Source organism: Talpa europaea (genome assembly GCF_964194135.1).
Source record: "Talpa europaea genome assembly, chromosome: 4".
Taxonomy (NCBI): Eukaryota; Metazoa; Chordata; class Mammalia; order Eulipotyphla; family Talpidae; genus Talpa; species Talpa europaea.
This window is the reverse complement of record NC_140070.1, coordinates 60,332,676-60,454,718: the sequence shown is the minus strand read 5'-3', so window position 1 is coordinate 60,454,718 and position 122,043 is coordinate 60,332,676. Positions and strand designations below refer to the sequence as shown.

The window sequence follows — 122,043 nt, the reverse complement described above, 5'->3', positions numbered from 1 at the left end:
TTCGCTGAATTTACTTTTTATTGTGGAGTCATTTACAGTGGTAGAAACTCAAGTCTTATGGTGTTTATCATGTACCTGGATGAAAAATTATCAACTAAAAATATATAAGTATGTATATTTATATCCACATTGAATGTATATATCCTAAGTATTAATAGTATCTCCTCTCCAAAGATATCCACTAATAAATAATTTCTTCCCTGTGTGCCCCCACTAAGACGTAGAGTCTGTCCCTCTTCTTTCTGGAATCTGGACTGACCTGTAGTTCCTTCATATTCCATCAAATATGGCAGAAGAGAGTCAGGTCATTTCTAGACTTATGTTTTAAGATCATTGAGAGTAAATGTTTCCTTTCTCTTGGCATCTTCAGCCACTATGTAAGAAGTCTAGACTGTTCTGCTAGAGAAAGATGCCACATGGAAGGGCAATGGACATCCAGCAAGTGAATGAAGAAGCTTTGGATGACTGGTGCAGACAGTTCTTCTGGTATTTCAGTGCCTAACTTGTTGTCATTGCATGAAAACAAGCCAGCTAAGTGGTCAACGCACAGAGTCATGAATCAATAATATATTGTTGATTTAAGACACTAGCAAAAAATCATCTTTGACTCTCACTGTCTATGAGGAGCTTGATGTGCTCCACAAATGCTTGCTAAGCTGAATTTGGTTTGAACTGTCCTTTGTAGAACATATAAGGTGTCTCCAAATTTCACCATGGCTTTTAGTAAGGGGGTTTGGGGAATGTTTAGCAGGACAGAGTGGGTTGCTTGCACACTCCTGTTGGCCATGTGTGAGTTGCCAGTGGTCAGTGGACACTGGGCAACAAAATATTAACATTTATTGAGGCCTTATTCTGAGCCAGGAACAGAATCAGTTATTTGATATTTATTATGTTGTTTATTCTCAAAACAACCAGTCAAAGAGGTGATAAAATCATTTACATTTTAGAGATGGAAAACTGAGGCCACAAAATTCCTGAACAGCAGACCCCAGGTGATGAATCTGTTTGATTTCCATACCAGTTACTTTATAATGTGTACTTCTATCTGGAGGAAGTTTCACAGAAATAACCTATGGAAGTTACTGAAAAATTCCTATGATGCAGTTGTAGATTTTTAGCTATTGTCTTGTAGAGTCTGACCCAATTCTCTGATGTTCACTTTTCTTTGTGTGGGCGTTGAAAGAGATATATTTGAGAGCAGAGGGATATGATAACAGCTAAGTTGGAACTCACCCATGTTTGCTGGGATAGCAACCCTGGTCCTGGTTTCTCCTTGCTGTTCACATAAATGCTCCTTGGCTCTGCATTTTCCAGGTCTAAGTTGCAGGAAGTTACAGAAACTGTCTGAAAGCTAGAGCTTTCCCAGACTTGGAGGAAACCAAGAGAAACATTTGTGCCATGTGGAGAGTGGAGGAGGCCAGCAGAGAAGTAACCTGCCACATTCCTTTGGACTTCCAGACTGGCAGGAGGCTACATTCCTGGAACATCACTCCCTAACTTCCACCCTCCACCCAGTCTCTACCCTTGACCCAGAGGCTTCGCCTGTGGGGGTGAAGGTACCTCAGAGGAAAAGCTCTGTTCCCATCAATCTTCCCCTTCTCATCTACAGATGCTGAGAGTTCAGCTTTGCAACACTGAATCTTAGACTTCTGAAATCTCAGTATTCCTCAACATAGAGTTGGTTGGATCGCTCTCCTTTAGGACTTCCAGAGGCAAAGAGTGCCAGGCATGTGTAAAACATTCTTCCGACAACGCCTTCCTCTCTGGACAGTTTGACCATCTGTTTGCTGGGTAGTTCTTTAATTGTCTTTTCAATCTGCTCATATGGCAGTTGTACATTTCAGTTTTCTATTTCTTGGTTCAATTTCGGTTATATTTGCTAAGAATCAGCTCATTTCCTACATATTTAAAAAACTGTTATCAACTTATGCTTAGTGTTTGCTTTGAGATTTAGTTTAAATTTGCAACTCAATTTAATTGAAGTCTAGCTTGCATGGGGTAAAATATAAATATATACCTATTTTATTTTTACAGTTCAGTGAGTTATTGCATCACCCCAGAAATTGCCTTTGCTCTTTTGTATCAACCCCTACCTCCCAGACTGGATAATTGTTGATTTACATGAGCAGTATGTTTTGTTGTTTCTAGATTCTCGTATAAATGGAATCTACTGCATGTTTTCCTTTCTTTGTAGTTTGTTTTGATGAATTCATGGTGTTAGAGTCATCTATGTTGTTGTATCTATCAGAAATTTGTTTCATGTATTGCCAAGTAGCATTCCATTACATGAATATACCACACTATGTTTATCATTCTTCTGTTGTTTTTAAGTTTTAACTTTCATGGATATGTATTAGGTATTTATTGCTGCATAGAAAATCTGAAAAGCAGTGATTTAATAAAGGAAACATTTATCATTCACAGTTTCTGTGGGGTAGGAATTTGGGTTTAGCTTAGCTATTGTGCCTGTCTCAAGCTCTCCCATATATATGCCACAGGGGTGTTGGCCAGGCAGCTCATGCCCATCCTTAGGGCAATTCGTAGGATTCAGTTCCTTGCAGGCATTGGACTGAGCCTCAGCTACTCCCTGGCTGTTAGCCAACAGCCTCCCTCAATACATTGTCATGGAGGCATCATCAGAGCTCAAAACATGGCCACTGGCTTCAGAACAGCAAAGAAGACAAGAGTAAAATAAGTCTTTTTAAAGTCTAATCTCAGAAGTCTTTTTAAAGTCTGATCTCATTTCCATATTGTTAGTTAGAGGCAAGTTTCCAGCTCCAGCCCACACTCATCGGTATTACACAGAGGCATGAATTCTAGGAGGTGGAACCACTGGGATACACACAACACAAATGCTATGAAAATTTTGTGTACAAGACCGTGTGGACAAATTTTTATTTCTCTTGGGTAAATTTTATTTCTTTCTCGTAAACAATTAGAATGGAATAGTTGGGTCACTGGGACACTTTGTGAGAAACCGTCATATTGTTTTCTCTACCAGGTGTATCATATTACACTTTCAGCAACAATGTAAGAGAGTTCCTGTTGCTCTACAAGGTTGGCAACACATTTTATTGTGACTCTTTTTAATTTCACTTTCTTGTGGCTTTAATTCATGGTTCCCTGATAATTACTGATATTGAGTATCCTATTTTCTTATGTGCTGACTGACCATTTGTATATATCCTTTTTTCTTTTGCAAATTTTCTGTTAAAATCTTTCACCCATTTTCTTTTTTTTTAAAGATTTATTTATTTATGCATACAAAAACTGGGGTACAAGTCAGAGGTGTGGGGGATGAGAGAATTCACCAGAGACAGAGTGGGGAACAGAACAAGCAGACTGACTGAAATACACTGCTGAGGGGAGCAGCGGGTGAGTCAGGAGAGATCCGCTGTGCCATGTGGGTAGCTCCCTGGCTGGGGGTTGAACTCATGCTGCAGGGACTGCAGATAGCTTCATAGTTTCCATCCTAACCCCTTGCGCTACCAGGGAAGCCCTGCCCATTTTTGAATCAGTTGTTTATTTATTATTTATATATTCAAGTCATTCATACACAAACAAAGTAAGCATACATGTGTCTATATATGCACACATACATGTATGAATATATGAATTTACTTTGGGATATTTTAAGGTTGGAGGACTTCTCCAGGCTTAACACGTGCTTAGGGCTGTTTCTACAGCTTAGTTCTATAATTCTGGGGAGCTCCCAGAGCCATTAGTGCATGTAGCAGAAGGTCTCAGTACAGAATGAATAGTAAGTTACTTTTGGCTCCTACTACAGTCAGAGGGCCTATCTTGGAGGCTGTTCAATGACTCTAATGCTGATTCATAGACTTGTATCAGGCAAATCGCTTCTGTGTCACAATTTACCTCTCCATAAAACATTATTATCAAGTCCGAGGGTCAGACATGATTAAATTAATGTGTCTGAAATCATTAATTTTGAGATTGAGTAAGCTGGTCCATGTGAGGATTAAAAAAGTTATGTTCTGTTGGCTTGATTTTTATTTCTTGTTTAGTCATCATTAAACCACAGGGCATTTTGTATTTTAATGAGATGATTTTTTGTTGTTTGTCATTCTTCTCAAATATATTATTAGGTAGAAAAACATGGGAGGGAAGAAGAGGAAGGGGGCAGGAAGGAGAAAGAATGAAGTGGTCCCAAGGCACTATGTGACTTAGGGAAGTCAGAAGTAAATGGGAGCACAGGCCGTGACCTTAAAGTTTAGTCTCTTCACTGAGATTTGTCTTCCTGAAGACTGCTTGCATCACCACGCAGCAGCTGATCGAGAGGCTCAGCAGGTCAATTCAGCTCCTTCCTTGGGATGGGGAGATGGGGTAGCTTGGTATTTTTCCACGTTTTACAATCTGTTCCTGAAGCTTGGCATCAGTGGTTATATTACTTTAAACGGCCATTAAATCAAATACTAATTTTAGTTGCCATTTTTTCTTGAAACCTAAATGTCTCTTTCCTACTACCTTTGAGAATCCTCCCCCAACCCACAGGTCTTTTCAAACAGCCTCCTCCTCTGACTCCTGCCTCCCTAGTAAGACTGCCTGGGTAATACTTGTTCTATGTCACATATTAGGTGGCAGAGTTTTTCATGCATTACAATAGTTATTTGTGCAGTTGTAGTCACCACAAATCTATGACCTTCCATAAAATATTAACTAGGATTTATTTAGTTCTTACAATATCTCAGTCATCATTGTAGGCATTTGATATGATTTATAACAGTTAGTTACCTAATAACCTTCTAGGGGGCTAGAATTATTATATTCTTTGTGGTGGTAGATGGCAAAACACAGGCACAGAAACTTGCCCAAGGTCACACTTTAAGGATACAGAAGGCTGGGATTCAAGCCCGGAGAAGTCTGGTTCTAGAATCTTTAGCTGTAGCAAGATCCTACCTTCCCAGTAGAGTGCAAGTCCCTGTGCCACCATCACTGAACTAGATGTCTGTGGAATTGAATTAAATGAGAATGTCTAAAAGAATTTAGGCCATTGGTAATCACTGTATATTTCATTTTATAATGTTTGGGTTGTGATTTCAGGAAAACATCTGCAAATAAAATGCACACAGAAATGACTGAAGATGGAAGATCCACGTGCAGTGAGAAGCAAACATCCAAGGCCATCCCAGACCCACCAGAGTCCAGGGGGACTCTTGGGATCCCTTTTGCCACAGAAAGTGACTAATGACTCTCCATGGCTGATGCAGGACTTTCTCCCCCTGTTTAAGTGCCTTTTCCACCTGCTACATGAACCTCATCTTTTCTGATGCTTTCTGGAAATGTCTTTTTGGGAGGGCAGTTTGAATGATTTCCCCAAGCTAGAGCACCAGCCACCCCAGTATCTTTCTTCCATTGAGCCCCACCTTTGAACCTGTGGGGCAACGCCTCTCCTATGGCCAGAAAAGAGAAGCTCCCATTTACTTTCAAGGTTAATTGAGAGGGCAGAGCATTCCTGGAGTTTCCCCTTTTGACAAGGTGCATGACACCCCTTATTACTCACCACTGCTTGGTCATGGTTTAATGCCTCTCAGATAATTAAAGGTACCATATTACACTGTGTTTCCTGAAGCTTTGTTCCATTGTTGACATTTTATCAGGCTTTCCTTTTTTCAACTCAGATAAGAACCTATGACACATGTCTTTGTAGGCAAAGTGTTTTTTGAAAAAGAGTTTGTGTTGCCCTTAAAGAACAACTCAATTCATAGGAAACCAATTTTAAATACTCAAAAGGGAGAGTATAGTGGCAGGATGGGCCACTGAGCAGGATCTGCATGATCTGAGCAGACCAGGTAAAGGACAGCCCTGGAGCCCTTGGTGGCTTTCTCAGGCTTTTATTGAGCTTTTACATGTAGTGCAGCAACCAGGTGCATGGCAGGCAGGGGTGCCAGGGGGCCAGGAGGCTGGCAGACCCCCAAGCCCCCGGCAAGTCTTCACTCTGCGCTCTCTGGCGTTCTTTCTCCCCTTCTCTCTCCTGTTCTTTCTCCTGCCTCTGCTTCTCTTGGCGAATATCTCAATACTGCTGCCATGGCCCACAGAAGTAAACAACACAACTTAGAACAATGTACTAAATGCAGGTGCCCCATCGGGCAGGGCAATCCTAATGGCAGGAGGGCAGAAAAGGGTGAGAATCATTTACCCTACAGAGAGTTAAAGAGAACATTGTTTTCTACCTGTGTTTAAAATATGAGTTCAAGATTGTTGAGTTCAAGTTTGGGGTCATAGTCACAGACTATGAAGCATAAGAAGTATCTACTTACAAACACACAACATAAGATGAAGCAAGAGGACCTACAATTGCTAGTCAGTTCTTGTTATTTGCACAGTAAGGGCTGGACCCAGGATTGGAAAAGGCAGTGGAGAAGCTGATTTCATCAAATAATTTATCTAATATTCTTACCACACAGCCTCGTGGAAGGAAAAACCGCATTGCTGCTCTTTCCTCCATAAATATCCACTGTGGAAAATACTTTCATACTGGTGGTTAGGGATAGGAATACACAGGCTGTGACAGTGTAGGAAAAGTGGTATATGCTATTGGTACTAAATATAAGCAGAGCCGTCATCGACAAGAAGGAACCCCTGCCTCTGGGGACAGGAAACCCACCATCTTTGAGGAACTGGAGGACAAACAGGACTGTTCACCATCACTGTCTCATCATCCTAGAGACAAGTCTGTCATCTCCAGAACCAGCTAGTCTTCCTGCAAAAGCTATAAATACAAACTCCAATGGTCCAAAACCTGCAGAAGTTCTACTAGATGATGACAGTGAAGATCTTTTTGTATAAGCCACAGAAGTTTCTTTGGGAACCTATCCTGTCCTCAAAGCCTTCTCTTGCAGTCATGCCCATGACCTCTGCTATGCTCATTGCTCCCAGAATTGAATCAGAGTATGTTTGTTCCTGTCACGTTTGATAGATCCCGAGAGGAGACTGAAGAAGCAGCAAACAGAGATATGTTTGATATAAAAATTGGTGTATCATATTCAGAGAAAGCTGGCGGTGGTATGAATGTTTATATGGCATGTACAGTAACAACAAAGACTTCTCTTTTAATATTCAGTAAGTGTGAATTTTCAGTTGAAAGAAGATTCAGTAACTTTCTTGTTTTGCATAGCCAATTAGCAAGCACATTTTCACAAGTAAGTTATATTGTGCCACCGGCTCCAGAAAAGAGTATAATGGACATAACTAATGTCAAAGTGAGTAAGAAGATTCATTACCCACTGAATTTGCAAAAAACAAGAGCAGCTCTTGAAAGGTATCTTCAAAGAACAGTGAAACATCAAACTTTGCTACAGTATCCTGATTTAAGGTAGTTCTTTGAAAGTTCAGAGCTGCATAGAGCAGCTAATAAACAGGCTCTGTGTGGAGTAGGGATATTGGAGGTGGGGAACAATATCAACAAAGTGACAATCAAGTTGAAATAATCAAATACCTAGTCTGAAGAAAAGTAACAGCAATTTGAAAATCTGTATCAGCAGCTTAAGAAACTTCATGCAGTGTTGAAGCCTTGGTCTGTCCTAGAAAAGAACTTTCAGCCAACACAGCTGCCTTTGCTAAGAGTGCTGCCATGTTAGCAAATTCCTAGTATCATATTGCTTTATCCAGAACTTTGTCTGAGCTTGCCAAGGTTGAGAGAAGATAGACCAATTACAATAAAAACAAACTTTTGCTGACTTTTATATGTTTTCAGAACTGCTTAATGATTACATACATCTTATTGCTGCAGTGGAAAGTGTGTTTGACCAAATGAATTGCTGGCATAAAAGGGAAGATGCTCAAATTACCTTGCTCAAAAAATGTGAAACTGGGCCACACTGGTCGCGCAAGAGGTTAAGTTGCAGCATTATAAAGTTATCTGCAGCCACTGCAGCACTAGTTCAATCCCAGGCCTGCCAGGGAGCTAACACATATGGCCCAGCAGACCTCTCCTGTCTCTCCCGCTGCTCCCCTCAGCACTGTATTTCAGTGGATCCGCCTGCTCTGCTCCCCACTCTGTCTCTGGTGAATCCTCTCACTCCCCGCACCTCTGGCCTGTACCCCAGCTCTTGTATGCATAAATAAACAAATCTTTAAAAAATGTGAAACTGAGGCAGAAATGGTGATTGCTAACAAATCATAAAAATACAGCCAGCTAAAAATGAAATAAGAGAGTGGGAGCCAAAATTATAAGGAGAAAGAGATTTTGAATGACCTCTCAAACAATTCAGAAAGAAGTGGGAAGAGTTGAGAAAGAATGAATGAAAGATTTTAAAACTGCTATCCTGTATGTAGAATCATTAGTAAAAAAAAAACAAAAAAACACAACAACAACAACAACAATAAAAAAAAAAAACCACCTGGGAATATGCTGGTAGGTATTCTTACCTGAAGTCAAAGCCATTGCTTTAGCAAGATTACTTCTGTTAAGAAGATCTTGGAAGTTCCAGTTATGCTGAACTCCACAGCAAAGTCATTTAAAACCATTTAAATAAACCCACTATATATTTCATGAAAAAGAAAACTAAGCACAGCAATGCCACACCTTAACGTGACTAGGAAACATAGAATTTAATCATCTCTGATGTTCTCTAATAAAAGCTGTCACTTCCTTCTCTTTAACTGCATATTTACTTTTGCATGCTCATTGATTACTGAAGGTTGGCTATGAAAATGTCATGGTGGTTGGCTGGCAGAATGCAACACATAAAATAAGATGGTTTGAATGGAAAAATCTTTCTAATAAAGACTTGAAAGAAAAATGTGTCTAAAACAGAGGGAGGCACTCCTGGTAGTTTTCAGATCCCAAAGAGTCACTTCAGCTAAGATTTTAGCTTATTGCTAAATGATATGAATGCAGGTTTTTTTTTTTAAACATTTATTTATTTGTTTATTTATACAAGCACTGGGTACAGTCAGAAGCGCGGGAGGGTGAGAGAATTCACCCGAGCCAGAGCGGGGAGGAGAACAGCCAGACAGACGGAGGACACTGCTGAGGGGAGCAGTGGGCTATGGCAGGAGAGGTCTGTACGCCATGTGGGACCCTCGCCCAGAGGCCGGGAATGGAACCGGTGCTGCAGAGGCTGCGGGCAGCTTCAGCAGCCCAGCGCTCAACCACTGCGCCACCGGGGAGGCCCGACTTGAATGCAGTTTTGAAGTTAAAGTCTTTGTTTTGGTGAGTGGTATTGCTTTTGATGAAACTCTAAATTATCTTTGATCCTCTTATTTCTGGCTGAAAGGTTTGAATATGGTGTTCAGTAGACCCAAAGTTGACACATTAATGTATTGAGATACAAGGATCTTTTTATCTACTTTTTTTTTTCACTAGTGGACTATTTCTGTCACATTTATTCTGTGTTGTTTCCAAAGAAACATACATAGGAAATAAATATTTAGGGAATCCATATTTATACTCATCAAAAAAAAGGCATATGGAATTACAACTATATATTTTCTGTATCTTCAGAAAATTTATTGTGCATTATAGTTTTCAATTATATGTACATAAGGCTACTTACTATGAATTAATCACATAGCTGCATACCAGCTAATATTAAACCATTATTGCTAGAAATCTGGTGCATCAGAGGTTCCCTTTAGGACATTGTAGCTTTCTTATTTTTGGAAGTGCAATGTTTTGGTCTGTCTGTAATGGTGGAATTAAATATGGCACATGCATTGGAAAGGAGCTGGGCCCCTATTCAGTGTGGAAGTTCATAACATTTTAATATATACACTCAGGACTAGGAAAGAACAAAAGTAAAAATTAAATTAGACTACATTTATAAGAAAAGATAAAGGGTATCGGGATGGTTCGTTTCACAGAAGAGAAAGTTAAACAGCAAGTTCAATTTTAGGGTGTCTGGGCATTTGGTTGTCTATCAGTGTAGCCACTTGATCTTTGCAGAACTGTGCCTCCTGAAAGCCATGACTCAGGGAAACTCCCATTTTGCTCTATTACATTATGCAAGCAGATGTGACAGTTGTGCTATGTTTTGAAACCAAGTGTCAAAAATGATGGAGGCTTAATGTATTACAACACATATTTAGCAGACTACTGACTTGAATAATGATTTTGTAGTGTCCATGTTTTGGTTGTTTCACATTCTTCTTCTTCACCATCATCATCATCATCATGTTCAATGGATGAGAAATGTCATACTGACATTTGGCTATCTATTAAATGAATGTATTACAGAAATACACAAAATTCCAGGCCTCCCTGGTGGCACAAGGGGTTGGGCACTGCACTATGAAGCAATCTGCAGCCTCTGCAGCATGAGTTCAATCCCCAGCGGTCAGGGAGCAAGCAGATGGCGAAGCAGACCTCTCCTGTCTCGCCCGCTGCTCCCACATGGCGAAGCAGACCTCTCCTGTCTCGCCCGCTGCTCCCCTCAGAAATGTATATCAGTACATCTGCCTGTTCTGCTCCCCACTCTGTCTCTGGTAAATCCTCTCACACCCCACATCTCTGGCCTATACCCCAGCTCTTGTATGCATAAATAAATAAATCTTTAAAAAAAGAAATATACAAAATTCCAACAATTATTAAGCATTTTCAAGTTTTCCATTTTATATATATTTACCCTTTAGTTAGTGGAATTGCTTTGTATAGTAGATACTTTTATTCTTCTTATTTTACAGATATAAAATGCAAAGACTAAATAACTGATATAATTATTATTTTTTTTTTAACTTTCTGGTAATTTTATTTTTTTTAATATATTTTTTAAATTTTTATATTCCCCATACAATTGCGACCCCCTTATTTTGGCCCCAATCCCTCCCCTCCTCACACCCCATCCCCCATAGAGTGTCTCTAGTTCATAGTTGTTTATTGATTTTGATTTTTACTTTCTTATAGTTATTCTTTTTCCTGGTCCCTTATTTAAGTTTTCTAGATTCCTGCTATGAGTGAGACCATCTGGTATTTTTCTTTTTCCTTCTGGCTTATTTCCCTGAGCATGATCCCTTCCAGCACCACTTATTTCGCTGAGCATGATCCCTTCCAGCGCCGTCCATGTTGCTGCAAATTGCATGTGTTTATCTTTTTTGAATGCTGAGTAATATTCCATGGTGTATATGTACCACATCTTCTTGATCCAGTCATCTATTTTTGGGCATTTGGGCTGTTTCCAAAGCTTAGCTATTGTAAACAGTGCTGCTATAAACATAGGGGTGCAGGTGCTCTTTGGAATTGATGTTTCTGTGTCCTTTGGGTAAATACCTAGGAGTGGAATTGCTGGATCATATGGAAGCTCTATGTTTAGTAGGTCCAGAAATCTCCACACAGCTCTCCATAGTGGTTGGACCAGTTTGCACTCCCACCAACAGTGCAGGAGAGTTCCTTTTTCTCCACAACCTCGCCAACATTTGTTGTTGCTAGTTTTTTTAATATGTGCCATTCTCACTGGTGTAAGATGGTATCTCATGGTAGTTTTGATTTGCATTTCCCTGATTACAAGTGATGTTGAACATTTTTTCAAATGCCTGTTGGCCATTTGTATTTCCTCTTCAGAGAAGTTTCTTTTTAGCTCTTCTGCCCATTTTTTTGACTGGATAACTGATATAATTAAATGACTAAAATAGACTAAAAACTTCCTTAAAATCACATAAATAGTAGATGGCATAAGATGGATTCAAACCTCAGCATTCTAAATCTAGTATTTGTGTTTGTAACTGCTAAGCTATACATGACTTGAAAATGTATGTGTGTGTATATATATATATATATATATATATAATATTTTAAATGACCACAAACATAAATACACATAACACACCTATTTATGCATACATGTGGTGTGTGTGTGTGTGTGTGTGTGTGTGTGGATAGGGTGTCATTTAAAATTTTGCTTGTAGAATTTAATGAAATGTAGATGACTGTTCTGAAAGTTAATATTAGGATTGCTATCAGGATAGAATCTGTAAATTATCACCTTAATAACCAACAATCACCTAAGTTACCTAGTTCTTTTTGTCCCAGAAACTTTGTGATTCTTGTTTTACTTAGTCATTATGTTTTGAAATAAAATATACTACCTTCTCCCTTATTATTTATTTATTTATTTATTTAAAGATTTATTTATTTATTTATAGAAGCACTGGGAACAGTCAGAAGCACAGGAGGGTGAGAGAATTCACCAGAGCCAGAGTGGGGAGCAGAACAGGCAGACTGACGAAGTACACTGCTGAGGGGAGCAGCGGGCGGCAGGAGAGGTCTGTGTGCCATGTGGGACATTTGCCGGCAGCCGGGGATCGAACCGGCTCTACAGAGGCTGCAGGCAGCCTTGCAACCCAGCACTCAATCACTGTGCCACCTGAGAGGCCCTCTCCCTTATTATTTTAAAGTGTGGTCACGACTACTGCAAATGTCATTGAATGCTGAAGTGTTATTGACTTGGTGGAGATGACTCTGGTTCCAATGTAAAACCAAAGTAGACACAGGACTTTCAGAATAAGGTCTAGAGATAACATAGATAAGAATTCAAAATAGCTATAATAAGTTATGAGATTATTCAGTACCATCTTCTTGTAGATCATTTTCACTTTTCTATGAGTCTGTGTACTTTATCCATCTTGATTTCCTCCAGCTGTTAGAGGAGAATTTAAGGAAAAAAATTAAACCACATAAAATATAAGCAGATATTCAACAACAAAAAAATGTTGACATTGTATTATATTTGTTTTCTGTTTTTTGTTTTGGGAATGAGACATAAAAGTGACAAAAATTGCTATCCCTTTTCACCTCTCCCCAATCCTAATTCTCTTGTCTCTTCAGAGTGCATGCTATCACAAATCTGGTATATATATTTTAAGTTTATGTTTTCATGTAATTTCTGTTCTTATGTGTAATAACAAGTTATATATAACATTTTCTTGTTATTTTTATACTTTGACATATTATATTACAAATACATATTATACACCATTTTATACACCCTACTTTTTCGTTCACCATTACTTTTAAGATCTGATCATAAGGACATATCTAGCTCATTTTATTCATGAGATTATCACATTAATAAAATACATGTTATTAATGTATTTTCCTAACAATGGATACACAGAATGTTCTTAATTTTTCCTTTTGAAAAAATTGTGTTTATAAACCTCTTTGCTCGACTTTTTCTCTTTATACACAAATAAGAAAATTTTTCTGGATACATACCTAGAAATGGATATGCTGTGGAATAATAAACGTGCATTTTTAATCTTACTAGAAATTGGCAAATTCTTTTCCCAAGTGCCCTGTAGGGGCAGGATGGCCACAGAGCAGGCTATCTATGATCCAAGCAGACCGGAGCGGGTAAAGGAGGAGTCCTAGAGCCCTCAGTGGCTTTCTCTGGCGTTTATTGAGCTTTTACGTGTAGTGTGGCAAACAGGTAGACGGCAGGCAGGTTGCCGCAGGGCCAGGAGGCCAGTAGGCCTCCACACCCCTGGCAAGTCCTCACTCTGGGCTTTTCTCTCTCTCTTCTGGCTTTCTTTCTCCCCTCCTCCTGCCTCTTTACTGCTTCTGCTTCTCTTGGCTGCTATCTCAATACTCCTCCCATGACCCACAGAAGTAAACAACACAAGGTAACAACTGCAGGTGCCCCATCAGGCAGGGAAATCCCGAGCCAGCAAATGTTTTCTGTAATGGGTCAGTTAATAGTTTAGGGTTTGTTTGACTTAAATTCCCTCTTGCACCATAGGTAATATGTAAAAGTAAATGAAAATGGTTGAGTGTAGGGTAAATGTTTTTTTCCGGCTTTTTTGCCCTCCCACCATTAGGATTATCCTGCCTGATGGGGCACCTGCAGTTGTTATAGTGTTGCCAACTGTCTTGTTTACTTCTGCGGGCCATGGGAGGAGTATTGAGGTAGTCACCAAAAGAAGCAGAGAAGGGAAGAAAGAAGCCAGAGAAGCCCAGCCAGAAGACTTGCCAGGGGCTTGGAGGCCTCTTGGCCTCCTGGCCCCTGGAAACCCCTGCCTGCTGTGTATCTGGTTGCTGCTCTATATGTAAAGCTCAATAAAAGCCTGAGGAACCCACTGAGGGTTCCAAGACTTTCCTTTACCCAGTCTGCTTGGATCCTAGATATCCTGCACTGTGTCCATCCTGCCCCTACAATTGGCGTAAGTCGACAGGATGTTCCAATACAGACAGGTATGGTGCCCTCCAAAGATCTCAGGAGGGACTGAGGAGTAGCAGACTGTGTTTGCCTGTGACAACGCTGGACGTACCATGGCAGCACAGGTGATGACCAGATTCCAGGAGCTGTGGAAAGAGCCGGAGATGCTGCAGGAGCACAGGAGGTGGACAAGGCTGGTAGCTGCAGGAAGATACCTCGCCTGGAAGAGGAGAAGGCCAGTGAAGACCAGCCCACGACTCCTGAGGCAGCAGAATCAGGATTGGCCACTAAGCAGGTTTTCCATGATGTGAGCAGACCAGGTAAAGGAGAGTCATGGAGCCCTGGGTGGCTTTCTCAGACTTTTATAGGGTTTTCACATGTAGTGTGGCAATCAGGTACATGGTAGGCAGGGGTGCCAGGGGGCCAGGAGGTGACAGGCCTCCAAGACCCCGGCAAGTCTTCACTCTAGGCTTCCCCGGCCTTTTTCTTCTCTTCTCTCTCCTACCTCTTTTGCCTCTGCTACCCTTGGCCAATATATCAGTACTGCTGCATGGCCCACAGAAGTAAACAACATAGCTTTTACCAATATACCAAATGCAGGTGCCCCACCAGGTGGAGCAATCCCAATGGCAGGAGGGCAGAAAAACCTGAAAATCACTTACCCTACCACACTATTCAGCCAAACTCTGATATTTTTGACTGTTAAAATAGAATGGCAGAGTTTTAACCATTCAAAGGCACTGGTAGGTGTAAGGCTTAAAAAGAAGGAGACTTCTGTTCTTTTCTCCACATTAGAATTTGAATGGTAAATATATTTTAGAATGAGGAGGTGTCTATTTGGCTTTATGAGACACCATGTTCCAAATCTCTCCCAAATGGAAATGACTTTCATTCTATAGTCAGGACCACTTTGTACAGTGGAACTGACAAAGAGAACTGACAAAGAAACACCAGTATCTTGTATCTTCTTAGGTAATGAATGCCTGAGAGAGATGGGGTGATTAGGAGTAAAAAATGGAGAAGTTCAAGTTGTACAGTGTGACATGGGATTTTATGTTTATTTTATTTTATTTTTTTGGTTAAGGAATATATGTACTAGGTACAGCTACATTTTCTTGGCTTCTGGACTAAGGTAATGAGGCCCACACATTTTAATCAAGGAGAGATGTTCTTGTTAATAAGGTAGTGAATGGGACTCTGCCATGCTTGTATTAAATTAGTTTAATTTCCAGAGCAAGAGTCTACTTCCTGGCTAGTTCATTTTCATAATCTAGGCAATGGAATAGGAAGCAATAGATAAATATGTCATCTTTAAATTCTACTGCACTTCCTGATGGCGCACATGCACACTGGCTCATTCTTGAAGAGTCCAAGACAGACTCCAGTCCAGGTTGCCTCCCAGCCTGGGGTTTATCTCATGGTTTCTCACAATTAGATTCAGGTGAAACATTTTTTGATTGAAATTCTTTGTAGATGATGGTAGGATACATGTGATGGGTTTTGTTTCAAACCCCCATCCTCCACTACTACCTATACTCTTTTTAAAAAGACAGCATTCAAGGAACTCTGAAGCTAAGCCTTTGGGAACTCGAATAGATCACTTTTTACTCCTCTTTATTCTCACTAAGCCAGCTATTCAAAGATTTTGCTTGCTTCTGAATAAACAGATATCTGGGCTCACCACTTACTTAGATTTTTCAATTTAACCTCATTAACTGGTGAAAAGCCCTGGACATGTTCACCATAAAACTTCCAAGACAATTTTAAAGACTTCCCTGAACTGAGAGCTTAAAATTAGTTTGGGGCCTCCCTGGTGGCACAGGTGGTTGAGTGCAGTGCTGTGAAGCTGTCTGCAGCCTCTGCAGCACAGGTTGATCCCGGTCAGTGGCAGAGAAACCCACATGGCAGGGCAGCCCTCTCCTGTCTCGCCTGCTGCTTCCCTCAGCAGTGTATTTCGTCAGTCTGCCTGTTCTGTTCCCTGCTCTGTCTCTGGTGAATCCTCTCACCCTCCTGTGCATGTGGCCTATACCCTGGTTCTAATATAAATACATAAATCTTTAAAAAAATTATTAAAAAAATAATTTAGTTTGGAAGAATTGCCCAAGTTTGTATATAGGGAAATTTTAGACAAGGAAATTCGCAAACAAAAGGACACATATTCTCAATATAGAGCAGCTTTTTTTTGTTTAACAGAGATGTCATTTGTTTTACATTCATTATTCATTCATTGATTTATTCAACAAGTAATTACTGAGTCAAGCACTATTTTAAGTGATGGGTTATAGCCATGAACTAAATTTAACGACCATTCTCTTCTCCTATTCTATTAAAAAATTTAGCTCTTTTTAAAAAAATTAAGTGATTGTGGCAGATCATGCTTACTTTTGAAAATGTATCATTGCTATTTCTGTGTTACTAGGAATAAATAAATATGCAGAAAAAAAAAAAGAACTCCTGGAAGGATGCATTAGAATGTTGATGTTGGTTGTCTTTTCCCGGTAGGGAGGCAATGGTTTCAGTGTTCATATTTGCCTGGTTGGGGTTTTTGTGTGCTTTCCATGCTGCCTATTTCTATGTATCCATGAATTTGTATAGTTTTGTTACTGAAAAATGAAAATCCCTGCTCTTAAGGACTCAGCGCAGGTAGTTCTCCAAAGTCTTAGTGTGCTGATAGAAGACAGAGTGGTATGCAATAAACCACAAAAAACAAAACATACAAAAAACCGTAGTATTACAGGGGATGGGAAAAGGACTAGCTTTGAAACAAAGATTTTCTCTGGTAAGCCAGTGAGAGAGGAGAGATTAAAAAGAATGTTGAGAAGTAAAAATATCTTCAGGCCCTGGTGCAGGTAAATACCAAAAAATGGCATGTAAATTTTAATTTAACTTGCCAATGAGCTACTCTCTTTAGCTTACTTTGAGCAACAGAAGGCATGAAGATGCCCTAGTTTACCTTTGCACTTACTCATTTTTATTTATTTATTTATTTGATTTAGACTTTTACTTTATTATAATTAGTTTTTTTCCTGGCCCCTTATTTAGGTTTTCTAAATTCCAGCTATGAGTGAGCAAGATCTAGTGTGGAGTAAGGACAGAGGAGACAGCCATAGTGGGGTTCATGAGAAAGAATCAGTAAATGATCAGACTAGTGGAACTGAAAAAGAGCTGACAGAAATGTCAAGTATGCGTCCCTATGAATTACAAAGGGGAGCCAGGATGAGAAAAGGAGAGTCAGTCTGGAGAAACTGATCTAAACAGTGAGTTTGTCATTGGAAGTGTCTCGATCAATAAGGTGCCTGGAGGCACTGCCTGCGCACCTCAGGGTTGTGCCTGACCTGAATTGTGCATATGGTGCTAAGATGCCCTTGTGAAGGGGGTAAACAATGTGTGGGTGCAATACAAATGATTGATTTTGAATAATTTTATTTAATATTTAGATACAATTTAAATATATCATAAAATTTAGTAGAAATTAAAATGTATAATCATGTAACATAACAATTTAATCCTAATATTTAATATTTAATGTTGGTTAAATGTTGTAAACAAACAGTGAGTGATGGGCAAGACATTACATAGAATTAACAAGGGAAGCCTCTGAGCTGCAATGAAAGTGAGATGTAGGTAAATGAAAGATGAGTGTGAGCCAGCATTTGTGTTTGAACCATCAGAAACTTTGTTATAGTTATAGGTAATTTCTGTTTCTTCAGAAAGATCAAGATTTTTAAAAAAGATTTATTTTATTTATTTATGCATACAAGAACTGGGGTGTAGCCCAGAGGTGGGGGGGTGAGAGGATTCACCAGAGACGGAGCGGGGAACAGAACAGGCAGATCTACTGAAATACACTGCTGAGGGGAGCAGCAGGTGAGACAGGAGAGGTCTGCTGCACCATGTGGGTTAGCTTTCTGGTCAGGGATTGAACTCAAGCTGCAATGGCTGCTGATAGTGTCATAGTGCTATTTTTTAATTAAATTTTTTAAATTAATTTTTTAAATTTAATTTTTAAATTAAAAATTTAAACCCCTTGCACCACCAGGGAGACCCAAAAGATCAATACTTTGCTTTCTATTTCTATTTTTGATGTGATAGTAGACTAACCAGGAAGTAGTCTCTTTTACTCTAGAAAACCCGAAAGTTAATAAAGGGGAGAAGAAATAGTATTTTAAACTCATTTTCATTCATTGAAAGAATAAAAGTGAAGCCATGAGTCAGAATCTGGTTACTAATTTCTCTTACTTTATGCATCAACACTGTACCATATCAAATGTTTAGTTTGAGCATAGGAGCAAGAGTTTTTGTATCCTTCAGGAATTGCTGTGGGGACTCAGGACTTATTTCTTCTCCATCTTATCAATAGGTCAGAGCAACTGTCCTATTGGGATAAAAAGATCCTTTGTATCTTTGACTAACTGGAGGTTCATTATGCAAACACTAACTCTTTGATCACAGTAATATCTCTTTTATTGGTGGGTAACTAATCACTTCGTCCAGGCCCCTTATCAGAAAAACTGCTATTAGGCTAATGACCAAAATAATAACATTCTGGATCTCCTTATGTAACAGGGTGGTCCCCAGGAAAGGCGGAGTTTCCAGGTTTCCTGCCCCACCCTAGGTAGAGTGGAGCTGAGCAGGGAGAGAAGAAGCTGCCCAGGAGACTTAGGAAGGAAGGAAGGAAGCAGGATGGAGAGCCAGAAGGAGACCTGGAGGAGGCACATGGAGCAGAGAGACACGTGAAGAACTACACTTGCCTTTTGGTCGTGGACTGGTTGAAACAGATGTGGGTGAGAGACCCGTGGGGAGGTGTCAATGGTGGTTTTTGTCTTGATTTTGATTTTGCTCTTTGCCTTCCAGACTTGTCTGGTTGTTTCTGATCCTTTTCTGTGGGTCCCCACTGGAAGGTACTTTAGACTTATGACAGGCTTTGGGGCCTTCCTCTGGGCCAATCCTGCTTGGGTGTGCTTTTACGCATGAGGGGACAGGTAACTTTGGGTGCTTGATTTAGAAACTATATTCTTTGCCTTTCCTGTATTGTTTCCTAATTGTATTAAAGTTCCTTCCCATTAAAGTCTCATATGTTTTGTGTTGATGTGGCAGATGGCAGAACCTATTTAGAGCAGGCAGGTTTGTGGGGTCTGGAGTGCCCCTCTCCCTGCCCTGTAATACTTATAATATGTTATCATAGTTCCACAAACACATTAAGTCCACACCGAAGAGGACTCAAAGAGACTCATGGTTCTAGGAATTTTATAAAGAGGTTTGAAAACATCATTAACAACATATTGCTTCAGGAGGAGAACTCTGCAAAAACAATGTGCCCAAAGAACCAAGAAAGGCCCCAAGTACAGGCCTGCCATGTGTCAGGCCTGAAACTAAACTCTGTATGCATCTCCCCTTGGTTCTCACAACCCCTGCAAGATGGAGTACCCCTTTACAGAGGAAAAAACTGAAACTCCAAGGGGAAGCAAGGCCTGCATATTCCTTGCTGGCTAGAAATTAGGATTTGATGGCTCAAAAATATGTACTTTACTTTTACTCACTATGAAATACTGCTTTTCCTCTCATTTTAAATCATTGAAAGAATTTGGTATTTCATAGAAGAACAACCAGCTTATCTGCTGCTCATGTGTTAACCATTGGTATTTCATGGAAAAGTCCACTCTCTAGGTGGACTCTAAGTCCACTCTAAGTCCACTCTCTAGATATACTACACAGTGATGATAGTTAGAAATCTTTAACTCAAGTGAAAAATGTGGAAAAGGATACCTGGATTAAATCATGAAGCATAAAATGATGATGATGAGATGAAAATGACAACCATGATGCTCACTAGATTTTAAGACATATATAATCAACAAAGAAAATACATAAAGGTTTGCAAATATTGTTATTTATCACTTTTTAGTGTTTGCAACGTGCTCTTTAGAGATTGCTATTCTTATAGAAAAAAATTTTTAATTAAAAATTTAAACATATGGCCTAGTGGTTAAAGAAACTAACTTCAAAAAAAGTGATCCGTATAGAAAGTAAATATTTAAGGTATTTTGATATCTTAAAAATTATTTCAAATTAAAATCATGAATATCATAATAAAAAAAGAATATGAATACTTCAGAGTGGAGAGATACATATCTAAGAAACCCATAAAAATGACTAACCATGAAAATAACAAAATGCAAATTAAAATCATCCCAGTTTTCCTTTCAAATTGTCAATGATGGAAAAAATTGATAAATTACAGTTGTGAGATTGTGGTGAAATGGAAATGAAATGGAAACTATGGTTTGCATATGCCTCTCACCTGGCTTCACTGAGGTGAGGATGGGCTCCAGTGTGCCCTTCCACACCTAGGAAGGGCAGTTTAGGGTGTGTTGAGGGCTCATCTGGCTCCCAAAGGGAAATGATCTATATCATTTCCATTAGAGTCAAGGTATTTTAAAAACTCCAGCAAAATTTATAACCAGGTCATGAAAATGTTAAATATTATCAAGGACAATATTTTAAAAATTCACAAATATATCTACTAAAACAATTCTTAAAATAATTTATTTGCATACTGAGTGTCATGCTGTTGAAAAAAATCTCCACAGTGGGACCAAGGTAAAGGAGGGCTGGGCAATGGCAGATTCCTACAGAAAACCTCGTGCTGCTGGTAGTCAAAGCTAGGACCGCAGCTCTGGATAAGTGCAGAGAAATGCTGAGAACCAGGGACCACAGAGAGGGACATGGGGAGAGAGATAGAAATTGAGAGCACAAATAGGAGAAGGGGGTGCATGGGAGGGCTCCAGGGAGCAGCAGGGAAAGACACAGGAATTGACAGAGGCCACCCAAGTGACCAGATGGCCCAGAAGCATCACAGCCATGTGGCCAAGTCGCCATTCTTATTTGACTCTGCTGATTCACAACCCCCTACCCCCCCTAAGTCAAATATTTTAACTCTGTCTGTCCCCAAGGCCATTCCCTGGCATGAGTCCAAAGACCATGGAGCCCTCTGCTGAGCTGTCCTGGCTCTGAGGAGGCCCTGACACTTTCCCCAAGAATGGCAGGCTCTCTTTCACACACAGAATATTTTCTTTTTCTCTATTTTTTGAGAGATTATTTAGAGGGTATTTGGGCTTAGAGATCAGGGTCAAAATGATGATCTTGATTGCTGAGAAAGCTCTTCTCCATTAGTTTGTGCTTTCCTTTGGGAGCTGATGACAGTAGTCTGCTGGCTGTTCTCACTGCCACCAAGCATCACTGTTCCTCCAAGTTTCCAAACCTGCCCTGGTTGGGGGGCCTTCACCTGAAGGAAGTTCTGGGCCAGAAAGCATGGAGGTTGGGCTCCAGGCTTCAGTCCAGAAACTGGAAGAGACTTGGGGGCACTGGAGGGTCACTGGATTCAGTATGCACAGAGGGACCAGGAAACTATGGTTTGCATATGCCTCTCACCTGGCTTCACTGAGGTGAGGATGGGCTCCAGTGTGCCCTTCCACACCTAGGAAGGGCAGTTTAGGGTGTGTTGAGGGCTCATCTGGCTCCCAAAGGGAAAGTATGTTTGGGCTATCAGAAAGTGGTATAATGGATAGGAGTGTTCCCAACAGAGGGGGAAGGTTTCAGCTGTTTTTGAAGATAGACAGGAGGTCTCTATTACTACTGATGAGCAGGTGGGAGGCAGGGATGAGGTATTAGGAGAGCTCATCAGGATTTATGTGTTCTAGAAGGAGGTCCAACAAAGGTTCCAGCATGTGTGATGGTCCCTGCCCTCTGGTTTGACCCTCTAAGACTGAGAAGGAGTTATAAGTCAGACTGCTGTGAGGATGGTTCTGGGAGCAGCCTGTGATGGTTGCAGGGGAAGCTGGAAATGTGGAGGAGCATCACTGTGATGAGATGGAGGCCCTGGCTGTTGGGGTGTGGAACACACAAGCCTTTTTATATGAATAGATGGGGCTCGCCAGAGCTACCAGCGGTGGCATTGTTTCCTGTATGGGGTGATGGATTTCTCTAGGATATCCATGTTACTGGGCATGTCACGGGGTGAGAGAGATGAAGGCGCCATGCCTGAAATCACTGAAGGACTTCCTGCCTGGGTTCCTGAGGGGGAAGTCAAAGTTGCCTTAGTCCTGGTAGTCATTGCCTTGGCTGCTATTATCATTAAAGTTGGTGCCCTTAGGGGAAGGTAGAAGAGGGTAAGGGATTGACCTGGGCCCAGAGCTGCTATTAGCAACAATATGTTAAACAAGATCATTTGACTGGGACTCATGATCTTGAACTTCTTAGAGGAGATGACTTTGGGGTCACACTTAGCGTGTGGGTCTGATTTCATGGGCACTGGTCACTAACTGCTCTTGGAGTCCTTGTTGACCTCTTCAAACTCACAGTGTTGGATAAAATTCAGAATGTACCACATGTACATGCACTGATCCACTTCCAGGCCCTCCAGCAGAATGGTTTTATTGCACACAGGACACTTCCAGGTTCCCTTCACTCACAATTGAATTGTAGATATGCTTGCAGGTCAAAGCACTGGAAGTGCTTGCAATTGTGGTTCCAAGCAGGCAGTTGGATGCACCAGAATATGATGGAGCACTTCAGAGTCACCTTGTGTGTGGTCTGCTTCAGGTCAACCTCCACCTTGAGGGTGGTGTTCCCCCTAAAGAGGCAGCCTTGCTGCTGAAATCCCACTTGATCTTTGTGATGCAGTGCTCTGCGGGCACGAGGAGCTTCTTGAGGAGGGCTTGCAGCATGGAGTTCACAGAGGGTTCGTGGACCAGCTGCAGCTAAAGAGATGGGAACAGCAGCAGGCTGTGACAGAAATCTGGATTGTGCTGAGTCATGCTGGCACAGGTGTGCTTGAGATGCAGGGGCTTGTGGGAGGTCCTGTTGTGGCTTGGCAGGGACTGGGGTGGCATTTGCACTGACCTGCACACCAACTGGTGTTCAACTTCTAGTCCTTTTGGTGGATTGCAGCTCTAGGTCAAACCTCTGCATCAGTGTCTAATGGACCCAGAGTTGCAGGTGAAAGACATGGTTGTTGATGGCCAGCTTGTGCTCTAGGTAGAAAGGCTCCAGCACCTTACCATCCACAGGGGGAGTGGGAGCTGAAGCTTAGATTGTGCTTAGCTAGTGGTGGCAGCAGAACACTCTTATTTGGCTTGACATCAAGTGGAAAGGGTGGTTTAACATCTTGGCTGGGAGCAGATAAGAGGGGAGAGGAGGAGTTAGGAAATGGCAATAGACAATAAGTTAAGAACTGATCGCCCCAAGCCCCAAGTGCATTTATCAGCCTGAGTGAGAAATAATTGCAGACCAGGAGGGTAACCCCCCCAATTCAATTAAAAATAGAATGTTCAGAACACCAACATAATAACACAATAGCAATGGGCCAAAGCTGGTCTCAGAAAAGTAGGCTGGGTAATATGGGAAAACTCAGTGGACCTTGGCAGCCAGCCAATCAGCAAGTAACACAATGAGGAGACACTCAGTGGCCAAACCCCCACTCCTTGCCCGCTATACCTGGAAAGCATGTGCTTCTTGTCACCTCAGTTGGATACCCACTCAGGACCCCTCTCCACTTGGAGGGGTCCGCTTGAAGGGGTCCTAAGAGCTTTCCTATCTTTTTTCTGATCTAACAGTAAATCTCTTGCTTTTCTGTAACTTTGGTCTTGATATTGAGTTCTTTTTTCACTGAAGACAAGAACCAAAAAAGAACCCATTTGGGGTCCTCTGACTCCAGGCCTGCTCCCAAAAAATCCTGATTCACCAGGGATTATGGGGACTTGGGGTTCCTGAAACAAATGAGTGTTTGTTGACCATGGGGAGTAAGTGCTGCCCAGTGCTGGGCTGGCTGGGCATTCTTGCCCTGGGTAGCTAGAGAGGTGAGTAGCCTGGGGAGTTTGGGGTGGGTATTGGCCTGGCCTGGTGTGGAGACTGGTTGTTGGATCACTATTGTTGCTTCCATTGCTGATCTCTCCTGCATATGGCCTCTTTCTGCTCTGAATGGGGAAAGCCAGGGGCCAGGGGGCCAGTAGGCCTCCTGGGACATCTGCTGCTTGTGTACCAAAGGCGCTAATACCAGACAGTAGGTGCTGGCTCATGCTCATGGCCGGGCCCTCATCTCCAGGGTGTCATGCCAGCCGCCAGGCTCGTGGCGTCATGCGCCCGAATGCAGGCATAGTCCTGTGACCCCGGCTGGTTCAGGAATTTGGCTATTATACACCTGGGCGGGACCCATATGGAAAGAGGAACAGACTGGCTTATATTGGTTTATATCCTTGTGCTGAGTCACTGGCAAGGCCAGCAAGAGGCCTGGTGCTCAAGAGGGACACCCAGCCCTGCAGGGGCATTAGGACCCCTGGGGTAATTGACCCTGAAACCCCTACTGCTGGGAAAATGGGGTGAGCCACACATGATCTGCCAAATGGAAAACAATAAGAAAATAAACCCAAGAATATTTTGTCATACCTGAGTCTCTTAGCAAACTGGTTTTCACTTGTTGCCTCCCCTTCTTGTCTCTTCACTCTTGGGTCTGCAGAGACTGAACTTCTGCCCTGACATTTCTGGCAAGGACAAAAATTTGTGTGTGTGCGTGTGTGTGTGTGTTTGTGTATGGAGAACTCTTTAAATTTAATCCTTCTGGCAATTCACTTGCTTAGTTTATGAAACATTTTTCTCTCCTGGTTCTCCTTAAACATCGCTGACCCTTAAGGACTTTTCTGCTCTGGCCTCTTTTAAAACAGGAACAAAACCTTAACTTTGGTCTACAGGCTCTCTGAGGGCAATCTAAAACAAGTTTTCATTTCAAATCTTACCTCTAGCCCTGACTTGTGATCCAACTCAGGTGTCTGTGGGTATAAATCTCTGCAGACAAGTGTGTACAGTTAGATAGAACAAAGACTTTAGGGTAAGATGTGCTTTGTTTAAACACTACGTGATATTCACATCAAAGACATCTTTACAGACACATCACCCAAAGCAGTGATAGTGAAGGCAAAGATAAACAGCTGGGACTACATCAATTAAAGAGCTTCTGCACAGCAAAAGAGACAATAACAAAAACAAAGAGAAACCCCACCGACTGGGAGAACATTTTTGCACACAACACTAATGATAAAGGACTGATCACAAAAATCTGCAAAGAGCTGATGAGACTCAACAACAACAAAGAAAATAATCCAGTCAAAAAATGGACAGAGGAGCTAAAAAGAAACTTCTCTGAAGAAGAAATGCAAATGGCCAACAGGCATATGAAAAAATGTTCAACATCACTTGTAATCAGGGAAATGCAAATCAAAACTACCATGAGATACCATCTTACACCAGTGAGAATGGCACATATTAAAAAAAACTAGCAACAACAAATGTAGGCGAGGGTGTGGAGAAAAAGGAACTCTCCTGCACTGTTGGTGGGAGTGCAAACTGGTCCAACCACTATGGAGAGCTGTGTGGAGATTTCTGGACCTACTAAACATAGAGCTTCCATATGATCCAGCAATTCCACTCCTAGGTATTTACCCAAAGGACACAGAAACATCAATTCCAAAGAGCACCTGTACCCCTATGTTTATAGCAGCACTGTTTACAATAGCTAAGCTTTGGAAACAGCCCAAATGCCCAAAAATAGATGACTGGATCAAGAAGATGTGGTACATATACACCATGGAATATTACTCAGCATTCAAAAAAGATAAACACATGCAATTTGCAGCAACATGGATGGAGCTGAAGGGATCATGCTCAGTAAAATAAGCCAGAAAGAAAAAGAAAAATACCGGATGGTCTCACTCATAGCAGGAATCTAGAAAACTTAAGTAAGGGACCAGGAAAATGAATAACTATAAGAAAGTGAAAATCAAAATCAACAAAAAACTATGAACCAGAGACACTTTTGGGGGGGTGGGTGGCGGGAGGGGAGGGGAGGGATTGGGGTCAGAATGAGGGGGTTGCAATTATATGGGGAATATAAAAATAAAATTTATTAAAAAAATAAAAAAATAATAAAACCCAGATCTTTGGGCCTCCCTGGTGGTGCAATGGGTTAAGCACTGCACTATGAAGCAATTTGAAGCCTCTGCAGCGCAAGTTTGATCCCTGGCCCACCACGGAGCAAACGACATGGCACAGTAGACCTCTCCTGTCTCGTCCACTGCTCCCCTCAGCAGTGTACTTTGGTCAGTCTTCCTGTTCTTTTCCCCACTCTGTCTCTGGTGGGTCCTCTCACCCCCTACATCTCTGGTCTGTGCCCCAGCTCTTGTATGCATAAATAGATTTACAAAAAAGATTTTGTAAATCTTTACAAAAATATAAAACCCAGATCTTCTCTTCAGTGTAATTAATGGAAAATGATTTAATGTCTGTACAACTCAGTTTGCTCATTTACAAAATGGATGTAATAATAGTAATTCCCTTTTAAGGATATTACATGGATTAAATCAAACAGCACACATGAAACACTGGTATGGAGTTAATACTCAGCAGATTGAGTTATCATTTTAATGTTCCAAAGATATTTCAAATTCAACATATTTAAAACTTAAATCATTAATTACTTTACTCCCATCTAATCCTCTCAACCAGAAATTTGTCTTCTTTGGTAAGAATGATATACAAGATTCCCGAGTCCCACTCCAAACTAACTGAATCAAAATCTGCCGGGGAAGGGCCTGGGAATTTAGCAAACACAAGTGAGAAGTGCCTTTAACAGAACTTCTCTCTTTCCCTTCCTGCCAGTCATCATGTTAGATCAACATTATCTATACCTACAGATTATTTCTTAAATCTGTCCCATCCCTTCCATCTGTACTGACAATGTCCTAATTCAGGTGTTCAGCACCTACAGCCTGGAACTAGCCCAGGGTTAACTTTAACACTAAAAGATTTGCCACTGAATGTGATCGGAAATTGTTGCAAAGGTCTCTTCCCCTGTAAGCACCACTTTGAATCCCAGATCAGACTCAGGTTGGGATGCCAACCTAACTATTGTGACTTTCTCTTTCTGAGCCCGACCCCAGTTCCTGAATCCCATGACTCATCAACTGGGGTCCAATCACATAAGAGTGGTTGTAATGGGCCTTAGATTCTACATTGTTTGTTCAGGGCTGCCTGTCTGGACAACCACAGATCCACGTTCATCCCAAGCTGCCTTCAAAATGAGTCTCTGAAGTTTTGGGACCCCCCCCTCAGCCCCCACTTCCCCATCAACTATTGGATCCAACTGCCCCCTCCTTGGAAAAATGTTTTAGATGTACTGTTAGTGAGAAAAAATAAATATACAAATAGAATAACTGTCAAGAAGAGAAAATGCAGTATATATTCATAAAGATATTCAATAAAAGTTTTATCCTCAATGACACATCTATATGTCAGACTGTTACTTAGGTGATACAATTTTAACTTTTTAAATATAGGATATTTATTTGTTGTGCATTTAAAAATAATAAATGAATAATGAATGAGATGGGGAGTGATTCATTGTCTGTGTTTCTGCCTGCAATCTCCCAACTCCACTTCCAAGCACTTTTATATTTTGTAGATTAAAAAAAAAATTTTATGCATACAAGAACTGTCGTCTAGGTCAGAGGTGTGGTGGGTGAGAGGATTCACCAGAGACAGAGTGGGGAGTAAAACAGGTGGATCTACTGAGATACGCTGCTGAGGGGAGCAGCAGGTGAGACAGGAAAGGTCTGCTGCACCATATGGGTTAGCTCCTTGGCAGGGTTCAAACTCAGGCCACAGTGGCTGGTGATTCTGAGACTTTATCTCCTGTGCCACTAGGGAGGCCCCAGGACACCTTTTTATAACAGAAAAACCCAAGGGGATAAGACTGTGTAAGGTCTGTGGGTCTCAAATGTCAGTGTTCTATAGGACCACATGGAAGCCTTGTGAAAACACAAATTGTTGGGTTTTGAAAGAGACAATAAGCGAATATACACATATGTAGTTCTAGTTATATCTGGAAACAAAACAAAATGTGTTAACATTGGCGCCATCAGGGAGTGACCAGAAACAGCAGGGGCAGGACTCAGGCTTTCATTGTACATACCTGCATTTTTCAATATTTATCATGTGACTATATTACTTCAAAAATACCTACATATATATATATATATATATATATATATATCTCAGATATAGGTAGATGATAAATAGCTAGCTAGAGAGAGAGTTAAGTGGTTTGAATCTTTAGAAACATTGACTCCAGTAAAGTTTGTCACTTAGTTTATATATATATATAAAACGTTTATATATGTGTATATATATATATATAACCCATATATATTATATAACTTTTTAAAAAGATTTATTTATTTATGCATACAAGAACTGGTGTACAGGCCAGAGGTGTGGGGGAGGTGAAAGGATTCACCAGAGACAGAGCAGGGAGCAGAACAGGCAGACTGACTGAAATACACTGCTGAGGGGAGCAGTGGGTGAGATAGGAGAGGTCTGCTGTGCCATGTGGGTAGCTCCCTGGCCAGGGATCGAACTTGCGCTGCAGAGGCTGGGGACAGCTTCGCAGCGCTGGGCTCAACCCCTTGTGCCACCAGGGAGGCCCCTATATAACTTTTTGTTCCCAGTAATTGGGACTGTTTCTTTTGCAAAGAGCATGCTGCCCAAGTAACTTCTGGGTTTGTGTAATAGTGGGCAATCATGAGAAGGAAACATCCACAGGATTTGCAACCATAAATTGAAAGCAGTGAAAACACATTATCAGCTTTTTGCTTTCAAATGTGGTAACTGATGATCTTCCATCATGAGAGCTGATCACATGAGACATGGTAAGAGTAAAAACAGAAGACCATGTATTTCTTTCATAGCTGGAAAGCTTCACTAATGAAACTTGATTCATGACTGTTGGCATCCTCTTGAATGACAGGATTCACTGTGAATTCAGATCCCTGAGCAACACATTTCTTGGTCTTCCTTATTTTTAGCAGCTTATTGAGGTATAATAGGCATACAATATGCTGCATACATTTAAAGTGTAAACTTTGATAAGTCCTGATATATGCATCTATCCATGGAATCATCACCACAATCAAGATAAAAAACACTTCCATTATCCCAAAGTTCCCTTGTGTTCCTTTCTAACCACTCCCTTTACCCTCTCTGATAAGGTAACCACTAATCTGCCTTCCATTACCATAGATTAATTGAAATTTTCTAGAATTTTTTAAAATGGTCCAAACAGTACATAAACTGTATTACCTATCTTCTTTAATCAGCATAATGATCATATTTATGGTATATTTATTAAAAGTTCATTTACATCAATTATAACTGTATGCTGGTAATTTTATATAATGGTAATTCACTGTATGTGTCTTCCCAGTTCTGTGTTCAGTATTGTAATTTTGGCAGCTTAAAATTAGCTTTAGTGGGAGAATATAGAACATTATAAATTGGCAAAAGCTATAAATAAGAATTTGATTCATTATATACAAATTAAAGCTGCTCTTTTTCAGGCACCTGCTAACTTCTAGGATAGGCATCCCCTTGACATCCTGGGCAGTTCTATGAGTGTTCTTTTTTTTTTTTTTTTTTTTTTAATAGAGGCATGTTATTTATTTATTTATTTGCACTGGGTACAGTCAGAATTGCGGGAGGGTGAGAGAATTCACCAGAGCCAGAGCAGTGAGCAGAGCAGGCAGAAGGACCGAAGTACACTGCTGAGGGGAGCAGCGGGCGGCAGGAGAGGTCTGTGCGCCATGTGGGACCCTCCTCTGGTGGCCGGGGAGCAGCCGGGGATGGAACCGGCGCCTCAGAGGCCGCGGGCATCTTCGCAACCCAGCGCTCAACTGCTGCGCCACCGGGGAGGCCCTCTATGAGTGTTCGTAAATTGAATTTAAACCTCTTGATTTATTTGACTTTGTAGGGTTTTCTGAGCCAAGTGAGTGTGGAACCATTTTCAGACATCAGCTAAAGCTGTTTATGGGAGGAGGAAGAGCTCTCCTTAATAACTGCTTAGTGTTGAGATTAATTGCAACGGACAGGAATTGGGCATTTCTCTTTATTCAGGGTAAAGGCAATAGATCCTTTGTTGCCAGAAAAAATACAGATGCCCTTTTATTGAAATTCATTCTTGACATTCTTCTACCACAGGGAAATATTCTGGAATGTTCAATCAACCTGCGGTGACCTTCTTTTCACATAGGAGCAAGACTGTGCTGGAGCTGACTTGCACAAGCTCACAGAAGTTGGTTAGAATTTTAGAAGCTAAATCTAGTTGTTTAGCAAATTTGTTTAACAAATTAAATCATATAAACTTACAATTAAAAATATGACACTAAAATCAAATTTAATAAACATTAAAAACTCATTGTTTGCAAAATTATCTTACTACACTGACATCTAGTGTACACTGGAAATTCTATATAATGTGAATTTATTGTATATTTGTCCCAGTTCTGTATTTAATAATGTAATGTTGATAGCTTAAAATTTGCTTTGATGGGAGAATTTAGACTATAGTAAATTGGCAAAAACTATAAAGAAGAATTTGATTTATTTGATTTATTATTTTGTTGCTTGTCCTGGCTATGTGATGGATAAAATGGTAACAATGCAGATTTGACTTCAAAATGTGTCATATCTGTAGCCATTACAGTAGGACTGGCAAAAAGTTGAGAAAGTATTCTTCTGATATTCAAACCTTTTATGCAATTTAATGATGAAGTTGTTTACATCATTGATGAAAAGTTAAGTTCTGATTTATACCACTATTTTTCATTAATTGTTAATGTAAATAAATATATTAACCAATATTCATGGTGAAGGTATATGTAGCCAGCTGGAACACCATTGCAATTGAAATTAAGCTCTAAGTTTACCAGACTAATTTCTACTTTGGTAGAAATCTAAAACCAAAATCAAGGAAAAACAAGGATAGTAAATATTTTACATTTAATATAATTTAAAAAATAGACAATTCAATAAGATGGTTGAGAGAAATATATAATAAGTCTCCCTCCCACCAATGTATTGCCCATCTATGCAGTTCTTCTCCATTACCAGTAGAGTTTCCTTTAAGAGATGCTCTATACATAAACAAATGTATCATATATTCTCCCACCTCCACAACTTTTAATGAAAATGTGCTACAAAATACATTGTTTTGCAGTTTGTTTCTCCCCCATACCCAAACTGCTCACACACACTCAGCACATCCCAAGATTTGTCCATGTTAGGGCCATAGCTACATAGAATTATATAGTGTGGCTGTAGCATCATTTGCTTATGTATTACTTAAGTACAATGCAGAAAAATTATAATGGTTTAGAATAGAACTTAGTTTTACTTATTCACATACATGCTCATGCGTTGTTGTGGTTTTTATCTCTCTCTCTTTGTTGAATCATAGAAAGTCAATTAATTCATGTAAATATTAGCATACATTTACTGGCCACCTACCAGATGACTTGCACTGTCAGGGATACAAAAATGAAATTTTAAGACATTGATTGGTCTTAATAACTCTGACCATCTAGCTTGGAAATAAGGAAACAAGAGCTCAACAATGATCTTGATTGTAGTCTAGGAGCTGTCACAAATCCTTTTACTCTGTTGTTAATTAAATCATGTAATCCATCTGAATATTTGCTGGCTCATCTTTAAAATGAGATAATTATATTGGCCTTGACCATGTTTTGGGGCTATTTTGAGGCCCTCAGCAGACTGTGTTTGTAAACACTATTGTGACACATGGATCAGGGGGTACATTCTATCTCCTGCATTGCCTTCTCCACATTGTGCCCAGCTGTGCTGAACGTAATGTGCTGCGACAGGTCTTCTGCATCTCAGCTTCTCAAGGTTCTTAGTGCTTCTCCTTGGAGCACCCCCTCCACAACCCTTCTTATCATCCCTCAACTCCAGTTTCACTCACTGACTTCCCAAGTCTGGATTAGGTCCCTTCCTGTGGACATCCTGAATTCTTCAGCATCACTGGCATTGCCAGGTCATGGGAAAGGAGACAGTTTATGTTTCACTCACAGTTGTAACCCAAGCTCTTAAAAATGTTCAGGGAATGAGTGAATGAACAAATTGTCTTTATGGAAATATGGGAGAAAAACCAAACACAGTTTATTTGGACCAGGAGGAGCTTTACCTAATTCTCTTCATTGATCTTCACCTCAACTCCAATGACAAAAGAATTATAATTTTATAAGCTCAGGGGGCTAGCTCAGGATCACTCTGCTACTCTATAGTATTACTCCTTCCTCAAAAATGTCAAACATTGATAGATAATTTCTATGGCCAATGCAGGTATGTATATCAGCTTAGTAAGTTCTCAAAAAACACACTAAGAACGCATGGTGTCATCATTTACAGAGGCAGAAATGAGCACAACTGGAGGTGAAGTGGCTTGCCAGAAATGCTGTGATTTTCCAAAAATGAAAAAAAAAATCACTGTGAGCTGAAGTATTTTGAGAAAATAAGAAAAACTTATGGTGCAAGAGTTTGGAGTTTATAATTGAGAAATGAGTAGTATTTAGGTTAAATTAATGTTGTCAGGAGCAGGGCTCCCATTAGGGGAAAGAATGACAAGCAACCAGGTCAGATGACTAGAGAGAAAATTCATGATAAGGAGTTAGGAGGACAACACAATGAAGATGTTGGTTTGGCTCCATAACACATGAAAATGATAACCCATCTATCCCAGAGTTTCTACTTCTGAGACACAGATACTGTGAGAAATGCAAAGTGCTAAGAACTTTTGAACTCTGCTATTTCAAGGTGGAGCAGGGCATGCCCTAAAACTCTGTGAAATAAGACTTTTTACTTTTCTTAGTTGAGAAAATATTGGAGTCATGTGATTTATACAGTAGTAACTTTGGGCAAATCCAATAATTTATGAGGGAAAATGTGTTTGCCATACTCTCCATAATTGTTTTTATTTATTTATTTTTTTTAATCTTTTTTTTTTATAGAGGCATGTTTTATTTATTTTGTTTGTTTGTTTGTTTTGTTTATACATGCACTGGGTACAGTCAGAAGCGCGGGAGGGTGAGAGAACTCACCAGAGCCAGAGCGGGGAGCAGAGCAGGCAGAAAGACCGAAGTACACTGCTGAGGGGAGCAGCGGGCGGCAGGAGAGGTCTGCGCGCCATGTGGGACCCTCCTCCGGTGGCCGGGGAGCAGCCGGGGATCAAACCGGCGCCGCAGAGGCCGCGGGCAGCTTCGCAACCCAGCGCTCAACCGCTGCGCCACCGGGGAGGCCCCATAATTGTTTTTAAATTCAGTTTAGAAACCCTCTGCAAAAATGAGCACCACATTCCCACATTTAATATTTTTCCTATATTTGGTTCTTAAGTTCTTCCTTTAAATGCTTTTCCCCCATTATTTTCAAATTAGAGATTCATGGCATTCTGACTTGTTTTTCACTGGCATACTTTCTCCCATTCTGCTGGTGACCTGACACAAGAAGGCAAGGCAAGACCTGTCCAGGACCTGCTCTGTAATTAGCCAGGAGCTCAGGAGTATGTGACCCACCTTTACCATAGATTGAGTCTGACCTTGCAGAGAAAGGTTTATCAGTACTTCTAAAGCTCCTCTTGTGACAGAGCCATGTACCTAGGGAAGATTTAGTGGGGTGATTTGTAGCACTGAACACCTCATAGCAGGTAGAAGCCAGCATTTGTGCTTCTGAGGCCTGATTCTATGGTGGGATACCCTATTGGCTTGGATATCCAGAAGGTTCAGTCCCTGTGCCTCAGACTTATTCCTGCAGGGAGGCACTGCCCAAAGCAGGATGACTATGTAATTTATCACACAGACTGGGACATTTTTGGGCAAGGAAGCAATTGAGAAAAATAATTAAGCCTATATAACTTAAAAAATCTTTGTGAAATAAAAAAATAGTTTTATTATATTATTGACTTTGTAAGCTTGCTTTATTCAAACTAATTTTCAGGTATAAAATTGTTTCCAAAAATAGGGCCTCCCTGGTGATGCAAGGGGTTAAGACACAACCTATGAGGCTATCTGCAGCCACTGCAGCACGAGTTCGATCTCTGGCCAGGGAGCAACCCACATGGTGCACCAGACCTTCCTGACTTGCCTGCTGCTCCCCTCAGCAGTGTATTTCAGTCAATCTGCCTGTTCTGTACCCCACTCTGTCTCTGGTGAATTCTCTCACCCTCCACACCTCAAAAAATTTGTTTTCCAAAAATAAAATAGCATGTCCATATAAAGTAAAATTTTTTTAAACTTCTTTTATTAAGTTTTACTGATTTACCACTAGTTTACATAACCACATTATTTTGAGAGTACAAGTTCACTCTCCCACATATGTGACATACCTTGCTGGCCTGAGACCAAAGCTCCAGTGGCACAACCCTGTCATCTTCCTTCCCCTAAAAAAGTTTCTATAGTGACTATTTAAATATTAAAAAATAAGAAAAATAATTACCCTTTGTACATAATAATATACTTTAAAATAAACTTCTTACATATAGCCTGTTCCTAATATAGCATTATTAGGTTTTTTTTTTTTGATGAAAATGAAATTTTTCCAATAGGGTCTTTTATTTTTAATTTTCATAAACTTACCCAATACCTTTTCAAATTTGCATTTTTCTAGTTAATTAATTTAAAATTGTTAACATTGCTCTGCAGATAGCTCTAGTCTTAATTTAAAAATTTAAAGTCTTAACTAGTAAAGTGAGAGTAAAGTGAGTTGAAATTATCTTTCAACTTGCTTTAAATGTATAAATATTTAAGCCAAAATAGTTTCATACGCACTTTTTTTTGCATTTTTTTACTATCAATTTTGTACTTTTGCTTGACAAATACTTTCAAGATACTGTAGTATCAACATTTGTGGAAATACTCAAAAATTAATATAGAGTTTTTTTTATGATTTTTGTACCAAAATTTCTTCATGGAAGTCAAAACAGTCCAAAGCAGAATAATGGAACGTTAAAATTAAATATTGGAAACCATTCAATCTCTTATTCTTTATTTTGTTCAGTTCTTCCTTTGCTCATGTGGTTTAATTTTAATATTGTCTAACTTCTAAGTTTTATTTTTATAATTACTATTTGCTAAATTATAAAGATTGAACTTTTGGGGGTGCTCCAATCATTGAATATTTTGATTAAAGATTTCCACCTGATTTTGGGAAAATGTAACCAAAAAGACACATTTACAAAAAATTATTCAATGTCATTATGGGACACCTTAGTCAAGTTAGAAATTTGTTCTTATAGGACTCAAATGTTTCTGAAAACTATTGACGTGGAACAGCAAAGAGCTAATCACATATTGCCAAACTGAGATATTTTCTTGCTTGACATAAGCATCACCATGAAAAATTATGTGGTAATTTTGCTTGTGTATTTGCAAAAATATTGGTAAACTTTGATAACATAGGTTCTATTTCAGTTGGTAGAAAACATCAGAGCTTGTTTGTACACATTCTTGAATCATGTGCAGGGCAATCAAGTCCAAGTATACTTCTTCCCCAAAGTTTTAAATCAGGAAGAGATATTTTCTCCCACAATTCTGCATAACATCAGTATTTGTAAACATAGCTACAAAAACAAACTGTTTTGTCTTTAGTGTGGAATTAGGCAACTGAACATACATTCATAATAATGTCACATATTTCTATTTCAACAAAATAAAATCCTAAAAGATTTACACCCCATGAAAAGTTTGGATGAAAACCTTCAGCTGTTTTAAGAGTTAACTATTTATCTCAATCACCTGATGGCAGGGATATAAAATTGGCATCATTTGATTATATGGTGAATTCTCCTTATGCCAGTGGTGTGTGAACATTATCTACCAGCACTTTACAAGTATATGTACATGAGGAAACTTGAAATTAATTAAGTACAAAATTAAAACAGAGAAAGTGTTGATTGAAAAATGAGAAGTCGTGCAACATGCATTGTTAAGTAGCAAAATAAATAGTCATGGGTTTACATTACTCCATAAGTGGCAAAACTACTACAACAGACTACACAATGGATTCTCTGGCAAGATTTTTCATGTTCTATTTCCTATACATATTTCATATATTCCTATTTCCATGTTTCCCATTAGCCTGGTGACTTGGTGACTTTGTGTATCTGCAAAGAACGTCACAAGCTGATACATCAAGTGACTGGAATGGTTAGGAACTCTCCTGCACTGCTGGTGGGAGTGCAAACTGGTCCAACCACTATGGAAAGCTGTGTGGAGATTTCTGGACCTACTAAACATAGAGCTTCCATATGATCCAGCAATTCCACTCCTAGGTGTTTACCAGAAGGACACAGAAACATTAATTTCAAAGAGCACCTGCACCCCTATGTTTATAGCAGCACTATTTACAATAGCTAAGCTTTGGAAACAACCCAAATGCCAAAAAATAGATGACTGGATCAAGAAGATGTGGTACATATACACCATGGAATATTACTCAGCATTCAAAAAAGATAAACACATGCAATTTGCAGCAACATGGATGGCGCTGGAAGGGATCATGCTCAGCGAAATAAGCCAGAAAGAAAAAGAAAAATACCGGATGGTCTCACTCATGGCAGGAATCTAGAAAACTTAAATAAGGGACCAGGAAAAAGAATAACTGTATGAAAGAAAAAATCAAAATCAGCAAACAACTATGAACCAGAGACACACAATGGAGGGTATGGAAGGGGGGAAAGGAGGGATTGGGGTCAAAATAAGGGGGTTGCAATTGTATGGGGAATATAAAAATAAAATAAAATAAAAGATATGGAGTATTTATTCCACTGCCATCTGAAACCAGGAGTTTATCTGTCCTTTACAACTCATATAGGACTGAGTACAAGTCCTATTATCATTGATGAAATGGTAAAATTGTATGGTAACCTTGTAAAGGAAATATGAGCTACATGGCTTTTGGAAAGAGTTGGGAAAAGAGAAATGGATTATTGCTGGTTTCTTCCTGATTTTACCATACGTTAACGTGAAAACATTACACAAGTATCTGGTATGCTATTCCTTGAGATCATGGTATAAGTTGGCATAAAGTAGCTGTCCATCCCACCCATTCTGGCTCATTTTAATGCAACTACCAATAAGAATACTTCAATAAAAAAAGAAATTTGGGGGGAAACTGCTACACCAACAGGATGTTGAGAATATAGGTATAAACTGATAGTCTTCTGAGCAAACCGGGTATTACAATCACTGATTATTTTCTGGTTGGATTTCATTACTTGACACTGTCGGCTTCCTGAGTTGTCATTAAAAAAATGCTTCTCACGTGTGTCTTTACTCTTAAAACAATTCACCGATTTTTTAATTTAACTTCTGTCACAGGATCTTTAGTAAAACATTGTTTTTGTTTTTGTGTTTTCAAGATTTATTTATTTATGCATACAAAAACTAGGGTATAGGTCAGAGGTGTGGGGGATGAGAGCATTCACCAGAGACAGAGTGGGGGAACAGAACAGGCAGACTGACTGAAATACACTGCTGAGGGGAGCAGCGGGCAAGTCAGGAGAGGGATGCTGCACCATGTGGGTCACCTCCTTGGCTGGGGATCAAACTTGTGCTGCAGTGGCTGCGGAAATAGCTTCATAGTGCTGCATCTTAACCCCTTGTACCAGCCGGGAGGCCCTGGTAAAGTATTGTAAACGTTATGCTTGGCCTCACACTCTGAAAAAATTCCAGATTCCAACCTGGCCCACAAGGCCATGTAAGAGGACAGCACTCATGTCTTCATTCTCATCTCATTCCACACCCCCATACCCCCCACCACAACCTCTGCCATGCTTGTCTTTCTTGGCTTTTCAAACATGTGATATCTTACCAGTTTTTAGAGCCCTGGGAGGCTGCTCTCTGCTGCTTGGCATGGACTTCCATCCACACACACAGACTTGGTGCCAACTTTTCATGGGCAAGATCACAGCCTAGGCTTCACCTCTTTGCCTACCTAGAGGAGATGTCTCCTGGGTTTTCTTAATCTTACTTCATGTTTGTTCCCTTCATGGCAGTTATTACTTTCGGTTGCAATCAGTTTATTCTGTTGTCCTATTTATTTTACCAACAGCCCCTACCATGAGACTATAAGATCCATGCTCTTTTCATTTTTATATTCCCAGAGCTGCAGACGATGCCTGGCACCAAGCACTAAATAAATATTTGCTGATAGAATGAATAGCATATATTAATATTGTGTTTAAGGGACAAAGTGTATCAAAAAAAATTATACATATTTAGGTCCAATTTAATATATTAAAAATGTTGATTGCTACATCAAGTTTCTAAATATGTCTTATTTTCATGATGGCTTCTACTATATATTAGCAAGTTGGCCCCAAGGGCACTACTCTGCTCTCCACAAGAGCACTTCCTAGGCTTTCCACTTCCTAGTCTGCAAACAGAAGGGTAGGGCCTGAGCTGCTGGAGTCCCTCTTGCTGAGACAGTGCAGTCTTATCAGGATCCCTGCAAGCCCTGAGGGTTTAGACACTGGGATTCTACAAATTTAAGCTCCAAACTTCCTTTTTGATTTATATAAAAAATTTCTGATTTCCTTTATAAAATTGACCCTTGTGTAGAATTACGGTTTTTGAACAGATGTTGAGTGGCTCTGCTGTAGGAGTTTATGTTGTTTTCATAAGCTACTAAACCATTGAATATTGTATTTGAATTATTTGATAAACTTGTTTCATTCCTTCCAGCATTTCTGCTATAAAATTCTGGTTTCTGGAAAAATTTACTCTAGCTCTTTTATACTTTGTGTAAGATAAAAAAGTATCTCCTCAGAGTTTAACATTTAAAAAGATAATCCCTTCAGTTTCAGTTAATGCCATAATCATGTCTTATTTGGTGAGAAAGCAGAAAGATCGGTGTTAAAGGAAAACTTTCTGTGAATGAAGTGTGACTTTAGGGAAAGAAACCTGCAACTCAAATCACAAACCAGAACCACTCTCATGTTAAATGTTCTCATGTTTTCAACTCTTAATGATCACTTTGTTTGTCTAAATACATAAAATTAAAGAATTGGCTCCATAAATTGAACATATTCATGCTCTGGAGTCTACCATGGCATTTACCATCATCTCGTAGAAAAACTTTTTTTTATTTGAATATTTTATTTTATATAATTCTTACATCTTTTTTCATCTTTGCACAATATATGCATTTTCATTTTGGTTATATTCCCCATACAATTGCACCTCCCCACTTATTTTGACTCAGGTCCTTCCTTTCCCTGCCCCTCCCTCGCCCACCCCCCCACCCCGTAGTGTGTCTCTGGTTTATAGTTGCTTGTTGATTTTGATTTTTACTTTGTATTGATTAGTCTTTTTCCTGGTCCCTTATTTAGGTTTTCTAAATTCCTGCTATTAGTGAGACCATCCAGTATTTTTCTTTTTCTTTCTGGCTTATTTCGAAGAGCATGATCCCTTCTAGCTCCATCCATGTCGCTGCAAACTTCATGTGTTTATCTTTTTTGATTGCTGAGTAATATTCCATTGTGTATATGTACCACATCTTCTTGATCCAGTCATCTATTTTGGGGCATTTGGGTTGTTTCCATAGCTTAGCTATTGTAAATAGTGCTGCTATAAACATAAGTGTGCAGGTGCCCTTTGGAATTACTGTTTCTGTGTCATTTGGGTAAATACCTAGGAGTGGAATTGCTGGATCATATGGAAGCTCTATCTTTAGTAGGTTGAGGAATCTTCACACAGCTTTCCATAGTGGTTGGACCAGTTTGCACTCCCACCAGCAGTGCAGGAGAGTTCCTTTTTCTCCACAGCTTCACCAACATCTGTTGTTGCTAGTTTTTTTAATATGTGCCATTCTCACTGACGTAAGATGGTATATCATTGTAGTTTTGATTTGCATTTCCCTGATTACAAGTGATGTTGAACATTTTTTTCATATGCCTGTTGGCCATTTGCATCTCTTCTTCTGAGAAGTTTCTTTTTAGCTCTTCTGCCCATTTTTTGACTGGATTATTTTCTTTGTTTTTGTTGAGTTTCATCAGCTCTTTGTAGATTTTTGTGATCAGTTCTTTATCATTAGTGTTGTGTGCAAAAGTGTTCTCCCAGTCGGTGGGGTTTCTCTTTGTTATGGTTATTGTCTCTTTTGCTGTGCAGAAACTCTTTAATTTGATGGAGTCCCAGCTGTTTATCTTTGCCTTCACTATCACTGCTTTGGGTGATGTGTTTGTAAAGATGTCTTTGATGTGCATGTCATGTAGCATTTCGCCTATATTCTCGTCTATGTATTTTATGGTTTCAGGTCTTATGTGTAGTTCTTTCATCCATTTTGAGTTGATTTTTGTGTATGGTGTGAGGTAGTAGTCAAGCTTCGTTTTTTGCATGTAGCGACCCAGTTTTCCCAGCACCATTTATTGAACAAACTTTCTTTGCTCCAGTGCATATTCTTTCCTCCTTTGTCAAATATTAGTTGACCATAAATCTGTGGGTTTATTTATGGATTTTCTATTTGATTCCATTGGTCTCTGTGTGTGTTCTTGTTCTAATACCATGCAGTTTTGATGATTATGGCTTTGTAGTATAGTTTGAAGTTTGGGCGTGTCATGCCTCCATTCCCTTCTTTTTTTTTTAGAAGAGCTTTGGCTATTTGGGGATGTTGGTGAATACATATGAATTTCATCAATAATTGTTGTATTTCTTTGAAGAATGTCATTGAAATTTTTATTGGAATAGCATTGAATCTGTATATTGCTTTTGGTAGGATGGCCATTTTGATAACGTTAATTCTTCCAGTTCATGAGCAGGGGATGTCTTTCCATTTCTTTGTGTCTTCTATTTCTTTTAACAGTGTTTTATAGTTTTCTTTGTATAGGTCCTTTACCTCTTTTGTTAGATTTATTCCCAAGTATTTGATTTTTTTGTTTTGGTAATAAAAGGGATTTTTTTTAAATTTCTTCTTCTTCAGATTTATTGTTTGTGTATAGGAAGGCTACTGATTTTTGCGCGTTGATTTTGTATCCTGCCACTTTACTAAACTGATTGATTAGTTGAATTAGTTTTTTCTGTGGAATTTTTGGGGTTCTCTATGTATATTATCATATCATCTGCAAATAGTGATAGTTTAACTTCTTTTCCTATTTGGATTCCTTGGATGTCTTTCTCTTGTCTTATTGCTCTGGCTAGGACTTCCAGTTTTATATTGAAAAGCATTGGTGAGAGTGGACATCTTTGTCTTGTTCCAGATCTTAATGGAAATGCTTTCAGCTTTTCACCATTGAGAATGATACTGGCTGTTGGCTTGTCATATATGGCCTTTATGATGTTGAGGTATGTTCCTTGTATCCCAAGAATTTCAAGGGCTTTTATCATGAATGGGTGTTTTACTTTGTCAAAAGCTTTCTCAGTATCTATTGATATTATCATATGGTTTTTGTATTTCTTTTTGTTGATGTGTTGGATTGCATTGATTGATTTTCGGATGTTGAACCATCCTTATGTTCCTGGAATGAATCCTACTTGGTCGTGGTGAATTATTTTATGGCTGCATTTTTGGATTCTGGTAGCTAAAATTTTATTGAGGATTTTTGCATCAGTGTTCATTAGGGAGATTGGCCTATAGTTTTCCTTTTTTGTGTTGTCCTTGTTCGGTTTTGGTATTAGTGTAATGTTGGCTTCATAGAATGTGTTTGGCATTATCCCTTCCTTCTCAATTTTTTGGAAGAGTTTGTGAAGCATAGGCACTAATTCGTCTCTGAATCTTTGGTAGAATTCATTTGTAAATCCATCAGGTCCTGGGCTTTTGTTTTTGGGGAGATTTTTGATTACCATTTCAATTTCGCTGCATGTAATTGGTCTGTTTAGGTGTTCTATTTCTTCTTTATCTAGCTTTGGGTGATTTTAGAGTTGTTGAACTTGTTTCCATGTAGCTGTTCATAGTAGTTTCTGATTATTCTTTTGATTTCTGCTGTGTCTGTTGTGATTTCTTCTCTTTCATTTGTGATCCTATTTATTTGTGCTTTCTACCATTTTTCCTTTGTGAGCCTGGCCAGGGGTTTGTCTATTTTATTTATTTTTTCGAAGAACCAGCTTTTGGCTTCATTGATCTTTTGGATTGTTTTTTTAGTTTCAATTTCATTTATTTCTGCTTTGGTTTTTATTATTTCTTTTCTCTACTAGTTTTAGGGTTTTTTTTATTGTTCCTTTTCTAGATCTTAGAGCTTTGAGATTAGGTTGTTTCTTTGAGTTCTTTCTTGTTTTTTGATGTGAGCTTCTATTGCTATATATTTTCCTCTTATTACTGCTTTTGCTGTATCCCATACATTTAGGAAATTGGTGTCCTCCTTGTCATTCAATTCAAAGTATTTTTTAATTTCTTCTTTTTTCTCCTCATTATCTCATTTATCTCCTCTCCTCATTTTATCTCCTCAGTGGTCTTCCAGTAGTGTTGGTTTCAATCTCCATGAGGTAGGAGAGTTCCTTGCCTTCTTTTTATGGTTTGTTTCTAGTTTGATGCCTCCATGGTCAGAGAGGATGGTTGGTATGATTTCAATCTCGGAGTATCTGTTGATGTTTGTCTTGTGCCCCAGTATGTGATCGATCCTGGAGAATGATCCGTGTGTGCTTGAGAAAAATTGTACTCAGATTTTTTGGGGTTTAGAGTTCTATATATGTCTGTTAAGCCCAAGCGCTCTAGATCCTTATTTAGAGATCTAGTGTCTTTACTTATTTTTTTGTCTCGTTGATCTATCCATTGTTGATAGTGGTGTTTTGAAGTCTCCTACTACATATGTGTTTTCTCTGATGTCTGTTTTCAGAGATAATAGTTGTCTGATATATTTTGGTGCTCCTTTATTTGGTTGTATATGTTAATAGGTGTTATTTCTTCTTGAAGTATTGTCCCCTTGATCATAATGTAGTGACCGTTGGGGTCTCTTTTTACCTTTTTGAGTTTGAAATCTGTTTTATCTGATATAAGTATAGCTGTTCCTGCTTTCTTTTTTGGTCCATTTGCTTGTAGGATTGTTTTCCATCCTTTAACTTTGAGTCTATTTTTATCTTTTGTAGTTAAATGGGTTTCCTGAAGACAGCAAAAGGTTGGGTTTTGTTTCTTAATCCAGCCTGCGACTCTGTGTCTTTTTATTGAAGAGTTTAGTCCATTTACATTTAGAGTTAATATTGATTTGTTAGCATCTATATTTGCCATTGTGTTTGTCTTTCCTCTGGTTTTATTTATTTATTCTTTTAATAACTTTTTTTTTTGGCCTTCTTTCATTGTTATTCATCTCTCTGTTGTTTCTGGCTTTAGGACTCCTGGTAGTATTTTTTGGAGTGGGGATTTAGTTGTAATGAAATTTCAGAGTTTCTGGTTGTCTGGGAAGGTCCTTATTCTTTCTTCATAGAGGAATGAAAGCTTTGTGGGATAGAGTATTCTTGGTTGGCATTTGTTGTCTTGGAGTCTGTTGACTATGACCCTCCACTCTCTCCTTGCCCGTAGTGTTTCTTCGGAGAAGTCTGATGTCAGTCTGATTGGTTTTCCTTTGTTTGTTATCTGTTTCTTCCCTCTTGTCAGCTTCATTATTTTTTCATTGTTTTGGATTCTTGGGAGCTTTACTATTATGTGTCTTGCTGTATTTTTCCTTTCGTCATGGAAGTTTGGTGTTCTTGCTTCTTTTATGTCTATTTTCAGCTCCTTCATGTTTGGAAAGTTCTCTTCTTTTATTTTCTTGAATATTTTCTCTGTTCCTAGGTCTCTCTCCTCTCCTGGGATTCCTATAACTCTTATATTTCCTTTCCTCATGGAGTCAGATAGTTCCCTAAGTCTTTCTTCGGTCTTTTCCTTCGTACTTCTCTTTCCTTTTCTGTTTTGGTTCTTTTTATTTCTGTGTCTTTAAGAGTACTTATTCTTTCTTCCATTTCATCTATTCTGCTTTCATTGCTTTTCCCAGAGTTCTTTAGCGCCTGCATTAATTATTTGTTCTTCTGCATTTCTTTTACTTCCTCTTTAGGGACTCAATTTCATTCTTCTGATCATTGATTATTTTTCCCTTATCATTGTTTTCCTTTATGACTTTGTCAGTTTTTTATTCATGGCAATTTTAAATTCTCTTTTTGGAAGTCTCAGAAGTTCTTCCAAGTCACTGTCGTTGCAATCTGGTGGGTGGTTTTCTTTTTGTGGTGTGTCTTTTTCCTGAGGAGTTGCTGGGTTGCATATAGTTATTCTTCTCCCTGCTGCTTGTTTTCTAATTTGCCATATGTGTTGGGACACTGTGCCGCTGGTACTGGCCAGTATCTTTTTGGTGTGTTCTTTGTGGGGTTTTGGAAACTGGCGGTCCAAAAGAGTCAAATACTGTTATGCCAGAAGTCTAGTGAGGCAGTGGTACTTTGAGTATGTTAATGGTCGTTGTCACAGAATATTTTCTCCTTCTGTTTTTAATTCCAAAGGTGTGTTTTGAAGTCCCACAAACTTCCCTGGAGGTGGGGCAGCTGGATTGCACTCTGGGTTCCAATAAAACTGTATCCCCCTCTGGACTCCAACTTCCTGCCAGGTGGAACCAGGCTTGTGGGGGCCTTCAGCTCACCTCTGACTGCGCAGGGAACCTTCTCCCCCTGGCTCCATGGTGAGCCTTCTGCCAGTTTCAAGCAGTCTTTATTGAAGAAAGGTCCCTGTTCTAAAATGGCGATATGGAGACACACTCCCCTGTGAGCCCGGTCTGCCCTGGCCGTGGGTGCCAGCTCCCCCTCTAGGCTTGGACTGCTGGCCAGAAGGGGCCTGGTGTGGGTGAACTTCCCAGCTCACCTCTGGCTCCACTAGGAGCCTTCTGCCAATTTCAAGCAGTCTTTATTGAAGAAAGGTCCCTCTTCTAAATTGGCAATGCGGGGACGTACTCTCGTAGTGTACGTACATCTCGTAGTGTACGTAGTGTCATTTAATGTAATGAAAAATTGATACCTTAAGTGGAAAAAACAAAAACTATAAATATATGTGCAGTACAATACCATTTACATGAAATTTGAAATGCAGAGAAATATCTATGCAGTAAAAAGACTGGAGATTTATAACAACATACCAAAATATTAACAGTGATTTCCCCTGAGTGGGAAAATTATCTTTCCGTCCTTCCTCCCTTCTTCCCTTCCTAGGTTAATGCAGAAAAGGAAGTAGAATAGAGACGAATTAGAATTATAAGTTAATTATCTTCATTTTAAAATATACATTAACATGTTTAAAATGCTAAAATGTATTTTTCCCCTTAGGCAATCTCTTTTAACAGCTTTGTGTATTTAATTAAATAATTTTCATAAGCTAATATATGTGTATATTTACATGTTCATGTACTTTCTTTTCTTTCTTTGCACAAATGCTAACATAATAAATCATTTGGCACCTTTATTAACAACTTACCTTGAAGTTTTCCACATTTATCATTATATAGACTGCCTTCATTACTCTATACTTGTTTAGTGTTCTAGTGTCTGAATGTACTATAAAATATGAATATACCACAACATATGTTTATATGCACATGTGCACATATTTATAGGTTGAATTCTTAGAATGAAATCGGTGACTGAAGGGTATGGGAATTTAAATTCTGGGATTTCTTTTTGTCCTAGGGATTATACCAATTTTTATACTCGCTGAAAATATGTGAGGGTCTCTTTTTCCACAAGCACACCCACTTGCCCATGTTTTTTTTTTTTTTAAAGATTTATTTATTTATGCATACAAGAGCTGGGGTACAGGCCAGAGATGCAGGGGGGAGGATGAGAGGATTAACCAGAGACAGAGTGGGGAACAGAACAGGCAGACTGACTGAAATACACTGCTGAGGGGAGCAGTGGATGAGACAGGAGAGGTCTGCCTCGCCATGGGGGTTGCTCTCTGGCTGGCTGGGGATTGAACTCGTGCTGCAGAGGCTGCAGATTGCTTCATAGTGTGGTGCTTAACCCCTTGCACCACCAGGGGGGCTCCCCTTACCCATGCTTTTTAACATTTGCCAATCTGTTGGCAAAAATATGGCCCTGTGGTTTTAATTAATTAAATTTATTTTATGAATAAGTATATTCTAGCATTAATTTAAAAAGATATCTAGATTGTTGTTTTCTAGTTCTACATTAATAGAAGATATTAAAAGAATAAGGTTCTGTTGGGCATGGGTAAATGAACAACCAGGGTATGGGTGACAGATGGATAGGAGGTGGCAAACACACAACATGAGTACTGCTCCCACCCCCATGTCAATAATCCATTATATTTTGTTTTGTTTCTGAGCATAAACTGATCCTCAGAATCCTTCTCAACACAACTCTAGAATGTTATTATTTAATCAAAAAAGACACATTAGCTTGTAGTTTTGTTAAACTTGTTTTAGATAGTACAGCTAATTAAAATAAAGGGACAAAAATGGAACTATGTCAACCCACATGATAACCAATTTGAAAAGAGAATTATTTCATGAATCTCTGCAGAATGCTCTGTGTCACAGAAACAGTTTGACTTTTTTTTTTCTTTTTTTCACAGAATTATTAGAACTACACTAAGATCCTGTAATACGGTGTAGCTGGCTTGCTAGGGTAACTTTCATGGACTGATTTCTTAACTGGTTTTGCCAGTCTACCCTCCTTAAGAACTTTCCCTTTACTTCCCAAATAAAACACTTGCAACCAATTCTTGTTTCAGGTGTCTTCTGGAAACCCAAACTATGGTATAAACTTTATGTTATCTAATTTTCATAACACTCTGCGAGGTTGATGTTAAAAAATTGATTCTATAAGCAAATAAACAGAGCTAAGTAACTGAATCAAGATGCATAATGACAACTGAAGTTTTTTTAAATTTTTTATTTTAACATTTATAATTTTTAAATTTTTAAAACAATGTTTGCTTTCCCCCATCCCATCAGATTGAGTCCTTATAGAGTTTTCTTTCCCAAGACACCCATGCACCATCGCCACTGTCATCTATGCTCCTCCCTCCCTCCTTCTGATCCCTCTCCTGCCTCCCCCCCTGCAGTATGTCTCTGCTTTATAATGGTCTGTTTTTGCTTTGTTGTGTTTTGTACTGTTATTATTATTATTATTTTTTACACTGATGTCTTATTTGGTTTCCCCATATTCCTGTTATAAATAAAACCATCAGATAGTTTTCTTTTTCCTTCTGGCTTATTTCACTGAGCATAATTCCTTCTAGCTCCATGCACGTGCTGCTAATGGCATTAGTTTATCTTTTTTGATTGCTGAATAATATTCCATTGTGTATATGTACCACATCTTCTTGATTCAGTCATCTATTTTTGGGCATTTGGGTTGTTTCCAGGTTTTACCTAGTATAAATAGTGCTGCAATAAACATAGGTGTATAGGTGCTCTTTTGAATCATTTTTTTTTTGGTCCTTTGGGTAGATCCCTAGTAGTGGAATTGCCGGATTGCATGGTAGCTCCATTTTTAGTATACTAAGGAAACTCCAGACAGCTTTCCACAGTGGTTGGCCCAGTTTGCACCAGCAATGTAGGAGAGTTCCTTTTTCACTGCATCCTTGCCAGCATTTGTTGTTGCTTTTTTTTTTTTTTTTGATATGTGCCATTCTTACTGGTGTAAGGTAGTATCTCAGTGTGGTTTTGATTCATTCAGGTTTGTTTATTTGCCTCATAATCACTTGCCGTATTTGTTGCTCAGTATAATAGCCATTATCTAACGTGAGAAGGTGGAAATCTGGGTCAAGACCCAACTGAAAAGCAAGACTTGAGAGTGTTCATATGCCTGCTTTCATACTACTTTCTGTTTTAATTTTTCATCATAAACTTCACAAATATATAGTTGATGTAATTCTATGGAGACATTAAACATCGTAAGATGTGTATCTTTTTTAAAAAGTGTTGTTAAATGAGTGACTTAAAAGAGAAAGAATGGCACCCACACACTTTCAGACTATACTAAAAGTATAATAATCAAAAAGAATGGTATGGAACAAAAAAAGATAGAATAACTTAGAATTAACTTATATGGATAATTAATCTACAACAGAGGAGTCAGGAAAACATACTGGAGCAAGGAAAGTCTCTTCAACAAGTGGTGCTGGGAAAACTGCATGGCTGCATGCAAAAAATGAAACTATGCCACTATTTCACACAAACATGAAAATCAACTCAAAATGAATAAAAAACTTGGATGTAAGACCTGAAGTCATAAAATACATAAAAGAAAACACAGGCAAAACATTCCATGACATAGGTTTCAGTGATAATTTTGTAGATTTGCCTCTAGCAGTAAGGAAAGGAAGAATGCAGCACTATTTCCAATAACCAACATATGGAAACCTAAGTTACCAAGAGCAGAGATGTGGATTAAGATGTGGTATATTTACACAATGGAACACTACTCAGCAGTAAAAAAGATGAACTCTTGTACTTTGTGGTAAATGAATAGTGCTGGGAACAAGTCAGAAGAAAGACAAATACTTCATCGTTTCACACATATGTGGGGTGGGGGGGAAAGAAAACAAGTGGCCAGTAAGAAACAAGTCAAAAACAAATGCCAGAAATCTGAATATAAAGAAAATCAGGGAAGGGAGGGTATAGAAGAAAAAGGATGGGAACACAATGGACTATGAAGAAGGACTATGAGTGCATTGGTGGTGGCTGTGTTGTAGTTATAAATACCTGAAAAAGTGAGCTCCTATATTTCTGAATGATATTGTGTGGTGTAAGCCAATGTTACCTTAGTTTAATAAAATATATAGAAAGAGAATCATTACTATGTTGAAAAGATGGAGAAAAAACAGTTGGAAGATCATTCAGAGTCTTCCAGGATATGTATACTCATCAGTGGTGCCCCAGGATGAACCCATTGTAGAACATAAGTATTTCTTGATGGTGTGTTTGCATTTTCAAAAACTCCATTTGTTATCTTATGTTACTGAGAGGACATCAGTATCTGATGGAACTGACTTGATTAATTAAATTAACAAGAGCCTGGCTGAAAAACCTGGTTGCCAACTAATTTTAAGTGGGAAAAAAATAGATTTTCAAGGGTTTGAAAAATTCATGTTCATGGTCAGTATATTCACTCACTTATGGGAAAGTCTGACTGGAATGTCAAATTATTGTAGAAAAGTTGCTTGGTAAAAAAGTCAAAATTAAGGGGAGTTGTTTCACCTTAATGAGAAATGTCATTACAAAGAAGCAAACGAAGCTGAAATGACTTAGATAAAATTTATCTTCTTTGAAGCTCAAAGTATACATTTTCAATTGAATTTTTAAAATATCTTTTTAATACATTCTAGTGATAATGTGCAAGTTCTGATGGGAAAGTCACTTCTAAATTATATTCTAAAGGGCATTTGTAACTGATTTATTTGCTAGAGCCAGCTCTTTTGGTCTGAATTCTAGTGTGGCTTAACTCTCATTTCTTTTATGACAAAGTCCTTCCAGTACAATTAAGAGAGGTTGAGGGGAGAAATCAAATACTGTACAAAAATGAACTCTGATGTAAGGAAATAAATAAATTTAATTATTAAAAAAAAGATTTCCCTCATAATGTTGCTCAAGCAGCTTTCAATTTAAACATTGTTGTCTAGTTCCTCTGCCAATAAACTTTACCTTTTTGTTGTTTGGATCACAGTGTCACACAGACTGAATGCTTTGGAAATGTTGAAATACTTCACTAATGTAGTTGCAATGTATCAGCTCAATTTCACAGGTACTTAATACATCACTAGCAAACAATGACTGAAGGACAAGATTGGGAACTGAAAGACAAGATTTCTGCCTTGTGGATTCTCCACCAATTTCTTGATTTTAAGAATCAAGTTAAGGAGGGATATTGAATGCAGAATTTCCCATATTTTCTATGGACAGAATTTTGAGGGTTTTATGTTATAATAGGATTTATTAGTAATATTAGATTTATCAAGAACAACATAGCTTGTTCTTTCATTTTAATCTTTTTATCTTTAACATGTATTTCAGTATCTGGTTGAGAATAAGTTTTCAAAGACAATTCTGCATGGATTTCTCACATTCTATTCATCTTTGAATGGAGGCAACAACTAGGTTTGTTCTGCACTATTTGTCAAGGATGTTTGTCTAACAAGCTCCCTTAGATGAGTAAGGAAATGACTCCTCTAAGATCAATGACCAGGCACACTCACTGTTCAGTACGAAAGACCTGGCTCAGAGTTCCTCTCAATTGCTGACACTAGCTATTGCTTCTTTTGTAACAAAGTCCAGGAGTTCCATGACTTCTGCCAACGTCTGTGAAAGTGTGGTGTTGTGCAACCATCCCAGGCCAAGTAGGTTCATTGTCAGTTCTTGCAGACAAAAAGAGAATTTTGGAGCCTGTTGGTGGGTTTTTCAGGCCTTTAATGATGAAACAGGGGCCTGTATATACAGATAGGCAGAAAGAAACTGAGATGAAGAAAAGCAACTGACCCTTCTAGCACCCTTCTCACTGTTTTGTGACCATGGTCAAACAACTGATAGATGCATTGTTGTGAGTACTGAGCCCATCTGTTTTTTTATTAGATGTCCAAAGGATGGAAAACATAACATTTTAAGGTTATGGGCTGTCTTTTTGGAAGGCAAAAAATTAGTCTGATTAACTCATTTTCCTTACATGTGGCAAGCTAACTTGTTAAACTTGTAAGTAGGGTAAAATCACATACCCTCCCCAGTTGAACATGCTCAAGAAATGTTAATCGAATGAATTTGTTAAAAAAAATGTTTTGGGGCCTTAGCCTTCTGACTAATGAACAGTTACCTAAGAGAAAACCTGAGATGTCTTTGCAGGGAGTTATTTCACAATGTATTTTCATTAAAGTACCAGTGTGTGTAAGTCCTCCTGTGTTTATTTTAGATATCAGTATTGACTTTAAAATGTTGGCAGCAATGTGTTTGGACTTGGCTAAGCACTAAATTGTGTGATGGGAACGGATTAAGCATTGCAGGATCATATAGGAACTACAGACTTTGAAGTTTCTACTTGTTTCTGCGTCATTGTCTCCGATGGAAGAAGCCATAGATTTGATACACAGAGCTGAAGTTTTATTCTCTCTTACTTAAAATAACAAGGATAAATGAAATCATGTTTTCATTTGGAACAAAAAAATACAAATTTTGGTGTATATTTTTCCATTTGATTGAGAAGTAGATTTGTGTTTCACTTTTAGAGAGACATAGCTGAACCTGGAAACCCTGTACCAAAAGGAAGTAACCCCACCTTTCTGCAGATAGATGACCTACCTGCCACCTGGCTCCTCCTGTTAACAATGACTCAATAGTCTGAAGCAAAGGGTTGGTGCCAGGCACATAGGGATCCAGGGAAAAAAACGCTTTCCAAAGGGAAACAGGTAATTCAAGGTCAATTACCATAGATAACTGTCTTAGAAATTACAAGGCAAGTCAAGTGGGATTAAGAGCTAGGATCCAAGAGACATAAATTTGCTTTTAGTCTCATCACTTTTTCTGTAATCCCTGACAAATCATTTGATCTTTCAGAGTTTCAGTTCCCTAGTTGTAAAATGGTTACTATAATAACCTTCTCTGCTATGTCATAACATCATTTGAGCATCAAATGAACAACTTCATTCTTGCCAATAAATTCAACAATCATTTATTCCTCTTCCCAACATTTTGATTGAGAAGTGCTTTAAAATCATAAAGGTCAATGATTGTTCTATTTCTTTGAAGAATGACATTGAAATTTTGATTGGAATAGCATTGAATCTGTATATTGCTTTTGGTAGGATGGCCGTTTTCATAATGTTTATTCTTCCAATCCATGAGCAGGGGATGTCTTTCCATTTCTTTGTGTCTTCTTCTATTTCTTTTAACAGTGTTTTCTATGTATAGGTCCTTTACCTCTTTTGTTAGATATTCCCAAGTATTTGATTTTTTTTGTTTTGATAATAAAAGGGATTTTTTTTATTTCTCCTTCTCAAAAACCCCGAATAGCAAAAGCTCTCCTGAAAAAAAAGAAGGGAATGGAGGCATCACACTCCCAGATTTCAAACTATACTACAAAGCCATAAACATCAAAACTGCATGGTATTGGAACAAGAACAGACACACAGACCAACGGAATAGAATAGAAAATCCAGAAATAAACCCACAGATTTATGGTCAACTAATATTTGACAAAGGAGAAAAGAATATGCACTGGAGCAAAGAAAGTTTGTTCAATAAATGGTGCTGGGAAAAGTGGGTCACTACATGCAAAAGAATGAAGCTTGACCACTACCTGACACCATACACAAAAATCAACTCAAAATGGATTAAAGAACTAGACATAAGACCTGAAACCGGGCCTCCCCAGTGACGCAGCGGTTGAGCGCTGGGTTGCGAAGCTGCCAGCAGCCTCTGCAGCGCCGGTTCGATCCCCGGCTGCTCCCCAGCCACTGGAGGAGGGTCCCACATGGCGCGCAGACCTCTCCTGCTGCCCGCTGCTCCCCTCAGCAGTGTACGTCGGTCCTTCTGCCTGCTTTGCTCCCCGCTCTGGCTCTGATGAATTCTCTCACCCTCCCATGCTTCTGACTGTACCCAGTGCATATATAAACAAAACAAACAAATGAATAAATAAATAAATAAATAAAACATGCCTCTATTAAAAAAAAAATTAAAAAAAAAAAGACCTGAAACCATAAAACACATAGAAGGAAATATAGGCGAAACACTATGTGATATGCACCTCAAAGACATCTTTACAGACACATCACCCAAAGCAGTGATAGTGAAAGCAAAGATAAACAGCTGGGACTACATCAAATTAAAGAGTTTCTGCACAGCAAAAGAGACAATAACCATATCAAAGAGAAACCCCACCAACTGGGAGAACATTTTTGCACACAACACTAATGATAAAGAACTGATCACAAAAATCTGCAGAGTTGAAGAGACTCACAACAACAAAGAAAATAATCCTGTCAAAAAATGGGCAGAAGAGCTAAAAAGAAACTTCTCTCAAGAAGAAACGCAAATGGCCAACAGGCATATGAAAAAATGTTCAACATCACTTGTAATCAGGGAAATGCAAATCAAAACTACCATGAGATAGCATCTCACACCAGTGAGAATGGCACATATTAAAAAAACTAGCAACAACAAATGTTGGTGAGGATGTGGAGAAAAAGGAACTCTCCTGCACTGCTGGTGGGAGTGCAAACTGGTCCAACCACTATGGAGAGCTGTGTGGAGATTTCTGGACCTACTAAACATAGAGCTTCCATATGATCCAGCAATTCCACTCCTAGGTATTTACCCAAAGGACACAGAAACATCAATTCCAAAGAGCACCTGCACCCCTATGTTTATAGCAGCACAATTTACGATCGCTAAGCTTTGGAAACAACCCAAATGCCCAAAAATAGATGACTGGATCAAGAAGATGTGGTACATATACACCATGGAATATTACTCAGCATTCAAAAAAGATAAACACATGCAATTTGCAGCAACATGGATGGTGCTGGAAGGGATCATGCTCAGCAAAATAAGCCAGAAAGAAAAAGAAAAATACTGGATGGTCTCACTCATAGCAGGAATCTAGAAAACTTAAATAAAGGGGCCTCTCTGGTGGCGCAGCGGTTGAGCACTGGGTTGCGAAGCTGCCCGCAGCCTTTGCAGCACCAGTTCGATCCTCTGTCTCCGGGTGAGGGTCCCACATGGCGCCCAGACCTCTCCTGCCGCCCGCTGCTCCCCTCAGCAGTGTGTTTCATCAGTCTGCCTGCTCTGCTCTCCACTCTGACTCTGGTGAATTCTTTCACCCTCCCACAATTCTGACTGTACCCAGTGCTTGTATAAATAAATAAATAAATCTTTAAAAAAAAAAAAAAACTTAAATAATGGACCAGGAAAATGAATAAGAAAGTGAAAATCAAAATCAACAAAAAACTATGAACCAGAGACACTCTATGTGGGGGGTGGGGGTGGGGACCAGGAGGAGAGGGATGGGGTCAAAATAAGGGGGTTGCAATTGTATGGGGAATATAAAAATAAAATTTATTTTTAAAAAAACATAAAGGTCTACATAAATGGAGATATTGTTATCGAAGAGTATACCTACCACGTTTCTTGTCAGTTTTGTTTCACTATTTTGCACTGTGCAAATGTCAGTGACCGGAATCAAGCAAATATATATGAATGCTAGGGACATAGGATTGAAATATTTAGATCGTGGCAAATCCAACTCATTTTGGGGGAAATTTCTAAATGACAGACTGAATCAAATCAATCAAAACCAAAGCAGAATCAAATCAGTATTTGATAGAGTTACACAAATTTTCTTCAGATGCTTTAGATTTTCTAAAAGAAGCTAAAACTTTGGCAACAAATCTTTACCCAGTTTGCCCCAGTTAGACCCTGAATGGGATAAAGAAAGTCTGTGTATGGGCCTCCCCAGTAGCACAGAGGTTGAGCGCTGGGTTGAAAAGCTGCCCGCAGCCTCTGCAGCACCGGTTCGATACCCAGCTGCCAGGCGAGGGTCCCACATGGTGAGCAGACCTCTCCTACCACCCGCTGCTCCCCTCAGCTGTGTGCTTCGTTGGTCTGCCTGCTCTGCTCTCTGCTCTCTGCTCTGGCTCTGATGAATTCTCTCACCCTCCCGAACCTCTGACTGTACCCAGTGCTTATATAAATAAATAAATAAATCTTTAAAAAAAAAAGTCTGTGTAACAGCTTTCCAATTTTGTTATGAATAATCTCCCTGGGTGGTGTAGAAAGATGCCTCCTGATTCTAATAGTGGAGGGATTATTTACAGAGGGAACTGGTTTTTGTGGTAGCAAGTCACAGTTGCTATGATGAAAAAGTTTTTTTTTTTTTTTAAGATTTATTTATTTTTATAAAGAGCTGGGGCACAGGCCAGAGGCACAGAAGGGAGAGAGGATTCACCAGAGACAGAGCTGGAAACATAACAGGCAGACAGACTGAAATACACTGCTGAGAGGAGCAGCAGGCAAGACAGGAGAGGTCTGCCGTGCCATGTGGGTATCTCCCTGGCCAGCCAGGAATTGAACCCATGCTGCAGAGGCTGTGGACAGCTTCACAGAGCTATGCTCAACATGCTGTGCTGTGGGGAGGCCCCAAAAAGTTATGGTTTGACAGAAAATGGGAGAATAGTTAACACAACATTAATTTTTTAGTTCTATGGTATGGCATAACACTATAATATTGAAAAAAGTTTTCATGGAAATAGGGAATAAAATTCACAAATATTCATACAGATATTTACAAAAGTCACAGAAGGGAAATAAATCTTTTTATAATTTAATTAACAATATGCAGAAATATATTCACTTTCTTTTAACACCCACCCTTAAATGTGATCTATACATGCCCTTATGTAAAACTTGAATGATACTGAGCAAAGTAGAAATGCAACAATTTCCAGAGGAACATTTTGAATTCTTCAAATTTCATCTTTCTTTACAATCATCAATAAATGAATTATTGCCATTTTATGGTGTTGTCATCATAAGATGTAATCATCAATTTTACATTCTTTTGAGATGAATTTTTTTCATAATGGATCTATGACTTGGCTATAAGATAAAGTGATGAATTATTTATAGAAAGAGGCATTATCTCAAATTGTGAGTCACTTATAACTTGCTGTTGAGACATATCTTTATGGTACTGAAGATACCATATGTGCTTTATGTATTGAAGATATGATGATTCACTAAAAACATCAGTAAACAACACTGTCTCTATTATAAAATTTAACTCTAGGGCCTCCCAGGTGGCGCAGCGGTTGAGCACTGGGTTGCGAAGCTGCCCGCAGCCTCCTCAGCGCCGGTTCGATCCCCGGCTGCTCCCCGGCCACCGGAGGAGGGTCCCTCATGGCGCGCAGACCTCTCCTGCCGCCCGCTGCTCCCCTCAGCAGTGTACTTCGGTCCTTCTGCCTGCTCTGCTCCCTGCTCTGGCTCTGGTGAATTCTCTCACCCTCCCGCGCTTCTGACTGTTCCCAGTGCTTGTATAAATAAATAAATAAATCTTTAAAAAAAAATTAACTCTAAATATACCATTTTATTTCTTAACTTAAGACCCTTAAATTAAACACCTTGTTAATCACCCAAAAGTCTTTTCAAAATAAATAAGCCTTTTCTATACTCTAACAATAAAAGGCCAGCAAATAACTGAAGGATGTCTTCACTGGCAATCATACTAATCTAGCTGAAAAAGGCATAGACAGAGCAACAAAAAATCATATTTAGGGCCTCCTAGTTGGCGCAGCAGGTTGAGCGCTGCGCTGTGAAGCTGTCTGCAGCCTCGGCAGTGTGGGTTCAATCCCAGCCGGCCGGCAAGAATCCCACCTGTTCCGCCCGCTGCTCCCCTCAGCAGTGTAATTCAGTCAGTGTGCCTGTTCTGCTCCCTACTCTGTCTCTGGTGAATCCTCTCACCCTCTCATGCCTCAGGTCTGTGCCCCAGCTCTTATATAAAAATAAATAAATCTTATTAAAAAATCATATTTAGGTGTTTTTCTGCCTAATATGTTTATTGTTAACATGTGTAACATAATAACATCAATATTGAAAAAAAATATTTTTTTAATTTTTTTTTTAATTTTTATATTCCCCATACAATTGCAACCCCCTGATTTTGACCCCAATCCCTCCTTTCCCTGCCCCCCCCCAAATGTGTCTCTGGTTCATAGTTGTTTGTTGATTTTGCTTTTTTTCTTTCTTATAGTTATTCCTTTTCCTGGTCCCTTATTTAGGTTTTCTAGATTCCTGTTATGAATGAGACCATCTGGTATTTTTCTTTTTCTTTTTGGCTTATTTCACTGAGCATGATACCTTCCAGCTCCATTCACGTTGTTGCAAATTGCATGTGTTTATCTTTTTTGAATGCTGAGTAATATTCTATTGTGTATATGTACCACATCTTCATGATCCAATCATCTATTTTTGGGCATTTGGGTTGTTTCCAAAGCTTAGCGATCGTAAATTGTGCTGCTATAAACATAGGGGTGCAGGTGCTCTTTGGAATTGATGTTTCTGTGTCCTTTGGGTAAATACCTAGGAGTGGAATTGCTGGATCATATGGAAGCTCTATGTTTAGTAGGTCCAGAAATCTCCACACAGCTCTCCATAGTGATTGGACCAGTTTGCACTCCCACCAGCAGTGCAGGAGAGTTCCTTTTTCTCCACATCCTCACCAACATTTGTTGTTGCTAGTTTTTTTAATATGTGCCATTCTCACTGGTGTGAGATGCTATCTCATGGTAGTTTTGATTTGCATTTCCCTGATTACAAGTGATGTTGAACATTTTTTCATATGCCTGTTGGCCATTTGCGTTTCTTCTTGAGAGAAGTTTCTTTTTAGCTCTTCTGCCCATTTTCTGACTGGATTATTTTCTTTGTTTTTGTTGAGTTTCATCACCTCTTTTTAGATTTTTGTGATCAGTCCTTTATCGTTAGTGTTGTGTGCAAAAATGTTCTCCCAGTCGGTGGGATTTCCCTTTGTTTTGGTTATTGTCTCTTTTGCTGTGCAGAAGCTCTCTAATTTGATGTAGTCCCAGCTGTTTATCTTTGCCTTCACTATCACTGCTTTGGGTGATGTGTCTGTAAAGATGTCTTTGAGGTCCATGTCATGTAGTGTTTCGCCTATATTTCCTTCTATGTATTTTATGGTTTCAGGTCTTATGTCTAGTTCTTTAATCCATTTGTTTGTTTTTGTGCATGGTGTGAGGTAGTAGTGAAGCTTCGTTTTTTGCATGTAGTGAGTGACCCAGTTTTCCCAGCACCATTTATTGAACAAACTTTCTTTGCTCCAGTGCATATTCTTTGCTCCTTTGTCAAATATTAGTTGACCATAGATCTGTGGGTTTATTGAAAAAAATAATTTTTATGAACTAGTGTGCATGGCACCTCTCTACATAACTCTGATATAATCTAAATGTTCTAATTAATTCATTTCCACTTATTCAATGTAAATGAGTAATATTATTTTTCTTTTCAGATGGATAAAGCTTGTAAATATTTTTATAATGGAAAACCCAAAAACATACAAAGATGTAAAGTAAATGATAGTATTATAAAACCCCATGTACACATCACACAGCTTTGAGACATATTAATACATAACAAATAATAATATAAATATTAATACATGAATCTATAATTCATATTGTTTCATCCATCCCAAAATACTTCATTGTGTTTATATAAAAGATATTATCTTAAAATAAAACCATTCACATAAAATGGGAGTTGGTTTCAATGTTAGCAGACTTTACTTGTTCAAAGGCTGAACAACAAGAAATATACATTAGGACTTAGCAATTATGCCAAAATATTTATCTTGAAACAGAAATATCATCATATTCCTGTTGGTTCAGCAATTCCAACTGGTTGGCTTATAAAGCCATTTCTAAAAGCCTTTTATAACTATTGATATTTGTGTGTAGCTGGATGTTGGATACGTGTTGTTATTCTGTGAGCTTCAGTGGGGCAGTCACCATAGTCATAAAGTTTTACAGTCATAAGGCAGTAGGGGAAGAAAATCTGAGGTCCTTTGGGTGGAGTGGAAACTCTACTTTTCTCATGCTCTGTTCCAGTTTCTAGCCAGGGACTTTTCTTCTTTAATACTGCTGACACCACAAGTTCACCCATATTTCACCACCAAAGACCTGCTCTCTTTGTTTTTACCCATGCCCCACCCCCTCCCTTACTTGGTGCTTCAATTTTTAGTGAACTCTTTTTTTTTTAAAGATTTATTTTATTTATACAAGAACTGGGGTACAGACCAGAGTCACGGGAGAATTCACCAGAGACAGAGTGGGGAACGGAACAGGCATATGTACCAAAATACACTGCTAAGGGGAGCGGCGGGCAAGACAGGAGAGGTCTGCCACGCCATGTGAGTATCTCCTTGGCTGGCTGGGAATCGAACCTGTACTGCAGAGGCTGTGGATAGCTTTACAGCACTGTGCTCAACCCACTGCTCCACCAGGGAGACCCTATAATCAACTCTTAAGAATTAGTTTTTAAGCTTGTTTTCATCAGACTATTAGTTTAGTTACTTTCTATTCCACACATTAGTGACAATATTCAGTCATATTAAAGTGACTTCTGACTTAGCCCACTTAGCATTATGCCTTCAAGCTCAATTCATGGCATAATGAATGGCATAAGTTTACCTTTTTTAACTGCTGAGTAGATGTCCATTATGTATATATATATCTTTATGATCCACTCATCTGTTCTGGGTCAACTTAGATGGTTCATAAATTAACCACAGTAAATAATGCTGCAATAAACATGGGAGTGCAAGTTTCCTTTTGAATTAAAACTTCAAAGAGTTTTTTTTAATTTTTTGCTTTATCTGTAGGATTGGAATTACTGGATTGACCTGCAGATCCATGTTTAATATTTTGAGGCCCCTCCGTACATACTGCTTTCTATAAAAGCTGGACCAGTCTGCATTCCCACCAGCAGTGTAGGAGGATTCCCTTTCTCCACATCCTCACCAGCACTTGTTGGTTCTGGTCTTTTCCATGTGGGCCATTCTCACAAGTGTGAGTGAGATGGTATCTTATTGTGGTCTTGATTTGCATTTCTCTAATAATAAGTCGTTGTGAACATTTTTGTTTGTGCCTGCTGGCTCTTTGAATGTCTTCATTAGATGTCTCTAATCTCTGTTTAGTTCATTTGCCCATTTTTTAATTTGGTTATTTATATATTTTGTTTTTGTAGAGTTCTGTGAGTTCTTTGTATATATTTGATGTCATTCCTTTGTCAGATATATGGTGTGCAAATATTTTCTTCCATTCAGTTTTTCATCAAAAATGGATGTTGTGGGCCTCCCCTGGTGGCGCAGTGGTTGAGCGCTGGATTGCAAAGCTGCCCGCAGCCTCTGCAGTGCCAGTTCAATCCCCGGCCACCAGCGAGGTTCCCACAAGGCATGCAGACCTCTCCTGCCGCCCACTGCTCCCCTCAGCAGTGTATTTTGTCAGTCTGTCTGATCTGCTCCCTGCAATGGCTCTGGTGAATTCTCTCACCCTCCTGCACTTCTGACTGTACCCAGTGCTTGTATAAATAAATAAATAAATCTTTAAAAAAAAATGGATGTTGCTTCTTATCAGATGCTTTCTCAGTATCTATTGATATGACTATAGATCTTTTTTGTTATAGTTATGGTTTCTTTGGCTGTACAGAAGCCTGATAGTTTGTTCTTTTCTGTTTTCCTTGCTGTTGGGGATGAATTGCTAAAGGTATCACTAAAGTTTATGTCATGTCATTGATCTAGTCTAAGTTGATTTAGGTATATCATGTGAAATTATGATCTAGTTTCATTCTTTTGCATGCATCTGTCAAGTTTTCCCAGCACCATTTGATAAGGAGGTTATCCTTGCTACAGTTTATGTTTTTGACCCCTTTATCATAGATTAACTCCCCTTTGTCATAGATTAACTCTCCATATAGGTTTGGGTTTATTTCTAGGCTCTTGATTTCATTCCATTGGTCTGCATATATGTTTTTGTTCCTACACCAAGTTGTTTTAATTATTATGTCTTTATAATATAATCTGAGGTCTGGAAGTATGACATCTCCTTTCTCCTTCTTCGTCAAGATTGCTTTTGTTATTTGGGATCCATATGATTCTATATGAATTTCAGGAGAATTTGCTCCAGTTCTTTGAAAAATACCATAGATATTTTTATCAGGATTGCTTGGAATCTCTATATTGATTTGGGTAGTGTGGACATTTTGACAATGTTGATAGTTCCAACCCATGAGTAGGGGCTATTTTTTAATTTCTTTGTGTTTTCCTCTATTCCTTTCAACAGTGTCTCATAATTTTCTTTGTATAGATCTTTTACCTCCTATGTTAGATTTACTCCTAAGTATTTAATTTTTTTGGTGCAATAGTAAATGAGGTCACTTTTAAAAATTCCTTCTCTTCTAGCTCATTGCTTGTATAAAGGAAGTCAACTATTTTATGTGTGCTGATTATATACCCTGCACATTGCTAAACTGATTGTTTCAATTAGTTTTTCCATGGAACTTTGAGGTTTCTGTCGGTGTATTACCCTGTCATCTGCATACAATGATAGTTTTACTTCTTCCCAATTTGGATTCCTTTTTATATCTTTCTCTTGACTAATTGCTCTGCTTAAAACTTCCAATAATGTGTGAAGTAGCAGTGGTGAGAGTGGACATCCTTGTCATGTACCAGATCTTAATAGAAAAGCTTTCAGTTTTTCAATATGAAGAACGAGGGTTTAAGCTACAAGTTTGTTTTAAATGGTTTTATTAGATTAATGTATTTTCCATTAATCCTCAGTTTTTAATCATAAATGGATGTTGGATCTTATCAAATGTTTTCTCAGCATCTATTGATATGAGCATATGATTTTTATCATTTTTTTGAAGTGGTAAATTACATTGATTGATTTTCAGATGTTAAACCATCCTTGTGTTCCTGGTTTGAATCCCACATAGTTATATTCATTGTGATCATTATAATGCATTGTTGGATTTAGATTTTATTAAGGATTTTTGCATCTGTGTTCATTAGGGAGATTGCTCTATAATTTTCTTTTGTTGTGTTGTCTTTGGTTTTGGTATTAGAGTAATGATGGCCTCATAAAAAGTATTTGGAAGTAGTCCTTATTTTTCAATTTTTTGGAGGAGTTTGAGTAAGATAGACATTAGTTCATCTTTGAAGGTTTGATAGAATTCAGTTGTGAAACTATCTGTTCCTGCAATCTTTTTTATTTGGGAGAGTTTTGATTACCATTTCAATTTCCTTGCTTTTAATTGGTTTGTTCAGGGTTTCTTTTCTTCTCTAATCAGTCTCTAATTTGTCCATCACTTCTAGGTTATTGAATTTGTTAGCATATAGGTATTCATAGTAGTCTAGTTATCCTCTGAATTTTTGAAGCAACTGTTGTGATTTCTCTTTTTTTCATTTTTGATACTACTTATTTAAGATTTCTTCCTTACGTTCTTGGTGAACTTTGCTAGAGGTTTGTTTATTTTTTCAAAGAACCAGCTTTGATTTCATTGATCTTTTAGACTGTCTTAATTTTTATTTTGTTTACTTCTGCTTTGGTTTTTATTATTTCTGTTCTTTTATGATTTTTGCATTTGCCTGTTCTTCTCTTTTTTAATACCTCAAGTTGAAAAGAAAGCTATTTACTTGAGCTCTTTCTTTTTTCTTGATGTAGCCCTATATTGCTATATATTTCCCTCTTAATACATTTTTTTTTGCTGTGTCCCATAAGTTTTGTGTGCTAATATTTATTTGTATCAATTTATTTTTTAATTTATTCTTTGATTTACTCTTTAACCCAGTGGTCTTTCAGTGGTTATTATCTGATAAGTCTCTATGTCTTAAAAGATTTCCTTGCTTTATTTTGATAGTTTATTTCTAGCTTGATACCTGGTGGCCTTCAAAGATGCTGGGTATGGATTTAATCTTTGTGAATTTGTTGATATTTGTTTTGTGGCTCAGAATATGGTCTATTCTGGAGAATGTCCCTAATGCACTTCAAAGAAATGTGTATTCTTTCTGTGGGTGCAATGCTCTGCATATGTCTATGAGGTCCATGAGGTCTAATTCTCTATTTAAGGTTAATATATCCCTGTTTATTTTCTGTCTAGTTAATCTGTCCATTGATGAGAGTGGATTGTTGAAGTCTCCTTATCACAAATTTGTTTTATCCAATGTTTGTTTACAGAGTTGATAGTAGTTGCCTTATGTATTTTGGTCCTCATTTATTTGGTGCATATGCATTGATTATTGTTATGTCTTCTTGACATATCATTCCCTTAATAATTATATAGTCCCTCCCTAAGTCTTGTTACCTTTTTAAACTGGAAATCTATTTTGTCAATATAAGTATGGCTGTCCTTGTCTTCTTTATTGTCCCATTTGCTTGTAAGATTGTTTTCCAACTCTTTATTTAGAGACTATATTTGTCTTTGGAGTTTAGGTGTATCTTCTGGAGACAGAAGATTCTGTTTCCTCATCCAACTAGATAATCTGTGTCTTTCATTGGTGAGCTCAGTCCATTTATGTTTAAAGTGGTCACTGATATGTGATAGTCTGTTGCTGCCATTTTATTCTTAATATTTGTGAGTCAGTACATTTTTTAAATTTTATTTGATATATTTTTACACAAATTTTTCAATTTTGTACAATGTATGCATTTTCATCTTGGTTATAGTTCCCATAAAATTCCCACCACCCTTGTTTTGATCCTACTCCCTTCTCTCCTCCCCACCCCCCACACAGTATGTCTCTGGTTTATAGTTGCCTATTGATTTTGATTTTTAATTTATTATAATTAGTCTTTTTCCTGATCCCTTATTTGGGTTTTCTAAATTCCTGCTATGAGTGAGACCATCCGGTATTTTTCTCTCTCTGGCTTATTTCACTGAGCATGATCCTTCCAGCTCCAACCATGTTGCTGCAAATAGCATGAGTTTATCTTTTTTTTGATTGCTGAGTATTATTCTATGGTGTATATGTACCACATCTTCTTGATCCAGTCATCTATTTTTGGGCATTTGGGTTGCTTCCATACCTTACCTTTTTTTTTTTTTTTAAAGATTTATTTACACAAGCACTGGATATAGTCAGAAGCATGGGAAGGTGAGAGAATTCACCAGAGCCAAAGCAGGGAGCAGAATAGGCAGACGGACGAAGTACACTGCTGAGGGGAGCAGCGGGCGACAGGAGAGGTCTGTGTGCCATGTGGGACCCTCACCTGGCAGCCGGGGACCAAACCGGTGCTGCAGAGGCTGCGGGCAGCTTCGCAACCGAGCCCCATACCTTACCTATTGTAAATAGTGCTGCAGAAATATAGGGGTGCATGTGTCCTTTTGAATTAATGTTTTTGTGTCTTTTGGGTAGATACCTAGGAGTGGAATTGTTGGATCATATGGAAGCTCCATTTTTAGCAGATTTAGGAAACTTAAAAAACCCAGTCAAAAGTGAGTCAGTATATTTTCTTATTTAGTTCTTGTGTATGTTCCTCTTTTCAGTTTCAATATTTGAGCCCCTTTCAATATTTCTTGGATAGATGGTTTGTTGTTTGAAAACTCCCTGACTTTCTCTATATTTGAAAAAGCCCTTTTCCCACCTTCATATCTGAAGGAGAATCTTGCAAGATAAAGTATTCTTGACTAGCAGTTTTACTCTTTAAATGTTTTGAGCACATCATTCCATTCTTACCACATGTACACTTTTTCTTCAGAGAAGTTTGATGTTAACCTGATTGGGGTAACTTTATAGGTTATCTGCTTCTTCTCCCTTGCCAGCTTCAATATTCTTTCTTTGTCCTGAACTCTTGGAAATTCCACTATTATATGTGGAATTTTATCCACATATTTTATCCACAATTATATTTATGATATCATTTTATTTAGGAATGCAGGAGTTTTTGGAGATTCCTTTATTTCTACATACATTCCATTCTCTAAGTTTAGGAATTTTTCCTCCATTATCTTTTTAAGGACTTTTTGTTCCTTTATCTCTGTCTTTCCCATCTGGTATTCCCATTATTCTTATATTGCCCTTTTTCATGGAATTGGATAGTTCTCAGAGTATTTTCTTCATGTTTTTTACTTCATTCCTCTCTATCCTCCTCAACCTGTGTTCTTTGTACATGTGCATCTCCAATTACAGTCATTATTCCACATGATCTATTCAATTGATAATTCTGTGACTTTCTCCTGAATTTTTTATCTCCTATATTTCTCTTTTGAAATGCTGAGACTCCATTTTTATCTATTTGAGACTTATTTTCTGTCTCCAGTTTCTTGATTTTATTCTAAGGACATTCATTTATTTTTTGAGTTTTGTTTCCATTTTTTTTAAATTTCTTTACCTTTGCCATTCTAAACTTTGTATCTGATAGGGAGAACCTAATTTCCATGTCTATGAATTGAGGTTCTGGATTTTTTTTTCTCTTTGTGTTTTGTACTATTCCTTTGAGGATTCATGTTGCTATTTGTTGGGTTTTCCCTTCTGCCCATTATTAACTTTGGAATGCAGCTGCTGTATGTGGGGTTTCCTCTTGGGATGGTTTCAGCTCTCTCAATGTTCAGTGCAATACATTATAACTGATTTTGGTGATTCCATGCAAAACTGGTTCAACATTTGAAAAATCAAAAAATGTAATTCACCATATTAAGAGACAAAAAAGTGAAAAACCTATATCTTAATAAATATAGTAAAATTATTTAACAAAGCTCAACATTTTTCATGATAAAACATCTAAAAATTATAAATAAAATGTGTAAGTAAATCTTCAGTCTCATAAACAGTATCAAAAGCAACACATACAAACATAGACATGAAGCCTATAGTTGACATCATAATTAACGGTGAAAGACTCAATGGCTTCTCTCTAAGCATGGAAAATGATAAAGATATATACTCTACCAAAAAATAAATAACTTCTATTTAATATAATTCTGGAGACCCTAGTGCAATCAGGCAAAACATACAAATACAAAGTATACAGAGTGAAGTAATTAAAAGAAAATTATTCACAGATATCTTTACCTATGTACAACATGCCCCAGAATCTACAAAAAAGTTGTTATATTAGTAAGTTAGTAATAATGTCACAGCATGGAAGGTCAGTATCAAAAATAAATTGCATTTAAGCATCAACAATGATTAATTGAAAGTTAAAGATTTTAACTTATTATTTCTATGACACATATATATGAAATAGCTATAAGTTTATGAAGATATGTACACAGACCCGTTTGCTGAAATAACAAAACACTGATGAATGAACTCAAGAGACTTAACATATTCTATTAGGTAGATGTCTCCATAGTGTAAAGATGTCAATATCTTCAAATTGCACTATGTATATATTGCAACTCCAATAAAAATCAGGCTAGGTTTCTTTTTATAGAAATCTGAACTCCTTCAAAATAAACTGAAATAGCCAAAATAGATTTAAAAAGAAAAAAGTTATAGATCTTAAACTACATGATTTCAAGATATAATCTAGAGCTATAGATAATAGAGTTTTTTCATTTGCAAATACTGGCAAAAAAATAGACACAGATAAAAAAAAACCCAGAGGGGTCTAGAAATAAATCCATGTGTGTGTATACACACACACACACACACACACACACACACACATATATATATATATATGTATGTATATTTCTGTGTATGGTTGTGTGTGTGTGTGGTTGTGTGTGTGTGTGTGTGTGTGTGTAGTCAATTGATTTTCAACAATGTTTCCAGATTCTGGGAAGGACTAAGAGTAACTGAAGCCCTCATATAGTGCTTGTAAAATGAAAATAATATAGCAACTTTGGAAAAAAATTGGATGTTAATTATAAAATTAAACACCCACCTAACATATGAGCCAACAATTCCTCTTTTAAATATTAAAAAAGGAATGAAATGAAACTTTACAATCACACAAAAACCAAATGAGAATAAATACAAAAAATTTTGTAATAATTTCAAAAACTGAAAACACCCAATATTCTTCAACTGGTTAATGAATAAACCATTAAAATAAACTATGGTTGCTAAAACAAACAAACAACCTGCTGATATATGCAACATTTGAATCTCAAATATGTTATGCTAAATTACATAAAGAAATCAGACAAAAATGACTATATGATACAATACATTTATATGACATTTAGAAAAAGCCAAATTTTTTTAAGATTTATTTATTTATGCATACAAGAATTGGGTACAGGCCAGAGGTATGGGGGATGAGAGGATTCACCAGAGGCAGATGGGGAACAGAACAGGCAGATTGACTGAAATACAGTGCTGAGGGGAGCAGCGGTCCCCTCAGGAGAGTTCTGCTGCGCCATGTAGCTCACCTCCCTGCACAGTTATCAAATTTGTGCTGCAGTGACTGTGGATAGCTTCATAGCGCTGCATCTTCACCCCGTGCACCCCCAGGGAGGCCTGAAAAAGCCAAATCTTTACAAAGAAACAGACCAATGCTTGCCAGCGGCTATGGTTACAAGGTCTTCCTTTTCAAATATTAGTTAATTAATTAATTAATTATTAATTGAGGTAATATTTGGATACCCCTATCAGTTATTGTTAGAGTAGTGTACCCACCACCAAATAACCCACAGTCCTCCACCACAGTCCATTGTGCTTCCTTCCATCTTTGTTCTTACCTCTACCCCACTTCCTACCCTCTACAATGATGCATCTTAAAGGGACAAGGCAGTCTAAAGTACCATTTCTTCTCACTTCTCCTAACTGGGAGTAAAATGCCTCTCTACTTTTCAGGGAGGAATGGGTCTCCTTAGGGTGAGATCTATATTGACAGAAGAAATGGAGTCAATGTATTGATCCTTGGTCACTATAAATTTTCCAGGTCTAAGGATAGAATTTAGTAGTCCATAGGTTTGAATGAAGAAAAACTTCCTTTTTGTATTTTTCTTGATTTTGAACATAGACTCCAAGCCATAGATATTATTTTTTTTAGAGAATGGAAAATGTTTATTATCATTTTCATAAATTAGGAAAAAAATTTTTTTATCTCCTCAATGTAAATTTCAGTTGTTTCTTATAAGATACTAAGTCCTGATAATGGATTATGAAATTGAGGCAATATTTTTTATTAAGATAACATTGGTTTAACAACACTATACAAGACTGAGAAATATAAGATATCCCCTCTTCGTGGTTGTCACCACATGCACCACCAAGGCACCCATAGCCCTCCATCATAGTCCAGTGTGCCTCCTCCCCACTTTCCTCACCACCTCCCTCCCCCTAGACAGGCCATAGAATTTTTTATCTATTCCTGTCAGTCTGTCACCAAAAGAAATGTGCGTTTTTAATATCATGACAATTGCTATGGATATCTTGAAAATATCTTTATACTCACCACTACAAATATAATACCTTCTGTTTTGGAGCTGGATCTTATCATTTAATATGTTAATAAAGCACGTATATTATTTTAACATGAAGCCTTAAGTCATTTTGACAGGTGTATTTTCAAATGGTTATCTATTTTACTGAATCAGAAGTATTTTACTTTTACATTTAAAAATGTTACTCTGAGAAGCCCCTTCTGGCCAGCAGTCCGAGCCCAGAGGGGAAGCGGGAACCCATTGCGGGGGCAGACCACATGTGCAAGAAAGTGCGTCTTTGACTCGCCATTTTAGAATAGGGACCTTCCTTCAATAAAGACTGCTTGGAAATGGGAGAGGGTTGCCCCTGAAGCCAGAGGTGAGCTGAAGGCCCCCACAAGCCAGGTCCCACTTGGCAAGGAGTTGGAGCCCAGAGGGGGATCCAGGGATTTGGAGCCCATAGTGCAATCCAGCCACCCCACCTCCAGGGCAGTCTGTGGGACTTCAAGACACACCTTTGGAATTAAACAAACACAGAAGGAGAAGATATTCTGTGACAGTGACCATTAACATACTCAAAGTACCACTGCCTCATTGGACTTCTGGTATAATAGTATTTGACTCGATTGGACCACCAGTTTCCAAAACTCAGAAAGAGCACACCAAAAGATGCTGGCCAGTACAAGTGACATAGTATCCCAACACATAGGGCAAATTAGAAAACAGGCAGCAGGGAGAAGAAAAACTACATGCAACCTAGCAAGTCCTCAGGAAAAAGACACACCACAAAAAGAAAACCACCCACCAGATTGCAACGACAGTGATTTGGAAGAACTTCTGAGCCTTCCAGAAAGAGAATTTAAAATTACCATGATTGAAGAACTGACAGAAGTCATTAAGGAAAACAATGATCAGAAGAATGAAATTGAGTTCCTAAAGAGGGAAGTGAAGGAAATGCGGGAGATCAAAGGATTAATGGAGGACCTAAAGAACTCTGGGAAAAGTAGTGGTAACAGAATAGATGAAATGGAAGCATGAATAAGCACTCTCGAAGACACAGAAATAAAAAGAACCAAAACAGAAAAGGAAAGAGAAGCATGAATGAAAAAGACTGAAGAAAGACTTCAGGAACTATCTGACTCTAGGAGGAAAGTAAATATAAGAGTTATAGGAATCCCAGAAGGAGAGAGACATAGGAACAGAGAAAATATTCAAGGAAATAATTAAAGAGAACTTCCCAAACATGAAGAAGGAGCTGAAAATAGATATATAAGAAGCAAGAAGAACAGCAAATTTCCATGATGAAAGGAAAAATATAGCAAGACACATAATAGTAAAACTCCCAAGAATCATAAGGAAAAAAAAATGAAGATGGCAAGAGGGAAGAAACAGATAACATACAAAGGAAAACCAATCAAGCTGACATCAGACTTCTCTGAAGAAACACTACCGGCAAGGAGAGAATGGAGGGACATAGTCAACAGACTCCATGACAACAAATGCCAATCAAGAATACTCTCTCCCGCAAAGCTATCCTTCCTCTATGAAGAAAGAATAAGGACCTTCCCAGGCAAACAGAAACTCCAGAATTTCATTACAATTAAACTCCCACTCCAAAAAATACTACAGAGTCCTAAAGCCAGAACCAATAGAGGGATGAATAAGAATGAAACAAGACAAAAAAAAAACTTATTACTAAAATAATAAGTAAATAAAACTTGAGAAAAATCAAACAAAATGGCAAATACAGGCACTAAAATATCAATATTAACCCTAAATGTAAATGGACTAAACTCTTCAATAAAAAGACATAGAGTCACAGGCTGGATTAAGAAACAAAACCCAGGGCCTCCCCTGGTGGCGCAGTGGTTGAGTGCTGGGCTGTGAAGTTGCCCACAGCTTCTGCAGGGCTGGTTTGATCCCCGGACACTGGTGAGGGTCCCACATGGCACGCAGACCTCTCCAGCCATGACTACTGCTCCCCTCAGAGGTGTATTTCGTCGGTCTGCCTGTTCTGTTCCCCACTCTGGCTCTGGTGAATTCTCTCACCCTTCTGTGCTTCTGACTGTACCCAGTGCTTGTATAAATAAATAAATAAATTTTTTTAAAAAAAAAAAAGAAAAGAAACAAAACCCAAACTTTGGCTGTCTCCAGGAAACTCACTTAACTATAAAAGATAAAAATAGACTGAAAGTAAAAGGATAGAAAATAATCCTAGAAGCAAATGGACAAAAAAGAAGGCAGGAACAGCTATACTTATATCAGACAAAACAGACTTCAAACTCAAAAAGGTAAAAAGAGACTGAGACAGTCACTACATTATGATTAAGGGGACAATACTTCAAGAAGAAATAACACCTATTAACATATACTCACCAAATGAGGGAGCTCCAAAATATATCAGACAACTATTGTCATCTCTGAAAACAGACATCAGAGAAAACACATATGTAGTAGGAGACTTCAACACACCACTATCAACAATGGATAGATCAACGAGACAAAAATTAAGCAAGGACACTGAATCTCTAAATAAGGATCTAGAGCTCATGGGCTCAACAGACATCTATAGAACACTAACCCCCAAAAAATCTGAGTACACATTTTTCTCAAGCGCACATGGATTATTCTCCAGGATCGATCACATACTGGGACACAAGACAAACATCAACAGATACATCGAGATTGAAATCATACCAACCATCTTCTCTGATCATGGAGGCATCAAACTAGAAACAAACCATAAAAAGAAGGCAAGGAACTCTCCTACCTCATGGAGATTGAAACCAACACTACTGGAAGACCACTGGACTAATGAGGAGATAAAAGAAGAAATTAAAAAATACTTTGAGGGCCTCCCCTGTAGAGCAGCAGTTGAGTGCTGGGCTGTGAAGCTTTCCACAGCCTCTGCAGCACTGGTTTGATCCTCGGCCTCTGGCAAGGGTCCCACATGGCATGACAGACCTCTTCTGCCACACCCACTGCTCCCCTCAGCAGTGTATTTTGTCAGTCTGCCTGTTCTGTTCCCTGTTCTGGCTCTGGTGAAATTCTCTCACCCTCCCATGCTTCTGACTGTACCCAGTGCATGTATAAATAAATAAGTCTTTAAAAAAAAAAAAACACTTTTAAAAGAAATAGAAGACACAAAGAAATGGAATGATTCAGAAGAATTAAAATTATCAAAATGGCCATCCTACCAAAGGCAATCTACCAATTCATTGCTATTCCAATAAAAAATTCAATGTCATTCTTCAAAGAAATAGAACAAATATTGATGAAATTCATATGGAGCCAGCAAAAACCCTGAATAGCCAAAACCCTCCTGAAAAAAAAAAGAAGGGAATGGAGGCATCACGCTCCCAGATTTCAAACTATATTACAAAGCTATAATAATCAAAACTGCATGGTATGGAACCAGAGCAGACACACGGACCAATGGAAGTGAATAGAAAACCCAGAAATAAACCCACAGATTTATGGTCTACTAATCTTTGACAAAGGAGTAAAGAATATGCACCGGAGCAAAGAAAATTTGTTCAACAAATGGTGCTGGGAAAACTGGTTCGCTACATGCAGAAGAATGAAACTTGACTACTACCTCACACCATGCACAAAAACAAACTCAAAATGGATTAAAGAACTAGACATAAGATCTGAAACCATAAAATGTAAAGAAGGAAATATAGGCGAAACATTACATGACATGCGCCTCAAAGACATCTTTACAGACACATCACCCAAAGCATTGATAATGAAGGCAAAGATAAATAGCTGGGACTGCATCAAATTAAAGAGCTTCTGCATAGCAAAAGAGACAATAACCAAAACTATGAGAAACCCCACTGACTGGGAGAAAATTTTTGCACACAACACTAATGATAAAGGACTGATCACAAAAATCTAAAAAGAGGTGATGAGACTCAACAAAAACAAAGAAAATAATCCAGCCAAAAAATGAGCAGAAGAGCTAAAAAGAAACTTCTCCAAAGAGGAAATGCAAATGGCCAACAGACATATGAAAAAATGTTCAACTTCACTTGTAATCAGGGAAATGCAAATCAAAACTACAATGAGATACCATCTTACACCAGTGAGAATGGCACATATTAAAAAAACTAGCAATAACAGATGTTGGTGAAGCTGTGGAGAAAAAGGAACTCTCCTGCACTGCTGGTGGGAGTGCAAACTGGTCCAACCACTATGGAAAGCTGTGTGGAGATTCCTCAACCTACTAAAGATAGAGCTTCCATATGATCCAGCAATTCCACCCCTAGGTATTTACCCAAATGACACAGAAATATTAACGCAAAAGAGCACCCGCACCCCTATGTTTATAGCAGTACTATTTACAATAGCTAAGCTTTGGGAACAACTCAAATACCCAAAATTAGAGGACTGGACCAAGAAGATGTGGTACATATACACCATGGAATATTACTCAGCAATCAAAAAAGATAAACACATGCAATTTGCAGCAACATGGATGGAGCTGGAAGGGATCATGCTCAGCGAAATAAGCCAGAAAGAAAAAGAAAAATACCGGATGGTCTCACTCATATCAGGAGTTTAGAAAACCTAAATAAGAGATCAGGGAAAAGACTAATTATAATACAGAAAAAATCAAATCAGCCACCAACTATAAACCAGAGACTCACTGGATGGGGAGAGGAGGGATTGGGGTCAAAATAAGGGGGGTGCAATTGTATGGGGAATATAACCAAGATGAAAATCCATACATTGTGCAAAAATGAAAAATTATGTAAGAAGTGTATAAAAAATGAAAAATTAAAAATGTTACTCTGAGAATGCTTATAGTTATCACTACGCTGTTAAAGGAGTTCATGGTCCATATAAAATTTTTGAAAACTTGCTTTAAAAGGTCATTCATTGGAAATCATTAATTATTCCCAGGGAGCCATTTTCAAAACTGTCTTAAGAAAGGGATTACATCCAAGCAACAGTTCACCAATCTCATTAACTCTTCACCTCTCTGCTTGGCCCATGGAGATCATGACCAACAACACATGTGTGATAAGAATTCATAAGGAATGATCCTCAGCATTTTTTTGATATAATGAAAAGGCTGCTAAAAAAATCCACAATGAATTTGATTCATGGGACTTCCCAGATAATTTAAGAAGGAAAGGAAAGTGAAAAGGAAAGGGATATCTGTATAGAAGAATTAGTCAAGGAGAAGATTTTACCTTGAAAGAGATACTCTGGATTAAGTCTGAAAACAATATTTGTCTTTGTGTGGATATCCCTAACCTGAACTAACTTTCTATGGCTCTCAACCACAGGTAATCAAATTATGCATGAAATAATTAAGTTTATTTTCAGTGCATCAGCACTGAATTATAGGCTAATTCACAAAAAGTAAGATCTTTGTTACTGTAACATTTGCTAATATGTGCTATTCTCATAAAATTATTACATTATGATTCCTAATCTAGTGCAGAAATGACAGTGTCTAAGCATTTGACTGATATATTTTGATAATTCATATATATCAGGAGGAATTCAGAACTTCCCTATCATTTGCTAATAAAGTTTTCCCCAAAAGTCAAGTGTTTTTCTTTGCTGTTAGAGATGATTTTGTTTCGTGCTACTTCTTCCAGATATTTATATTTGGCTGAATTGTTTGAGAAACTAATTCGATGACTGTAAAAAGGTGATATTTACAGCATAATGTTTAGAGAGAGCAATAGGCAGAGAGAATGCATGGTTGTCTCCTTACAACTTATTTTCTTACAATGTCAAACTCTGTGCTTTATGAGCAGAAAACTTTCCCACGTCCGCAAGCATTTGTCCTGTCTGTCGCTTTTCCTCTTAATGTTCTTCTTATTTCCACTAACTCTGCTGTCTCAAGATCTGCCAAGTCATTTTCTTGAAAATGTACCTGACCTTCCATTGTTGCAGATTGGGTTAGCTGCCCCTCTGATTGCTAAAGTCCTCTGTCCTCCTTCTAGGTTTACAAACTGCTTTCACTTATCATCACCCATACTCAACATCATGCTCTGGACTGTGAACATCTTGAGACTGGAATTATGCCCTTTAAGTTACAGGCAAACATGCCCTCATAATTTTCTGAACAGTTGAATGAGAAAGTAACAAGTATTGAATTGGGTTGTGTGTTTGTTTGTGTGTGTGTAGAAGAACTGGGATGTAGGCTAGAGGTGCATAGAGGTGAGAGGATTCACTAGAGACAGAGTGGGGAGCAGAACAGGTGGATTTGCTGAAATACACAGCTAAGGGTAGCAGGTGATAAGACAGGAGAGGTCTGCTGCACCATATGTGGGTCAGCATCATGGCTGGGGATGGAATTCACCTATAAAGCCACCAGGAAGGGGCTGAATCAGGGATTTTGGGAGGAGGCCTGGAGTCCGAGGACCCCGGGCGATCTCTTTCTCCTTTCTTGTGTTCAGCAGCAAAGAATTCAATGATAAGACCAAGGTTACAGAAAAGGAAGGGATATATTGAAAGATAGGAAGAAAGATGGAAAAGCTCTCCAAGTGAAGAGGTAGGTAGCCACTGAAGTGGAGAGAAGTAGGTGCTTATACACGCATAGTGGACAGGGAGTGGAGGTTTGGCTGTTGGGTGTCTCCGTGTTGTGTTTCTTTCTATTTTGCTGGCCCACAGCTTTCAACAAAGAGACACTTAATGAAGTCAATTTTACCGCAGGTAGGTTAATTCTTATAAACAAGAGTTAAACTCTTACACAATATTTCTTGTCACAAAAACATCAACAAACTTCTAACTAAAGACCCCTAACACTGCTAATATTAAACATTTGTTTGTATTCATTTATTCATTCATTTTCTAAGCTGTTTATTCCAGTTCAGGGTCTCAGGTAGACAGAGTCTGTTCCTGCAGCTTAGGTAGCAAGGTAGGATCCAACAATGGGCAGGACACTCTTCCACAGCAGGGTGAACTCACAAGAACCCATACTTACTCTGACGAGAACAATTGTGACACACCAATGAACCCCACATGCAAATCTTCAGAATGTGGAAGAAAATCCACCTAGCCATGGGAACAACCTGCATACTCAACATGGACAGGGGCCCTGGCTAGGAATCAATTCCTTTTCTTATCAAGTTTACAAAGAAATGAGGTTATACAAAACAGTTTTATTCAAGGACCTGCTTTAACACAAAGTTCATGCTTCTTTTGTATGCAAATGCTCACAGCAACATTAGTTATAAAATAACAAATTGAAAATAGATGTACATCAAATGGTCTGCAAGCAAATGTGATATATCCTAGCAAATTACTGTTCAGAAATAAAAAGCAACAAAATATTGAAGCTTGCGATAATATTAGATGAGCCTCAAAAATAAGTGTTAAGTAAAGAAAGTCAATTGAAAAATATATGTTGTTTGATTTCATTTTAATAAAATGCTTAGAAAAGGCCAATTTACATATATACATGCAAAACAGATTAGTGTTACCTGAGATTCGGGGTGGGCAAAGAGAGTGACTGTAAATTGGTATGATAGAATTTGGGGAAATATTGGAAATGTTCTAAAATTGTATTGTAGAGAGGACTACACAGAAAGTTTTGAAATGTACACTTACAATGTGCAACCTTTTTAGTATGTAAATTATACCTAAATATATCTGTAAAAGAAATTTAAGCCAGATTAGTTAAGACAAGTAAGATTTTAATCATTTTTATAAGTATATATATGGATATAAGGAAGGGTATATATATATATATATATATGTGCATGGAGAGGGAGAGAGAAAGAGAAGGCATAAAAATATGGGACAAATGAAAGAAAGTGATGAATCTGGATACATGAGCATATGAAATTTCCTTTCATTACTCTGTAACATGAAGTTATCTTCCTTCTGCCAGACTCTGACCCTGCTCCCCACAACTGGTAGCCCTAAATCTCCCCCACAGTTTCAGCCACTATCACTCTTTACAATACCAAGACTTGGCAGTTGCTCATTTTCTTTATTCTGTTTACAACACCAAAGAAAACACATTTCTGACTCAAAAACAAGCTGGAGGTCACTGTTGAGATCTCAAATATTTTCCGGATTCCACAATAAAATTAAGGTCATTTTATTTTATTTTATTTTATTATTATTTTTTTTTTGTATAGAGGCATGCTTTATTTATTTGTTTGCTGGTCTGTTTGTTTGTTTTGTTTATACATGCACTGGGTACAGTCAGAAGCGCGGGAGGGTGAGAGAATTCACCAGAGCCAGAGCGGGGAGCAGAGCAGGCAGAAGGACCGAAGTACACTGCTGAGGGGAGCAGCGGGCGGCAGGAGAGGTCTGCGCACCATGTGGGACCCTCCTCCGGTGGCCGGGGAGCAGCCGGGGATCGAACCGGCGCCGCAGAGGCCGCGGGCAGCTTCGCAACCCAGCGCTCAACCGCTGCGCCACCGGGGAGGCCCAAGGTCATTTTATTTTTAAATGATTTGTTGTGCCAAGATCCTGTTATAATTTTGTATATTATACAAAGAACCTTAAGTTTGTTTCTAAACAAAATATTTCTTCCAAAATAAAGCAAGCTTCCCTCTGCTAACCCAATCTCAAGATGAATCCGTATTTATTATAAAACTTCAAACAAATATTTATAAATATTGACAATTGCTTTGCAACTTACACAATTTTAGCTATTATTGCTCATGTTAGCATTCTTATTCAGACCTCAGCATTAATTTTCTTCAAAACATTTTCCTTTGGTAGTTTAAATAAACCCTATATTACCAGAGATGTATTACATGGTCATCAATGTATTGTGCTAAAGCTTGGCTTTATTTTGGATGCAGTAGGAAATTCATGAGAGGGTTTTTTGTTTGTTTGTTTGTTTGTTTGTTTGTTTGTTTGTTTGTTTTATGGGACCCTCGCTGGTGGCAGGGGATCGAACTGGCACTGCAGAGGCTGCTCAACCGTTGCGCCTCCAGGGGAGGCCCGTTTGTTTTTTTATACAAGCACTGGATACAGTCAGAAGCGCAGGAGGGTGAGAGAATTCAGCAGCGCCAGAGCAGGGAACAGAACAGGCAGACTGATGAAATACACTGCTGAAGGGAGCAGCGGGCGGCAGGAGAGGTCTGTCGCGCCATGTGGGACCCTCGCCTGTAGCGGAGGAACTGGTGCTACAGAGGCTGCGGGCAGCTTCTCAGCCCAGCGCTCAACCACTGTGCCACCAGGGGAAGCCCTCATGAGAGGAGTTTTGAAAAGTAGAACTATTTCCATAATTTATCCCAAAATATTTGCACTCATTTACAGATAGTAGCAACTAGGACCTGTTGTAAATAACAAAACTAAAAACCCACTTCATTCTATGTGAAAGATGTCATTTTAGAATAAATAAATCATAAAAGCATGAACATTGCTTAATTTGTAACTATCCACATATTTCCTTTCACTGTCCATTAACAATAATTCTACCAGTGCAAACTTGGTTTGTGAACAATTTTGTTGTAATATAACAGAATTAGAGACAATACTGGATTGTGTTTGCTTTGCAATTGCTTTGCATTTGAATAGGCTAAATTACACTTCCAGAAGAGAAAACACTAAATGATTTAGGAATGGCCAAGGAAATCTTAGAAATCTTTTATTGATGATTTGGAAGGAGTAGAGGTTGAAATGATAGAAACTTCAGGACTGACAGCAGGACAAGTTGCACTCCAAAGGCAAGTTGCATTGCAGTCTTGTGGAATGTGGTAAGATAGGAGAGTGAAGGTGCCAGACATGCTGCCTCCTGTTATTCACAACTGAATTGCAGCAGAACAAAGTTAATTATCCCAGAAAGAAAAATAGACTACAGTGCACATCAAGAATAACAGTACAGTGGGGGAGGGGGAGGAAAAACTTTCATTGAATTGTGTTCACAGTGAAAGCAGCACAGCCTATGAGAGTGATTGGCAGCTGCTGTATAGAACCCCCTACATTTGTTGACTCAAGAGTACACACCCACACTGGAGACCCAGCACTGCAATGGATAAGTGTATCCAGAGTTAGCATCCAGCATAGAGGGTGCACAATGGGAGAACTACAGAAACAGGAGTATAGAGTAACAATTATTGGTTTGAACCTAAAATTTCCATTTAGAACTGGAGCCTACCACAGTGGCAAGAACCAGAGTGGATACCTGTGTCTCCTCATAGAAAAAGCTACTACTTGCAGCTGGAGGTTGGGGCATTAAAAACACCTGTTACACCCCCAGCCCAAGGCTAAAACAGAGGCAACAAATGAATACTTTCATTAAATAGTTTAAGTACCCATTAACAACAGAAGCAAATAACCCAGAATAAGGCTCTATTATGGAAAAGAAAAGAGAACAACTCCTGGATTATGACCTTGACTTAACTACAGTCCATGCACAGTTCTGGGTCTGATATTCAAATATAGCCTAGAGGTAAAACCTAACTTGAGACTATATGAGACACTTAGACCAAGGAGATGGATGACCTGAAGGAGGGGTTCACAGTGGACCCCACCATACAACTCCTGATGACCACAGAACAGTAGGAAACTTGAATCCTTGACAATTACTGGAAGTAACACATTAGTACTTTATTGCCTTTGTTCCTTTCTACTATTACCCATTGTTGATATCAGATTGCCAATCATCTAGCATGCACAAAAGTAACAATTTAAAGGTCTATCCCTATTACAACATTAAAAATTAAAAATTAAGAAACAGAAGAAATTATCATGTATGCTAAGCAAAAAAAAAAAAAGAAAAAGAAAGAAAGAGAAAAAGAACAACCCTGAGAGACTCTCAGCCCAAAACAACCACAGAATATTCCTTAACAATATTTCAAAATAACACTGCTTATGGAACTAAAAAAAAAAAAAAAAAGAAATGTGATGTCAAACAGGTACATAATAACAATAATAATGGGGGAACCATGAGACACAGTTTTAACTAATTTATCTAAAAATCATATAATGGGATTTTTAAAATTATTTTTTCCCAAAGATCCATTTATCTATGCATACAAGAACTGGGTACAGGCCAGAGGTGTGGGGGTGGTGGTAAGAGGATTCACCAGAGACAGAATGGGGAACAGAAAAGGCAGATTGACTGAAATAAACTGCTGAGGGGAGCAGCAGGCAAGTCAGGAGAGGTCTGCTGTGCCATGTGGGTATCCCTGGCCAGGGATAAAACTCTTGTTGCAGTGGCTGCGGATAGTTTCACAGGTTGCGTCTTAACCCCTTGCACCACCAGGGAGTTCCCTATAATGGGATTTGAAAATATATTTGCGGATATAACAGAAGATAGAGAGAAACAATGGAGATATTAATGAACTCAAAAGCACAATCTTGGAGAATAAGTGAATAGAACAAAAAAGAGTAAAAAAGAAGAGTAATATATGAAAATAGTATACAAGATCTTTGGAGTAACCTACAGAGAAATAACATCCAATATCATGGGGCTAGAAGGAGAAGCACAAGAGAAAGTTATAGAAAATGCATTTAAAGAAATAATTGCTGAGAGCTATCTCAATCTGGGAAATGAACTAGATGTCCTGGTCCAAAAGGCCTGAAGAGTTCAAACAAGGCAATACCAGACAAACACACACCAAGACACATTATAATAAAATGGTAAAGTCAATGACAAGGACAGAATATAAAAACAGAAAGAAAAAACAAGGTTACCTATAAGGGAACAGCAACTAGATTGCCAGTGGAATTTTCATTGAAATACTATTTGCAGGAAGGAATGGCAGGAGATATATAAAGTACTTAAGGAAAAAGATTTACAGCATTATAATCCTTTATGTTGCAAGGTTAACATTCAAGAAAGAAGGATAGGTAAGAGGCTTCACAAAAAAACTAAAAGAATTTACCAACACTGAGCCACACATGAAAGAAATATTAATGGGAATATTATGAAGTAACAGAACAATGAATATAGAGGTAATAAATGGTTAAATCACTTAGTATGAAGGAGGAGAAGCACAGTAATGTGAGCCATCAGAATGAGTTTCAGACCAAACTATCTAAGAGGTCACACAGTCCATCATATTCTAACCTCAGCAGAGCATTCAAACAAAAATCAATAATATAAAATGAAGACTATAGAAATTGAAACTAAACAAAATGTAAAAGAAAGACTTCAAAAAATAGACAAGACAAACCTCCCCAAGTATTAACAAAATGACAATGAGCTCTGATGTCTCAATAATTATCTTAAATATAAATGATTTGAAATCACCAGTCAAAAGGTGAAGAGTAGTTGATTGGATTTCAAAACAAAGTTCAAATTTCTCATGGTTTCAAGAAACATACTACAAACAAAGACAAGCAAAGACTTCACAAAAAGCTGGAAACAATCCTACAAAGAAATGGACATCATAAAGATCCAGGAACAGCTATATTTATATCAGAAAAAATACACTTTCAAATAAAAAAAGTTAATATGAGACAGTGCTGGACACTACATTATGATTAAGGCTCTAATACATATACATGTACTATATGTAAATACATATACATATAGTGAATGATGGAACACTGAGATTTATAAGATAATTACAAACAAAACTAAAGAGAGATATTAAAATCAACACAATAATACTAGGGGATTTTAATTATCCACTTACAACTATGGACATATAAACAAGGCAGAGAATAGATAAGGAAACAATGGACTTAAATGAGGAGCTAGATCACATGGATTTAACAGATATCTACCTAACACTCTACCCCAAAATTACTACATACACATTTATTTCAAGTCTACATGGAATCTTTTTGAGAATAGGGCATATATCTGCACACAAGTCAATTGTCAACAAAACTACAAAGATTAAAATTATACCTAGTACTCTTTCTCTGACTGTAATTCCATTAAGTTAGAAAAACAATTAAAAGAACAAAAAAAGGAAAAGCTATAAATACATGGAGACTAAACAATATTCTGCCTAATAACTGTTGGATAAAAAAGGATTAAAAAAACTAACAAAGAAAAGAAGAGTGAAAACATTAATAAACAAACATATGAAAGGGGAGAAATTCCCATAGACAACACAGAAATAAAAAGGATTATAGGAGATTACTATGAAAAGCTACATGCTAATAAATATAATAATCTTGGAAAAATGGATAAATTTCTAAACCAATATAGCTTATTAAAAGTAACCCAAGAGGAAACATGAGTTGAACAAACCAGTAACAATCATGGGAATTGAAATGGTAATAAAAAATGATCTCAAAAACAAAAGCCCAGGACCGGACAGATACACAAAGGAATTTTATCAAAACTTTAAAAAATTAATAACCAAAAAAACCGGGGGGGACTTCCCTGATGGCACAAGGGGTTAAGACACAACCTATGAAGCTGTCCACAGCCACTGCAGCATGAGTTCCATCCCCAGCTAGAGAGCTACCCACATGGTGCAGCAGACCTCCCCTGACTTGCCCGCTGCTCCCCTCAGCAGTGTATTTCAGTCAATCTACCTGTTCTGTTCCCCATTCTGTCTCTGGTGAATCCTCTCACCCCCGCACCTCTGGCCTCCACCTCACTTCTTGTACACATAAATAAATCTTAAAAAAAAAACTAATAACCATCTTACTCAAATTGTTTTTAAAAATATGGGAAGAGGGAACACTCCCTAATACATTTTATGATACCAACATTGCCCTAATACTGAAAATATATAATGACAGCACAGAGAAAGAAAATTGAACATTTTTTCCCATAAAGAGCACTGAGGCAAAATTTTGGAACAAAATACTTATAAATCTGTTGATAATTTTATCAACAAAACTGCTTCTCAACAGTTTTGTTGATAAAATTCAGCAGTTTAACACAAAAATTATATATCATGATCAAGTGAGATTTATCCCAGGGATCTAGGAATGATTTAAAATATACAACTCAACATTATACAGTGTAGCAACAAGAGTAAAGATAAAAATCATATAATATCAACAGCTTCAAAGAAAGCATTTCACAAGGTTCAGCACCAATTTATGATAAAAACTAAACAAGAGGGAATAGAAGGAATATATCCCAATATAATAAAGCCCCTTTATTACTAATCAACAGCCAATATAATACATAATCTTGAAAATGTGAAAAACTTAAGAACAGTAACAAGAAGTATATAAAATTGTTATTGTTTCTATTTAACTTTTTTTTTTTAAAGATTTATTTGTTTATACAAGAACTGGGGTACAGGCCAAATGCACGGGAGGGTGAGAGGACCCACTAGAGACAGAGCGGGAAACAGAATAGGCAGACTGACGAACTACACTGCTGAGGGGCACAGCGGGCAAGACAGGAGAGGTCTGCAGCACCATGTGGGACCCTCACCAGCCGGCCAGGATCAAACCTGTGCTGCAGAAGCTGCAGACAGTTTCACAGTGCGGCGTTCAAACACCTGCGCCACCAGGGAGGCCCTCTATTTAACTTTGTATTAGAACTTTTGGCCAGAGCTACCAGGAAAAAAAAATCAAAACAAAAAACAGGAAATAAAAGAGAAAAGAAGTGAACTATCCACTATTCTCAGATGATACCACGTTATATAGAGAAAACCCTAAAGGCTCATCTTTGGAAACAAAGATGAATACAGAAGTGTGGCAGTTTACAAAATTAACAGACAAAAATCCATAGCTTTCTGATATACAAATAATGAACAAGAAGCAGAAAAAGAAAAATTCAGAAAAAATTCTATTTATAATTTTTTTCAAAAGTAATTAGATACCTCAGAATCAACCTAAGGAGATTAAAGGTCTAGGCGACAAAAACTGGAAGGAGATGGGAGGATATTCCATGGTCATGGATGGATATAATCAATATATTCAAAATGACTATCCTGGCAATATATTTTGTTATAGCAGGTTTTATATTCAATCCATTTTAAATTATTTTTGTATATGGGATTATAATGATCAATTTCATTCTTTTATGTGTGGCTTTATAATTTTTTTTAGCACCATTTACTAGAGAAACTATCCTTGGCCCATTATATGGACATAGTACTGATATGTACCTTGCTTTATTTCTGGGCTTTTGATTGTATTCCACTGATCCAAAGAATCTATTTTGTGCCAATACCATATTATTTTTAGTAGTAACTTTGTAGAAATGTTTGACATCAAGTAACACAATATCTCAATTTCTCTCCTTTTCCCCCTCAGAATTGCTTTTCAATTTGAAGCCTTTTGCAGAAGGTATCTTAGAAAGTGGTCTTCAGGCCTCCCTGGTGGCCTAGGGGTTAAGTCTCAGCACTATCACCTCTATGACCTGAGTTCGATCCCTGGCCAGGGAGCTAATCCACATATGGTGGAGCAAACCTCTCCTATCTCAACCACTGCTTCCCTCAGCAGTGTATTTCAGTATATCTGCCTGTTTTGTTCCCCACTCTGGTGAATCCTCTCATTTCTGGCACCTCTGAGCTACACCCCAGGTCTTCTATGCAAAAATAAATAAATGAATCTTTTTTTTTTTTTTAAAGAAGTGTGGTCTCAGGGCTGTCATCTATGAGGTGAGGTCAGTGATGGAAGCATGACTGAAGAAACTGGGCAACCAGATAAATTGGCTGTGATGTAGTTACTGTGGGGGTGGATTGGCCAATCTTACAGGGAGCCCTGGAGCTATATGACCCTCATGAGTTGTTCCAGTTGAAGCAAGGAACCCAGGTTTTTTCCCTCCTCAGCAGTCATTAAAAGGAGGTCGCTTTGGAAGGGACCCAAGATTGGTGGGGTATCTTCCTTTATCTGGGAGGAATTCCCAGAGACAGCCTCTGTAGCAGGAAGCTAACACAATGAGAATACTCTCAGGAGATTGGGAATGAGAGCCCAGACCTGAAGGGATCTCAGCAGTGTCCCACAGAGCTACTGCCTATCACCATACCTACTTCACTACACACCAAACCAAGGATTATTGCTCCTAGGTGATTAATGTATAAGAATCATCTCCAAAAGGTACATCAGTTTTACATCAAATTCTTGACAACTCACCAAACCCATATAAAAAGATGAAAGGTTTTGTATCGTCAGCACTTTTTACACTTAAGCAATACTTTACACTTAAGTGACACTTTATACTCAAGTGGCATTATCAAATATGACAGTGGTCCTCAAACCTCAGGTATTCCCAAAGTAGCAATGGGACTCTTAATTTTTCCTAGTATAACTATAAAGGTGAAATCTAATGTTTTTCTTTTTATTATTTCAAAATAATTTCAAATTTACTAAAAAATTATAAGATTTTTTAGATCCTTTATCCAGATTCACCAACTGTTAATTTTGATATATTAACATATATTAACATATAACATGTATTAACATCATGCAGTGATTAAAATCTGAAATTCTATATGCATACACACTATTATCTAATACACAGACCAAATTGAAATTTCATGGGCCTCCCGGGAGGCGCAGCGGTTGAGCATTGGGTTGCAAAGCTGCCCGCAGCTTCTGCAGCGCCGGTTCAATCCCTGGCCACCAGCGAGGGTCCCACATGGCATGCAGACCTCTCCTGCCACGCCCACTGCCCCCCTCAGCAGTGTATTTTGTCAGTCTGCCTGTTCTGCTCCCCGCTCTGGCTCTGGTGAATTCTCTCACCCTCCCGCACTTCTGACTGTACCCAGTGCTTGTATAAATAAATAAATAAATCTTTAAAAAAAGAAAAAAAAGAAATTAAAATTTCACCAATGGCCTCAATAATGTCCTTAATATAATGTTTTTCCTTCTGCTTCAGGATTTAATCCAAGATCGTGCCTTGAATTTAGTTGCAATGTGTTCTTTCATTTACTCCAATCTGCTTATTTTCTCAGTCTTCTTTCACATGTATTATCTTGACACATTTAGAGAGTTTTGGCAGGGATGGTACAGAAGTGACTGTATTTGCATTCTGTATTGCACAATATCAGTACAAATTTAGCAACTTAAATCAATACACATGTATTATCCATGTGGGTCAGGACATGGGGCACAGTTTAACTGAGTCCTCTAGGAAACCATAATTAAGGTGCAAGCTAAAGCCAAGGTCTCTCCTGTTGGCTTTACAAGGTAGGGAAGGATACACTTCTAAACTCATTCTGGTGTTGGCAGGATTTCTTTCTTTCTTTCCTTCTTTCTTTCTTTCTTTCTTTCTTTCTTTCTTTCTTTCTTTCTTTCTTTCTTTCTTTCTTTCTTTCTTTCTTTCTTTCTTTCTTTCTTTCTTTCTCTTTTAAAAGATTTATTTTATTTATGCATACAAGAACAGGGGTACTGGCCAGGGGTGCAGGGGGTGAGAGGATTCACCAGAGTAGGGAACAGAATAGGCCGATTGACTGGAGTACAATGCTGAAGGGAGCAGCAGGTGAGTCAGGAGAGATCTGCTGTGCCATGTGGGTTGCCTCCTGGCCACCGGGGATGGAACTCAAACTTGGCCGTGGATAGCCTCATAGGTTGCGTCTTAACCCCTTGTGCCACCAAGGAGGCCCAGGATTTATTTCTTTGTGGTGATAAAACTCATGTTTTTTCAATGCCAGCAAGGAGAATAAGACTCTAGAGTGAGGCTACTAACAAGATGAAGTCTTCTAAAAAAAAAGAAAGAAAGATGAGGTCTTCTATAGTTTAACATCATCAGGGATATGACATCTCATCATCTTTGGCATACTCTATTGCTAGAAGCAAGTCACAGACCCCACCCACACTCAATATGAGGGTATACACAAGGATATAAGTACCAGGAGGCAAGAATACAGGGGACCACATTATAATCTACCACAGTGATCCTGTGTTCTTCTCACATCCTATCTGGTGGTTCATGATATGCATTAGCCTCTCTATGGGTGATTTTAACTTGAATCTTGATTAAGGTGGTGTCAACCAGGTTTCTCTAGTTACTTTTCTCCCCTTTATAAATCAGCATTTTTTAGGACATACTTTGAAACAATGTCAATATTGCATTTTCATTAAATAAATAAATATATATGTAAATAAATTAGTTAATATCTCTCTGTACTTGTCAATTCCTATCTTATTGAATGAGTTCTAATATATTACTATACATTATTAATGCTTAAATTGTTCTAGACTTGGCCTGTGAAAACCCTTAAAGCTCAGTCTTAATGTCTTTTCACAGGGATCCATCATTCACTGAGCACTCCCTTACTTTATGACTTTATTGTCTATATTTTTATTTTCTGTATATTATGATATTTTGATATATTAAAAAGCTTTCTGTCTTGAAAATTTTTAGAAATAGCAAAGACCTATCAAGGAACATGCCCTTGAGATGCAAGTTAACCATTATTTGACTCATGCACCCCAGGAGGGAATAATCCTCTGTCTTAATCATCCTAGGACCAATATCCAGGTTACTAGGGACCATCCCTATAACTAAGAGTACCCCAAAATTATTCAGACTAGCTAATTTTAAACTGTTTCCCGTGTCTTTCCTAGCCTTTATTGTGGAAACCCCAATAACAGTGGTCCATACTCTCCCCTAGTTCCAACCCTCTGCCTCCTGATGACCATGGTGTCTTTTCTATGTGGTTCTTGGTGGCATGGTTTTCCTCCTGTTTCTAGAACACATGATAATAATACACTTTGTTTTCTTGAGCTTTTCCTGTATCTTGTTTTGCAGTCACACCTCATTGGCTATCAACATGGGAGCCCAGCACACTGGCACAACATACTCCAGAGTTAGCCTATATTTTCCCTCTTATTCTCTGGAATTAACCATTTATCCAGAGATTTGTGGTTCCTTTTGTTGGATAATGGCAATTAGAAGACAATATCTGAGTTCTATGTGTAGTAACACTTGTGTTATACTTCTCAAACTGACAAAGCCCCCTGTGCTGGAAGCAACGTGGCATAGTGGTAAAGAGGGTGGGTTCTGGATCCAGACATCCTGAATTCAAATCCATAGACAAATTTTGAGACCATGTGCGAGTCATTAAGCTTTTATAATTTTATCACCAGTATGATCATGTTTATAAGAGCATGAGCTTTAAGAGGTTGTGTAAGAATTTAATGATATATGTGCAGTTCTTAGATTCATGTGTGTACACAGTATTTGCTCAGTAAATATTAGTTGAATGAATGATCCTTGTGTTGGTCAAAAATTCTGAAAAGTGACAACGAGGGGTAAAGCCTTACCTATACCATTTTAAGAAAGTAAAAAAGTGAATGTGTTGCGATCATCCTTTTGTGGGAATATTTTTAAGAACGCTCTATAAAAGGCTTTAAATTGTCTTTAATATAGTGTGAGAACCTAGAAGATATTCCTCTGAAATATCACAGATGTGAGTCTAGAAAAGAATATTTGCCACTAGTTTATGTTTAACTTTATCCTTCTTGGGCCTCCCTGGTGGTGTAAGGGGTTAAGACACAACCTATGAAGCTATCTACAGCCACTGCAGCATGAGTTCGATCCCCAGTCAGGGAGCTACCCACATGGCACAGCAGACCTCTCCTGTCTTGCCTGCTACTCCCCTCAGCAGTGTATTTCAGTCAGTCTGCCTGTTCTGTTCCCCACTCTGTCTCTGGTGAATGCTCTCAACCCCCCACCACACATCTGGCCTGTACCCCAGTTCTTTTATGCATAAATAAATGTTTAAAAAAATTATCTTTCTCTGAAAAAAGAGAGATTCACACAACTTAGTGTCAAACCTAGATGTAACTTTATGTTTGGAATGCTTAATTTCTAAAAACATAAAATCATCAAGAAGACACCAAAGTCATAGAGAAGACAGTCAGGAAATTGGAGGAGGAGGGAGATTGAGAAGGATGAGGTCCTTCATTCATTCTCCCCCAGTTTTCTCACGAGGAGGGGGTGAGAACCACCAGAATCTACCTCTTCAATAAAAAGATGCAAGGCAAAGCAGGGAGTCCCGATCTTGAGCTTGATTTTAACGATATCCTGTCAACAACTGTCACTTTTATATCAAGCTCCTGACCTCATTACTTGTGAGGACAGCTATGCTGAAGGGTCTCACCAGAGAAGCTGTTTGATTCCTGTTAAGGAAGGAATAAATGTCTCAGAAATAGTCTGGATACTTTTTATGTTTCAAACTGGCATTTCAGTCCCTTTGAATTTTTGCTCAGACTTTTCCCTTCACTTTGTAAGTCTGGAAAAGTAATCTTCGAATCACTGTGAAAGCATTATTGAAAAATCATGACTATAGAATCTTTTAGTCTTTTGAAACAGGCCATGCTAATGGTTTTACTTGAATAGAAAATGGATTTCCCATTAGGGTTCCCACAGTAAACAATTGTGTTTTCGTAATCTAACACAATGAAGGAAGTTGTCTCCAGATGATTCAGCTAGTTAGGAGCGCAACTCCCTTTCTGGGGAGGAAATCTGAGTACCAGTGTTTATATGGGTGCTAAGGTAAAATTTCATTTTTCCCGCATCAATATCAAATGGAAATTATGAACGAGGAGGTAGAAGCAAGGTCGCGGTGTTCATGTTGTCCACTGTGTCACTGCCATGGCCAGCCTGGATCTATTATGTTTCCTAGTGTCTAGCTGTTTCTTTCACACACATCTTATCCGCTCCACCGCTATGGTACTGCTGTTCTCAGTAAAATTCCCTATGGCAAAATCAACAGTAAGTGGAGTTTTTAGCTCATTTAGTATCAGTGGGAAATTTGCCATGTTGGAGCTGACCCACAGCACAAAAAACCAGTTTGACTGAGAGCTGTGAGGCCATGCGGTCTAGGTGGAGTATTATTCACCAGTTTGGAATGCTTACTTGGAGAACTGGAGAACATTCACATTTCCTTTTATTTATTCTTCAGTCTAAGTCTCTGAGAACACTGAAGTCATAGGAGTGACTAAGTAAATGTACAGCAGGAAGAATTTTAATTCAGAACTCAACCACAAAAAGAGCTCCTCTGTCACCAGAGATCCCTGGAAAGCAGTGTCTAAAATCAGCTCCAACCCACACTTACTTCTCATTATTGTGTGATCTTCAGCTCCCATGGGATAGGAGCAGGAGCAGGAGTTGCACCCTACACTCTGACAAAATGGAAGCATACTATTTTGCATATGGTTAAAGGCCAGGTGGGGAACTCCTTTTACACATTAGGCCAGAGTAAAACAAATGTAAATAAATTTTATTACTTCTCTCCTACACTGAATCTAGGGAAAAAAATACCTCTTTTTGGACTTTTAATTGTGTACATATCTTGATTGTTGACAGTTCTACATTGATGTGCTAAAGCTAAGTTTTTCAAATCCTAACGATAGCCCCACAGCCTCCGTATTACACTGAACCAGAGTTCTGACCGTCCCACATTGGTGGAATGTCTTGTCTTTTGACACATGTCAGGTTAACTTTAAAATCATTTATCTAATTAAATTAGAACTCAAATGATTAATGTTTTGAAATTACGTTATTTGGAAATGCCAAACAAAATGCCCTTAAATCTGGTCATGTTTTCCTACTGGTGAGGGTGTTATGAAGTAATATAAATACATCATGTGTGTTTAAAAAAAAATTGTGGGTGAGTCAGAGAGACCTGAGTATGAGGAATCCAGAGCATGACACTCACTGGTCTGTGACTTTAACCTGGTGTACTTAACCTATGTGAGCTTCAGTGTCCTCACATGGAAATAGCTTCACACAGGGAAGCTGCAAAGTTCAGTGACAACATGAGAGGACCTGGCACATGTCTATTCTGCACTCTAACGCTACCTCTCTCCCATTAATGTATAGAAACAACTGGGATCTGCAGAAGTAAAAGAGACCTGGTTTTCCACATTCAAAAATAGACAAATTATTCAATTTTAATTTTGGGGGTTTTATTTTAGTTTAATCTGTCTTTTATAATGAAATGAAGTTAATTCCTCTAGACATCATGGCCTCATAAGATCAGAAGGTTGGACCGCCTACTTTTGTGGATTTCAACTCTAGGTGTGCATTAGAATTACTTGGGGAGAGGCCTCCCTGGTGGCACAAAGGGTTGAGACGCAACCTGTGGGGCTGTTGGTAGCCTCTGCAGCGTGCGTTTGATCCCTGGCCAGGAACCTGCCCACATGGCGCAGGGGACCTCTCCTGGCTCACACGCTGCTCCCCTCAGCAGTGTGTTTTGGTCAGTCCACCTGTTCTGCTCCCCAGTCTGTCTCTGGTGAATCATCTCACCCTTTCGCATCTCTGGCCTGTACCCCAGTCCTTGTATGTGTAAACAAATGGATCTTAAAAAAAAAGCAAAATATTTTTTTAAAAAAGAATCACTTGGGGAGTTCTCATAAAATACAGATTCATGGCCCCATTATTACAGAGTCTTTGTTTCCTCTGAACTAAACCAATGTATTTTGTCAGGAACCCATAGCCCACTTCTGTTGACTCAGATGATCTTGGAGACCCTCCACTATCTCACTTGCCAGATGTGACTAAAAAAAAAAAAAAAAAAAAGCAAAGAAATGGTACTCAAACCAGAAATAAGTTCCTCTCCCTGAAATTATTTGTTCACTGGTTGTTCCAGGCAGGCTCTTGATGCCACACTATCCTACAAAAGGGCAAGCCAGTCCTCTGCACAGTCAGCTTCCTGGGATGAGACAATCAGGCCCCTGTCTAGAGCTTTAGACCAGGAAGCTGGAGTCCCAGGAGGTGACATGTCTAAAATTGCAATGAGATCTGGGAGATTCCAAGGCTTTATGAGGGAGTAAGATGACTCCTGGAGATGTTGAAATAAAACTAACAATGGGAATGAAGAATCAAGCAGTAAAGGGACAAGAAGCTTATTTTTAACCCAGGAATAAATATGAGAAATAATCTAAAGTGGCAGGAGAGTCAGGGAGCTGTAGGTCAGAAACTCAAAACTGTTGTTGAGGTTCTGTGCCTTGACAATAGTTTCAAATAAAGAACAATTCCTGGCTTCTTTACCTGGTCCCACATCATCTTTTCATGAGAACAACTCTTCCCCAGTCTACATGGTTACAGAGATGGCTCGCAATTGCCATGCTTGTTCAGGGGGTACAGGCCCCAGTCTTGTCCAACCCAACCCCTTCTCTCAGAATCTGGGTTTCTTGACTAGAGAAAACTGCAAACTTGAGAACAGCCAGTAGCCGTATTCTTTTGTGTAGACTGAGAAAAAGAGAAAATGAGTCTGCTTTAAGAAGAATTAAAGCATGTATAGAGGAGTCAAAGATGTTAGAATGAGGGAAGAGAGCATATTCTGGATTTCCCACACAGTTAGGTTCTCCTTGTCCATGAGTCTGTCATCCCATCTGTATCCTTACCTCACCTGTAGAGTCCATAATTAATGGCCCCTTGGCCAAGGTAGCTGGAACTGGCTTCTGTTAATTATAATTTTTAAAAAAGCTCTAATGAGTGAAGTTTATTATGTATGAATCATTATATTTGTCTTGTTCAAATGAGTTAGGAACTGGATTTCCCAACAAAGAAGGCAAAATACACATAGAAGAAAACAACTAGGAGAAGATTTAAGTTCAAATCTTCCTCTTAGAATCCCACAACTGCAAAGCATCACAGACTAATGATGTTAGTTCTTACAAGTAACTAATTTCTACTGCCCACTAATTGCCTGATGTTGGGAAGAGATTTCAACCCCTGTGGGCTTAACCAAAAATGACCATGACTGTGAAGAGGCAGGAGGCAAAACATTCTTTCTATTGAGGCTTTTCCCAAAATTAAAGCCCCTGAAATCATTCTTGCAGTCACATCATGCAGAACTATAAGAAGCATATAGTAGTTGCTCATGTAATGGGTATAATAAATATAACAGATGCTAATTTTGACTAACTTTTCAGAAGATATTTTGCCTTTGCTTAAGAGCATATGACCTTAGAACTGAACACATTAACTCTCCTATTTCTTTGAACTAACTTTAGCTAATATTGACAGTCAACTAAATGCCTGATCTGGTGCTGGCTGGTGCGCCCTCAAAGAAAAAAAGATAACTCCCCCACTCTGGGGCCTCAGCAGAGTTGGGGGAGCTCACAACGGTACACATTAGTGCATCTCTGTCAGATCGGTGCTGGATGGGAATGTGTGTAGGACAAAGTGGGAGTGATGAGTAGATTTGAGAGGCAGGCAGAGGTGTGATGGATGATGTCATGGAAAAAGTAATGAGAACAGTTAAGGGAACAAAGACAGATGGAGTGGATGGGACAAAAAGGAAGAACAGGGCCTTTCTGGCAGGGAGACAGCATCCCCAAAATCTGGGGTTGAAATCAGTGCTTGGTGCCCAGGGACCTGTGTTTTTGTGTCCAGTAAAATCCATTCTTCCCAAAGATCTCTGTGAACTGAGACTGATTCACAAAAGAATAGAGGAATTAAAAGTGAGCTTTTAGCATAACTGTGGGACTCCAGTATTTAAAACTTAGTCACAAATGAGAATAAAGGCATCCAATGTACATTGGAGGAATGAAACCCAGAGAGGTAGATAGAACAAATCATAATGAAATAGAGACATCTCTCCTGGGATAGTGAACTGATGAAAACAGTAATAATGAGTAACATTTATCTGGTGATTGCGTAATGCCTCCTGGACTGTGTTTCATACAATTTGACTCACTTGGCTTATCACAATTCTGTGTGGTAAGTTCTATTATTATCTTGCCTCCAAGAGGCCCCTACTCTCCCCCACCTATACCTCTTTCCTGTACTATCACATCTAATACAATGTATTTTATTTAAGCAGTATTGTATTTACTAGTCTGTCTCCTTCTGATAGAATGGACTCTTGAAGGGCAGGATTTTTGTTTGTTTGTTTTTACTGCTGCATCCTCAGCACTAAGAAAACAGTGTAGGAGCTGATTAAATATTGGTGAACAAATTAATGATTGAAGCCGAGGCACAGAATGGTAAATAACTTGCCCCAAAGCAGCCAGGCAGTGGCAGGACCTGGAAGCAATGGTGTCAGCAATAAATAGAAATTTTAAGTGATATGGTGGGCTCACAGAGAAGAATAACAAAATTATTCATGATTCATTTGCTTATCCAATTATTCAGGAAATATTTGTTGAACATCTACTATGCTCCAGGCAGTAATCCAGGCACAGGGGAAATAAAGTGCCTCTTTGAGTAGGTGGTTCATGAACAAGACCCTGCAGCAAGAAACTCAGAAAGAAGATCAGGCTCAAAATGAGGAAGAAAGACAGGGAAGCAGAGGTGGAGCGAAAGCCAGGAATGGGAGTTGCAAAGTGGAAAGAATCTCAGAGGGTATCCGAGGAGACGGCAGCTCTGCACAGGGAACCAGGAGAAAGGCCAGGATGCTCTGTCAGGCCAAGTCTGACTAGGACTAGAGATACGAGATTTAAAAAACTGTCCAGAAAAGAATATAGCTTTTAAGCCAGGAGCCCAAGTCAGGAAAGACTGCTTCTGCGGAGACTTAGAGCAGTTGAGGGGTAGAAATAGGGGGAGTTGTGTAGAAAGACAGAATGTGGGCAAAGGAAAAAGGACTCCATGTTACAAGAGAAGTTTGTCCACTCAAATCTGAAAGTGCCCGCACTGAATTGCAATGTGTCTTCCACAATGTGAGTGCGCCCAAAGTGTCTGGCTCCAGCCAAGGAGTCTTTGGAGGTGGGGGTGACCTCAGAGAGCATCTAACACAGATGCTGTTTGCCTAGGCTGTGACGAGGCAAGTGGTCCCCAAACCTAAAGGAATGTAAGACTCATGAAGCATTTGAAAAAATGCAATTGACTGGGATGAAGTTTCAAGGGTAGGACCAGAAATGTATTTTGTCAAGGATAGGACCAGAAATGTATCTGTGAAGCCAGTGGTCTCCAGACAGGCTACACCTTGAAAAATGTGGAAGAAGTCCTACTCATGGGCTTCAAGGAATCTATGAACCTTCAAAATGAAATGAAAAATGTATGTGAGTGTATGTATGCATATATGTACATTCCATTTCCTAGGGAGAGGGCCCATATCGTTACGAGAGTCTCAAAAACAGGAATCGCTGATCTAGGGCTGCCCCTTGTCTTAGAGAATAGGAAAGAGTCCTAGAACATAGGTGACGTCCTGCTCCACAAAGTTGGAAGAAAACAGAGTTAGGCTCTCAGTTCACGCTTTTTCTTTCCAAGCCCCTCGCTCTCTTTTCCCTACCCTGCTGACTAGAGGGGTGGGGAAAAGAAGGATGGAGGGGACGTAAGCACCTGGGGGGCAAGTCATCAAAGATTTGCTCTCCCCCACTTTGGCCCCAGGTGGGATAGATCTGCAGGGCGGAGAACAGAATGATCACCTCTACAAAGGATCCAGTCATTCACCTGTCGGCCACCTCAGACCCTCAACCTGCGGAATCCCATCCAGTGGGACTGAAAACCAAGACCGAGGGCAAGCATGTCCATTGTTGGATGCATAGTGGTGACAGAGTAACAGTCCTGTGAAGAAATTACATCCCTCTACCTGCACAGGTGTATACTTCTAAGCTTCCCTTCATGCTCTCAGTGTCCCATCCATTTTCTCAGGCCCCTCATCACTGCTCACACCATGGTTCCTCTTGGGTCCTTCTACCAGTGCAGACACTGTGTCACAAACCCCAGTTTATCTCTCAAATTTGGTATGTGTCCTGCCCCCTAGTTTTTGCCCCAAGCCTTCAAACTCTGACCTCCACCTCTGCTCCTGGATTCACTAGTCCTGCTCACATTCCTCTTCTGAAATAACAACACCCCACCTAGATCTTCTGCCTCTTTTCCATATTTGTTGTTCTACCCAGGTAACAAGGCTCCTCCAATCCCAAACTTACCACGTCACCATGTCCTCCTTCATCCAGATGGCTAGTGCAAACTGCTGTTCAATGGGGCTAAATTTATTCAGAAACTGACCCACCATTCTGCAAGACAGCCGTGCTGAAAACTGACCTAACGCCTTTTCAGCCTTCCTGCTGCGAGCCTGCAGCAGCATGTCCCAGAATCTGGCTGGGCAGACCACAGGTCAGCCCTGTGCCCCCATCACCTACTATGACTCCCAGTTATTCCAGCCTCTTTCAATCTTGTTTCTGCCTCTGCTTGCCAGTCCCTTTCTCATCTGTCCTTTTCTCTTTCTTTCTATTCTTTTCATCCTTTCCCCATGCTTTATTTAGGTCTGCCTGGACCTTCCTGGCATCGCTTTGCCCAATTCCAATACCCAGGAATAAAAAGGTGCCTGAACCCTCTGTGTTGACTAATGCCACCTTTCCTTTGGTGCCAGGTTGATTTAGAGGCAGATGTCCAGGAAGGCTGGACAGTAGGATCCACCCTACAGAGCTTGCCAGAGGCAGAGGGAGAAGGCCGCTCTGTCATTTTCCCAGCAGGCTTCCTCAATCCATGGGTGATGATAAGCCCTTTGCCTTTGAGAAGGAAAGGAGCGCTGAGCTGAGGAGAATTGCCCCAGGTCTCAAATTAAATCAGTGCAAAGGTGGAGGTGAGTACAGAGCACATCACTAAATTGGCATTTGTCCAGACAGCTGCGTGGAGCAGGATCATAGCCACCTTCAAAGCCGTGACCAGGACGGGCACCCTGTGGCTACTCGGCAGTTTCTAGAAAGTTGGATTAGAGTTTCCTGTCAAATATTTCTCCTGGGAGGGAACTGCGCAGTGAATTCCTTGTTGAGGATTAATCATTTTCTCTCTTGCCTGTGACTGAGGCTGTTTCTCATGTTCTGTCCCGGGTTTCGCTTGTCTCAAGGATTTCATTTGAAGGGCGGGAACATTTCCCCTACGTTCCCCCACCCACCCGGAGCCTGCAAGCAGGACCAATGAAAGCAAAGTACCTCATAAGCCCAATGACTAACAACTGAGAGTATTTAAGAGATGGGCTCAGGAATGGGCTGAGAATTGCTTTTCATTTTTCCACAGCCGGCCACCACCCATCTCGTCTGATTTGGGGCCTCGCTGCACTGCAGAGTGAAGGGGGACTACACCTTCCCAACTCCCTGCCACCACCATGTGCTACGGCAGATGCGCGGGGTGCATCGGGCAGTCTCTCTTGTGGCTTGCCATCTTGTGCATTGTGGCTAATATTTTGCTGTATTTTCCGAATGCGGAGACAATATATGCCTCTGAGCAACATCTCAGCCGATTCGTGTGGTTTTTCTCTGGCATTTTCGGAGGAGGCTTGCTGGTAAGTCTCTCAGAATTATTACAATCTTAAAAAGGTCTCTCCTGTTAATGAAATGTTTTCATAATGAGTTTTCATGGAAAGTTTTCTGTAATGCATTTTTCCAAATCCAGTGATTTTGTTGTTGTTGTTCATTCTTCTTTTGAAAGCAGATTACCTAAAAGTTGAGATAGGTTAAGTGTTAGTTTTATTAAAAGCTTTTTTACAAAATCCTCTTTCAACTAAAAGTGAACTACCATTTTGCTCAACTCTTACTTTACAGCTAAAACAGATACTAGTTTTTAATTTCGATTGAACAGATTATAGAGTTTCTAGTCTGGGCTCCATAGGCATTTTACATTTGCTCTGGGGAATGTTCTTTGCTTCTTCTTTAAATCAACAGAGTTTTGGATACAGATTCTCTGCAGTTTATTCTCAGGTGTTTATGGCAGGAAAAAAATAAAGAATTCTGAGGTGCGGTGTATAGGAAAAATCTTACAGTTAGCAGCAGATCAGTGTCTGAGGTAAACTGTAGAATGGGTTGTTTTTTCCAAGATTTGTTTTAATTGAAGTGAGGAATTTGCCTGCTGATCTGGGAGCTGAAAGTACTAGGTTCGACCACAGCATGGAAAGAATGTGAACAAACTTGAATTTGCTACATTAAAATGCCAGAATTGAGAATTTTAAAGAGAAATTTTATGGAAATGCTAATACCACACAGAATATTTTTCTTAGGCAAAGATATTTACAACATTTAAACCTAATATGCAAAATATGGTTTGGAAAATCTTTAGATTTAAACATTCTTGCCATGTTAACATAATCATTTGGCTCTAATGTAACATCACATCAGTTTAAACTTTAATCTTTTTTTTTTTTTAAATTATTTATTTATTTATACAAGCACTGGGGACAGTCAGAAGCGCGGGAGGGTGAGAGAATTCACCAGAGCCAGAGTGGGGAGCAGAGCAGGCAGAAGGACCGAAGTACACTGCTGAGGGGAGCAGCGGGCGGCAGGAGAGGTCTGCACGCCATGTGGGACCCTCCTCCGGTGGCTGGGGAGCAGCCGGGGATCGAACCGGTGCTGCAGAGGCTGCGGGCAGCTTTGCAACCCAGCGCTCAACCGCTGCGCCACCAAGGAGGCCCTAAACTTCTTTAATCTTGAGCTCAAAGAATTTCAGACTTGCTTTACTTAAAGAGATTGTAGAACTATCGTCATGCAATTGTATCTTCAAATAAACATTTCACATTCATTATACAGAGCTTCATCTTTCTTATTTGCAGAATAGCATTAGTTATCCTGTTAAAGATTTGTTATCTTCTGTTTTTTTCTCTTTTTTTAAAAAAAAAAAAGATTTAACTATGCATACAAGAACTGGGGTACAGGCCAGACGTGTGAGGGGTGAGAAGATTCACTAAAGACAGAGTGGGGAAAAGAACAGACAGAACAGACTGACAAAATACACTGCTGAGGGGAGCAGCAGGCAAGACAGGAGAGGTCTGCTGCGCCATGTGGGTCATCTCCCTGACTCGGGATGCAGATAGCTTCATTGTGCTACATCTCAACCCCTTGCACCACCAAGAAGGCCCTGTTATTTTCTGTTTTTCAAGGGAAAAAAGTCAGATTTAAAAACAGTTTCATACTTCGCAAACAGAATTTATATGTAGGGTTATGTTATGAACACTTGTGGAATAAACACACTTTCTAGGTTATTATTTTGCCCATACCGTACCATGACTATACTCTTTTAAAAAAAAAACATTTATTTATTTATGCATACAAGAACTGGGTTACAGGCCAGAGGCGTAGGGGGCGAGAGGACCCACCAGAGACAGAGTGGGGAACAGAACAGGCAGACTGACTGAAATACACTGCTGAGGGGAGAAGTTGGCGAGGCAGGAGGGGTCTGCTGTGCCATGTGGGTAGCTCCCTGGCTGGAGATTGAACTTGAGCTGCAGTGGTGTGAATACGTTAGGTTCCACCTTAACCCCTTGCACCACCAGGGAGGCCCCTATGGCTATACTCTTCACCTAAAGAGTGCTTTGACACATTACATGAAAACAAGAAGATGTTGTAATTAGAGGTTTTTTTCTCCACACAGTTAACATTACTTGAGACACCAGGTCAAACTTATCCAAAGTGAGTCAACATACCAGAAATATCAAAAGGTGCTCAGCCTGGGGAAAGACAGTAACTTTTTTTTTTTTTTTTAAAGATTTATTTACTTTTATACAAGAGCTGCGGTACAGGCCAGAGGTGTGGGAGGGTGAGAGGATTCACCAGAGGCAGAGCAGGGAGCAGAACAGTCAGACAACAGAAATACACTGCTGAGGGGCACAGCGGGCGCTACAGGAGAGATCTGCTGCACCATGTGGGATTCTCCCCGGCTGGCCAGATTGAGCCCGTGCTGCTGAGGCTGAGGACAACTTCACAGCATGGGCTCAACCCGCTGTGCCACCGGGGAGGCCCGAAAGACAGTAACTTTTTATGCTTGTTTCCTAACCAGATGTTGCTGCCTGCAGTGGTCTTCATGGGAGTGGCTGATGACAACTGCTGTGGCTGTGGGGGCAACAAAGAATGTGGCAAGAGCTGTGCGGTAGGTCCCTTTCCAGGGAGGAATGGTTCCTAAGATGCATCTGGGAAACTGTGATTTACTTCCAATGTCTTTCCCTTCACTAGATGCTTGCTTCTGTACTGGTTGCGATCACGGGACTTGCTGGATCTGGCTACTGTGTCATCGTGTCAGTCCTGGGCTTAGTGGAGGGACCAATGTGCCGGGATTCATCTGGCCAGTGGAGCTATATCTTTGCCAAAACCAACGGAAGGTAAGTAATTGTTCCCTATTAGGCTACACATTATTTTCCAACACGTGTGTAATGACAGCCCTATCAAGCTAAAAAGACATCAGTCATCCATTCGTCCTTCTACTCCGTGAGGTTTATTGGCACTGACTCAGGCAGTGGTATCAGAGGATGCCCAGTGCCTGACCTCTAGAAGCTTTTAGTGCTTTTTAATGGATTCACTGATTCAGTCTTAATGATAACTCTAGGCGGTTACTGCTGCTATTGCTCTCACTCTGCAGATCAGGAAATCAGAGATGAAGTAACTTATTCAAAGTAACATTGCTAGAAAACTTTTGCCATCAGGACTCGAACGTGGGCAACCTGACTGTGTACTGTGTACTCTATACCATAACAATAGACTGATTTTATTATTTTGTAAGAAAATGTTATGGAATCCTTATATAATAAGGATAAAAACATAAATATCTAATAGAAACTGGTGTGTACGATGAACATGAATGATAGCCTTTAAATTTTGAAAGATTTTGAGATTCATGAGAGAAAATAGCATGAATAATGAATTTTTTATATTATTTTTAAAATTTTTTTACATCATTGTTCATTTTTAAACAATATTTGCTTCCCCCCACCCCCTCAGGTATAGTCCCCATAGAGTTTCCTTCACCAATGTTCCCATGCTCCCTCACTTCAGTCCCCTGTGCTCCTCCCTCCCTCCCCCACTCTGATCCCTCTCCCTCCTCTTCCCCTTCAGTAGGTCTCTGATTTATAATTGTCCTTTTTTGCTTTGTTGTGTTTTGTACTGTTATTATTTTTTTTAACATGATGTCTTATTTGGTTCCCTTATATTCCTGCTGTAAGTGAAACCAATGGATGATGAATTTGAATTGACTATATTGTCAAGAGTATTTGTCCCCCATGAATCATATATTATATATTAATGGTCATCAGTTCATGAACATGAAATTAGATAGACCTGAATTTGATCCCAGTTCTTCATTTGTTCTCTGTGTAGCCAGAAAAAGTGAATGGAGCCCTCTGTACTCAGTTACTTCATCTGTAAAATAAAACCAATACAATGAGCAGGGAGATTAATGATATACAATATATAAAATACCTCTCTTGCAGAAACTGATGCATAGTGAACGCTGTCACTGTTAGCTATTGATATTGTTTACTAACTTATAATGAACACAACCCACTGGAAGGAGGAAAATTAGCACTTACAGAAATTACAAATTTTGGTCATCAAAATTGTTATTGAGCATGGTTCATCTTTGTTCAGAACATACTGAATGTATTAGTAGAAATTAGTATTCATAAACATGCAAATGACTATAATCCACTTCTAAAAATGGTAATGATTAGTGAAACTGGAATGCAAGTAGTGTGAGATTTTAAATGTTTTCATAGCTGATGATATGCCCTTCCCATGATCCACTCCAGCTTCTGCAAGAAACTTTCCTCTTCTATATCATTCCTCATTTCAACCTGTCTAGGGATTTCAATGTGGGACATAGCTAGTGGTCACAAGCCGGTAATTAGTTGCTGAATAGCTATGCCATGTGGGACGATTAATTTTTTACATTATGTCCTGAAATTTTAAATTTTTGTTTCACTGACATCCAGAAAGAAAGGATCCAAGGACAAAATGTTTTGTAACCAATAAAATTAACTTCTGACTAACTCAGCAAATCATTTCAAAGTTAGATCTCTAATCCCCAGTGTCATTTTCTGCTGTGGTAGGAGGAAGAGATAAGGAAATGTAGAATTAAGTCAATCCTTGATTTTCCTGCGAGATTGAATCCTATTTCATTAAGAATCCAAATTACTATAGCAAAAGCCAAATACCAGGAGAGAAATTAGAGGTAGAATGTTTGAGTGTTTAGAATATTCAGATATTCAGGAAATCTCTTAAGTCATATATATAACATATGTATTATACAACTCATATATAGGCCATATGTATATGTATATATGACCTTATATATAAGGTCAGATATGACCTTAATATAGTTTGTTAACATCTCACAAAGTGGCTTCAGATTGTTTTTTATGATTCAATTACTTTTAAAATGTGTTAAGTACCTACTGTGTTTCAGATACTGGCTTCGGGACGGGAAATACTATTGATAAACGCCTAGTTCCTAACTTCATGGAGCTCAGACTTGTGGAATTGCTACATAAGCAGGTGTTTACCCTGGATTAGCTAAAGTACCCTTTCATGTTTGGTTTACCAGAGCAGCATGCTTGTTCCATAGATAGTACTTATTTTGTCTTCCCTTAGACTTTGCGGAATTCCGGAAAAGAGCCCATCTTTTGTTCACTATTATATCCCCAGTCCTGGCTCAGTGTCTAAATAACTTTGAGTACTCAATAATCTTTGTTGAATAAATGAGTACAATGTGCTGCATGCTACTATAGGTGTGTGGGCACAATATCATGAAAGTAAAAAGGAATATCAAATTAATTGGAATTAATTTTTGTGCTTCATGTTGCATAGTAATGTGTTCCTTAAAAGCGGAGTTTTCCTCATAAAGATCTCAAATAGGAAAACCTGCATATTAAATCTCCAAGTTTGTCAATAATTGGATAATTTTCAAAAGGAACAATTTGAATTTTAATAAATGATCTGAATTGATATTCAAAAGTCCCAAAGAGCTAATGTAAAAAATTTATATTCCCTAAATAACATACACTCATCATTGGTTACAAAATCCTATCTTCCACACAGACAACAAATAATAATACAATTAGGAAACAGATTTTAAAAATCATCTAGAATTGGGCCTCCCCTGGTGGCGCAGCATTTGAGCGCTGGGCTGAGAAGCTGCCCGCAGCCACTGCAGCACTGGTTCGATCCCTGGCCGCTGGGCAAGGGTCCCACATGGCACGCAGACCTCTCCTGCCGCCCGCTGCTCCCCTCAGCAGTGTACTTCGGTCCTTCTGCCTGTTCTGCTCCCCGCTCTGGCTCTGGTGAATTCTCTCACCCTCCCGCTCTTCTAACTGTACCCAGTGGTTGTATAAATAAAATAAATAAATCTTAAAAAAAATAAAATAAAAATACATTAAAAAAATCATCTAGAATTCCATTACCTTAAAATGAGTTTCATTTCACTTATAATCAGGGAAATGCAAATCAAAAGCACAATGAGATACCACCTTACACCAGTTAGAATGGCACACATTAAAAAAGCAGGAGGAGCCTCCCTGGTGGCACAAGGGGTTGAGCATCAGCACTATGGAGCAATCCGCAGCTACTGCAGCACGAGTTCGGTCCCCGGCAAGGGAGGTGACCCACATGAGCAGCCTCACCCGCTGCTTGCCTTAGCAGTGTATTTCAGTCAATCTGCCTTGTTCTTCTCCCCACTGTGTCTCTGGTGAATCCTCTCACCCCCCCCCACACACCTCTGGCCTGCACCCCAGCTCTTATATGCATAAATAATCTTTTTTTTTAAAAAAGGAGGAGGGCCTCCCTGGTGGCACAGCGGGTTGAGCGCAGCGCTGTGAAGCTGTCTGCAGCCTCTGCAGCACGAGTTCGATCCCTGGCCTGCCAGGGAGAATCCCACATAGCAAGGCAGACCTCCCCTGTCTCACCCACTGCTCCCCTCAGCAGTGCTTTCAGTCTATCTGCTTGTTCTGCTCCCCGATCTGTCTCTGGTGAATCCTCTCAGCCTCCTGCACTTCTGGCCTGTACCCCAGTTCTTATATACATAAAATAAATCTTTTTTTTTTAAAAGAGGAAACAACAAATGTTGGCAAGGATGTGAAGAAAAAGGAACTCTTCAACAGCACTGGTGGGAATGCATACTGTTCCAAACACTATGGAAAGTTGTGTGGAGGTTCCTCAAACTACTAAAAATGGGACTAACATATGACCCAACAATTCCACTCCTATGACACAAGAACACATCAATTAAAAAAGATACCTGTACCCCAATGTTTATTACAGTACTATTTACAATAGGTAAGACATGAAAACAACCCAATGCCAAAAATAGATGACTGTATCAAGAAGATATGGTAAATATATACAGTGGAATACTATTCAGCATCAAAAAAGATAAATTAATGCCATTCGCAGCAATGTGGATGGAGCTTAAAGGGATCATGCTCAGTGAAATAAGCCAGAAGAAAAATGGTTTCATTTATAGGAGGAATATAGGGGAACCAAATAAGGAATCAAGGGGAAAAATAATAACAATAATAATATAATTTAAGAAAAACTAACAGGCAACCATAAATAAGAGACATTCTGTGAGGGAAGGGGAATAAAAGGGATCAAAATAGGGGGGAGAAGAGCACAATGGACTATGGTGAAGATTCACAGGTGAACTGGTGGTGGGAATTTTAAGGGGAACATACAATGATGTAAAAGATGTAAATTTAAAAGATTATAAAAAATTAGTTTCATTTTCCATATTAGCTCTTAGTTCACATCTACTTACATACATGAAAGTTACTTTGCTTTAAATATAGCATAAATGCAATTTTGCATTTTAAGTTACATGGCATTTAGAGAATATAAACATTAGAAAGCAAAGAGTCAAAATATCATTAGATGTTTCAGAAAACAGAGTCAAACATTACAAATTTTCATTTTTATTTTTGTCACTATAACAAGATCTGGGCTAAATTCCTTACATATCATAAATGACTTGGGTCAGAAGAATTTGATATAAAACATTTAAATTAATTTATTTTTTCTTTAGCAAAAAAACTGCCACACACACAAAAAAATAGCTTATGAGACATCCATAGAAGATATTTTGTTGTTTTTATTCTTGTTTTATCCACAGATACATTACAGATAGCTCCACGTGGTCCCAGTGCCTTGAACCCAAGAACGTTGTGCTTTGGAATGTCTCTCTGTTTTCAATCCTCCTGGGACTTGGTGCACTCGAATTCATCTTGTGTTTCATTCAAGTAATAAATGGAATGATCGGAGGCCTGTTTGGCTGTTGCTGTGCTCACCGTCAACAGGTAGGAACCTATATGAAAATATCACAGCCTGGCTCATGTGAATTATTACCATAATGCACCACTGTTTTCATAATAGAGACAAAAGGCAAAATATGACACCACTCAACCTACCAGCATCATCATCGTAGCAAAACATTTACAGCGTTTGGTTTTGATCTCAATGATGAGTTTCCTTGAGTGTCACAGTCACTGGATATTCTTTGTAGTTGTAGATAAGAGAGTGTCACCCAATGACAAAGTGCCTCTTCAGAATCTAACCACTGCCCTCTTTACTACCCTTCCTCTGGCTGCAAGAGAAATGTCCTTTCCCAACTAGTGGCACAAATAATGGTGCACATTCATTGCACTTGGCACCATGCAATGAGACTGTGACCCAAATATTAAGCAATATGTCTAAGACCACATAGTCAGGAAGTAACAGGCTTCAAAGCCTTGGTCCTTTTATGCCACATCTCCTGCTCTTAGCCTGTATGCAACACTTGCTGAGTTTTCTACAATTCCTTCTTAATAAAGATTCACAAAAAATACCCAAACAGGGCCTCCCTGATGGTGCAGGGGTTAAATCTTTAAAAAAAAAAAAAAAAAAAAAAAAAAAGAAGCCCAAACAGAGAAACACTAGTAATGTCTGAATAGCAGCTCATGAAAAAACTTTTACTGTGAAAGAAAACCAGGAAGCACTTGTTTCCTGGGATATGATTTTGGAGAAAAAAAATATGCATTTATTAGTAGTAGGGAAAGTTCTTGCTCTTTTTTTAAGATTATTTTTTTTATTTATGCATACAACAGCTAGGGTGTAGGCCAGAGATGCGGGGGGTGAGAGGATTCACCAGAGACAGAGTGGGGAGCAGAACAGGCAACTGACTGAAATACACTGCTGAGGGGGGCAGCAGGTGAGACAGGAGAGGCCTGCTGTGCCATTAGGGTTAGTTCTCTGGTGCAGGAGCAGTGGCTGATAGCTTCATAGTGCTTAGACTTAACCCCTTGCACCAGCAGGGAGACCCAAAAATTCTTGTTCTTATAGCCTCCTAAAGAACATATTAAATTGATGTAAGTTAGACATCAAGGGGTTTTGTCTAACTCTGTAAGACAAAGCTCTTGTTTTATGTCTTACTCTGTAAAATAGGTCTAAGTAAACAGAAACATTTATTAACTATTAATCTTCTGGTCCAAAGTCTTTCAATTTTCTTTTAAATTAAGACAAAATCTTATGAAAACTAAAAATCCATTGCTACCAGTAAATATTTTGCTTAAATAAATGGAAACTATAATTTTTGAGGGGAAGTTAAAATAAAAATCTTATCAGGAAAGTACAGCAAGATTAATAGTTTCCTTGGGAAGCTCCCAAATTTCCAAGCAAACAGTGGTGTGGAAAACTTTCAATATGGGGTTGTTTCCAGGCAATAGGTATGGGGAGAGATAGAGACGAACCCTTTGGAGATTACTATAATCTGACCTTAGCTTTAATCTTGAATTTCATAGAAGACAGAGTTTGAATTAGGTGAGGCCCCACTGGACTTAAGAGCTCAGTGCATTTTGGGGACAGGCATGATATCTCAATGACCCAAATTGCTGAACTTCTGAGTTGGGAGAGCAAGTAACCCCACTGGGTTTACCATCTGAGTCATAGCAGGTATGGTTCCTTCCCGGACACTGCTGAGCAGATCTGCTACTTTTTTTATAGGACAAAAGATGTTTCCAAAGGGTAAGGTTTTCAATGTAGAGGAGTGAAGTCTATAAATCAGTAGCATTCATTCCAAAGGCTGCTCACATTGAGGCCAGTCCTGTGTGACACTCCATAGCATTACCTCTTAAATCCCTAAGAGTAAAAACATACCCCAAACACAAAGTCAAGCAAGCACAGGGAGGTTGCAGTTTCCACGGGTCCTTTCTGAAGCTTTTGTCAGGGGATGGTATGGAGTCTGGTTTACTTAGAAAACATTTTGTGAGCATTGCTTAGCCCTCAGTATTAGGGGAAAGAGCTCTGCTGAAGTTGACGTCAGTCTGCTTTACGTTCCCTCTAAACAGAAATTAAAATTACTGAAATGCCATCATTGTTTGCTTTGCCTGATTGTAACCTGTTGCGTATTTCATTTTCTTTACAGCAATATAACTGCTAAAAGAATCACCCCAAGAGGGAACCATAATCTTCCTCTATTTCATTGTAATTTATATATTTCACTTGTGTTGATTTGTACAATTTTTCAGTGTCTCATACTCCACTTAGTCTGCATTTATAAATGTGTCTAAAGACTGCTATCTTCATGGGATCATTGTTTGAACTTAGCAAACAAACATCTTTTAGGAATGGGAAGATAAACTCATGATGTAATTTACAGACAGAGGGTCAGCATATGTAGAATAAACTCTGACCTGAAGTAATGTTTTGGAGAAATATTTCAAGGATAAATAGCACATTCCAATTCCTGTTGGATATATGTTGTGTGCATTTATTTGTTAAGTAAGAGATTTATAGTTGCCTTTTTTTAAGACCTTGAAGGAAAAAAATCTAGCAACCTAAGATGTGTTTTTTACTGTTTATATGGTGTTTCCTATTCGTGTGTCTTTTTGAAAGGCTTTTTGAACTGTTTTGTGTTCTGTGAAAGACAGACATTTGCCTGAAGTGGGGGGTTGGATTGGGAATACTCCAACCCAAATGCATGAGCCAGAACATGCAGTGTTGCTGGTACCAACCAGATCCTAAATTTTCCCAACATGTGGCAAGTTCTTTGTCCTTCAAAGACAAGCACTAGGGATTATAGTGTAAAGAAGAAAGACCTGCATAATTAGAAGAAAGATGGGAAATGGATTGGCACCATGGGACAAAAGGGAGGAGGAGGAAGGGTCATCATATGGAATACCCCTAAATCTTGCTTGTTTGAAATACAACAAAATTAAGTATTCATTACTTTTTTGTTGTTTAGTTTCATTGTCCTTTGTTTAAGATCTATTTATTCTTCCCTTTTTTTTTTTTTTTTTTTTTTTTGGCTTCCAGGCTGTGTAGTTCCTATTGCTGAGTTCCAGTGTCTTCTGGTTTCTTTAGTCCAATTTCTCTCCTTCCCCTTTTCTCTCCTCTTCTACCCTCTTCAGCTCTCTGCACGTTGTCTTTATTATGCCATCCCCAGGATCAACCCCCTAGTTAGGAAAATTTCCTTTCTGCTGGGTGCTCCAGACATCAAGCTCCTGGGTAAGGAAACAGATATTTTCTTTCTTGCTATTTTATATCTGCTGTCCAGAATTAGACTCATTAAAGGGACAGAATCCCTGACCTTTTATAATTGTCTACAACTTTTCTATTGTTGGTGCTTATTGACATAGGCAACAGACAGGAAAGTCAATAAAGCTTTATTGACTTCAGCGTTCTTCCTGCACATCAGTGCATTTCAGGGCTCTAATCTTTTATGTATCTTGGACCCTCTAGCAATCTGGTAAAGTGGGCAGTCTCCTTGGAATATAAAGATGCACAACATAAAGTACAGTTGACCTCTGAACAACATTGGTTTCAATTGCATGGGTACACTTAATGGCAATTTTTTTTTCTATCCTTTCCACATTCAGGAATCCCCTGATATAACACCTTGTGTATGAAGGGAATACTTTAAGTTATCCCATTATACCTAGGGGTGGGGGTGGGGAAGAGAAGGAAAGGAAAAAGGCAACACACCTAACACCTGAGTTGTTTATGGGTCAACTGTACTTAGGATTACAAAGTAAACCAATGTGTTAGAATCTTTTATCAAAACATATTTTTAATTAGAAAATAGCTATCTTGATAGCCAGTCTATTACACCAATGTCTTCAAACAAGAATGCAGCTATTGCATGTGATCTAACATCAATTCAATGAGTGGATCTAAGAATGAATGTATTTTGAAATATGATTCCAATTGAAATATTTTGAGATGAATATATGTGATATAAAATATACATAATGTTGACAATTGATCAAGTAATAATCATTGTTGCTACTACTGTGATTTGTTACATGCACTTTTAATAAAGGAAACTTTAAAATGTGAGGGGTTAATCAAAACAATGACTATTTTTCCCCACCCAAGTTTCTCATCTTCCTCCCCAAAGATCTACCCATTCACCTCCTGGAAGTTCTTGGAAATCCTTGCAATAGAGGATCCAAAAAATGAAGCATAATGATGAGTTGTGCGCACATTTTTTTTGTCCTAAATCTATCCTCAAATGAAATGACAATAATAATTATTAACTTCACAGTAATAATTGCAATCCTTTATTGAGTTCTGGTAATGTTTCTGTTATTCTACTTTCTATACATAATTACTCACTGAAATCTTTCAACATAATTAAAACTCAGAGAAGTTAAGTCTACAGTCACAATTTTTAGCAGGTGAAAACAATGTGGTTCAAGTACAATTCAGCTTAACATGAATATTCTTGCTTTTCCACTCCTCTCCTGAGCTCCATCCACCCTCTCTGCCCTCTTCCAAGGGCTAGAGTCTGCTGTCCTCTCACACTGGAACTCAGCCTCTCTCCCCGCCTAGCAGGCCACTGTGATTGTTAAACATCCCCATCCCAGAGGGAAGATTTGAGTGACTCAAAGTTTCTCCTAGCTTGTTAATTCTTTAATAGTAGACATTGGTCATTGCCCAGAGGAAATAACTTACGCAAGTTACCTTCTATCCAGTTTATTTCTATTTATAGGTCACACTCAGAGTCTTTAATATTCCAACCCCTCAATTTCAATGAAAATCCCCTTGGGGATTGAATCAAAACAGCTTATTATCACCTGACATCATAAAAACAATGAGAATTACTATGGAATTTGAATCACCTAAAGAGCACATCAGGCCTAAAGGTGAAATAGTTTCCTCTGTGTGTCAATTAACCATTCTTACCAAATTTACAAATAACCACCAGCATAAAGGAAATCTCTTGAATTGAAATATAACAAAATTAATGGAATATTACCTTCATTACAATTTGTTACATGTGTGAGATCTCTTTAATGCCATTTCCTTTGATGTTTACACACCACAGTGGCTATAGGTATGGGATTTAGTGCAAGTTTTCAGAAAAACAAAACTTACTAAGTCCTCTTGAACTTTATAACTTGGTATTTTTACTTTTAGAAAATTTTTTTAAGAGAATCATCAGGGATGATCAGTTTCCAAGGATATTTTGGAAGTATTGTTTATACCAAGAAAAATATCCAACAAGGTATTGTCTGATAAAATGTAGTCAGTAAAATGTAGTTGGAACAACATAATTATGTATATGTAGATATATATTTATAATACATATGTACCGAAAATAATAATTTTGATCACATTCTGGGTGATTTTTCTCTTCGTTTTACTTTTACATTTACTTATTTACTGAAATCTCTATGATAAACACATTACTTTCAGACAGAAAAAAAAAATTAGGAAAGAAAAGTTCAGGCCTAAAAATTTTTCAGGGAGTTGTCCGCAATCTTTAAAGGAAACTCCCAAAGTTATGAGAGCACTATTGTTCTTGTGAGTGAACAGGAGTCATTACAGTAAACACTAGAGAATAATTGTGCTTGCAATTAGGTGAAGGGATGGGCCAGGTGAGACACAGTAACCACAAGCTAAAAATATTATGGGGAGGCCAGAATTCCTATCCTGTGTTTGGGAAATACAAGTGCATGACATCTACTAAATCTACCTACTAAATACGATTTTCATAAATATCAACTATACATCTGTTCCATTTTAAAAATGAAAGTAGTGATAAGATTTTACTGTGAGCATTGACTTTATTTAGACTTTTTTTAGCAAGGCCTGAACTTTTTCATTTTACTTTTCTGAGTTGAGAAGAGGATTAACAAACACATGGGTTTATATGACTTCACCCCACCTGATTTGAAGAAGTGATCCAATCCATCTTAACAAGTATAAAAATTCAGTCATCCATCCTAGGCTAGTACAAATTGTTCTTCCTTTAAAAATGAGATACTTTTGGATGTGTCTGTGTCTTTGTCAATTTAGATATTTTATTTATTGATTCTAATTTTTAAAATTTTCTTACATCATTGTTCATTTTTGTACAATATTTAATTTCTCCCCTCAGGTGTAGTCCTCATAATTTTCCCAATACCACCAGCCATGAATTGTCACCAGATTTCCTTTCCTGTTTTGACTCCTCTCCCTCTCCTATTCTGTGCTTCATATCTATGATCAGCTTACTAGTTTTGTCTTTTTCCTGACACTTTGTTCGGTTTCCCTATATTCCTCCTGTAAGTGAAACCATCCAGTATTTTTCTTTATCCTTCTGACTTATTTCACTGAACATAATCCCATCCAGCTTCATCCATGTTGCTGCAAATGTCTTGAATCTATCTTGTTTTATCACTGAATAATATTCTATTGTGTGTGTGTGTGTGTGTGTATATATATATATATATATATATACTACATTGTCTTGATCAATTCATCTGTTTTGGGGTGCTTAGGTTGTTTCATATCTCAGCTATTATAAGTAGTGTTGCAGTAAACACAAAAGTGCAGGCTTCCTTTCAAATTAATATTTTTTGTGTACTTTGAGTAGATTCCTTGGAGTGGAATTGTTGGATCATATGGTAGATACATTTTTAGTAATTTGAGGGACCTCCACACAGATTTCCATCGTGGTTGGACCAAACTTAATTCCCAGTAGCAGTGTAAGAGGATTGCTTTTTCTCCACATCGTTGCCAGCATTTGTTAATGCCAGTTTTTTAATATGAGCTATTCTCAGAGGTATGAGCTGGTATCTTATTGTGGTTTTGATTTGCATTTCCCTGGCTATGAGTGATATTGAAAATTTTTTCATATACCTATTGGATACTTGCATTTCCTCTTTGGAGAAATGTCTTTTTAGCTCTTCTGCCCATTTTTTATAAAATAAATTTTATTTTTATATTCCCCATATAATTGCAACCCCCTTATTTTGACCCCAATCACTCCCCTCCCTGCCCCCCACCCCCCATAGAGTGTCTCTGGTTCATAGTTTTTTGTTGATTTTGATTTTCACTTTCTTATATTCATTTTCCTGGTCCCTTATTTAAGTTTTCTAGATTCCTGCTATGAGTGAGACCATCCGGTATTTTTCTTTTTCTTTCTGGCTTATTTCGCTGAGCATGATCCCTTCCAGCGCCATCCATGTTGCTGCAAATCGCATGTGTTTATCTTTTTTGAATGCTGAGTAATATTCCATGGTATATATGTACCACATCTTCTTGATCCAGTCATCTATTTTTGGGCATTTGGGTTGTTTCCAAAGCTTAGCTATTGTAAACAGTGCTGCTATAAACATAGGGGTGCAAGTGTTCTTTGGAATGGATGTTTCTGTGTCCTTTGGGTAAATACCTAGGAGTGGAATTGCTGGATCATATGGAAGCTCTATGTTTAGTAGGTCCAGAAATCTCCACACAGCTTTCCACAGTGGTTGGACCAGTTTGCACTCCCACCAACAGTGCAGAAGAGTTCCTTTTTCTCCACACCCTCGCCAACATTTGTTGTTGCTAGTTTTTTTAATATGTGCCATTCTCACTGGTGTAAGATGGTATCTCATGGTAGTTTTGATTTGCATTTCCCTGATGACAAGTGATGTTGAACATTTTTTCATATGCCTGTTGGCCATTTGCATTTCCTCTTCAGAGAAGTTTCTTTTTAGCTCTTCTGCCCATTTTTTGACTGGATTATTTTCTTTGTTGTTGTTGAGTCTCATCAGCTCTTTGCAGATTTTTGTGATCAGTCCTTTATCATTAGTGTTGGGTGCAAAAATGTTCTCCCAGTCGGTGGGGTTTCTCTTTGTTTTGGTTATTGTCTCTTTTGCTGTGCAGAAGCTCTTTAATTTGATGTAGTCCCAGCTGTTGATCTTTGCCTTCACTATCACTGCTTTGGGTAATGTGTCTGTAAAGATGTCTTTGGTGTGCATATCACGTAGTGTTTCGCCTATATTTCCTTCTATGTATTTTATGGTTTCAGGTCTTCTGTCTAGTTCTTTAATCCATTTTGAGTTGATTTTTGCGTATGGTGTGAGGTACTGGTCAAGCTTCATTCTTTTGCATGTAGCAACCCAGTTTTCCCAGCACCATTTATTGAACAAACTTTCTTTGCTCCAATGCATAGTCTTTGCTCCTTTGTCAAAGATGAGTTGACCATAAATCTGTGGGTTTATTTCTGGATTTTCTATTCGATTCCATTGGTCTGTATGTCTGTTCTTGTTCCAATACCATGCAGTTTTGATGATTATGGCTTTGTAGTATAGTTTGAAGTCTGGGAGTGTGATGCCTCCATTCCCTTCTTTTTTTTTCAGGAGAGCTTTGGCTATTCGGGGTTTTTGGTGATTCCATATGAATTTCATCAATAATTGTTCTGTTTCTTTGAAGAATGACATTGAAATTTTGATTGGAATAGCATTGAATCTATATATTGCTTTTGGAAGGATGGCCATTTTAATAATGTTTATTCTTCCAATCCATGAGCAGGGGATGTCTTTCCATTTCTTTGTGTCTTCTTCTATTTCTTTTAACAGTGTTTTCTAGTTTTCTTTGTATAGGTCCTTTACCTCTTTTGTTAGATTTATTCCCAAGTATTTGATTTTTTTTGTTTCGATAATAAACTGGATGGTTTTTTGGATTGCAAGGAGTGCAAATATTTTCTTCCATTCAGTAGGGTGTGTCTTCATTTTATTTACAGTCTCTTTCACTTTACAGAAGCTTTTTAGTTTGATGTAGTCTTAGCTGCTTTTCTTTTCCTTCCTGCAGATGAGTCCTCAAAGATATTTCTGAGCTGTGTATCATATAGAGTTTTGCCTATGTTTTCTTCTATATATTTTATTGTTTCAAGCCTTACATTCAAGTCTTTTTTCCACTTTGAGTTGGTTTTTGTGCATGGTATGAGTTAGTAGTCATAGTTTCATTTTTTTTGCATGTAGCAGTCCAGTTTTCCCAGCACCCTTTCTTGAAGAAACTATCCTTATTCAAGTGTATATTCTTTACTCCCAGGTCATAGATTAGTTGACCATATATGTGTGGCTTTATTTCTGGGTTTTCAATATGATTCCATTGGTCTCTGTGTCTGTTTTTGTTCCAGTGTCATGTTGTTTTAACTATTATGACTTTGTAGTACAGTTTGTAGTCTGGGAGTGTAATACCTCCATTCTTCCTCTTTTTAGTCAGAAGAGCTTTGGCTATTTGAGGCTTTTTGTGGTTCCATATAAATGTAATCAAAATTTTTTTCACTTCTTTGATTTTTATCAGAATTGCATTGAATTTAAATTGATCTTGGTAAAATTGCCATTTTGATAATGTTAATTCTTCCAATGCATGAGCAGGTAATGGCTTTCCATTTCTTTGTGTCTTCTATTTCTTTTAACAATGTTTTGTAATTTTTTTTGTATAAGTCTTTCACATCCTTTGTTTGATTTATTCCCAGATATTTAATTGTGTTTAGTATAATTGTAAATGGGATGATTTTCTTAATTTCTTCTTCTTCAGACTGATTGTTTGCACATAGGAAGGCTAGTGAATTTTGTATGTTGATTTTATAATCTGCTATTTTACTGAACTGGTTTATTGTTTTAATTAGTTTTTCTGTGGAGTTTTTAAGAATCTCTCTATATATTATCATATCATCTGCAAATAGTGATAATTTTACTTCTTTCCCTATGGATTACTTATCTGCCTTTCTCTTGCCTAATATCTCTAGCTAGGACTTCCAGTATAAAATTGAAAAGCAGTGGTGAGGGTAGACATCTTTGTCTTTTTCCAGTTCTTAAGAGAAAGGCTTTCAGTTTTGCATCATTAAGAATGATGTTAGCTGTGGGTTTGTCATATATGGCATTTATTATGTTAAGGTATGTTCCTTCTATCCCAAGAATTTTGAGGACCTTCATCATAAATGGATGTTGAACTTTATCAAATGTGTTCTTAGCTTCTATTGACATGATCATATGGTTTTTATTTTTCTTTTTATTGATGTGTTGAATTACATTAATTGATTTTTAGATGTTAAACCATCCTGTGCCCGGAATAAATCCTACTTGGTCATGGTGTATTATCATTTTGATGTGTTGTTGGATTTGGTTTGCAAGGATTTTAGATTTGGTTTGCTAGTATTTTGTTGAGAATTTTTGCATCTGTATTCATTAGGGAAATTGGCCTGTAGTTTCTTTTTTTGTGTGTTGTCTTTGTTTTTGGTATTAGTGTAATTTTGGCTTCATAAAATGTATTTGGTAGTATTCCTTCTTTTTCAATTTTTTGAAAGAGTTTTTGTAGGATAGGCACCATTTCTTCTTTGAACAGTTGCTAGAACACATTTTACATACATATTTTAATTACTGCAGGTAAAGAAGTCTGCTTGGTCTTTTTAGAGTTGGATCATGTTGACTTCTGAAATAGATGAGTTTCTCTCTCTCATTCTCTCTTTCCCTCTCTCTTCACACACATACAGACACACAAACACCACAACTATACACATATTTTCTTAATAAACAGCTATTTAAAAGAACAGCTATTTAAAAGAACAGTATGTGGCCCTCCCCAGTGGCTCAGCGGTTGAGCGCAGCCTCTGCAGCACAGGTTCAATCCCTGGCTGCCAGGCAAGGGTCCCACATGTTGCGCAGACCTCTCCAGCCGCCCGCTGCTCCCCTCAGCAGTGTACTTTGTCAGTCTGCCTGCTCTGCTCTTCGCTCTGACTCTGGAGAATTCTCTCACCCTCCTGTGATTCTGGCTGTGCCCAGTGCTTGTATAAATAAATCTTTAAAAAAATAAAAAATAAAATTATGATACGTTGTTCATAATGGATTTAAAAAAATAAAAGAACAGCATGAAACATTTAAGAATTTCAGAAATATGAGAACCAAAACCATCTATTCTACCACCACCCTTAATTTTGATGACACAATTATGAATTTGATATCATTGAATGTAGGTAAATTCTTAAGATAGGGAAAGGAGTGGTGAGTCCCTTATACAACAATCAAAATACTAGTTTTGTTTTGTTTTTTATAGGAGCAACACTATATTTCCCCAAGAGGGGCTGTTTCAAGATGTCTATACTCCAAGTTACTTCCTGCCAGTGAAAGACATTGCATTCCACTTGCTAATTCTTACCACACCCCTCTGTGTTACATGTGTACAAATATCATTGATACACATTCAGGGCTCAGGGCCAATGCAATGACTCTTTTACTTTTACATGGTATGAGATGCCTAGGAATGTTTGAATGCAAAACACAGGTAAGCAGGCTGGAATAGCTCTGAACACCTAACTCCATATTATTTAAAGCAAACCCTCAAATAAACAATAGATCTAATATGATAGTTAACACTCTCAGTAAATCTCTGATATCTATTAATTTTTTTAAGCAGGTACATATGCAACTGGCATAGAATTGAAAACCCAAAATAAAACCACACATATGTGGTCAACTGATCTATGACAAAGGAGCGAAGAATATACACTGGAACAAGGAAAACCTCTTCAATAAATGGTGCTGGGAAAGTGGATTGCCACATGCAAAAGAACAAAACTGGACTACTATCTTATACCATGCACAAAAATCAACTCAAAGTGAATAAAAGAGTTGGATGTAAGACCTGAAATCATAAAATATATAGAAAAAAACAAAATACTCCATGACATAAACTTAAGAAACTCGAAGCAAGGAAAATTAAGGAGAATATAAACAGCTGGGACTATATCAAATTTAAAATCTTCTGTAGAGGAAGAGTACCCAAAGCAAAGATACTGAATGAGGCATCCATGAGAGGAAGGAGAGGGCAAGGTGATGGGGAGGAGTGAAAATGGAAAAAAAAAAGAATAATGTAATTAATGTAATCAAGTATGCATGATTTTATATAATAAAGACTAAATATATCAACTAAATAAAAATGAGTTTAAATTTTTTGAAAAATCAACCATTTTTAAAATTACTTGCAGTAAAATGGCCACAAAATGAATGAATTTTGACATAAGTTTATACCCATGTAACAGCATCTAGAACAAGATGAGGACATTTCAAGCACCAAAAAAACTCTCATACCCTCTCCCAGGCAATAGACACCTCCACACACATCCAGAATGACTGTTTCTAATTTCTATCACCATAGAGAACATGATTTTTGTTGTTTTACCTGTTCTTGAAATTTATATAAATTAATTTATAAAGCATGTCTTCTTTTGTGTCTGTTCTTTCTCACTGAACATTATGTGTTGAATACTGGCTCCGAAAATGTCACCAAAACAATCTGTTCATGAGACAGCTGGTACATTGCTTATTGCCATTGGGAGAACCACTTTGAAAGTGCTTTGGTAATGTGTTGGAGAAGAAGGAAAGAGTTGAATTGGAGATTTCAATTCTGGGTTAATATGAGACTTTGGATGTGAAGGCTTGAAATAGGATTGGTAAGGATTATGATAAAATTTTTTAGGCTTGGACGGAACAGCAAACAAGGATTTTGAGATGAGGGGTTCAAAGACTTCTGTCAATGTTCTCTGTTAAAGAGATACTGGATCCCTCAAGAAATTTCTTTAGTGAACAGTAAAGTTATTTGCCTGAGCATGAGTCTTCTGGAATAGTTAAAATTATGCTTACAAAGATGATGGAATAACAAAAGCATGTTTAATGTAGACAGTGATCTATGGAAGAGTTTATGGTTTTAGTCCTCAGTGTCCAAGCTAGAAGCAGAGGGTAGGTGGTTTCAGTTGGAAATATTTTGTGGATTCATCTATATTGCCTCACTTAGCAGAATTTAGCTTTTTTTCCCTTTGCTGTATGGTGTCTCAATAATAATTGAATATATTACTGTGTATTTACTCATTACTCTACTAACAGATGTTTGAGTTGTTTCCAGCGTTTGTATCGTAAACACATGTTTTATGAAGCATATAAGAACTCACTGGGGTCGCTTTGTTAAGGAATCAAACTACCAAGGAATCTTTTGCTGTGCTTGATGTTAGCATTCCAGGGGGCCCAGGGTTACACGCCTCCCCCCACCTGGCATCTCCATGGCATACACATCTCTTCCAGCCAAGGTACTGTCAATCACTCACTGGTTCAGTATTTCTGGATTGCCCATTGTGTGCCCTGCATTGCACAAGGTACTGAAGACGCAACCGTCAAAACCATTTTCCAAGGCAGTTCTTATCTATGTTGCTCATTAGCATATGATTAGGTCCTAGAACTATGCCTGGCTTGCATTAGTGCTCAATGATCAGGCAGCCACTGTGGCCTGTGGGGAAAATCTGGACAGCTGCCTGCTTTTGTGAAAAAGTTTTATGAGAATATGGTCATGTTTATTTGTTTATTTTGTTTTTAGTTTTGTTCCTGCTGCAGTGACAGAGTTGAGTGTTATGACAGGAATGTAAGTCCTAAAAAACTGAAAAACCTTATCTGGCCCTTCACAGGAAAAGTTTGTTGACTTCTAATCTCAGTGATCATTTGCCTAGCTAAAAATTGATACTTCTACTACAATGGTTGAGGAGAAAAAAATGGCATTTTTGTTATTTTTAATCTTATTATAGGAATTTTCCAATGGAGTTTTCAAAAAAGGAAATGGACAGAGAAACAATAAGCCCAACTTACCTACCACCCAGAATGAATATTCGGGGAAATATTCAATTCCTCGTGTGCTGCTAAAACTGCCGCCCGCTGCTCCCCTCAGCAGTGTACTTTGGTCCTTCTGCCTGCTCTGCTCCCCACTCTGGCTCTGGTGAATTCTCTCACCCTCTCACGCTTCTGACTGTACGCAGTGCTTGTATAAATAAATAAATAAATAAATAAATAAATAAATAAATAAATAAATAAATATTAAGGGAAAAAAAAAAAGACTCACAAACTGGGGAGCCCCATTTAAAAAAATATATAAATAAAGCACTACAAACTTTGTTGCTTAGAATGACAGAAATTTTTTTTCTCACAGTTCTGGAGGCCAGAAGTCTGAAATTGAGCTGTCAGAATAGCTGTGCCCCCTCTGAGGGTGCCAGGGAAGGCAGCAGAACTCTCTCAGCATCTGGTAGCTTCAGGCGTACCCTGCCTTGTAGAGTAGATCTCCCTGAATCTCTTCACATTGTCTTCCAATGTGCATGTCTGTCTCTGTGTCCAAATTTCATTTTTTTTTTGTTTGAACACCAGTCACGTTGCTATTGCACTAGGGCCTGCCCTAATTATCTCATTTTAACATGATTACATTTGTGAAGGCCATAGTCCAAATTGGGTCACATTCTGAGGCACTGGGTGTTAGGACTTCACATCTTTTTTGGGGGGACAAATATTCAACCCATAATACAGGAAGTAATAGCAATCTCTCTCTCTGACACTTTGTCTCCTAACCTAAACAGAAGTCCTTGAAAAAATCTGGGAAATAGTAAATACAATACAAATCTTCCTGAATATTGATTACACACATTAATGTTTCATAAATTTTCAGACGTCTTTTGGTAAAAATCTGTTTACATCAAAATTTTACAAATTATTTAATTGTCAAACTCTAGAACTGCAGGTTTGGAAAAGGGAAGAGCAGATGAGAAGAAAAGCACAGAGCTGGAAACATGTTTAGTTCATCAAAATACAATAGAAGATGAAATTTATTTTATATTTTTAAATTTATTTATTTATTCTTTTTCTTACAATGTTTGTTTCCTTTTCTCAGGTGCAGTCCCCATAGAATTTCCATCACCAATAGTCCCTTGTGCTCTTGCTGCCATCATTTTGATAACTTTCCTTTCCCCCTCCCCTGCAGAATGTCTCTGATTTATAGTTGTCTGCTTATTTTTGTTTTGTTTTGTTGTGGGTTTTTTTTGTTGTTATTATTATTTTTTCCCTTGATCCCCCATATTCCTCCTATAAGTAAAGCCATCTGGTGTTTTTTCTTTTTTCTTATTTATTTATTTTTAAGATTTATTTTATATATATAAGAACCGGGGTACAGGACAGATGCGTGGGAGGATGAGAAGATTCACCAGAGACAGAGCGGGGAACAGAACAGGCAGACTGACAAAATACACTGCTGAGGGGAGCAGCGGGTGAGACAGGAGAGGTCTGCTCTTCATGTGGGTTGCTCCAAGGCTGGAGGGGATTGAAACGCCACTGCAGAGGCTGCCACAGCTTCACAGCACTGCGCACTGCCTGTGCCACCAAGGAGGCCCTATTTTTCTTTTTCATTCTGACTTATTTCATTGAGCATAATCCCTTCAAACTCCATCCATGTTGCTGTGAATGGCATTAATTTATCTATTTTGATTGCTGAATAGTATTCCATTGTGTATATATACCATATCTTCTTGATCCAGTCATCTATTTTGGGGCATTTGGGTTGATTCCAGGTCTTATCTATTACACAGAGTGCTGCCATAAACATGGGGGTGCATGTTTCTTTTTTCTTTTTTTTTACTTTCTTTTTTGGGGGGTCAAGAATTTTATTTTATTTTTTTTAATATTTTATTTATAATTTTCTACATCATTGTTCATTTGTGAACAATGTTTGCTCCCCCCCCCAAATGTAGTCCCCATAGAATTCCCTTCACCAATGCACCCATCTACCATCACCTCAGTCCCCTGTGCTCCTCCCTCCCTTCCTCTGATCCCTCTCCCTCCTCCCCCACTACAGGATGTCTCTGGTTTATAATTGTCTGCTTGTTTTTGTTTTGTTGTATTGTGCATGGATTCTTTTGAATTAATGTTTTTGTGTCCTTTGGGCAGATCCACAGGAGTGGAATTGCTGGGTCATATGCTAGCTCAATTTTTAGTAATCTGAGGAGCCTACACACAGCTTTCCATAGTTGTTCTAGTTTGCACTCCCACCAAGAGAGAGTTCCTTTTTCACCACATCTTTGCCAACATTTGTTGTTGCTAGTTTTTTTTAATATGTGCCATTCTTACTGGTGTAAGGTGGTATCTCATTGTGGATTTGATTTGCGTTTCCCTGATTATGAGGGATGTTGAGCATATTTTCATATGCCTGTTGGCCATTTGCATTTCCTCTTTGGAGAAGTGTCTTTTAAGTCCTTCTGTCCATTTCTTGATTTGATTGTTTAATTTGTTTTTGTTGAATCATGTGAGCTCTTTGTAGATCTTTGTGATCAGTCCCTTATCAGTTTATGGCATGCAAGAATTTTCTCCCAGTTAGTGGGGTGTCTCTTTGTTTTGGTTAATTGCTCTTTTGCTGTAGAGAAGCTCTTTAATTTGATGTAGTCCCATCTGTTCATCTTTTCCTTCACTATCTTTACTTTAGGTGATATGTCTTTAAAGATATTACTGAGATGTATGTCATGTAGTGTTTTGCCTATATTTTCTTCTTTATATTTTATGTTTTCAGGTCTTATGTCTAATTGCTTGATCCATTCTGAGTTGATTTTTGTCCATGGTGTAAGTTAGTAGTCTAGCTTCATTCTTTTGCATGTAGCAGTCCAATTTTCCAGCACCATTTATTGAACAAACTGTCTTTATTTCATTACATATTTTTTGCTCCTTTGTCAAAGGTTAGTTGTCCATAAATCTGTGGGATTGTTTCTGAATTTTCTATTCTACTCCATTGGTTTGTCTGTTTTCGTTCCAGTACCATGTAGTTTTAATTATTATGGCTTTGTAGTATAATTTGAAGCCCAGGATTGTGGTACCACCATTCTCCTTTGTTTTATCAGGAGAGCTTTGGCTCTTTGAGGTTTTTTTTGTGGCTCCATATGAATTTCATCAATATTTGTTCTATTTCTTTGAAGACAGTCATTGAGATTTTTATTTGAATAGTGGTGAATCTGTAAATTGCTTTTGGTAGGATGGCCATTTTATTTTTTTTAATTTTTTTAATTTTTATATTCCCCATATAATTGCAACCCCCTTATTTTGACCTCAATCCCTCCTTTCCCCGCCCCCCCCCCCAGTGTGTTTCTGGTTTATAGTTCTTTGTTGATTTTAATTTTTTTTCTTTCTTATCATTATTCTTTTTCCTGGTCCCTTATTTAGGTTTTCTAGATTCCTGCTATGAGTGAGACAATCCAGTATTTTTCTTTTTCTTTCTGGCTTATTTTGCTGAGCATGATCCCTTCCAGGTCCATAGGATGGCCATTTTAATAATGTTAATTCTTCCATTCCATGAGCAGAGCATGTCTTTCCATTTCTTTGTGCCTTCTTCTGTTTCTTTTAACAATGTTTTATAGTTTTCTTTGTATAGGTCCTTCACCTCTTTTGTTAGGTTTGTTCCCAAGTATTTGATTTTTTTTGTTTCAATTATAAAAGGGATATTTTATTTCTTCTTCTTTGGGTTGATTATTAGCATATAGAATGGCTACTGATTTTTGTGTGTTGAGTTTGTATCCTGCTACTTTACTAAACTGGTTAATTATTTTGATTAGTTTTTCTTCGGAGTTTTTGGAGTTCTCTATGTATATTATCATATTGTCTGCAGATAGTGATAGTTTTACTTCTTCTTTCCCTATTTGGATTCCTTGTATGTCTTTCTCTTGTCTTATTGCTCTGGCTAGTACCTCCAGTGTTACATTGAAGTGCAGTGGTGAGAGTGGACATCCTTGTCTTGTCCCAGATCTTAAGGGAAAGGCTTTCAGTTTTTCACCATTGTGAATGATATTGGTTATGGACTTGTCATATATGGACTTTATTATGTCATGTTATGTTCCTTCTATCATTAGAATTTCAAGGGTCTTTATCATAAATGGATGTTGAACTTTGTTGAATGTTTTCTCAGCATCTATTGATATAATTAAATCATTTTTATTTTTCTTTTTATTGATGTGTTGGATTACATTGATTTTCAGATGTTGAACCATCCTTGTGTCTCTGAAATAAATCCTACTTGGTCATGGTGAATTATATTTTAATGCATTGTTGGATTCTGTTGGCTAGGATTTTCTTGAGGATTTTTTGCATCAGTGTTCATTAGAAAGATTGGCCTGTAGTTTTGGGTTTTTTTGTGTTGTCCTTGATCAGTTTTGGTATTTGTGTGATGTTGCCTTCATAAAATGTGTTTGGTAGTATCCCTTCCCTTTCAATTTTTTGAAAGATTTTTTGTAGGATAAGCACCAGTTCGTTTCTGAACATTTGGTAGAATTCATTTGTAAAGCCATTTGGTCACGGGCTTTTGTTTTGGGGAGGGTTTTGATTACTGTTTCAATGTCACAGCTTATAATTGGTCTGTTTAGTGTTCCATTTCTTCTTTATCTAGCAGAAAATGATTTTTAAATATATGCAAAATTAATATTTATGAATTTATTTTTCCTTAATGCAGCATGCAATTGTCATGGGAAAGCTGATGAATGCTACTATGATGAAAATGTTGCCAGAAGAAATTTGAGCTTAAATATACATGGAAAATACATTGGAGGCGGCGTGTGTATCAATTGTACCCAAAACACTGCTGGTATAAACTGTGAGACATGCATTGATGGTTTCTTCAGACCCAAAGGGGTAAAGTATACCTCTTCTTTCTTTCTTTTTTTTTTTTTAAAGTCTTTTTTTTTTATTATAAATT

The 122,043-nt window shown here is 38.4% G+C and overlaps 1 protein-coding gene and 1 pseudogene across 2 annotated transcripts; both read left to right on the top strand.

Annotated features, from left to right (window-relative positions):
• Window positions 1-427: 427 nt before the first annotated feature.
• On the top strand, window positions 428-83,024 carry LOC311170234 (sorting nexin-2-like; annotated as a pseudogene). The gene is made up of 6 exons: window positions 428-486; window positions 5,062-5,198; window positions 6,523-7,853; window positions 14,232-14,431; window positions 22,794-22,937; window positions 82,951-83,024. The product of its transcript is annotated as a sorting nexin-2-like (transcript).
• Window positions 83,025-95,645: 12,621 nt separating this feature from the next.
• On the top strand, window positions 95,646-103,899 carry TM4SF1 (transmembrane 4 L six family member 1; the record flags this gene model as incomplete). Its single annotated transcript, XM_084232620.1, has 5 exons — window positions 95,646-95,822; window positions 98,306-98,395; window positions 98,479-98,624; window positions 103,400-103,583; window positions 103,660-103,899. 5 exons carry the CDS (start codon window positions 95,646-95,648, stop codon window positions 103,897-103,899), a joined length of 837 nt encoding a protein of 278 aa, XP_084088746.1.
• Window positions 103,900-122,043: the final 18,144 nt, after the last annotated feature.